General features: G+C 43.1%; 1 protein-coding gene and 1 long non-coding RNA gene across 7 annotated transcripts; one reads left to right on the top strand and one right to left on the bottom strand.

Moving 5' to 3' along the window:
- The first annotated feature begins 4,876 nt into the window (after nt 1–4,876).
- On the top strand, nt 4,877–100,229 carry LOC116327826 (neuropilin-2-like). Of its 5 annotated transcripts, none has more exons than XM_031749493.2 (18): nt 4,878–5,707; nt 18,277–18,457; nt 36,961–37,142; nt 44,064–44,291; nt 46,441–46,596; nt 46,688–46,857; nt 50,301–50,456; nt 59,453–59,597; nt 63,725–63,900; nt 64,647–64,814; nt 65,863–66,007; nt 77,753–77,827; nt 79,672–79,836; nt 84,908–85,176; nt 85,279–85,375; nt 86,996–87,028; nt 99,080–99,142; nt 99,874–100,229. In XM_031749493.2, exons 1-18 carry the CDS (start codon nt 5,632–5,634, stop codon nt 100,197–100,199), a joined length of 2,811 nt encoding a protein of 936 aa, XP_031605353.1. In that variant the 5' UTR covers nt 4,878–5,631; the 3' UTR covers nt 100,200–100,229. The 5 variants fall into 5 exon arrangements, with proteins under 5 accessions (XP_039456020.1, XP_031605353.1, XP_039456021.1 ...); XM_039600085.1 differs by lacking the exon at nt 4,878–5,707 and adding an exon at nt 8,137–8,242; XM_039600086.1 differs by lacking the exons at nt 99,080–99,142; nt 99,874–100,229 and adding an exon at nt 92,021–99,073 and having other exon boundaries at nt 4,877–5,707.
- Nucleotides 100,230–102,918: 2,689 nt separating this feature from the next.
- On the bottom strand, nt 102,919–107,835 carry LOC120433600. 2 transcript variants are annotated; one of them, XR_005608655.1, is made up of 3 exons: nt 107,783–107,835; nt 105,405–105,532; nt 102,919–103,036 (listed from the first exon to the last, which is right to left on the bottom strand). It is a non-coding gene; the product is annotated as an uncharacterized LOC120433600 (long non-coding RNA). The 2 variants fall into 2 exon arrangements; XR_005608654.1 differs by lacking the exon at nt 107,783–107,835 and adding an exon at nt 106,907–107,011.
- Nucleotides 107,836–144,179: the final 36,344 nt, after the last annotated feature.

Consider the following 144,179-nt stretch of genomic DNA (forward strand, 5'->3'; position numbering starts at 1 on the left):
TCATGATTGTGTCATGATTTGTTACACCTGGATTTAGTTGCTGTGTGCGACTCCCAACCAGTCACAGCAGATGGCCCCGCCCCTCCCTGAGCCTGGTTCTGCAGGAGGTTTCTTCCTGTTAAAAGGGAGTTTTTCCTTCCCACTGTCGCCAAAGTACTTGCTCACAGGGGGTCATATGATTGTTGGGTTTTCCTCTGTATGTATTATTGTACAATATAAAGAGCCTTGAGGTGACTGATGTTGTGATTTGTATAAATAAAATTGAATTGACTCTGTGTGTTTATGAGACTCGCTGGCAGATGTGGGTGAGGTATCATCATGTCGTGTGTGCCACATTGTTGTTACAGAGTGCCTTTTTCCTGTTATTCCGTTTTTCTGGCTTTGTGCTTGGACCATATTTATGGCTGTTGTTTTTAGGAGAGAAAATAAAAGAAGAGACGAGAGGTAACCTGATTCACGATGTGGGAGAGATCTTGGACAGGAAATTTCATTTTGGGCTGCGGTGAAAACCTGGACGAAGTGCAGCCCCGCAGAGTCCCCGGAGCCTTCAGACGTCAACAGGTTGACACTACACACACTTACTCAAAGATAAAAAATATCTAGCACTCTGACAGCTTCCAACTATGCACTCAGAAATCTTTAAAGTCGTTGACATACAGACACTTGCCCAAACATTTACTCCCTGGCACATTCACAGGCACAAATGAGGAGAGGTTGATGGACACACTGCTGCTGATCCCTCTGTGGTGGCTTTTAGCTTTAGAGGAGAAAAGCAGTTTCAGAGCGTTAATCAGAGGGCATCAAAAAATCTGGGGAGAACGCTGCTATGCGCCCTTGCAGGCAGGACTAGCTGAGTGTGTGAACAGTTTGTGTGATTTTCATTTGTTCCCAGCTGACCTGGCAGAGCTGAACTTGATTCCTGGGATCTAATTTCTTTGGTGGGGGCTTTGAAAAAACATGGATATTGCTGATATTAGAAAGAGGAAAAAGCCAAGAAGCTGATCTACATCATTCACCTCCCAGGAAAAATGTGCCTCCCACTCCAGGTCTTGGGAAAACAGATTGGAAAGATGTGCTGTTTTGATAAAAAAAAAAAAAAAAACTAGGAGTGGAAATTAGAAATAAATATTGAAAGAATAATATTTATAAAGTACAACGAACAAGAAAGAGAAGGACACGATTAATATGTGAAAGGAAAAAAAGTACAGAGCAGAAGTGAATAGAGAAGAAAAGCCTAAAAATAAAGAGGTGGCAAAATAAGAGACATGACGCAGCAGAGCGATGGTGCTGACGAAAACACAAATTGAGAAAGCAATGGAGTGAAAGACATGAATTCATAAAATCATTCGTCAGAATAAGTGAACGAGAGAGAGAGAATAGCAGAGGTGCAGCGTGTTGGCGAGGTGTGGACAGGCCCGGCATTGCTTGTCGACAAGACCGCCGACAAGTTCTTCCCTCGACGCAGAGCAGGGATCGCCTTACCCTCGGCTGGCTTCACAGCTCTGCAGAAACACTTTTTTATAAGGATGCGGTGATGTTTTATGTTGAACCCAGCAGGTCGGGTAAAAACATCAGGACTGGCAAAAACGACACTGTGGAACCTATAATAAAATGTAACAGTTACTAAATAGCAGTAAATGATTCATCATGGCCACACTGTTAAAATGTAGCATCAGAGACTTCTTATACTTAAGACATAGAAAAATGTGTGTCGTTACCTGCAGGAGTAACTGACTCGGGAAAAGGAGAGAGAGAAATGCAAACACGCTAACGTCACAGCTCAGTGTTGCGCTACAGTGTTTCCTCTGTTGTGATAACAGTTACACATTTAATTTATTATAAATCAAAAGGAGGGAAACGTGTGCTCACTGTTCTGCTGCACTTTAATCATTTCATGTCTTTAAAAGATGTTTTCAAAGACAAACTTTCAGTCCACACAATCTCTTTGCTGAACACACTGAGCACACACTTGGTTTCTTTTCCTCCATTTACAATCAAACACTGAAATCCTGTAAAGACACAGACTGTCTGTCACACTGATTTTCCGTCTCCATGAAGGATCAGGCTGAACAGTAAACTTCAGGTCTGGGAAACAAAGCCGACGTGGGGAAAACTGAGAGCTGGTGAAAATGTGTTAACTTCAGTGCTGTTCTCTTCAAGTCGCAGGCCTTTGTTGTGGCTCTCACACTGAAGTAAACTTCTCATCTGTGTTTGAGGTGTTGGTGGTTTTCGGAGCCGCTGTAATATTTGCAGTTATCTGACAAATATTATGTCTTGCTGTGTTATTTGTAACAGCACATGATCAAATAATCTGGACCATAGTCTTCTGATGACAATTCTAGTTTACCTATCACTCAAACAATGTTCTGAAGATGATTGCTATTCCCTCCAAAAATCCAAGATATTCGATCCAAGATGATATTTCTTTCCATCGAGTCTTTGGTTCAAGTAAGTGTAAACGGTCTGAACTATTCTAGCATCTTTGAACTTTTTCTTATTTCATTTTTATCTTTAAATTATTTAACTTTTTTAAAATTCATTTTTAAAATCTTTTCTTCAAAACATTTTACAGTCTATTTAATTCCTTCATTAAACACACAAACTAATGGCTGCCATGGAAGCTGAACATCTGGATTTAGGAGCTCAGGAGGACCCAGGAGTTCATACAGTCCAGACACTTTAACACGTGTGCTTTGTGGCCAGCTGACCGAAACACCTGCTCCACAGCAGGTAGCTGTAAGGAACAAATATTTATGGAAAATGCATCAATAAGAGAAATGCCAAAGCATCAGTGCATGGTAATGACTCTTTGTAAACTAAATAATAAACAATGGTAAGTGTCTTAGATATATTTGTACCCCCCAAATGTCACTTTATCGTGACTCCAAGTTGTGTTGTGTAATCAAATGTACCTTCATCACAGGCAGGTTTCCACCTTCTCACTGAGGTGGAAACACTGGCACGGTTGGTGCTGTGAGCAAACCAGCAACAAGTCTGTCAGTTTCCCCAAATTTGAGTCTTGATGATGTCATTGGTAAGTTCTGGGAAACCCAGTCGACTGTTTGGCAGGCAGCAAAGGTGTCATGGATCAGCAGAGCCTAGTTTCACAACACTGTGTCAGTCATAAAGAAGAACGAGCGGAGGGGAAGTCCAGAAGGTTTGGACTCGTGCAGGGTTGGACTGGGACAAAAAATCGGCCCGGGCATTTTGACTAGAGACCGGCCCACCAGGTATTATAGGAAAAACCATAAAGCCTTTGAATGAAAACAAACGCTGTTGTCACAGTGATGTACACTGTCTTGTTGGTATATATGTATCAGTCTAATAAACTTAAACCTGCATCCTCCCTATTCTGGTATTCTAAACAGTACCTGAAAGTAGACTGCTTGGTCGAGTTAACCTCCTGAACTTTCTACAACACATGGTGAAAACCTGAAATTAAGACAGAGAAGACTAGAGGTGAGACATGATCATTACTGATTACTGATGACAGATTTAGATATATTTTCATAAACCATTCATTTGCCACATCAATAAACAGCATGGCAGGGCAAAATATTTTTTCTAACATGGCAACCTTTAAAAAGTGAAAGGAGGCAGAAAGACAGGTGAGAAAGAATAAAACTTAATTGACTTTTTGATGGCATTTTACACACAGTACTGGTACAGAATCTAGAAAATGTGGGAAAATACTGGCATCATAAACAGTACTTAGCTACTTCTGAAGAAAATATGATGAGACCCTAAAAAAAAGTACTATGTACAATAATGGATTTCTATACATTTTACATCAGATGAAAACGTTTGTTGTAAGATTCAGATAATTATTTGTTAAAAGCGAGACATTTTAAATGAGAATAAGAAAGAAAAGTATTTCTTTGTGCCCCCCTTTCCCTGTTAATGCCCTACCTGGCCCCCTGGCAAAGCTTTGCTAGACCCGCCCCTGCACAGTTACCAGCTGTCAGCTACGTAGAAAAGGATGCTGGTGTTATTTGTCTCTCAGAAACAGTTCATAACTTCCCTTCAACTCATTCATGTCACCTAAAAGGTAAACCTGTTTCTCCATCACCTGTTCAGCTCTGATGATTCAGTAAGGACATCTCCTGGTTTCATCTTCATGTTTCCCTCTCACCAGATAACCAAACCGACATCATGACCAGCAGCAATCGTTTAGATTCTGTTCGGCACTGACCCATGTGCCCTTGGTAAACAGCTTTTTGCCCTGGCTTGTAGACAAGGGCTTATGTGTTTGCATAAAGGTGTGTATGAATTTTTGCATCCCGGAATTCAGCCCTTAAACCACAATGGCTGCTCTGCATGACAAGTAAATCTCTCTCATAATAATCCCGAGTCAAAGTTTACTTTACCCGGGTTGATCGAGAGATTCCCCTTTGTTTTGATTGGTCTATACATGCAAACCAAACATGGATCAATGTTTCCCTGTAATGCTGTAAACCAGCACCAGGTACCTTAAATCTCCTGGTGCTATCCTACAAAGCTCATAAAGCTGTGCTGTGGGCATCTTCTCTCCCAGTTTTCTGCCTCTCTCCTTTCAAACTCGATTCTCTTTATTACCAGAAGGACTGGAGGAAGAAATATGAGCAGAAAGGCGAAAGTATGAAGCCAAGAAAAGAGAATGAAGTGAAAAATTTTGGGGAGAAGGCAGAAAGAAATTTGGTAAAATGAAAGAAATGGTGAGAGTGGGAAAGATATGTAGGAGGTAAGAGATGGTCAGTGAGAGAGGAGATGAAATTGCTCTTTAATCAGTGAGGGGCTATATGGAGGCGGGCCGAGGTGCCTACTGTAATCCGATACACGCGCCCGCGCACGGCGTGCACGCGCACCAAGGCAGGGGACTGAGTGAGCGGTCCTGCTCGCTGCCACAAACCCGGCGGAGAGCGGAGGGGAAGGGGCGCGTGCTACCGGGAGAGAGAGAGAGGGAACAGGGCAGAGCGTCTGAGTGAAGACAAGCACAGTTGTGGGAAGACAGCGGAGAGGCACCACGTTTCTTTCTGCCTACCAGCTTTACGCACGCAGATCGAGCTGCTCGGAGATCCTGCGTTGTCTTTTGCGCATGAACGGACCATTACCGGGAAACTAGATGGGAACACATTTAATTTCCTTACCAAGAAAATGCGCCTTTGCATAAAACATTTGGAAATATTTTGAATCCAAGGAGGAAAGACGCGAGTTACTTTTCCCCGTTTCCGTCGCAGTTAGCGCTCTCTGATGATCTTTTTGGTTTCTAGTTAATTTGAAATGCACAATTTTCTTTATTTACTCTGCTGATCTGTTTCCCTGCGCTGCCGACTGTGCGCACAGCAATGGATTTTAAACTGTGTTTAGAGTTCAAATTGCGTTTCTAGACAAGTTGCTCTGGTTGAGGAGAAGTGGCGGCACGCACTCACACTGCCCGCATGAACTGTTTATTTTCTCCGGCGTGATATTCTTAGATAGTCGGGTAAACGCTGTCCCGGCTTTTGGATTTTGGACACAACCGTGTTGCACGTTAGAAAAACAGATAACTGTGGAAACGGACAGGAAAGTGCGACCTGGGCTGGAGCCGTGTGTCAGATAAAGCAAATAAAACCACACAGGAAGAGAAGACGTGTTTTATTCTGAGGGGGAAGGATGGATTTATTCGTTTGGCTCTGTGGATGTATTTTGGCTCTTCTGTTACCGTCAGCGGTAAAAGCCGGGGAAGGAGGTAAGTTTGATGCTATTGCTGTCCGCCTAAATTCAAGCGTCACACAAGGTGTTAAAACAGAAAATAAGAGCAGTTACACATCACAAAACGAATAAAAGTTTTCTTTCAGAACAGAGAAAGTAAATTCAGGGAAAGCATCATTGCGCATTTGGTGACTACGGTATCGAGCCAAATCTACGCTCCGTTCCAAGTAATGCGCTGAAACGGCGCACTGCTGAGGGACGTTGATTACTTTCATCACATTTAGGATACAGATCCGTGCTGCTGGATGGCCTGTGAGCCAGCTCTGTCGGTCCGGTGCAGGTACAAACGTTAGGAAGTACGAACGTGCAGCAGAAATGATTTTGTCACGGTGATTTTACAGATGAAGTATCTTTGTCACCAGCCGTGTTTTTTTTTTTTTTAAATTTATTTAACCCAGGGCTGATTTCGGTTTAATCAGCTTTGATTTTATCGTCTTGAAAAACATCAGTAACGATGTTCAATAATAACAAGATGACAAATCGAAATCTTCTGTAAATTCCCGTCGGGAGTAATTTTGTTGTCAGCAGTTCTTCTTCCAGCACGTTTCCATCTCATGCGCTCTCCTAAAATTCCTCGAAACTGTTTTTACTAAAAGGAAAAAAGCTGAATGCATTTCTTTACGGTGACAGCCTGTCATCCCGCGAGCGCGGAGAGGTGGCGGCCGGTGTGACGGGACTGCTGACTCCGTGTACCGGAGGTCAGGTCCGGCCTGGCGCTCCACGGAGGCTCGCGTTCCCTCCAACTTCCTGAGCCCGTGTGAGCGACGGGATTTGCGGCTGTGTAACCCGACCACGAGTTCACCTTCGAGGGCATAAGCGGGAATCTGATGTGAGAAGCGGAACACGCATTTGCTTTTTACGCTCTGTTAAATGTGGAGAGGCAGAATCTATCGCCGTGTGCGTTTTCGTCTCCAGACAATCTTTACGCACGAGGAGGATAGCGACAGAAATCTTTTTCCATATGTGAACTTGATGCACAGACGACGTTTTAAGTCTCTTTGGTTACAACAAACCTACTTGTCACCACATAAAAGACTCGTTACCTAAAGTCTCTGTTGCATTGTCACAGGCAGGGGTGTGTGGGGAGACTCAGGACTCCGAGTGGTCTGACTCAGTTTACATAAATTTAGGAGCTTACGTTAGCTACTGCGGCCTCTACCAGGAGACTGATGACTTTTGTTTTCACTGCACACACTGATTGTTACGACTGGTTTCCCATTGCTATCTATGTAAAGACCTGAATACTTGGAGAGCTACTTCTAGTCTCTCCTCGAGTTTCACTTTGTGCTTTGTGGTGAATGCATATGTGTAAATCTAGAGAGAAAGAGAGGGAGAGAGAACCGAAAGGGGGTAGCTGCAGGGAGCTTGGTGGCATTCGAGGTTTTACTGCCTTATTCTGGAGGGCTTTTGCAGATCTCATGACTTGGATTGAGTGGCCCTGATTGCCAAATGTTGTTTTGGAGAACCACTTTGTACAGAAGGCACAGGGAGGGCATTCTTTACATACGATTCACTTCTGATGTGAGAAACTGTGTGTGGTGGAACATCCTGCTATCTGTGGATATTTCTACATTAGGTTAAATCTGAACTAGTAATTTAAGGCCTGTGTGAGGTGATGTGAATGTTCAGATTTTCACAAATAATTAATAACTGCTGACTTTGTACAAAGCATGCAACGGTTCTGAAGCTTTCCTGTCCAGAAGAAATAACAGCAGGTCATTTGATCAGCAGTTGTTTGTCTTAAAACGAGTCATATTTATATTCAACACCAAAGCAGGAAGTATGCGCTGCAGTCCAGCACAGGAAACATTCAGATGGAAACTCTGTGGCATTCAAGGAAGATGAATGAGGTGTTTAACTTCAATGCCACTGACTGGAGTTTGTTCTTTTTCCAGCTAAATGGGGCTGACAGTGGGGTTAAATACGAAAACATGTGGATATTCTGTTCTTTTTTGACCTCTTACTTTATGTTTGCTGACAGCAGGTGAAGCCTGATTTTCCTGGGGACCCCCTCAAGCTCCCCTCGAGGTTTCCCTGCAGGTACACTGAGCATCTCTGGAACAAACACACACATTCTGAGCAGTAGGCTATGCAGAATGGAGCTTTCTCAGCAGTTAACTTTTATAGATGCCTCTACTTTGTTCTCTCTGGAGAGATGAGCAAGGAAGGCATAGTGAGACTAAGAAGTGTATATATAGAGAGACACGGGAGGGATGGAAGTACAGAGGGAGGAAGTAACAGAGACAGCAGAGACAGAAACAGGCAGAGGGAAGCAGCAAAAAGCAGTGAACGAAACGGAAGAATGATTTTTAGCCTCGCTGTTTGATCCTGTTTCTTCATTCCGTTTGATCACAGCTGTGCCTGGAAGGGAGATAAACGGACATAATTGGCCACTCAAGACCAGCTGTCTGCCTCCATAGTGTCTCTGCTGAAATATGGTGGATGATGAAACAGGATCACCATGATACTAAGTGTAAGAAGTGTGCTAGCGGTGGTGGTGAATTGCTCACAGGTACGCATTAAGGTTTGGTTTATGTGATTGTTTTTGATGGCTCCAACCGGCCTGGTGTGATTTTAAAAGTGTGAGCAGTGGGGAAGAATTTCAGGAGATGAAGTTAACAATTCCATTTACATGCAGGGGAATAAATAAGAGCGTCTGGCAGACTTAAAGGCTTTCCGTCTAGCAGGTGCTTCACCATCCACATGAAGATGTTTTAGTTTGGTCACCGAACATGAAACAGCTTTTCCTGTACGTGCACCGTGTGCTGTGGGTGTGAGTGGGTCTGTGTTTCCCGGTGGGGTCAGCTCGTAGTAATTAAATGTTACATCAGTTTGGGTCATAATGCTTTGTAAGCGTCAGTTGGCCATCAATAAAACAAATCATCCATGTCATTCACATAATGGGGTTATACCCCATTTTAGCTCAGAACCTAATGAACTGACTCGCTGCCACAAACAGTCATTCCACATAATTACTTCACTTTAGAAAAAAATCCAGGTTTTAACCTGAAACACTGCAGATATTAGAGTACGCAAATATGAATTCAACTGTATTTTCTCCTTTTTGTTTATGGATAATTGCGCAGGCCTTTATAGAGCTGTGTAGAAACTCAAACAGCAAACAGCATGCTTATCATTAAGAGCAATGAATGATTCTTAAATCAGCTTCTTTATGAATTTGTGTGCATTCTCCACAATCGTCTGAAATATTCTATTTGTTTTGAGTTATTCCTTTATGTCATATTTGTTTTGATTCTGAGGGAAGGAAAACAGGAGATTATGTGTAACGTGCGAGCTTTTGCCAACATCAATTGGAAACCTTTCTCCCCATAAAGTACACACAAAAAAGGAGCAATAAAAAAAATGAAAGAGATGCATTGAGCAAGAAATCAGGAGAGTTTGGACGTGCACAAGAGAGAAAATGAAAGGGAGAAAGTGTTACGGGCATTAGTGAAATAAGAGGAAAGCAGCAGCGTGTGAAGCAGTAGTTGAGTGGAGCCACCTGCAGTAAACTAACCCAGATTTATTCTTCTCCTCTGAAACGCACAAGAGAGTTTCTGGGCAAGGTACTGCACATTTTATTAATAAATATGTACTCCTATTATGATACACTGAAGGTGAAGGATTTAATTTTCTTCATGTGATCTTGATAAGTATAAAATGACATTATAATAAAGGGATGTTTGACACTGTATATGAAATGTTGCTCACCCGTTTTTGCAGATATCAGGGAACAGATCAGACTAAACGTTGCGTTGGCCTGTGATGGTCAGGTTTATTAAAACATTTGATCAGATAGCTGAGTTTGCCGAGCTGCTGCAGGTGACACCTTAGAGCCTTTCCACTGATTTCATTTCAATCATCTTGCAGGCAGCAGGTGTTTTCCACCAGGCCTCAGGATTAAGCGTTACACATATTCATCAGTGACTCAGATCGCCACGGCGGCTTTTTTCCTTTTGTTTTTTTCCTTTTTTTTAAACAAACAAACAAACAAAAAACAAAAAACGCATTACATGCTACTGAGCCGTGCAACTAGAAGAAAAACAAAAATCACATGCATCAAGCACGATGACATTAGTCTCTCAGTCATTAGAATAATGATAGCCTAAAAACAGAGTAGTTTTTCCATCGACATCAACAACCGAGCCGCAATGAGCGAATAAACATTAACCCAATTAACCTTTGGCACAGTCGCCCCTTCTCTTTCTCTCCTCTCATCTGTAAAAGGGAAAGGACAATTAGTGGGTCCAGCAGGATGTTCTAATTACAGTTATCATGCCATTAGTAAACTGTTAGTATTCTAGTGTCTTCATTGGCCACTGGTAATGACTGGAGTAATTAGAGAGGATGCTGGGAGCGAGTGGGTGTTCTTGTGTTTGCAGCCTTGTGAAGAACATTTGTCCTCAGAGGGAAAGGGAGATCATGGAAATCTTTCAAATGAGGATATTTGCTGTTCCCACTACTTTTAAAATCCTCGCACACAAAGAAAAACCTGTGTGTGTGTGTGTGTGTGTGTGTGTGTGTGTGTGTGTGTGTGTGTGCGTGTGTGTGTGCGTGCGTGTGTGTGTGTGTGTGCGTGTGTGAGTAAGCCAGGCCTTCTGTGTCTGCAGCAGTCCCTCCGGAGCGCTGTGCAACGAGGCCACAGGTTGTTTTCCTTTTTCTCTCCTCGTCACACCGAATCATCCTGTTGTTTTCTACTTTTCATGGCACTCCAGCTCTTCTTTAATAGTGCGCTCTGTCTCTTTCTCCACACCTCCCTCTGTCAGTGTTTTCCCTCACCCCGATTAAGAAACCTCCCTCACCTTCTTTTAGCCCACTTCGCCACGGTGGAAAATCTCTTTACTGTTTCAGCCGCTCACTTTCTGTCTGGTCCCTGGAACTCTGTCAGTCTGTGTTTTCTTGTACTTTGGAAATCCATTCACACGACTCGCTAGAGACGCTCATTCATACGTTGCTTAAAAGGAGCCCTTTTCAATGACTTAAAGGAATGCGTCACATTTACAGCCCACCGATCAGCAAAAACATTCCTTACATAATCAATTTTTTAATATACAAGATATAAGATGATTGATAGCAGCCTTCACTACAATCATAATGTCAAAGTTAGCAATTTTATTCAACTACACAGCAGGGCTTAGATGCAGCTACGGAGATTAAAGAAGATATTGACTAAAAAATGTCTAAATATATAAAAAGTCTGTGTTAAATGTGGAATATGTCAGATTACTGGCTTGGAAACACTAAATTTCTGATAAAAATGTAAAGAATGACCAGTTATGTGACATGCATACGCTGTATTGCAGCGATAGCTCAAATCATTGTAGCTTCCAGACTTCAGTCCAGCACACAAACACGAAACGTGGTGCAGGCCAAAGACCAGTTTTGTATTTTCTAATCAGTCTTTATTTTGACCTTTTGTTTTTAATTCAGTGTCGTTTTTATTAGTGCTGTCAGCATTAATCTCATTAAAATGACGTTAACGCCGCAACCGCATTAACGCGGCAAATCTCCGTTAGCGAGTGAACGCAGATCGCCCCGTGTGTGGGGCTGGACGGCGCTAACGCGTTGACGAGCTAACCGCGCTAACGTGTTGATGCCATGCAGCCCCACGCACGGGGCGATCCACGATAACTCGCTAATGGAGATTTGCCGCGTTAATGGGTTGTGGCGTTAACGTCATTTTAACCAGACTTACGCTGACAGCACTCGTTTTTATTGGTTTCAATGTTAGTTTGGGTGTTTTTTAGTTGTTACTGTATGGAAGGTAGATGTCAGAGGTGAGATTTAGGGAAATGAGTGCACGTATTACAATAAAAACACAACTTTTTGAAAGCAGTGACTCCAGAGTCTCACTAATCACAGCCATCATCGCCTCATCAGGCAAACTAACTATATTTTCTCTGCCTTTGAGTTTAATTTTTGTTTATTATTTCATTTTATTTACTAACAACAACAATGACAGAGACTGTATTTGTCTTTTTGCACAGTCATCGACAGACGGTCAGTAAACACATCGATGGATTTGCATTTGCAGCCATTAGAGAGCCAGGGTTTATTTTTCACCTTGTACCACCTCACCTGCACTTAGAACGTCTCCCACAGCCATCCATCAGCATCAGCTGACACTCCCAGCTCCAAACTCAGATCTTTAGCTTCTTCAGCTATAGTTGGCACGCTCACACGGTGCCCCGACGTTCGTTTGCTTAGAGAACTTAAGGAAAGTCAGGCCAAACCAAAGCAGCACCAATAAAAAACAACAAGTCGTTCCAGGGCGAGGAATTCTACTGACTGCACCTTTAACGGTCTGCTTTCCTCACGCTGCTCTGCCTCTGAGAGTTTTTCCAATTAGCCGCTGCTGCTCTGGTATTGATCTAAAGTCTTTCTCTGTGTCTTATTTTGTCTATTGTTAGATTCTGTGTCTACTGTCTAAAGCCCCGTAGATCAGGGTGTGCCTTTGCTCCTGAGCAGAGAAGCTTGATCTGATGTCGGTGCTTTTTCTGTATCACACGCTCAGCTTTTTTTATGAGTCACTTTCTCCCTTCTCCTCATTCTCTGATCGCTCTTTCCTTTCTTTCAGATCCTTTGTAGTCTTCCACTCATCCCTCCCTCTGTTTTACACAGATATAAACACACGCTCACTCTGTGGTTTTCCACTGAGTCGTAATGCAGGGCACCTGGAGAAAACAGCCCCACCTGTTTGTGTGTCTGTGTGAGTACAGTATGTGTGTGTAGGTTATAATTTTTTTTGTCCGGTGAGCTTTTTCTGAGCTGCTGACTTTCTCCTTTCAGCTGATGAGAGACAGATGTTCTTGCATTACTCTCCCTTCCTCACTTTCATCCAGCTCTGCCTTTTTCTCCTTTGCTCTCGTTTCTCTTTCTCCGTCCATTCCTGAGGTTTCCCAGGTTTCGGGGCCTAAAAGCACCTGGGTTTGATCCAAACAACACATTTCACTTTGTTATTTTCAGTGTCTATCATACTCCCAAAGTCACACGAAAGGTTTTTAATTGTGTTTGTATTTCTAATGTTTAAGGCATCAGTGTCTACAGCCTTTGTAGGTGTTTCACAGTCTTTGTAAATAGTGAATGAAATGCATAGAAATGATTGGAAAACCAGGGAATTTCCCCTCAGGCTTTGATTCAGATGGCCAGAACATACTGATAAATTTAAGGACCCGACTCTTTAAAGGTCACCGTAATGAGATCGCAAGTCTCTCGCTGCTGTTGGTGGATAACAGGTTGATAGTTTCTTAACAAGCTTTTCTGGTTAGCTGACACATTCAATTCAATTTTATTTATATAGCGCCAAATCACAACAAGGCGCTTTATATTGTACAGTAGATCGCACAATAGTAAATACAGAGAAAAACCCAACAATCATATGACCCCCTATGAGCAAGCACTTTGGCGACAGTGGGAAGGAAAAACTCCCTTTTAACAGGAAGAAACCTCCAGCAGAACCAGGCTCAGGGAGGGGCGGGGCCATCTGCTGCGACCAGTTGGGGTGAGAGAAGGAAAACAGGATAAAGACATGCTGTGTAGTGAGTGCTTTCATAAACAAACACTCACTAAACCACTAATGCTTTCATTATGGGGTCGGACCAGCGTGAAGAAATGTGGACTCTGACAGATTGGCAAAGTTCTCACAGACAACAAATCGATTGCTGCGAGCTGAAAAGTGTCTGCTTAGAGTCAAATCAGACTCCCTCAGAGGGAAAACGAATCTGTAAGAGAGCTTAAAAACAAGGTCAGAAAATTTGCATTTGGGGCCAACAAACAAGGATCTGGTTCAACTGTGCGAGCCAGCTTCATGTAGAAGAGTGTGCACGAGTTTGGGTCTGTGGGAAGTGTCATAGATTTCTCTGTGGGTAGATCTGAGTGTATGTGTGTGCTGAGGTGTGAATGTGGGGAAAAGTTGCTGAATAGGTGTTATCAAGGATGCAATACTAAACGTGGCAGAGAGCCATAAATAATGCAATGACTTGTCTTATATCTGTGCTCGACTGCTTAGCACCATTTACTGCTGCTTATCGTGTGTGTGTGTGTGTGTGTGTGTGTGTGTGTGTGTGTGTGTGTGTGTGTGTGTGTGTGTGTGTGTCTGTTTTCAGTGTCTAAGCCAGAAGTGGGGATGTTCAGTGGTTGCATTTGTTGTGAATGTGTGGTGCAAATACAGGCTCTCCCTGAAGATCACACATGCTGATGGGGTTGAGAGAAAAGCTTTACTGTGTGAAAACGAGGGTCAAGAGGAGGAAAGTGTTTGAATAAGGCAAGGACACACTGCGCCACAGAATACGGCGATGTTTTGACATGGCGCCTTGTGAAAGTACCCGCTCAGCGCTGTAGTGTCGGCCAGAGCCTAGTTTGTTGCTACACTGTAGGATTAGACCAAATGATAAAAAACAAAGTCAGACAGGACTTAAAACCGATTCAGGTTTCCGCGGTACTACAGTCACTGTAGCCTCTTTTCCACTAGCTAGCTTTTTCCCTAGTTTTCCATTAGGTGGTAGCACTCCTTCACAGGAATCAAACTCGGCAACGACGCACACGGCCACACCCAAACTTTGAGTCCCACAGAAAGCTGCAGGCCGAGCAGCAGGCGCACCATCGCCTCAGTCTCCTCCAATCTTGTGTTGTGTTTGTGTCGCATACAAATGACATCACTGGACTTTCAATAAGTGCCCCTCAACTGTAATGGAAACCAACAATTACAGTTGAATCAAATCTAGTGGAAAAGAGACTTAAACCTATGAAGAGAACCTGTGCTGTTATAAACTCTATTCTCTACTTTAGTGTAATAAAAGAAAAATGAGCAAAGCAAGCATTGCGGGACAAGCACAGAAAGAACGCTGGTAATATGGACCAAATTAAGCTGCTGCTTTCCAGCGTTTACTTGTAATCGCCAGTTACAAAGTAATTATTCACCAAGCCTTCAAAGAGGCAGCTCCCTAAAACAGCAGAATAAAACCAAAATAATCCCCGTCTCCTGTCGCCGGCAGCTGCTGCATTCATCCAGTTTGCCCAGCCCCACTTCACCGGGATGGACCGTCACCTTTGCAGCTGCTCGCAGCAGGCTGCTCTGTGACAGTTAACGGATGATTCTGTCTTTAACCTGTTTGGTAATTCTTGACGTGAAGTCAGGCATTTCCCCCACTCAGCATCTTCTCTGTTCTGACACACATTGCACTTTTTCACAGTGTGCACATCTGGGTGGGGAATACAAATTAGGATTATAACAGGTTTGCTTTTGGAGGCTGTATTTATGCACCTCCCTGTTTTACAGACATAAACCCGGAGCGGTGTCCCTGCCTCTGCACGCTGGCCTGTCGCTGCAGGGCCTGATGTTTCACCGGCTGTATATTTACATGTTTCGTGTGCAATATGAAATTCATCATGAATGGCACTTCATTCTAGAGGATCTGATGTCATCCGTGCCCTCATCGCCTCAATTTGTGTCACTCTCTGCTCTGTTTGGATGCAGTGTTTGTTGAATGACTTTGTGTATGTGTGCACGTCCGGAGATTAATAGACCCTTAAAGTAAAGCAGACACTATACTTCATGCACACACGGCGCCTGCCTAAATATCACACCAGCCTTATTCATCAGACACTTGGAGGTGCTGTCTTTATCGGCCGTATGCCAGAGGTGAAACAGGGAGAGGAGAGGTAGTGAGACTCAGCCAGAATACATATATATATTCAGCATTTAGCTTTAGCAGCTGACAGCTGATACCAGAGCTAGCCTGATACCAGAGCTATGATACCTTTGTGCACATCCTATTGGAAAACCTCATATAGCGAATATTATGCTACAAGTGCTGCTACCTCTGCAAGCCACTTTGCAACCCACCTCCACTCCAGTTTCTCCTTTTCATGCCATTTTTGACTCAGTCAGTGTCTTATGTCTTAGATGCCAGCTCTCCTCTGCTCTGTACCAAGAGTTTAGGTGCTCCCGCCCCCACCCTAAGCTTTCCACATGTGGAAAACAGAAAACTATGCTGCCAAATACACATTTCAAATAGGAATAACCTTCTTTTAATCAAAATGGTCCTAAAGGATGCCATTAAAATCATGGAGAGCAGCTCCTGAGGTAAATGCTGAAGTGTATAGTTGCACAGGTATTTGTCCAGCCAACTTTAACCACAATGATTCATGTGTAGCTGAGTCAACGTCTATGGAAAGAACAATTTGGTCAGCTATTAAAAATGAAAAACAAAAAAAACACTGGATGTGCCAGAGTCGATTGTCTTATCTTTTCGATAACATCCAAGCAGGAGTTCATTTATCAGTCAGATTTGAATCCACAGTCATTGATTTTACACCCCTTGCATCACCTCTCCAAGAGTTTTCATTAGATACGTTTAGCAAAGCAGCGTGTGCTAAAATCGGTGTTTGGCTGATGTCGTTGTGAGATTCCAGAGTGGTTAAACACTAATCCAGGTGGTGCTGAGATGAAATCCATCTGGCTGGGGTACATCGCCCATGTAACCCTACTCCTGTACCACTGTATGTCAGGAGGACATAAACAGGACTCGCTGGTTCACAGCGTGAGAGACCAAAGAGAGGCAGGCAGAAACGCTGAGATACGGAGCGGTTATCACTAATTGTTTGCAGACAGAGTGAGGTAGACACCAGATACAGATGCCAAAGTGTCACTCACGGTGTGCGCTGAGCGCTGAAATCTGACCGGCTCTTTAATCCTCCCTTACTGACTCTTAAACGTCTGATACGCAGTCAGCCATGTGAGCGTGGCGACGAAGCGATATTTTCGACGTGCGCTTTTGTTTGACCTTTTCTTTTAATTAGTTTTGAAGATGGTGCCCGATAAAGTGTTTATGCGTGCGTGTATTAATGTTTGCATATGTTGACTCCACTCAGAGTAAGTTTACAGTAGCCACACTATTAATAGCTATGGCTTTAAAACATGTTGCATTCTGCCGAGCAGTTTGACTTGGCTGTGTCACCCCTCTCAGCACAGTGGCGATAAATAAAACGTCACAGCACAGCAGGCGAGATAGTAGCACAGACAGCTCACCTAACCTCCTCATGCTGCTCTTCCTCTGTTTTTTTTTCTTCTGAAGCGAGTTTCTTGATGCATATTTAGTCACAGCTGAAAGAGCAATAAGCTACTGACTATCAGGAGCTTGATTGTGAGTTTGTTTTTCCTTCTTTTCGAAAACAGGAAATTATTTTTAGGGTCTGCTCACCGGCCAAATATTTCCCATCAAGCAGCCGGCGCTCACAGATGCTGTTTTCACTAGAATAACCTGGCCTATTGTAGCCATCTTTTCTTCCTCCAAAATATTTGCAGAAAATCCATCTGCTTTGTTGGAGATGCTCTGATTGATCACATTTTTTGGGCTGAAATTCTTCCCTGGATACTGTACGTCTTTTGAAATAATAGTCTCTTTTTTTAAACAAAAATCACTTACTATTAAATTTCTGCCAGTGCCGAAGAATGAATTACTCATGTTATATACTTTAACCCTAACCTGCATCACTTGGGTGGATGTTATTTTGGAGCAGACGTGGTGCTCGACTGTTCTCTGTCTGTCGCTGGCTCAGACTGCGCCATTATATCGGACTCAACAAAGCTCGCATTCAGCACATACTCGCCACGACGGCTTAACTTGTGTTTTGCAGATCTTAAACAATGAAGAAGCTCGGCATATTTAGCCTGCGCAGTCCATCAAACAGGAGAACCAGCGTTGTGCACAATAAGTGCCAAAGATTTCATACAGTGGAGTTGTGTGTGTTGTGCCGCTGGGTGTCACAGATATGTATGAGTTACCCATCTATGTCAGGGTACATCTGCGGCAGTGAACGAGGAGTATTGTTTATGATATGACACAGACGTATGAGTGCTGACAAGTGGATCCGCTCTGTGACAGTAACTGCTGCATCTGGAAGTGTGCATGTGTGTGTGTGTGTGTGCATGTGTGTGTGTGTGTGCGTGCATGGGAGTCCTTCCAGGCCAGAATGAAGCCTTTGTGCTTCACGATGCTGTGTTGACCTTTATCACCGCACACACAGAGACACACTCATATCCTGTCTCTGCACACACTGCTCGTATCTGCATTTTATCTGTTTTGCTTCATTTGTTGTGAGAATTCATGCACGATGAACAAATATGCTCTGAAATAACTGGAAGTTCACACGTCCTCCTGGTCAGTATCGATAAGCAGACAGAACTGTAGCCCCGCCTACTGCTGGGAAGGTTATTACAGTTAAAAATGAAAATGGAAGTTTATCTCCCTTCATTGTTTTATTATTTGTCTTCCAGTTGTAATTTATTTTTTCACCTTTAGTCTTCTGGGTCACGTAGCCTCTGCCCTCTTGTTCCTGAATTTCCCTGAAAATGTGAATCAGTGACCTTAATCTAACCTGTGAACTCGTTTACTGACCTGTGTTAATGTTTCAAGCACGCAGGATGATTTTGATGATGGTTCCTTACTGATGGACCAAAGCCTATAAGTAACCATATTATCCACTTGAGTTTTCCAGACTTGTGTATAACATGATTTCTCCTTATCGCTCTCTGTTCCCATCCAGCATCTGAACCATGCGGCGGCTATTTGGATGCAAGCGATGCGGGCTACATCACCACCCCCGGCTACCCTCTGGAGTATCCACCTCACCAGAACTGCCGCTGGGTCATCACGGCCCCTGAGCCTTCGCAGCGCATCGTCCTGAACTTTAACCCGCACTTTGAAATAGAGAAACTGGACTGCAGGTAAGCGAAAAATGCACGAAGGACTTGATATAGCTTGCCAAAAGAAGGAGTAAAAACTAGCAGATTAAGAGATTTAAAGCTGCTCGCTAAGTCGCAGCTAAGGAAAGACGAGAAGTTTTGCAGACGGCTTTTTCTGTGAGCCAGCCTTTCTCTGTGTGAGAGTTGCAGAGTGTTTTCGGTGAACTTCAGCCCACTCTCCTCCTGTTTCTCTGGCTTTAGCTATCCCATAATAATCACTCTGGGACCTCCCTTGGTCCCCTGTCTCTAATTATCAGGGTCTAATTACAACACATTTACTGTTCCAGCATGGTTTTCACACTTTGGAAGAATTAACACAGATTAGAGGATTTGGTGTCCGTCATTGTTTTTTGGCTGTTTGGCTTCGGTTGCACACCGAGGCTCACAGAACGGGGACATTTTGACAGTCTGAAATAAAAATACAGCAAGCAGTGATAAAGGCAGGCTGAAGAACAGGCTTCCACCGGGGTTTGAGTCTACTGTTACCTCCACTATGACTGCAAACAGTTGAGTACAGAGGGAATGATATGCCAAAGTCATACAGAAAGTTCTCACTTCAAGTTATGAATGTATTAACTGTCCAAAGCTTTGACTCGTCTTAAAAGAAACTACTTACTGTCACATCATGAGTGAATGCATCCTGCAAACAGCAGAGGAGACCCTTTGGGGCATTACCGCCGCTGTGAGCGCGCACACACGAGCACGCACGCGCACGCTTTTCAGCCTACGCCTCCGTTCCTGTGCTTTCCCATCCAGTTATTAACATTTCAGCCGTATCAATTATAGATAGGTGAATTTCCCCACTCAGATGTACCAAAATCATTCAGACATTCCTTTGTTGGAATTGAAGCATCAATATTTCAACCGGCTGCCTGTTTGTTGAGAGGCTGAAAGGTTGAAAAGCCCGCTGTGCTTTGCTCAGTTTTGCTTTTCTTTCGCGCTGTGCTGTGGAAATGAAAAGCATACTTCTCTCTCTTGTCTCCCTGCCCCCAACATTTTTTTCCACTTTTACTGCATTCACTTTGATACATTAGATGCTCTTTCTCTCTCAGTTTTGTCTCTCTGACATATCTATCCTCCCTTCTTTGCTACATCTGCACTTCTTTCCCTTTCCTCTCTGAATTTCTTGCATCCATTTAAACTCCGGTCGTTTCCCAGGAGGAGGAAATCTACAAGAAACGCCAGCAGCTGATTTATTTATTGTGGCGCATGCATACTGTATGTGTACATATGTGTTTGTACACTGCCTTTAAATAACTCCAGTTTATTCCCAGTGATGACAAGCACCTTTTTTGCAAAGTCACCGTGCAGATTATGCCATTAAGAGGGAGATATTCACACTGTTGGTGGCAACATCTCAAGCTTACAAGTGCCCTACAACTCAGAGCTATTTAAGTCTACAGGCACCGAGTGCGTGCATGTGTGTCTGTGTGTGTTTGTGTAACGGTAGGCTGAAATTTAGCTGTTAGGTTCAGAGGGCAAAGAGGCCGAGGAGAAGAGGCTGCCGGTGTGCGTCTGTGTTTGTGGGGGGACACACAAACACCAGCACAGCCCCCTGATGTATCTTTCATGTTTGGTCATAAGGACGTTATAAATGTGTTTCTTTTCTTGGGCATGCAGATTTTCAGCTCTGAGCAAGTGAAAACCGCCATTAATCTTTAGTTTGTGGGGACAAAAACACAGACATTCACATTATTGGGACAAAGGAGTCACAGACAAAGAGTACATTATGAACAAGCATATGCTTCCTCCCGTCTCTTTTTATCATTAAAACAACCCCCTCACCATACAGTAGCATCTGTCTCTCCACCAACACTGAGCTGCGACAACAGCACGGTTATGAATCTGCATGCCCGGCCAGGCAGGACTTGTTTTATTATGTCACTATGATGAAGCAATCTCATCTATTATGGGCCTGATTGCAATTTAAGATGGGAATCTGTAATCTATAATGCATCACATTTTGTCAAGCACTCCGGTGGCTCTGCAGAGAAAATCGATGGAGTGGAAGCCAGAACAAAGAGAGATGTTTTCATTAAGATTCATGTACAGCAGTAATTTAAGTGCAGGGAAACAGCTGAGGGGACTCAGGGAGAGGAGAAGGAACAACAGGAACATCGGGAACTCCGTGAATCAACATGGCTTCCCTTAGTGCATCATGTGACCGTCACCGTGGTGACACGTATGTCCATGCAAGTCTGCTGTATTTGTAATACCTGTGTGTATTTTGAGTCAGTCTGAACTCGATAATCTGACTGAAACTGTAGCTATTTGTGTCTCTTTATGCAGCTTGTTTAGATGATGAAAGATATTTCATATTCAATTATTTAAGAAACTCATTCTCACTCGTTCTCATTCCCAGTTTGTTACCTTTACTCATTTATAACAGTTCGAGACTTTATTGTCAAGTCTATACACAGAGGAGACTAAATACTGTTTCTCTCTTACCTTAACATAAAAAAAGGAACTAAGAAAATTTGAAAAAGATAAACGGATACTCGAGGGAACACATAAGACACTTTTAAATGTTTTTGGTATGTGTAACCAAAATCACAGCTTTTTACCGAACTGTAGTCTCCCAGGTGACAAACCCACGATTTGCTCCGTCACCAGCACTGATGACGGATGCCCTCAGAGGCATTTCAAACGACTGCTGTCTTCATCTGCGTTGCCATCGACCTCTCATACAACAACAGCACTTGCTGCCCTGAGATGAGAATGTTCTGCTTTATTTCACCTGAGAGGCACGCATGCTTGGAGTCGCTGTTATTCACCACACCCAACAGTGCGGTATGAAGCACTCAGGAAATCAAATAGGTTTATAATTGCTCAAAACTGAAATGCCAGCTGTCCCAGAGGGCGAAGGGAAACAATGCTGTTTGGATATGTGTCTCTCCTGGAAGACATTCTGAGCGTTGTGCTTGGTTGGACACAAAAATAGTTTTGTAATGAATGGAAAATATCCAGGAGGAGGGAGTTCAAACCCAGCCTCAGAATATGGCATGAAGATGAGCGTGACCATCAGAAATCACCAGACTAGGTTTCTCCTCCAGCCGAATGTTAGAAAATTTAGAGGGAAGTTTTTTTGAAAGCCTCACAGATTTATGAAAAACTGTCGAGCACCAGGCAAACGATGGTAAAGAAGTCTCAACACAGCAGCAAGTCCAGCTCTCTCACTGGTTTTTGGCTGTAGTTCTTCATCCTGATTGTAACCTAAATATATTCTGTGTGTGTGTGTTCACAGTGTGTAGAGTGTTCTGGGATCATCAGGTAGAGTTTCAAAGAGATGTTTCCTGAAGTTTACCGTATGAGACAACAGCTGGTTCACTGCTTCAGAGCTTCCTGTTAGCTCACTGCACTGCTCTGTCTCTGAAAGCAAGATCTTTATTTTGGAATGAACACACACACACACACACACACACACACTGAAAAGTGCAGCGTCAGGGTCCATTGGGGGCAAACTCAAATCATCCTGACAGCTACCTCCTCTCCTGCTCCCTCCTCTCCTCTTCCCCTGTCTGGCCCTTTTCCCGTTCCCTTCACACTATTCATCTCACCCTTCCTTGCCCCTCCCACCCTCACACTGCTGCCCAGTAGACCCCATCTATCATCTTTTATCTGCTTTTGCAACTTTGTCATTCCCACCTTCATTTACCTGTCCTCTTCTCTCCTTTTGGGTTCATCTCCCAACTCTCCTCTCTCTGTTTCCAGCTAATTTCTCCACTTTTTGTCCCTCCTAAACCAAATCATTATTGAGCATTGCATATCAGAAAACATAGACAGCAAACCACCTGCCAAACATCTCTCTACCCTTCTAATTCCTTTTCAACTTCCTCTCCTTTCCCTCTTTCCAGCTTTAAATGCATCTGCTCTCTCTTATTCATGATTCGTGCCTATACATCACTTAAATTCCTTTTCTGTGTCTGTGTCTAAGTCAGCCTCCTCTTATTCAGCAGGACCACACCCTGTTAAGATGCTATCTGCTAATATTGAAATGACATGCAGCATGAGGCTTCCATAAACCTGCGTAAGGAGCAGAAGCAGATGCTGTGAGTGTATTCTGGCTCTAAAATAAACCCTTATAGCGTGTAAAAGGCAGACAGTCACATCACCGTTTTCACGGCTGCATGGCTTAAACAATAAGCGCGAAGTAAAGCAGTGAGTTAAAAAGTGATTTATATGACAGAGAAGCACCAGCCGACATTAATGCTTTCACTAATGATTTAGACCTTGTCTTTGTACTCTGCCTCAATCAATCATTTCACTTCACGCTAGCTTCTCTTCTCTTCTCTTCTCTTCTCTTCTCTTCTCTTCTCTTCTCTTCTCTTCTCTTCTCTTCTCTTCTCTTCTCTTCTCTCCTCTCCTCTCCTCTCCTTCCTGCACTGCATGCTGGGAGTGTGAGTGAATGGGTGTGTGAAGGTGTGTGGTGAGTGCGTGGAGCTGTTGAGTGAGTTTGGGACGTTTGGACTGTTTTTTTCCAGAAAACTTTGGGCTTATGGGTGGTTAAAAGGTAAGGCACGTTTATTTCATTGTGTTGTGTGAAGTGAAGGACTTTAGTTAATTGGCCGGTTTTACCTTGGGTTATGGCGTCCCTCCCAGTGAGGGTTCGCCTCCCCTGTCTATTAGACATGGGGCCAGGGTGGTGGCACCCAGCAGTACACCGTGGAGCAGGTTCTGCTAGCTGTTGGTGAACAGGTGGGCCATGAGAATATAACTTATGGCTCTCGGATGAACAAGGCTGTGGTTGCTTTTCTCCGTGAGGAGCGCTTGGTTCACCTGTTGGTTGAAAGGGGATCATTCTGGATGATTTGTTTGTGGGTGTTTCGCCGCTGTTTGTGCCGTCTACGCGGGTCACCGTGTCCGGTGTCCCGCCGTTCATCCCGAATGAGCTACTTGAAAAGAACTGACCCGCTTTGGAAAGTTTGCTAGCGGGTTCAGGGTTGTTCGTCTTGGCTGCAAAGACGCCAGACTGCAGCACGTTCAGTCACTAAGAAGGCAGGCCTTCATGTACCTGAACGATCCTTCGCAGACACTGGAAGTGTCGTTTAAAGTACGGTATGAAAACGGCTTATATACTGTTTACGCCAGTGCAGGTAGCATGAAGTGTTTTGAGTGTGGTGATGTTGGCCATAACGCTCGTCCTGCCCTCACAAAGAGCAGGAGGTGCGTGGTGACACAGGTGAGCAAGAGGCTCATGCTAGTGGGGCGAGTGAGCAGGAGCGCGCTGCCGGTGCGGGAGAACGGCCGGCTTGTAGCGATGCGGACGAGCGGCCGTCTCACGAGCAGCGCTGTCATCGGCGAGCCGCTAGCGGCGCAGGGTGACAGAATGGAGGTCGCAGCCAGTGCTCCACAGGCTGCGCTAGAAGAACAGGGGTAGTACAGGCGACTACTGAGGTGGAGGATGGCTGTGATGACATACAGGTCAGGGAAAGTGTGGAGGAAAATCAGGATAGTGGACAGACCAAAGCAGCGGCAAGTGAGGTGGGTGTTGCAAATGTAGTTTCGGGTTCTTTGAGCGCAGAAAATGAGGAAGACGACTTGTTGGAAGATGATTCCCTGTCACAATGCTCTGATATTGTTTCACAAGACGACCATCAGCAGTCGTATTCCTTGGAAGATATAAATCGCTTTTTGGATGAGACATTTGGTATGCAGTCTGTGGATGTCACTGAGTTTTTTCCAGATGTTGATCTTTTTATAAAATCTGTTCTGAAAATCAGAAGAGTTGTTGGTTATGAACAATTGAGCAAACAGAAAAGATTCCGTCTTAAGAAGATCCTGACTAAGTTGAGGAGGGAAAAACGTGGAAAAACTCCTTTAAAAGCATAGTGAGATGTTTAGAGCACTAAGGGTGTCTTTCTGGAAGTGTCTCACTGTCTTTTCTCTTTTCTCCTCCTCTTCTCTCTTTATATGGCGAGCTTGAGAGTAGGTACACTTAACATTAATGGGGGTAGGGATAGGGAAAGGCGTGCAGTCTTAGTGGAGCTTAGCAAGAACAAAAACATTGATGTGTTCTTTTTACAGGAAACACATAGCACTGTAGATAATGAGACAGAATGGGGAATGAGTTGGAGTGGGCAGGCTTTTTTAAGTCATGGTACCAACCTCAGTGCGGGTGTAGCAATTTTATTTTCTAGGCACCTTCACCTGTCACATGTTTCTGTCTGTGAGATAGAGCAGGGAAGGGCTCAGGTAGTAAAAGCAACTATCAAGGGGATATCTTTTGCTTTTCTGAATGTCTACGCCCATAACTCAGTTGCGGGTCGTGTGCGATTATTTCGAAAAATTACTGATGGGTTAGCAAAATTAAATAGTGGTTCAATAATAGTGCTGGGAGGGACTGGAATTGCACAACCCACCCTTCAGTTGACAGAAACACAGGAGAGCCTCACCCACCTTCGGGCTCACTTTTGTCTACAATCATTCTTCAGCATGATTTGACTGATGTGTGAGAAAGCTCCATCCCGCAACCAGACAGTATACATATGTGAAAGTCTCTGAGAGCAATGTGAAGGCAGCTAGGCTTGATAGATTATATATCAACCAGACGTATAATAATAGACTAGTTAAAGCAGAGATTTCACCTGTTGGTTTTTCTGATCATCATTTAGTGACTGCTGATATTTCTTTATTGGTGCATTCTACCATCTGTTCGCACTGGCGCTTTAACGTGCAGCTGATTCATGACAAAGAGTTCTGTCGAGCTTTTTCTGACTTCTGGTGCCACTGGAAACTGAGGAAAACGGACTTTTGCAATTTGGCTCAATGGTGGGAGGTGGGGAAGACACAGATTAAGCTTTTTTGTCAACAATACACATCACATGCAACGGCTACTGTTAAAGATTACTTGGAGGACTTAGAACGAGAGCTCAAGAGGCTAGAGACTGAGATTTTAAGTGGGACAGACGATAGAAATGATGCCTGGGGCAGTAGGAGGAAGGCTTTGGGCAAGTTTCTTCACGAGAGAGCAAAGGGTGCTCTTCTCAGGACTCGGATTTCTACTATTAAGGAAATAGATGCCCCGACAAAGTTCTTTTTTAAGCTGGAGAAAAGGGTTCGAGAGTCACACCAAATGTTGCACCTAAGGCTCCCGATGGGAAGGTGACTTCTGACTCAGTGGCAATGAGGAAGCTTGCCATTGACTTTTATGCCGGCCTTTTTAGTGCTGGCGCGCAGACCCTGAATGTGTGACGAAGATGCTGGTGGGGCTGCCACGGCTGGATGAGGCTGAATCGGCTGTGTTGGAGTCTGCTATTTCCTTTGCGGAGATGTCTTCAGCGGTTCAACAACTTAACGGTGGTCGGTCATCAGGAGTTGATGGTCTTCCTGCGGAATTTTACCAAAAATTCTGGTCGCTGATGGGAGAGGACATTTATGAGGTTTTCACGTACTGTATGACCACTGGGATCTTGCCAACAAGTTGCACAAGGGCAGTTTTGACTTTACTGCCGAAGAAAGGGGACCTGGGCTTGCTCAAAAATTGGAGGCCTGTCTCTTTGCTTTGTACGGACTACAAGATTCTTGCGAAATGTCTTTCTAACAGGTTGAAGACCTGTATTGACATGATTGTTGATGTGGATCAAGCATACTGTGTCCCTGAAAGAACTATTATGGACAACTTGTTTTAATTCGAGACATTATTGATCTGGCCAAGCTCAAGGGCTTGGATGTGGGGTTTTATCTCTGGATCAGGAAAAGGCCTTTGATAGAGTTGATCACCACTATTTGTTTAAAACTTTAGAAGCTTTTGGGTTCGGGAACATTTTCATTTCTTGGATCAAATTGTTGTATTCAAATGCTGCTGTTATGTTAAAGGTGGGGGAGGTTTGAGTCGGCCTGTTCCGGCTCTGAGGGGCATCAGGCAGGGATGCCCTCTTTCTGGTATGTTGTATGCACTGGCCATTGAACCCCTTTTACACCATCTTAGACAGGGACTCTTAGGTTTTACCTTTACCGGAGCAGGAAGTCCAGTAAAATTGTCTGCTTATGCTGATGATGTTACGGTTTTTTAACCAGTCAATGTGATGTTACAACACTCAGAAAGACACTGGACTTGTATGAGCGAGCATCCTCCGCAAAGGTTAACTGGTCAAAGTGTGAAGGTTTCATTTTGGGAGGGTGGGTTGATAAAGGGGAGCCAGTGTTACCGGCAGAATTACAGTGGAACAGGGAGGGACTGAAGTGTCTGGGGTGTTTTGGGAACTGATGCTTTTCAGGGAAGAACTGGGAGGGTGTTGTTGAAAAGATTGCTGCCCGGTTGTCTCGATGGACTTGGGTCCTGCCACAGTTGTCTTACAGGGGAAGGACTTTGGTTGTTAACAACCTGGCCGCTTCTGTACTCTGGCACCGTGCCACTGTTGTTGAACCTCCAGCCTCTCTTCTCAAGGAGATACAAAAACGACTGGTTAATTTCTTTTGGGAGGGTTTCACTGGATCAGGTCTGCTGTGCTGTCTCTACCTGTGTCAGAGGGGGTCAGAGTCTGATCGACCTTCGCAGCCGTGTCACAGCGTTCCGTCTTCAGACAGCACAGCGTTATCTTTATCAAAGACAACAGCCACCCTGGTTCAAGACTGCATCTACGCTGCTTCACAGGATAAAGGAACTTACATATGACAAGCACCTGTTTCTCATAGACCTGACTGGCATGGACCTTTCGCAGACCTCTGTTTTTACCAGTCTGTTTTGACTGCTTGGAAGACTGTTTTTAAAGTACAGAGAGACTGTTCTCAATTTTATGGTGATGTTGGTGAGGAGCCTCTGTTTTACAATTCCTTGGTGCCAAGTAGGATGCTCAGCACTGCTAGTGTGCAGAGGTTCCTCGTCAATGCTGGTCTTACCAAGCTGGCGGACCTGAGGACGGCAGGGCAGTGGTGGAAAACGGCTGCCAAGTTGGCTCAGGAGACTGGGATCAGGTCTCTGCGCTTTCTGGAGAAGCTGGTGGAAGAAGTCGTGGGTGGTCTTCCTGGACTCGTAAGGGCTGCGCTGGGGACTCGCTCTGCAGGTGGTCAACCAAGTTCAGCTGACTTCCCTTTGCTGTCTGTTTGTGCTGCAGTTGGGGAGCAGGATGAGGAGGAGGCTCTCTTCTTTCCTTTCGAACACCTGTTCTGGGTGACCTGTCAAGGATTTCAAAGAAGGCTATATATGAGGTGGCTGTAAAGGTGCTGAACAGGGATTGTTGGCTGGTGTTCTGGAGTCGAGGTGGTCAGGTGTGTTGGCTCGGGGTCATCTCCGAGGGGCAGCTGGAGGTCCCTGTACAAACCTCCCATAGAGAAACGCAGTGCGGATCTCCAGTGGAGAATCGTGCATGGGGCCGTGGCTACTGACAGACACGTGGCACATATGGATCCACGAACGGGAACCACTGTCTTTTCTGTCTGACCGAGGAAACACTGCAGCACCTGTGGCTTGGCTGTTCCAGGCTAGCTGGCCTTTTTTCATTGCTGCGGCAGTGGCTTGCTGGCCTTGGGAGTGTTTTGGAGGAGGGTCTCTTTATCCTGGGTCGAGGTACTCTGCAGCGCAGCGTAGGAAGGTTTGTTTGATTAATTTTTGATAGGTCAGGCGAAGATGAGTATATGGCTCACAAGGAGGAACAAAATGAAGGAACGGGATCTGTAAATTTGGAACTTATGTTTAAAGGGTTAGTGGGTGCACGTTTGAAAGTGGAGTTTGTTTATTATAAGATGGTGTCCAACATTGAAGAGTTTGTCTCTATTTGGGGCATTAATGGGGTTTTGTGTAAAATAACTGATGATAATTTAGGTTTGACTTTTTGAAAAGTGCCGAATGGAGTGTTTTCTGGTTTTGTTTTGGTTTCTGTGTTTATTGTATTTGGGTGGGGTTGATGGTGGGAGGGGAGGGTTGTTAATATGTTGATTTGGCATTCATTTTCAGTTCTGGTTGTGAGTTGAAGTATTGATGTAATAAAGGTGTGTTAAAGGTCTAAGGTCTTCTCTTCTCTTCTCTTCTCTTCTCTTCTCTTCTCTTCTCTTCTCTTCTCTTCTCTTCTCTTCTTCTCTTCTCTTCTCTTTCCTTCTCTTCTCTTTAATCTGAGGTGTATCAAACACAAACATTGCTTAATCAGTAGTATTGTGATACTGTTATTTTGTCGCACACATACCTGTCTGGTGAGCGAAAGTCCCAGTGATGCGACCAAGAGAAGAAGTAAAGGGAGAGTGATGTGATGTGACACTAGCCTGAGGGCAGGATGGCAGAAAGAGAAAGGTGGGAAGAAAGATGAAAAGCCTATATGACAGAGGGAGGAAGAACATATGGAGTGACAGTGGCTGTTCAATTACCAGCTGTGGGCATTTAGCAGCTGCCTGCATGTTTGAATTAACATCACAGTGACTACAAGCAGGAGAGTCAAGCGTCCAGACAAGTATCCCAACACAGATGAGCTGAGGGTTCTTCTCCGAGCCTGAATCTGTGCCACGACACATAGTTTGAGTTTATTTACCTGCTTCTGAGACGGGAAAACTCCTGGCCAGGCAAACCTTCAGGCGGATGCCTTCCCCCGCTGCAGGTTGGATCACGGCCGTGCTGCCAATTTATTTGTAGAGAGAGGGGTCTTGTCTTTGTTGCTGCATAGTCATTTGTTCATCACTTGTCTGCCACTGAGCTACATAAGCGACCAAATAACAGCAGCTTCTGTATGCTGAAGCAATAAACAACATCTGCAGTTACTTACAGCTCCTGTATAGGGCCCTATTTGTGCTAAAATTATGTTCACATGCTGACTTTATGCAGGGCAGCACATCTGGATGGTGAGCAACGCAGCCAGTTGACGAGACCTACACAAATGTTTTGTCACGAGCTCAGTCCACGTGTGCAGCGTGGAGCCTCACAGTCACAGACTAATGAGACTTCCTCCGTTTGGTTTTGTCTCTTCAAATGTTTCCATGTGTAAAAAAGTAAGAAACCAAAAACAACAATGATTTAAAGTGTCAAAGTGTTGCTTTCTCAGGTTATTCTTCTCCAAACTAGAGAAAATGCCTCGAGTACATAACCAGTGCAGAACTAATAAGCAGACACTTCAACCCCAGTGGAAGGTGAGATTAAGTTATCCTCCACTGCTTGAGTGACCTGATGTTACAGAAAAAGAAATTAGAAGATTTGTTGAGCTCCGAGGTAGTGATTTCAGGAAACACATATGAACACACACACGCACACACACACACACACACACACACACACACACACACACACACACACACACACACACACACACACGCCTCAGGTAGCGTAGGTAATAATGATAATATCAGTGCTCTGATTTACAGACACTCCCCGGTGCCCTGAAGGTGTCCCTGCTATCTAGTCTGTTAGTGTAATAATATTGTGTGTGTGTGTGTGTGCAGTAGTGAAGGACTGATCCTGATCAATGTGTGTTAAAGCCATAATGAGGAATCGATTGGTTGTCGTGGAGACTACTGGTGGACACATACACATCCGCTCTTATATATACACACAAACACACGCTGTCCAGCTGTCTGCAGTAACAGTCCTATTACTTGGTATCAGTGAAGTCAGTCATCCTCCTTACTCTCTATTAACGGGTTTGGTGACAAACTCACTGCTGCTTTATGTTTACACAGGTATACACACAGGTATACACACAGGTATACACACAGGTATACACACAGGTATACACACAGGTATACACACAGGTATACACACAACACGGAGCCACAACAATCACCTGTGAATATTTTGAATAAGAAATAAGTGGGAGCGCTACATGATCTTTTCCTCCGTTCTCTGAATGCTTTACAAATAATTCGTTTTGACATTTAGCCTCAGACTGTATAAAAAAGATGGGCGGAGCAGCTGCAGCACCACCTTTTGGTTTTTGCATTCACATTTTGAAGCCTTGCCTTTGGGTGTGTAGGTGTTAGAATACGTTACAGTGGTGAAAACTACAAGCACACACACAGCTACTGAGTGCAGACCTGTGTGAACAAACAGGGTTTGAGTTTGTTTTTGAATGTCGGCACAGATGTAACTGATCTCAGGTCAGCGGGCAGCTGGTTCCAACGAACCGGACCGTCCTCGGCACGCTGGGATCTGATTCTGGGCCAGTTCACTGCCACTCAATCTCATCTTTTTATTCAGGAGTAAACATATTTACTGGTGGAGCATTAACTTATTAGCACACTTGGTTAAAAAGGTACATCCATAGTCTGAATGAGTGCATTACACAGACTCTAACAGCTGCTAATTCGTGCTGAGTATCATGAAAATGAAAGTGTGGCACAGGTTATATTGAAAGTCAGTTGGTACAATGAAACACACAACAAACTGCATTATTTAAGATTTGTGTTGAAAATGCTTTAAAAAGGTAACAAACCACAAATGTGGCTGGAAGGTGCAGGTCAGTGAGGGTAAAGCACAGCAGACAGCTACTGTGTCAGCATCCAGCAGCCAGCCAGAGCAGCCATGCTCTTAACTTTACACAATAAAGTTTATGATAAAAGTACAGCCCATGGAGAGCTATTATGAAGGGGTAAAGTGGCTATAGAGAGCAAAACACTTTGAGTGTACCAGGCTGTGGACATGCGCTGTTGCAAGAAGCACTTGTGATTCCCAGAGGCTTGCTAAAACCACCAAACCTATAATTATTTTTTGTCTTGACAGTGAGTCGATAGTTTTATTCACTTCCTTTTGAACCACTATATATGTTTAGCTAAGCTTAGAGTCCGTTGCATTATTCACATGGCTAAAGCTGCAAAGTGTGTCTGCATGCATGTGTGAATTGCTTGAATATGAGGTTAATGTCATTTCCTTTAAAAATTTTCTCAGAAGTCTATCAAGCTAAAATATCATCCCCTCAAAAATATTTACTAGATTGAAATTGCACCAACGCTTTAACAGGCGTTCGTCCTCTCTGTTTCCTCTCTCCGTGAAAATCCTGTCACACTTGACGCCCACCTGGCCCGGCTTCAGCTCTCTTTGTTGTGACCGGCTGTGTGTGCTGTGCAGACGCTCCGTCTGCTGCTAAGGGCACCCCTGATGTTTGAAAGAAACGTGCAGGTGTAAGAAGACTACTCCCAACCCAAAAAGAGAGAATGTGTGAAAGGCAATTAAAAAGAAGCAGGGTGGAAGTTCATCTGTATCCAAATCTTTTGCTTGCTTCCCGGCAGGCAGGCTTTGGAAAAGCCTTGGCTTCTCTCGCTTCTGAAACATTCCCAAAACACAAACAAGCGCAGGCACACAAATCTCTGAGTGTCAAATGTTAGAGGTGGTTTAAGGCCTTCTTTCACAGCTCAATTTGTGCTCACAATCCTTACTTGTCCTGGTTTCCAGTGTACCCTCCCATGTTATGCAAACAGCTCGTTAACAAACACATTTTAGGGAGAAGTGTGGGAGAAGCACATTTGGGGTTCTTGTTATTCCCCGTGGCAAGTTTCAGTACATCACTGATTGGCCTGCAGTGAAATGTATTGGGGTGATGGGGTAAGATTAAACAGTTTGTTAGAAGCTGTGAACCTCCTACACACAGACAGATTGGGAACCCTTCTATAGATCAGTGTGCATGGCCACAGGCTCTGTGTGTGTGTACATGTGCTTACATGTGCGTGGAAACAGGTCTCATGCGAGCGTGTAGTAGTCGTGTATGTCTTTGCTTTCTACTAAAAGCACAGAGCTGGAGGGAGGACGGGCGGCACGAAGCACACCTGTCTCTGTCTGTCTTAGGTGTGGAGCTGGCAGAGTGAATGCAGTGTCATGTTCCCTCCCAGACTACATCCACGCTGCACCGGCTAAATCTCAAATCTTCTCCTCTTCGTTTTGACCCTGCTTCTACACCTGAAAATGGAGCTTTTTCCAAAATGCTTTCCAAAAGTGAATAATGCCGGGCTCGGGGACAGCTGGGCCTCGGAAAAATTATCATGTCGTTTTTTTTGTTTTGTTTTTTTGCCACCTGTCTATGTATCTCGCTCGTAATCTCATGTTTCCCCCCCAATAAGTACTATTAATGAAGCAGAGTTAAACATTAAAACATGTAAAAGCTCTACTAATCCTTCTTCACCATCTTTGCTTCTTCTCTCTTACCCACACACTGGCTCTTAGCCACTGGTTATGTGCCTGACAACACATTAAAACAAGCCACGCAGAGGAAGAGAAGGAAGAATGACAGTAGAGAGAAAAGAATAGAAATCATTAGAAAAAGCACAGGCCAGAACAAAGAGAGAAAAGGAGATCTCGTGCGGGTATGAGTAACTGTTAGACAAAGTTGTCAATGCCAGAGAGGGGAGGAGGAAACTGTCACCACAATGAGGCGTTCTCTTGGGGAAATATGACAGGAACTCTGACACGTACACATGCGTGCGCATCCACACACACAGATGCGCGCACACATGCTCGCCGTGCGCTGACAGCTTGCGTCATAACTGTGTTAGTTCCTCACAAAACACGATGGGAGAGTGGGAGGTGTGTGACCCTCATTATGTTGGGAGGTGGCTCACCTGTCAGACTGCACGCTCACACACTTTACAAAGCTGTCTGCTTCCTCCTCTTCATCGCTATTGTTCGTGGGGTTTATTGTACAAGGCAAATGTTATAAGGCATGAACATGTCTGAAAATGTTACTCTGTAAAAAATGTACCACCTATTTATTATGGCAGGATGTGTCAAGTAACGAGGAGCACAAACTAGAAGGCGCTGACTAGAGTTAAAGGCATAAACTGTACTTAAAAGATGGACACAGCCACCTCAACTTCACCTGTAGGCTAGCAAACCCCCGTTTTGAAACTTTTAGTATTAGTTTTAGTTTTTTTTTTATTTGGAACCAGAAATAATCATATTTGGATGAGGGAAGTGCTTATTTATCAGGATCATTTATCACATTTATACATTGTATGAGTGCTAGCCCTAATTAACATTGTAGTTGTTAATTAGGGCTAAGTAACATAGTATTAAATTACTGGAATTACAGTGGAAAGGCTCCAGCACAGCTGTGACCCCGTATTAGATGAGTGGAAGAAAATAGATGGATGGATGTGCAGGGACTGTTTGGACATGCTGTGAGTACACTTAACCTCAGACCTAGTCATGTTTTTGGATCAGTCTGTAGGCCTTTCTCCTCTAAAGTGGAGTATTTTAACATGGGAGTGCATGGAGCCGGCCCCGAGTGGCCATTTGGCGAACTGCAGTTTTTGTCACGTTGTCACACATTTTTCAACCACAGAGGTCGCGTCTCTCTTAAATCCTGGCACCTCATTACGAGGTTTAGAGTCTGGGCTGAATAGTCTTTGTAGAATTATCACTATCCTTCTAAATGACAAAAACAATGGATCTGTGAATGTGTTTTGGCCTCTTTGTCCACAAACAGTAGCATTCATAGCCAGCATTGGAGGGTTTTTTTTTAAAAGGTAATGGATTTAGTCCCTGGAAAAAGTACTCTGTTATATTACTTGGCATTCCTCTATACCATGGCCTGTAATGCACTGTAGCACATGAAGTTAACAATATAAACCTTAGGCTACAGTCCGACACACCAACACTAATCCCTATCCTGCTGAGGACATGATTTTTCTTGTAGTGTTTTCTTTTAGGGTCGCTGCATTTCTATTGTAGAAGCATTTACAGGCTGTAATGGAGGCTTCAGCGCTGAGTGTGACGGCTCAGCACTGCCTTTGTTAAATTACAGGCTCTGGCTGCTATGCTGGGGTCTGCATACACTCTGCTTCTTTGGATGCAATTTGCACTTTACCATCACACTCTTGTCCTTTCATGCAATAAAAATAAAAATCATTCTCACATCATGGCTCCTTAAAAGCTGTAGACCACTGTGGAGATTCAGAAGTTCTTTTATTGCTGCCATATAACCTGCATTATTATAATTGCATTAATAACATGTTTTACAGCATTATTTGATTAGTAATATTCCTTACAGGGTTCATATTGCATTGAATATGTTTGTCATCACATTCATTCTATTCACAGGTAGAGTTCATTTTATACACATTGCATATGTGCTTGTTTAGAGTTGATGTTCCATCCAAGAGGGTTTTAAGCTTCACTGGTGAGAGTGTCCAGGTGATACATGTTGAGGGAGGATGAGAACATAGCAGGTTGATTGCATGCATGCTTACAATACATAAATCTAGCAACAGGCCTGAGCGAAGGCCCAAGTGTCTTTGACCTTTTTGGAACCGGCTGCCCTTTTACCTACTTGGTAACAGATGACTGGAGGTGATAACCAGCCCTCAGACACCCTGAAGGCTTAAGACTATGACTTTGCATGGAAAGTGTTATAGAAAAGAGAAGTTACATGTCTGTTTATAGTTATTAGAGATGTACAAGATGTACCCTTGTCTGTAAACAATGACTGTACATAATGTATTTTTGACCTGTATTTGACGCCATGGGGGGGCGGATACCCCATTGCTTTAAAAGTGTTCTCCACATGTATTTTTAGCAGAGAGAGAGAGAAGACTCATGCTGTAATTTTTTGTTCTGTATTAATAAACTCACCGTTTGATTGCACTTTTCTGGGGCCTCCGTGGTTTGTTTCACTGCTCTACATTGATCGATTTCGCGACACCACGCTGTAGTTTTCCTCCTCCCTGCACGTGAACTGAAATCAGCTGATCGTAGCGCGAGTGCAGATGTGTGCGCATCCTGCAGAGAGCTGAAGAAACTTTGTAACAAAGTAACAACATGAGTGTAACTTTAATGCGATTACTGAATTTAGTACAGTAATGGGTTAGACTAACACATTACACGCAACACTCTGCGTTACTAATGCATGCTGACAAGTACTGAAGAGACCAACCACCCTTATATATGTTTTTAACTTTAATATGTCTGTACTACATGTTTAATATGCAGTGGTACATGATCCATTAATCCACTGGCTCACTGGGAGGTTTTCTGTTTCCACTTTAAAGTATTTTTGAAATATATAAACCTTTTAAACTCCAGGGTAAATAGAAGCGTGTCCATTTGATTACTTTAGAAAAATGTTGAAAGCTCAGTGTTGAAGCAATTCATGTGACTCATGTGGTCAGAAGTAGGCGATGTGATGGACAAACATCTACAGGAAGAGGTCGGCCAGAGTTTTGTTTTGCAGTAAGAAAATACTGAATTAAAGGTATTTAGCTGCTGGAGGAAATTCTATTCAGGAAGCTATTTTAGAGCCGGGCAGGTGTGTCTCTGGTATTCAGACACAGAGGCAACACTCCTGCTGCCGCTCTGGAGATAGGCCGTAACATTTGTGCTCAGAAAACATGAAAGAAAGAAGAATAAAAATAGATGTGCAGTCAGTACCAACGTTTTACAGAGGAAAAAAACAATTGCTTGCACCCGTCTGCTGATCTGTGGTAAATAAATGTGTAATTTTGAAAATAACCGTGAAATTCAGAGACTCAGCTATTAAAAAGTACTCGATATGAAAAAACAAGGAAACTTTCATTTAGTTGTTGATATTCTTGATCATTTGTAGTTAATTGTCGATCGCAGTGTTTTCTCTCTTATTTAAACATAATGATTTAACACAGCCGGAGGGAACAGCACAGACATGACCTAAATCCTTTTGAAAATGTGGATTTGTATTTGAAAACAAGCCGAGCAACAAACACGATCCACTCACATTTCTGCGAGACGTAAACCAGAGTCATTCGGTCCACATTAGTTCATTTGTACCATCAAAGGGCGTAGTGTCCGTTCACGGTTCAAACAGTTTGGCTTTTGTGTACGTTTGTGACTTTGACCCTTTAACCAGAAATCTTGTGATTTATGGGAAACAGATCGATCATTGTATAAGTGCTGCGTTGTTTTGTGCTTTGAAAGCCATCAAACTTGTAAATATATTGTATGAAAGTGGGAATCTGTTTGTGGGGATTTCTAAACTGCATTGTGTGTGACATCATGCAGACTAAAAGAGTGCTCGCCATATTACTCACACGTTCCTTTTGTTTGTAGTTATATTCTGCAAACCACGAAGCTCAGCTGTTGGAGCATGTGATCAGTCGGTTAAGAATTTTAAAAAGGTTTCTTTTTCCGTTTTCCTTCACACAGGTGGTTCTTTTCATCTCGCACCATATGTGAACTGCCAGCTTCTTCTGCTGTATTTATTTGAATCGCGATGACACCCATGCCGCCGCTGATAGTAACTGTGCTTTCAGAAGTCCCTCTAGCCCCTTATAGATGCAAACAATCTGCTCTTTGCTTCCTTTTTACAGCCAAATCCAATGTGATGCCTGCCAAACAAAAAAGAAAGGAGAAGAAACTAATAAGATCAGAGTAAAAGCAGCTTGTGGGGAATTTAACAGTTTTCTCTTCCTGTAACTGAACCATCATTTCCTCTTCTCCTCTAAACACCTCGTCAGTCTACTAATGTAATGGCTTCAGATGTTCACGAATATACTCGGATATTTTAGGCTGAACGTGATTGGTGCATGTGTGTTTCTGCCAGCTACGGATCTCTGAATCGCCACTGGAAATTCTGTCCAGGTGTTTAGTGAGGTGTGTTTGTGTGTTGCAGGTATGACTATGTAGAGATCCATGACGGGAACTCAGAGTCAGCTGACCTACTGGGGAAGCACTGCAGCAACATTGCCCCCCCACCGATCATTTCGTCGGGGCCTGCGCTCCACATCAAGTTTGTGTCAGACTACGCCCACCAGGGGGCGGGGTTCTCGCTCCGCTATGAAATCTTCAAAACTGGTAAGTTTTCATTTGACATTGAAAAGTTTATATTTAGTGGTTGAATCATGGGCTGATGTGGTGCAGAGGTTAGCACTTTTGGGCTTCTGTGTGGAGTTTGCATGCTCTACCTAAGCCAGGCTGCTCCAGTTTTGCCCAACAGTCCAAAGACATGATGAAATGGACTGGTACTCATGGAGTCCCTGCAAGTACACGCCATCATCACACACTCCATCAGGGCAACGTGGGGTTCAGTATTTTGCCTGAGGATACTTTAACATGCAGAGTGGAGGAATCAGGGGGCCACTGACCTTCTGATTGGTGGATGACCGGCTCTATCACCTGAGCCACAGTCGCTCAACCTACTTTTTTCTGACTTGTGTTCCTAAATTGACAATAAGTGTGGATGCCTGCCTTTGTCATCCTCCAGCCTCTCCCCCTGTGTTGGCTGGGATAGGCTCCAGCCCAGGTGACACGGGTTGCAGACTCAAACTTAATAACCTGTAATGACATTTATTAAATTAGAATTTAAACTGCCAGCAAAACCCCAGTACGACACTGTTGTACGGCTGACAAAGCCCTCTTCATCTGCACCCATAAAGTCTATCCAGCACTCCCAAAAAGGACATTATCACTGTAAATGACCCGCACACGCGGGCAGCCTTAACAGTGAGTGAACAGGATTTTTTAAGAACTGCACCCATGAATAGGCTATTAGTAACTGTATTACAAGCTAGCAGAGGATTGAACATGCTTCATTAGGCGACCAAGACTCGTTTATCTCCCTGGTGTCAATGGAGACAGAGAGAAAACGACGAGAGACGCAGCCGAGGACCCTCGAGAGCTCTTTAGTCTGTCCAGGCAAGACATCTCTTCCCTTTATGGCACTTTGTGTGTGTGTGTAGAAGTGTGTGTATCCGACATGGCTCCCCTTCACGCTGCTACGGGTCAGCCAAAGCGAGACCAATTGAGATCAAGGGCATGCGAGACAGAGAGGCGCGTAGCGTCGGCCCCATGGCCATCTTGTCCCGTTCCCCCTGAAAGCATTCCACACATGCCTGCTTAATTGAGTCCTGAGCCCTGCTCCCCTGAGACACACAAACACACACACGCACACACACAGAGGGCTGAGGTTACTAACACAACACGTGTGCTTGTTGGTGTTTCTCACTTGCTGGCACCACCGTTTTGGGATTTCTTGTCTTTCCCTCTGCGGGTGTGTGTGTGTGTGTGTGTGTGTGTGTGTGTGTGTGTAACTGTTACACATGACAGAGTCCACCTGATGAACATGAGTGTCAGCGTTCACACTCAAGCACCCGAGGGAGAAATAGAGAGCGACAAAAAAAAGAGAGAAAGGCAGATTTGTGAATCAGTTACTTTGTTTTGAATTTATCATGAAGTCATTTCTCTTTTTCTTTGTGTGTAAACACTCGTTTGTCTCTGTTTTGATCTTAACGCCATAATTTCAACACATTACTGTAGTTTATTCAGTAAAATGTATGTAATGTGCAGCTTAATGAGCAGGAAAAGCATTCTTTGTTCATCGCATTTCTGAGTTTCTGGCATTTGTGGTTTGGAAATGCTGATGATATGTGCAGTTTGGCTGACATTAAAACATTAAAAATACCTTGTTTTGCCATAACTACAATCACACATTTATTGTGTTTAAATGGTCAAATGTTACATTTTATTTGAGATATGAGAAATACTTTTAACTCATTCTACTTATCAACTTTTAATATGTAACCATTTAAATCCAACTCCTATGAATATCCTCTGCAGGACTTTTCTAAGTTTGTGTGTGTGTGTGTGTGTGTGTGTGTGTGTGTGTGTGTGTGTGTGTGTGTGTGTGTGTGTGTGTGTGTGTGTGTGTGTGTGTGTGTGTGTGTGTGTCCAGCCTTTTCTGGCAGTAATGATGGAGCCATTTGGAAAATTCAAGCTGTTGTCATACGGCTAACAAGATCTTGTTATCCTGGAAGGTGCAACTGAGCGTCTGGTTGTGTGGATGACTAGATTTTGTGTGTGAGTGTGTGCTAGACAATCTGTATACCCTCATGGAGAACCATCTAAATTTATATCTGTTTTTGGCACCTGCACATTCAGTTCTGTTCAATGAAAAAGCTTCTCTTCTCCTCTTTTCCTGCTTTTTCACGGCCTCCACTTACTGGTAAATATAGTGTCACTGCTAGGCACAGAAATATGTGGAACAAAACAAGACAGAAACTTCTTGAGAAGAGCTTTAAGTTTATGCATTGTCTTTAAAAAAACCCCCAAAAAAACATTAATCACAGCTCTTCTTCTTTTAAATTGTTCCAAATTTGAATTTATGACTATTTTTTGCTTTGATGTAATTCATCCGTTCACTTCGTTGACCTTTCTCTCTCACTTATTTGACGTTTTATTTGATTTCTTCTGTCCTCTTTTGCCTCCAGTAGCGGTAAACATCGTTGCACTGAGACACTGTTTACTGGAGTGAGAGCCTTGCTGTTTCTTGGAAGAGGAAGGCTTGATTTCTCAGGAGCATAAAGTTCAAAATTAAATTAAACTGAATCTTTCCAATTCAAAAAAAATTCTTTGTGAATCTGAAGCTGACACTGAAGTCTTTGTTATAAGAAAGTTCAGTGATTTGCTTGGTTTCAGTGCCCTGTGTTGTTGGATTATTAGCATTAATAATGGTTTTGCTTTTCCCCTTTCAATGCCTCAACTCGCTTGGCTGAACATTTAGAGGACGCCTTGGCCACAAACCCTTCCTGTTACTGGGGTGTGTTATGGAGTGAGGGGTGGGTTTGCATGAACACAGGCACATGTAATGCATGCACACGTACATGTACACAAACATGGAAGGCTCAAGCGTGCACGCCAGTAGCCGCCATTAAAGTCGAAGCACATAAACAAACATAAAATATAAACAACTGAAATGTCAAAACAAAACGACGTGATACTGTTGTTATTGTTTACAGCCCTGTTACTATGGAAATTGTAGTAAAATTCCAGCCAATGAAAACACAGCCGCTGTTATGTGACGACCAATCAAATTTCACTGTCTAGGCAGTGTGCCCCCAGCTGTTATTGTGACCCAGAACTCACCAGACACACACACACATGAATTCAGTGATGCAGGCTGAATGGTTACTCACAAATGCAGGGCAGCTTGCGTGTCTGCATGGAGATGTTCACACACACACACACACACACACACACACACACACACACACACACACACACACACACACACACACACACACACACACACACACACAGCTTATCTTTGCTCTAGTGGACATTTCACTAATTAATAGTGTAGACCAACCCTGGCCTGAACTTCAGCCGAGCCTAACCTTAAACCTTTCACACTAACCTCCACCAAACGCACACACTAACACTGAATTAAAAACGTGACCTCGTGGGCAACAGTTTCTGACCTAAATGTGAAGTGAGTGAAAGTGAGCAAAACAACTTCTGTGAGTAATACAAGCACACCCACACACACCTTCCCACACATGCACACACTCAGACACTTCTCTCTATACATGCACTAGGCGTGTAATGTGGAAGCTGTCGTGACGATCCTTCCGATTACCGCTGTTGTTTACTTTCTGCCTAATGGCTTCAGGCACTTCCTCTCTGCCTCTGTCCGGCTACCCATCGAGTCAGTTCATTAGACTGTTAAACCAATCACATCGCTCCCTCCTGCCGTCGCTGAATTTTATTGAAGAAAGTGGATCCAGATCTGACCTAGCAACAAGCAAATGTGCCCCAAGCTTAAAGGAGCGCAACAAAGAGCAGAATTTTCTTTAAAATATTCAATAAATTTACAGTTAATTAGGAATCTTTCACTTATCTGCAGGGCTTCAGCTCCAAAACAGATGCAAATATCAAATATTTCGCTGTGTTACACATCACTGAAGAATCACAGTGTTTTGAACTTTTAGCAAACTGGAGTGGGATGACTACATGACAGTTAGTTTTCATGTCAGAGTGAGTTTATAAAGAGAAATCCCCGGTGATGCAGTGACAGAGGCTCAAATGTAATGTCAGAGTTTCAGCACCACGAGCCTCCAGCTTAAACAACGCTGCGGTGGAATCCAAACACATATGGAAAGCAAGGCTGTGGTTACGCTGGAGCTGTTAAACTGTGTGTGGTCGCCTTTCGGTGTGTATGTTACAGTAAATCTGCTCTGCATGTGGACGTGTGTGTGTTTGTTAGAGATTGATGAAAGGAGAGTCCGAGAGCCTGGTGAAGGCTTGGAAAAGGGCTTGAAAAGTAGAGCTTCACATAAAAAAACGTGCAGATTTTTATGGGAATTATATTTTATGTTCACATTTTAGATAAATAAAAGTGTTTACATGCACTCAGAAGCATATAATTTTAAAACACAAACTGAGAAAGCTGGTCCTATCTCTCAGTGCCCTGCGAGCCTTAAGCACCATCACCAAATCTACCCAGCAACACACACACACCCTCATGCAGACACACACACAGGCACGCTAACCGCAGTTCCCCAACCCTTACAAGTTAAACACGTGTTTCTTTCACACCTACCCGCTTCAAACAGATGGGAAGGAAGGTGAACACAAAAGGAAATTGGAGAAGGTGGAGGTAGAGAGCGAGACGGGACAGACTGGAGGAAGATGGGAGAAAGGAGGGCATAAGTGTTTTTGCAGAGTCCACTAACGTGAAGTAATGAGAAGGGAAAAAATCACTGCGGGCAGAAAACTGGTCAGGCGTTTACTCTACACATGCGCGGGCACTCGCACTAATAGTCACACGGGCTCACGCTATTCAGTGATGGACTCTGCAGGGGGGCCAGACGCAAAGAGAGACAGTGTTTGTCTCTGGGTGAGCGTGTGTTTGCTCACATCTAAGGTCACCGCATGAGGGAAAAGGTCACAATAACAAGAAAAATAGACCAGGGAGGAAGAGGAAAAACTGGGATATATGCATACAGGCGATCTTTATCAAACTAAAAATAGATGATGTTGTGGAAAATAAATGATCCCAGAAATAAAGGAGACATTCATGCAGATGGGTAAACAAAGCAGAATGTGAGAAAAGTCCACAGACGATGCTTTGGTTTATCAGAGCTGGCATGAATCAGTCACATGTCCCGGCAGATTTATGCATTTGCTGAGTGAAATTCCACAGACTGAAAAAAAGCAGGGAGGAGACAGAGACATGTGTTGTATTTTGTTCATTCTCAAATACAGAAAGCTACGATGAGCGATCGTTGTGACCATGTGGACGATGCTGTAAGAACAACTAAGCATCTGTGGTGTCTGAAGTGTTTGTGTGCGTGTCATCAGGGCCGAGTGTCGACTATGAACAGCAGAAACATTTGGTTAAAATGTTTACTCGTCTTTAGTCATTCAAATTTCCTTTACACGCTGACTTACACTCACTATTAGCTGCAGTGATACATTACAGCAGGTCTGTTTATCCACAGTACTTTGATACATTAAGAAACATTGTTGCAGCTTAAATTCCATGTAATTTTGTAACACAAGTACAAAGTAAAATGTTACCTTTAATGTAATTTGATCAGATAAAATATAGATTCAGTTTATACCAAACACATTTTCCTTAAAGATTAAGCATTTGAACAAATAAACCTTTGATTTTATATTTTTATATATTTTGGATTTTACTCAAAAATGTTGCTTCATGTTTATTTAGGGTGATTTTTTTTTTTGAGTGTACGCCATCTGTTTAGTTATGCATGTAAGTCAGAATGAAACAGACTTAAAGCTCCAAAAACCCTTTGGGTTGCTGTTAAAAGCATAAAACACAAGCTGTTAGCACTAAAGAATTCAGCTGAAATGTGTCTATTGTACAGGTTGTTGCAAACACACGTAGTTTAGGTTCATTTTTACAATGACACAGAGCACACTGTGTTTTAGTGTCTGCTAACTTCTCTTCATTAACTCATGAGAGACATGGGTTACCCTAAGAGGCTTAGACAGTGTTTGGTCTTATGGCTGGGTGGCCTGGAATAATGGTCCAGTTGGTGCAAGCACACTCACTTCAGTGTGTGTGTGTGTGTGTGTGTGTGCGTGCATTAATAGAGAGGGCAACACAGCCCTGTCACAGCATGTTTATGTGTGCGTGACTGTGTGCATGTATTATGATGTCTAAAGCTCCTCTTAACTGTTGGACCACCCATCCATGACACTGTCAGCAGACCGTCTGTCTCTCTCACTCCTCTTATTCTGTTTCTCTCGTACCATCTCCAGCTCAGTGTTGCTCATTTTTCTTAAAGATTACAGCGGCTGTGCTTTTTCCCAGAAATTGTCAGCAATAAAAAGTCTGGCTTAAGTGCACTTAAACATGGGCCGATCCCTTTCTTTCTGCATACTGAAACTTGGCATTCGGTGCAGAATATTAGTGCTTTTTTTGTGGTCTTAGAGAATATGGAAAAGCTGGGGATTTACCACCTTAGAAAGGCACTATTTAATTTGCGTTGACTTTTTTTATTTTGTTTTTTTGAGCTGGAAAAACAAAAAAAGAAATTAGCCGTCTGTTATCTTACAGCTTTGTCCTCTGTGAAACCCTCAGGCTGCGTTTGTCCATAAGATTGGCCTTTATGTGAACTCGAGCTACTTAAGCACACACATTGACACTCTGTAGCCCCAATCATAGACATGTATTATGAGAAGTTGATGTTTTAGTATCTAAATAAAACTGAGATAGCAGAGCTGGGAGTTATGAAACAGAGGAACATACATTGAGTTGAGTTTAAAGTGCTCGCCTCTAAAAACAGCACCTCTGGGTGTCTGCCCAGAGTAATATCATTAGTTTGAAGTACAATGAGCATCGACATTCTTCTCTAAACAAATCTTGTTCCAAGCTTTTTCCAGTTAATGATTTAAATCAACGTTTAACTGCTATTAACATGAATTTTTGATTAATGTACACAATGTTTTGTTTCTCTGTCTTCATCCCAGGTTCAGACTGTTCCCGTAACTTTAGCAGTCCCTCGGGTCTCATCGAGTCCCCGGGATTTCCCGACAAATACCCCCACAACCTCGAGTGCGCCTTCATCATCATTGTCCCGCCCAGAATGGATGTCACCCTCACCTTCCTCACCTTTGACCTGGAGAACGATCCTCTGCCAGGTGGAGATGGAGACTGCAAGTACGACTGGCTGGAAGTTTGGGACGGGCTCCCGGGAGGTACGACATTTATGCTTCGGATCTCCTGTCGGATCGCGTGATCACTGCGTTATTGTCACGGTTACTGTGATGATGCTGATGGAGATGTCAAACAATATCTCAGCCCTGTCATGAGTCAGTACAGAGAGCAAAGTGAGTAATATATGTGCTCTGCCCTGCCTACATCAGTATTGACTGAGGTGGAGTAGCAGCTATTTTAGAAGCTATGCGTTGGTAGATGAAAGCTAAGCTTACAGGCAGGATGCTGGCACCCACTGTGGAGAAACAATGCAACTTTTCAAGGGAAAAAAAATAGCAACTGTTGAGCAAAGGGAGAAAAGAAAGGGAGTGAGAGGAGGAACAGTGGAGGGTGGGATATTTCTGGTCTAACTGCTACAAGAACTGGAAGTTTAGAAGGACTCCAACTCCGAGGCGCACAACCCTTGGACTGAGTTTCAAGCAATGGAAGAGGTAGAAAGAAACAGAAGGAGAAAGAAAAGTCATCGACTGCTGGGAACGCTGGAGCAAAGGAATGAGATGCTGGTGTGAATAAAGGAATGACCTCTGGTCTACCTTCGACAGGAGGAGTGGGAGAACAAAGCTGGGCTGGAAAGACGTCCAGAAAGAAGCATTTAAATATTTGGAAAACTTTGCCAATTTTACTTGAACTTTTAAAACTTTGCTTTAAAAACTGTCAGAGTATAGACACAGAGTATATTAAACAAGTATTATAAAGCCATTAAAAACATTAAGCAAAGACTGACTGGAATAACACAGCGCTTTCCTTTCTGTGAACTTTACTGTAAACATGAATTTCGCCTTAGGCACAATGGAAAAACAGAGACACGATGCACATTACGGAGGAAGCAGCTTGAAAGGATACTAAAAAAATCCCCAACTTTCTTCAGGGGTCAGAGAGAGGAGAATGAAAGACTTCTGCTTTGAGTGATGGAGGGAGGCAACGGGAAATACAGCGAGATGAAGAGAGAGAGGGTTGGAAAGGGAAGGAAATTACTGGGTGAGAGTCAGAGGTGAAGGACTTTTAGTTTCAGGAATAAAAAAATCTTCGACAGGAAGAGTGAAAAGGCAAGCGGAAAGAGTCTGTTTTTTTTAAACAGCAAAAGGTGAAAGGAGTGGGAAGGAGGGAGGAGATGCTGAGAGACAGCCAGCTGACCTAAAAATCAATTTATTCAAATGTAAAGGGAACGAGAGCCAGACGATAAAACAGTGCTCACTCGATTAGAGACACCAAAGGGTTGTTTTTACTTTTTCCTCTGTGTACATGTATGTATGAGTCATTTCTGTTGAGTTAGTTTTTATCTCCTAAAATCTAAACCCATAAACCCAAAATGGAAGCTTATATGGCAAATATATATATAATCTTTAAAAACATTCACGTGTTTGCCTCCTCTCTTTTCTCTCGTCTTCTTTTCCTGTTTTCCTTTTTCCTCACCACAATCAAGAAAAGAGTTATTACCATTATTTGCTCAAGAGCCCTATTTCAAATATCCACCCATTCCAAAAGGGAAGGGGAAAAAATCAATAGCACTGATCGATCGCCGGCTATTTTCTCTCCTCCTCCACAAACCTTCTCATGTGTATATGTGTGTGTGTAAAAGAAGAGGGAGTAGCAGGATGAGTCAACTATTTGTGTAACACTCACACACACACACACACACACACACACACACACACACACACACACACACACACACACAGACCCTTGGGCTTTAAATCACACTCATCTGTTTGTGTTGACATATACAAGTTGTGGTATTAGAGAAGGAGACAGTAGAGGAATCACTTAGATCCTTAGATCTGCACACACACACACACACACACACACACACACACACACACACACACACCCACACACACACACACACACACAGATGTACAGTATGTGTGTATTTGTATATATTAGTGCACTTTCTCAAACCGTGTCCAGATGGATGAAAGGAGGGAGGTGAGGACATGAGGGGGTGGAGTGATGAGCAGATGCAGGACAATCAGTGCAAGTCATGAAGATACAAATAAACAAGTGTGAGGTTAAAAGATGACGGCGTTCATGAAGAAACATAAGATTAAAATCTCGACCCTTGGACGAGTGCGATGTTCAGTAACACACAAACAAATAAATGATGACTAATAACTGCCGTTTGATTGACAGTGGGCCCTCTGATCGGTCGATACTGTGGGACCAGGGTGCCTCCCGAGATCCAGTCATCCACTGGGATCCTCTCTCTGTCCTTCCACACGGACATGGCCGTGGCTAAAGATGGCTTCTCGGCTCGCTATAACATGACGCACAAGGAAGTCAGCGAGAGTAAGTTGGAGTTTGTAGCGTGTTTTCTCTCAAAATAACGCAAAAGAAACACGAATGTTGGTCAAAATCTGCTCCTCCTCTCCTCTTACAGCCTTCCACTGCAGTAATGCGTTTGGCATGGAGTCAGGAAAGATCACCGACGACCAGATCACGGCATCGTCGACCTTCGCCGACGAACGCTGGCTGCCGCGACAGGCCCGACTCAATTACAACGATAACGCGTGGACGCCCTCGGACGACAGCAACAAGGAGTACATACAGGTATGAGTGTGTCCATCCAGAAACCTCACACGCTTCAAAAAGCCACTCCTCAAACACCTCGAGCTCTACAAAGATTATTTCACGGACGTTTCACTGTTTTATTTCCAGACCAGGGCACAAATTCAGGACCCTAATCCTTAGATGCAGAAGTTTACTCTGCCTAAACTAAAAACAGACTGTGCTCCCATCTTAACACCATATTTTTCCTCGTGTTGACATATCACACATAATAACTCTACCGCAGATATATTTGTCAGCGTATGTGGGAGAGCAAGTGAGAGAGAGAGCGAGTGGGAGGTGTGGCGCTATCAAGGTTTAGCAGCTCGATGCCTGGGTAAGGCATTGTTTCCTGTGTTGTAGCTCTGTGCCAACCTTGTGCCATCCCTGAGCTTGAGTTATGAGGCTGTCTGGGTGAGATGGGAAGGGAAGGCGAGGCCGACTCACCCCCTAAGACAGGGAAGACTCAGGCGGGTCAGAGGGGTGCTTTTCAGCCAGACACCTTTTGTAAACAACAGATTACTTTTTGGGTTGTCACGTAGGGATAGCCTCACAAAGCCAGCACGCAGCTTTAGTGTTGCGCTTTGCAAAGGGACAAATACCTTTAGGGGGGATTGGTTTTGCTACAGGTGTGTTTTGTAGAAGAGTCTTTAACCTTTAATGTAACTAAGTAGTAAACACGGGATCTTTATTGGGGTTTCTTCCTGTTCTTTAAAAGGAGAAAGCATTTATATCTTACCAGTATGTTTAAACGACTCTGTTTCTAAAGCCATTAAGTCTGGTTTAGTATCACTGGACTCATTTACACATGTATCCACATATATATCCTTATATATTCATATTCATACACACATTTTAAGGCGGCGGGGATAAGGAAGCTTTCGGGATTTCTATTGATCAATCTGACTTTAGATGCATTTAGTCTGTGTGAAGAGCAGGCAGAACAGCGAGACTCGACCCTGATATGGCTGTTTCAGCAGACGAGTGACTTTCAAGATTGATTATCACTTAAACCTGTTTGACCTACGACCCCTAAAGCATTGCCTATCGAACGTTCTTTACAGGTTGCATTTGTCAACTAGTTAGGATCAGCACAAGCATGGATTGACTAACCGCTGCATACTTTCTGTGTTTATTTTAGTCCTTTAAGGGAAACAACTTCCTGTGGCAGACGTATGGCATTTACACTTTCCTTTCCTTACTTATTTTAACTTTATCTTGGAACCTTTTTTGCAAGATGCTGCACGCCAGATTGCAAACCGCTGACCTTCTCCTACAGTTTTCTGACTCGCCTGGCTGCCAGCTGCAGTCAGAGTGCCATAAGATTGTAGCGTGCTATGAGAGTCTAGCATCCATTTGATTGTTAGCAGTGACAGTAACTCAGATATTTATGCATTAAATGTTTTTAGAGGGAAAAATGCACGTGTCTTTAGTGGCGGGCTGCAGAGATTAAACATTATTAAGCACACATTGTCTATCACAGAGAAACGTCTCCTTTATGTTAGCTGGACCAGAGTCACAAACACAGTAGTCACAGACATGTGGATTAGGAGCAGCGCTTCAGACCTCATAAAAACACAGGAAGAGATTGTGGCCAAGAGGCAGTGCACAATGCCTCTCACAGCTGAAACCTCACACCCTCAGGGCCACTCTCAAAAGTAGCTGACAGAAAACAATTTGTATAAAACACATCATTTCAGGCCAGGAGGAATTCATTTCCATGTTTTTCATGTTTTTCCTCGGACGCTCAGACAGACGATGTGATCTCACAGGGAGAAACTCCCGGTGTGTGCTGGGTTTGTGTCTCTCTGGTCGGCGGTGCTGTGGTCGGGGCATCAAGTTCCACAGAGGCTCTCAGCTGTTCCTCTGCATTAACACCTAGCACAGAGCAATGCCTCTGCATGCATGCATGCATGTGTGTGTGTGTGTGTGTGTGCCTTGATGAGCAGCTGTCATAAATGCCAACGTGCCTCTCCTTCTTGTATCTTGCACCCTGTGGAGTCTTACAGCTTAGTGCTTGTGAGTGCAGGGGTGAGTTTTCAGATCAGGCGTGCTTTAATAAATTTAGGATAGCTCCTCTATTCTATTCTATTCTATTCTATTCTATTCTATTCTATTCTATTCTGGCTCACTGAGATGTGGTGCAGATTGATGATGCGAGTGCTGGTGGCTCTGTTATTCTAACAGCTCTGTGATTGATGAGGGACCTTCCTTCCTTCTTTGGGAAGTCTCACTTAGCCCCCCCACCCCCCGGGTTTCATTCTTTCTTTTCTCCCTCTTCCTCCCATACTCACTCCTCACCCCGCCTTCTCCTCTCCTCGGTTTCGTATTATCGATTAGTTGTCTTGGTGGATCTCTGTCTGGCCCTACCGGTGTGCAGGCATGTGTGTGTTTGGTGGAAGTAATCTGAAACACCTGTCTCTCTGACAGATAACAAACGCAGCATTTTACCTCCCCTGGTGTTTTGTACTATACCTCAGTGGGACATACAGCGCGCACTTGCACAGCAAACACACACAACAAGTTCTGATTAATCTGCAGGTTTCAGCAGCTCCAGTCGAGGAGAGCAAATGTTGTAATCTACACTCGAACCTTTCTCATCTCCTCTGTGTGTGTGTGTCTTTAAAAATGTGAAATACTCGGGTTAAAGAATCACAGGTGTGCTCTGATCCTGGCAGGTAGCTCCACTAAAGCTTCACTGATTTATATTAATACATTTTACTTCAGGTATTTTCAGACCGGCAGTGTTTATGATAAATATGCAGCCGTTCATTAGCAGTGTTCGGTGTCTTCCTAAACACCATCACTTATTGTTTCGTTAGACTCCTTCCATATTGAGAGATTTTATAACAACGTCTTGTTACTTTCCGTTGTTATTTAAATACTTTCATCGCTCTGCTGTGTTTACTCGTTTTGGGCACCATGGAGCAAATAAATGCGCGTCTACTTCAGGGACCTTGAAATCCCGGAGTTTGAAGCTTCACATCCTACACAGTGCTTCCCATGTATAATGCAACGCAGCGAGCAGCATGCCAGCCACGTAGTGTAGCATCCACAATCAGGACGGGGAGGTGATTATAGCTATTGTATGGGAGGAAATTAAAATGAGCCCCGGGTCATTACTATCGATCTGCCAGGAGAGAGCCGCAGAGTGGAAAGAAACAGAGAGGAGTAGATGAGGAGGGGAGGAAAAGAGAGTGCCGAACGGGGGAGATGGATGCAGATAACTCCAGGTGTATATGTGTGGGATTATTTTTGTGTGTCTTCAACTGCTGTTACACTTACAAGGTTTTCCGACACTTCTTTTGATCAACGATAGCTTTAGAATGAAATCTTACATCTTCAGTATGTTTGAATTTGAGGATTTCTGGCAAATTTAGTTATCTGTCCTGATTTTGTCATTTTCTTATTAAGTCAAAGTTTAAAACCTTTCTCTCCCTAAACAGGTGGACCTCCATACTCTGAAGGTGCTTACCGGCATTGCCACACAGGGCGCCATTTCAAAGGAAACGCAGAAGAATTACTTTGTTACCTCCTTCAAGCTAGAGGTCAGCACAAACGGAGAAGACTGGATGATCTACAGACACGGCAAAAACCATAAGGTAGGTTCAAACACACGAGGCAGGAGCTGCTAACCGGCGTCGGGCTCCACTGGCATCCTGATGGGAGAGGTGGACGGAAATATGAGATGGATTATATGCAGCAAGAGTTGACCGCAAGCCCAAAATTTAACTGGTGTCTGCAATTACAGCCTTTCCACTGCCATTCAGTTGGCCTCATTTAAGGCTTTATGACTGAGCCAGAACCAGCACGAGTCTCCAGGCTCTCTGCGATATCTGACATCATTGTATGCAACTGCATTTACACTGCACATTCTGCTTTTCCCATCCCATCTGGTTTCTTTTAGTTTCTGGTCTGAGCTCTGCCTAACGTTGACCTGATCGGGGCCGAGTTCCAAGCTGTTTTTCTCAGAGGTGTTAAGGCATGATGTGTCATCGGTGTGCACGCTGCAGTCTGGCCAGCCAGGTAGAAATAAAGCAGACGGCATTAAGAGTCTTAATGGTTGAGACTGCAATTAAAGTAAAAGAACATTCCAGTGGTTTTGGCTGGTTTTTCCATCAGAGGCGTTCTCCCCCTGCCCGTGGTCACACATGTTTGTCCTGCGGTCTAACGCCACGTCTGACTTTGTGCTGTAAACCTTTATTTCTTCATGAACGCTAATGCATGCACGCAGTCACATATGCATGCGCTTTGCTATGAGAGGGAAACAGGAGCTCCAGTCTAACCATGTGGAATTCCTTAGTGGAGATCCCACAAGACTTACAGCAAATGTTAACTCCCACAGAAGTGATGGTGGGATAAAACAGCACAGAAAATAAAAGATGGGGATGATGGATGATTGAGGAAATGAGGGAGTTTCTTCAGTTATATTTACAACATATTGGGCTTAGTTAACTTTTATTTTTAAGGAAAAAAGCTAATATCTTTGGTCATTTGTGTTATGTGGTAATAAACTGCATCTGTTTAACAGTAAATGGAAGGAATAATCTTTTAAATTTCCTGTGGAAATTTGGACTACAATAATAGGAGCTCAAATATGATGTCAAAGTTGATGGTCTCATTAACCGTCCACAAAAATCTAAGCAAAAATAAAAGTTTAAAGCTTTTAGAAAACTTCTTTATTTATATATTTTATATTTCCCAGGCATGTGTAAGTGCAACCGATCATATTTTAGATTAATATCTCCATCATAAGTTACAGACACTGGCCTAAATGCTCACAGCACGCAGCAGTTTATCTACAGTAGGGAACTTGGATAAATATCCAGGTTCAAGAGATGAGAGGCTTGTGATTTTCCTGGGAAGTGTGAGGCTGAGCTGTGGGAGCGAGAGCGTTAATCCCGTAGCGTTCTGCAATCGTTGGTTAACATATGCATGGGTTTTTGCGGACCGTGCAACCCTGCACCACGGCTTACCAAAAATGCAGTTCACTCTTTCTCCAAGCCTACCAAAGCTGGACAATAGTGTAATTTTCAGCAGTGAATGTCTCCCTGGGACTGCAGAAGCAAGCATGCTAGTGCAAAGAGCTGGGAGACACAGGCACACCGCACAACTGTGCACTTTTTAGCTATTCTAATTTTTAATATAACACTTCATTATTTCAAGTTTGGATTGAAGCTCATTTCTAATGCTTTTGCATGTTTTATGCATGCATCATTCTCTACTGCAAAGGTATAACTCAACTGCAGATCTTCATTTTTAGTGGCGCTAAAGTAAATCCACTGAATAATGAGCCATCATACTGTCCATGCAGACATGCAGCAGCATCAGCCCAGTTTCACAGTCACATCGGGCAACGAGACAATAAAAAAATCCAATATGCAAAACAGATTAATGTGTCGAGGCTAGTTGCTGGTGTCACTGCGCATAATCCTGCTTGTTTCAGCCATGACCCTGGAAAGCTGTTTGGAGCTGAATACCAAGGGAGACATTGAGTTGCACGTGTGTGTGTGTGTTAGAGGAGGGGATTGCCATAAATCAGCAGCACACAGAGAAACTCACACATACACACACACACACATGCAAACCAATTGGTAGGGTCTTTCTATCTGTTTGGCTCCCTGGTGTGCCAGTCTGTGCTGTAATCTGATGGTTCGGCTCAGTGTTGTCCAGCACCCCTTTTAATCCACTACTACACACCACTGTCTCAGTGCCATAATATGGATATTACCCAGATACGTACAAATATTGTAAATGTGTTATGGCAGCGTTATGTTAGATCAGAAAAAAATGGCGGTGTGGATGATGGTTATTTATCTGATGATGAAACGATGATGTCAGCATCTTGTCCTTTCTCGGTTGACACACCTCAGACGGCCAGTCAGCACTGGCCTTGCCCTGCTGACTTTCTCTATCGTCTTTCAGGGTGTTGTTGTGAGTTTGTGTGTGTGTGTTTTATGCTAGAAAGATATAAATCACTCCACAGCGGTGGCCAAGACCTTTTTGGCAGTGTGTTTTATTCTGCAGTTTGTAAAACGCTGCGTCTGCATTAACAGGATAATTCAAGGAAATTGTATTTCATAATTGAAAGCAGATCCTGGATCAGTTTATGCGATGGATCACGGTTTTCCTTTTGTCTCACAGAAGCCTTAAATCAACATGGCTAAGTTATTAATTTTGAGAAGTCGTAGCTGTTTTAGCCATCCAGGAAATAAACAGAAGTGCCCCGACTGTACACCTATCCATCCATCTCCCCTTCTTGACATTTTCATTCACTTGCCTCTTCACTAGTTCTCTCAGAATCTCTTCATCCATCAATTGCTCCCTCCATGTCTCCTCATTCACTCACTTCACATCTTCCTTCGGCCTCTCCTTACACTCTTTCCCCTCTCACAGCGCTCCATCATTTGCTCCCTCCTCCTCCTGTCTCTGAGAAAGTCATCAGGAAATACGCCGGCACGTTTGTGCTGCTTAAACAAATGACTTTTGTGCTTGGCAGCAGCGATGCTTTGGTTTGTGTGCGTTAATCTGGAAGAATTATTGAGTTAGTGTTTTATGGGCAACAGGCATTAAAGCAGGACAAAAAAATAATGGAAGCCACATGGATAGTTTGTTCTTGCAAAACCACCATGCATGAAATAATTAAACATATATAGTGGAGCAAAAACACACCAAACAGCACACGCAGACATGTGAATAGATGCATTTACATCCTCTATCTTTTTGTATATTAATGTTTGTTGCTCTTAACTAATCAGACACTTCTTGTGCACACACACACACACACACACACACACACACACACACACACACACACACACACACACACACACACACACACACACACACACACACACAAAGTATGCGCACACACTCTGGCTTTAAACATCTGGGAGCCTGCCTGCAAGGGCGGTGCTGCTGTCACACAGCATCGTGATGATTTGTGTGATCTGTAATGTATTTGATAATGTCATTAAAGGCCTGTCGTGAACCAGATGGGGCATATGGAATACATGTTAACTTGGAGAAACTTTTCAGGCACAAGGATGGAGTAATATTCAGACTTAATTTGTTCCTATTTGTACTTACAGATACTACCAGAGGAAAAGGGGAATGACAGACAGATGGGAAAATGTATTTTTTATTCTTATTGTGAAGCAGCGACTTGCCAAGGTTTAATCGAGAGGTCGTTGACAGATCATTTGAATTTGCATTAGCCACAATACAGATTTGTGCCTGTAACTTTCTGTGTGGTGCGTTGTGCACACGACAAGTAAAGCAGCAGTTTTCTGCAGCCCGAGGCCTCGGCGTGAGAAATGATGTCGTCTCAGTTGCAGTTTTTATCTTTAGGAGCTTGAGAACTTCTCTGTATAGCTACATTTGAGCTTGACGTGGGACAAGTGTCATTACGTAGCCCCCCAGAATTGCTGTAGGCAGACCTGTCTGTGGCCATTACAGCACTGGACCTCGGCCAAGACCAAAACCTCCTATTCCCACTTTAATCTGTGGGAGGGAGGATGGATGGAGAGAGAGGGATGGAGGATGGAGACGTGGGTGGAATGAGCGGGAGAGAGAGAGGGATCGTGATGGGAGGAAAGTGTAGAAAAGTTGAAAAAAATCAGGAAAAAAGTAATGGAAAAAAGCAAAAGGTTAGGCTGATAGAGAGAGGAGAGACCGAGCAGGAGGAGGAAGAGAGGTGGGAGAAATGCAAGGTTCATAGGGGAACAAGTGAGTGAAGGAAAGAGGCAGGCAGGGGGAAAGAAGTGTTCATAGGGGAATCGCGGAGCAAAAGAAATAGGGATAGATGGATGAAGCAGGAGAGGGGAATAATGAGAATAGCAGACAAGGGTGTTGACCACAAATCCCTCTGGATAGTTCAGAGGTCTCAGCAACACAGCCTGGAAGGATGTCAGGAGAGGGAAGGAAAATAAAGCGACAGAGTAGAGGGAGGTGAGGGAAAAGCAGAAGGGAGGGCCGGGTCAACGCAGAGCAGGAGAAAAGAGTTTGTGACAAATGAAGAAAGAAAAGCTCAGAGAAAAAGCGAGAAAAGGGACAACAGGGGATATTACGAAGGTGCCGTGTGTCGTTTGGTCTGTGAGATTTGTGCATTGTTCTGTCTCACACACACACACACACACACACACACACACACACACACACACACAGTCCCACACACACACGCTCGGATTCAGCTGTCAAAGACAGGTTACCTCCCCGAAGTCTCCGTGTACGCAAGCGTGTGTTTGGCCTTCTTTGATGGAACGAGAGGAGATGGGGGGTGTTTTATTATTTTATAACTCAACGCATGCACACGACGCACACTCGGCACGGACATTTGAATAATTCAGCGTCTGTGCCGGCCCTCTCTGGCTGACTGACTGTGGCTTTGCATGTTCTTTACTTTCCCGTGAGGTGAGCGCACTCGTTTGTCAGTCGCCTTTCCTGTAGTTACTCACTAGATCTGATTCGCTGCCTTTTGCCTGCAAACCAGAATCTGCTACCCAGAACTCTATTCTTATTCAGCGGAGCAGGTGTGTAAATGAAGGAACAAATGGTATTCACTTCATGTCGGCCACCTTTGAGCTTCACTGAGAAATAAAAGTACTATTTGAAGTTTCTCTTTATATTATTTTGTTAAGAGCATTTCTGTTTGCTTTTGTAGGTGTGTGTGTGTGTGTGTGTGTGTGTGTGTGTGTGTGTGTGTGTGTGTGTGTGTGTGTGGAGACAGACAAAGGGGGGAGGAGCATCTGCCCACCCTACTCTTTGCCAGTATCAGCTTCCCTTGTCTTCTTACCTTGGTGGAAACATCAGCCCATTAACAAATGCAGACAGACCCTCTCACACACACAAACACACGCTTAATAACCTGAGCTGGGTTGCAGGTGTAGTCCATTAGCTGATTGTTATTGAAGCCTCTTAGACTGAGACTGTTAACAGTGAATTTAGTTTGGTTTAAGACCTCAGGGACGCTGCATATCCCCTTACACCTCCTCTCTGTGGAGTCTCGCTGCGGAGCCACGACCTGGGAGCAGTTACGGGAATACGAATATTCTTGTTTGTATGCGTGCGCAAACTCACATGTGTGTGTCTCATCTTTGAGATGTTTCATTCTGAAGTGTCCCTGCTCTTAAATTCACTTTATTATGAGACTGACGTGTGCTATCGATCTCTGCAGAGGACAGGTACCCGTCCACACAATGAAAAGTTCACATAGTTTGACTTTTAACAAACATGGCAGCATAAAATATGGCCGACGTGTAGAAAAACATATTAAAATTTTAACAAGCCGGTCAGGTTATAAATATTTATGGGACAATTTCTTAACAGGGGAGGTGCCTGACAGCTAGAATGGATGGCCTCTCAGGTCTCCCTGTGTCCGAGCAGGTTAAATCCGGGTGTTCTGGCTTCCTCCTGCATCACAAAGACATGCATGTTTCTGAACTGATTCTGGAGTGTGCATGGTTTGTGGTCTATGAGTCTTAGCCCTGTGAAGGACGGGCAGCTGTATCCCACATTTTTCCCAATATCAGCCAGGATAGCCTCCAGCTGCCCCGTGACCCTGCAAGTGGTAAAGATATAAGTTCACAGTCCTGATGAAGACAATCAGTGACAGTAGCTCAGCGGTACAACAAGCTGCAGCGCTGCATCCCTGATGACCCTGAACAAAGCTGGTAACTGAAACAGTAACAGAACCAAGTTCGTGTCAAAGTTCGTGTGCACAGCTCAGCGGAGCCAAACACTGTTTCTGCAAACATTAAGCTGCAAAAAAAGCTGCAGGTTAGACTTGCACACAAACATACACGTGTGCAGAAGAATCCACACACACACGTAAAAGTGTGTGTGTGTGATTGTATATGTGTACACTGAAAATGTTTCAGTGGGCACCCAGGGAAATCAGAAAGCACCCGCCAGCCCCCAACTCCTAAGAGTGAGACTTCATAATTACACTTTTACACAGCGACAGACACACACACACCCTGACACACACACACACACACACACACACACTTGTAATTACAGTCTGCTACCACAATCCCATTAAGTCTTTGGGGCCTGTAGGCATTTTTCCATCATTTAACAGGTCACAGTTTCTAGTATGAATGCTTTTGTAAGGGCATGAGTTCACAGGGGCCGACTTTGTGCTGTACACCCACTGGGTCACGGGTTCAATTCCCAGCTGGCCTAGTGGCTTGCTCCTGTTCTGTTCCAAGTCACAAACTCCTTTCATCCACATTTTGTCACCCCTGACGAGTCCTGCTGTTTAATGGATTGAAGACAGGAAGAAAAAAGTGATTTTAATCTTTTACACACACACACACACACACACACACACACACACACACACACACACACACACACACACACACACACACACACACCCTGCCCCACGCACACACACCTAAAACAAGGCAAACATCTATAAATGCGTAGCCAAGCAAGTAATTGCAAGGCCTTTGGCTCTGTCGAACAAGGCTTACCGCTCTGTATAATAAACACGCTATGATGTTTTCAGCATTAATGTAACATAATAGAAAGAGTGTTAAGGAAAAAGAGGCTTATTTGCTCCTGCAATGAAACAACAGCATGGATTATTTTCCTTAAATTTACAGCCGTTTATCATCAGCGAGAGACGAGATAGAGACATCGGAGAGAAAGACAGAAACGAAATGATGGGAGGAGAGCAGAAACCCAGCTGTGCTGTCCTGCTGAGAGACCAGCGGAGATGGCTGTTGGCGAGAGAGACCCGATGCTGTCAGATAGACAGAGATATAAAGTCTTGATGTCAAAGAGAAAAAGGGTCCTTCTAGCAATGTGCACTTGCATTCAGTTTCCTTTTATCTGAACTTGTGTGTGTTTTCAGAGGAAGTGTGGGGAGTGCAGGAGCTCAGAGGGCACCGTGTGAGAGCAGAGACACATTACATGCATGTGGGGGGACAGTGGTGTCTGCACACAGTGTGTTAGTGAATGTCATGTGTGTGTTTGTGCATCAGGCGGTGACGGTGTGTTTTTCTTTGTGCTCTGTGCACAAAGGGATTAGAGCTGTTTTCCTGCATGTGTGTGTGTGGTTGAGTCAAGAGGACGTGAGAAGAGGACGCTCTCCCACATACTTACGCCCGTGATTTATTGCACACTGCATGCCCTCAGACCGTGTGTGTGAGTGAACCTTTGCACCCCTTCTCTCCTCCGTGAACAGTCACTTTATTAATTTTGTGGCTTTATGTAATCACGTAGAGGAGAAACATTAATCTGCTGCCTTTTTACCTCACATTAAGTTTCATTAAGTGTTGTCTTGAATCACAGCTGTGGACAGAGCCACAAACTTAACTCCAAACCATAAGATTATTATTTTTTATCATGCCACAGCTCAAAGAAACTAGATGGCTGTATTATATGTGTCATATTTCTACCACTTACAGTCAGGGGAAAAAGAAAGTGCTCACACTTTCACTTGTAAGAGTTTACATATCAGGACACAAATGATCATGTGGTCCTCAGCAGGTCAAGTACATACAACATCAGATTAATATCAACAATATTAGACTGTGTCGTTGTTTATTTAACAAAAAGTAACCAAAAAAGAGAAAAAAACTCAACTCAAATATCTGTAAGCTGATAAAAGGACAATAATTTCAGTTTATTTGGCCAATGTGTTAAAATTAAATTAACATTTTAAAACATTTGAAGGTTAATCCTGCTGTACAGAATAGCTGGGATTTATTATGTGTATACAATACTGTGCACAAATATTGAGCCGCCCTCATTTTCTGTATATTTTGCAAACATAAATGGAAATACAGCAACAACTGAGTTTGTGCAAATCTAAATCGTCTTCAGGAGTCGTTCTCCAGGCTGCTTGAAGGACATTCAGAGCTCTTCTTTGGTTGTTTCTGCCTTTTGTACCTTTCTCTGTCGCGATGATTCAACACTGCTTCAATGATGTTGAGGTTCGAGCTGTCAGTCCATGACTGATAATGTTCCACTGTGTTTGTTTTCACAGCACCGTCAGAGTGTTGGGATCACTGTTGTGCTAAAAAATGAAGCTGTTGGCATTCAGACACTTTCTGGATAGTTTTGCATGTTTGATCAAAATCCGTTTTATCAAAATCTCCAACATCGGTGGATAAAAAGCAGCAGCAGATCATAACAGAGCCTCCACCGTGCTTGACAGATGGCTGTCGTAGTGTGCCAAAGTTACAGCTTAAAGCTGGTTCTTTGCTACGTTGCCTGTTCTGTTCATTCCTTGAAATAGATGACTTTTTCATGTGTCAGTGATTCATAGGTCAGGATTAAGCAGCTTAAAAAACAAACAAAAAAAGCATTTCTCTGAAACTGGATCAGGCAAAAGGATGAGACTGAAAATTAGTGAAAAAACAGCCAATGTCCAAAAAACTAGTTTGGAAGACAAGAAAGTCTGGCTCCTTGGAAACAAAATATAAGTAAAAAAGAGAGATGGCTGAGGACTTTTACACATCGCTGTATGCAGCACATAGAACTGTGACTCAGCAATATCGGGCTGTCTCCCATTATCCTTACTGAGCTCCTGCTCTGCAGACAGACTCCAAACGTCACACGGCTAAATGTTCCTTTCTGTCTGCAGGTTTTCCATGCCAACGCTGACGCCACAGAGGTGGTCCTCAATCGAATCCCACAGCCGGTCCTGGCCCGCTTCGTGCGGATTAAACCTCAGACATGGAAGAACGGCATTGCGCTGCGGTTCGAGCTCTACGGCTGTCAGATCACGGGTAAGACAGATGATGCTTGTTTTCCTGCGGAGTTTCTCAGACTTTCTCGGGACAGGGGTCAATCTCCTCGTGGGATTCCAGCGAAAACACAGAAGTCAGTTTGTCAGTGATATACGTGCGTTACACAGGGTCAGTGCAGAAAAGCTCCCTTGGAGACATTTTCTGGACAGGAGCAGGAATACGTGAAAGGCTTTTCTTTATTTGTATAATCTAATAATAAACAGGTTTGTAATTTGTCCATCCATTAACTCCTATTCATAATTCTATTCACGCCGTCCTCTCGTCTTTTTCTCCTTTTCACATGCACGGAACACACCCACCCTTGTGTGCGGCCGCACTCTTGCCCTTGCTCTTTCATATACATACACCCCTTCTCTGTCTCCCACTCACAGATCTCACACACACACACACTCAGTCCTAATAGAATAATGCTAGAGTGTGATGTGTGGGTGATAACATCAGAGAGTAACAGGCTCTCAGCTTTCATCTGCAGCCCTGGCAAACAAACACGATTTCAACCAGCATAATCAGCTCAATACTATAAATAGATAAAACTTAATTAGACTGTCTGTGTGTGTGTGTGTGTGTGTGTCTGTGCGTATATGGTAAAAGACAGAGAGTTGCAATCCATTTGAGCATATCTGTGTGCATGTGTGTCCCGCTCCACTGTATCATTATTAGGTTAGGGCCTCTCTCTGCTGCCATCGTAGCGGCCATTGAGAGGGACAGATATGCTCTTATCCAGGAGGGCTATTTCAGCACCCACACAAATCACAATCACACTGAAACAATATGATACCGAGTGTGTGTGTGTGATAGAGAGATAGACAGGGATGTGGAATATATCAGGTATCTTGCCTGTGTTCTTGATTGCCCAATTTTTTTACTTTTTTACTCTATTTTAACACCTGAAATTGCATTATATATCACTCTGCCTTTTTCACTGCTTTCAGGAGTGAGAGCATATATAACCCCCGTTTTTTGGGGCATCGCCCTGCCTTCTGCTCATCCCTGCCACCTCGCGATTCCTGCCATCCATCATGAGAAAAACATTGAGTTTATATGCAAAGTCTTGACACTTTCAAGGCTGGTTTTTGTAACGAGGGATGTCAGAGTTTGATATTTTCGAGGCTCATGGCGAGGAGCACAAACTGTTCTGCTGCAGTTTCAGGGAAAATGTCCATAACCTGCTGAAAAAACCCCAAACATACCTGCTAATGGCCATGCAGTATCTTTTCTGAGCACACAGACATGCAGGCAAACACACAGTCAAACACACTGCCAGGGGGAATGTGATAATGCCCTACACAAGCCTATAAAGGCAGACATAAAGCAGTCAGTCACTGACATGTCATTAACTTAAATCACACTTTTATGTCTTCTGCTCTACTTTTTTCTCCGTCTCTCTCTCGTCAGTATGTTTTTCTTCCTCTGTCCTTCTTTTACCTTTGCTGACAGCCACCATTCCTTCCTCCAACATCCCTTCTTTAAATCTTCCCATCCCTGCTTCATTCAGCTCTTCCTCCCTCCATCGCTTCTTCCTTAATCTCATTTTATTTTAGCACCGCAGCACTTATCAATCATTTATTTTTAGCACCTTTTACTACTTTTCCCAGCAGGGCTTGTGTAGCGTGTGTATTTGTGGAAACTACACACGTGTGCGTCCAGCCGTGTGGGTATGCATCAGCCAGGTAGCGCCTCGGCGCCGTACTTGTGAGACCCCGTTATCAGAAACGGCACAGTGGGAGTTTGTGTTCACCTGTGTGTGGGCGAAACATCAGAGCATACGTGAGAGGAAGCGGGCTTCTGAGACAGCTTTACTGTCCGACTGCTGTGTGCATGCGCGTGCATCTCTCTGTGCGCGTGCATTTGAGAGCTGAAACTATTTCTGCTATGCTATCTGTAGAGGTGATATGCTGCACTCCTACATTAAAGGAGCTGCTAAAATACACTGATGCAAGAAATAAGAAACACAAAATAAATGACACGGGAACAACGTTTTCTTCTAGCTAATCGGTTTTCATGTCTGCTGTAGAGCTTGAAGGAGCCATCCAGCCTGGCTGGAGCTGTTGTTGTTTATTGTTGATTCATTATTTACCATACTGAGGCACAAACGTCACGGCATTAAACATTCATCTCCGTGAAGACCTGAAGAATGTCACCATCAATCACCGTCAACCTTCACTGTCAGCCGGCTCTCTCTCTTTCCCACTTGCATCTCCCTCGCTCCCTCTTTCTCACCCTTTCCTATTCACTTGCTGTCTTTTCAGTCCATCTCCCCGTTTGACCTTTTGTCTGTCTCTTTATCTTCCCTTTGTCCTCTAACTCCTCCTCCTCACCTTTGTCTTCCTTTCTTCCGTCGCTCTTTCCCGCTTGTCTTCGTCCCAGATCAGAACTGGTCACTTTGGTTTTTTTGGTTCCATTTGTGTTTTGTCATTATTCATGGCAGTGCCATATTCTGATGCTTGTCGGACTAAAAACCATTTGTCAGTGTAATAAACAGTATCCCTTTGATCTCCAACATGCTTTCATTTAGTGCTTCCATTTGAGACTTCTCGGGCTCAATTCCCCATGAAGAATCCTCTTTGGTAGGCAGGTTAAAATTATGCATCAACTTTGCAGCAGCAGGAAGGCAAAATAATGAAATGGGCTGATGGAAAGCAGCTCAAAGGGGCCGCGCCGCGTAACACACAAGTTGTTGTTTGTGTCACAAACACAAAATTTTGCTCCCAGATTAGATCAAACAGTGTCGCCGAATTATTCCAGACCTGAAAGCGACGTTCATTTATGAAGGATCGTTAAAAGACAGATGCTTTGGTGTAGCAGGAGCCTGCAGACGGAGAACAGTTTGGACAGTCCAGCATCGTTTAAAGAATCGTGAAAATATCAGATTATGGCCCGTTATGTCCAAATTACTGACCAGATACAGTCATGTGCAAATGTGTTAAACTACTCCTTGTGTCTTTGTATTTTGTGTCTTTGTCACTTTGTTACTAGCAGCTTGTCCCAAAATTCAACTAAAGAATAAAGAAATCTCTTTAGTAGGCTCAATCAAAAATAACAAAGTTTGACAGACATAAAATGGATTTTTGCACCAACAAGGTGATTCCCAAACTGCTATTAGCTGAAAACTTGGCATATCTCAGCCTGGTGTGCAGTGTGTCCGTACAAATTTAAGAGAACTGGACCAAAGTGGAGGACAAAAGAAGACGCGGTGTGTCCGTGGCAACAGGTCTGATGGAGCGATGAATTCAAATTGGACATTTCTGGTTCAAGTCGTTGTCAGTATGTATGCAGGAGGTCAGGAGAGCGGTCCAACATTGAGTGCCAGTGCAGTGAAGGCATATCTTAACTGAGAAAACACACAGTGGAGCTTGAGTCATGGATGGGTCTCCCCAGAGCCCGGACTGAGATCCTGACAGAGAACATCCAAAGAAGGAAGCCTGGAGAACTGTTCCTAAACATCCTCAGAGAAATTAGAAGAAAGCCTGTTTAACGAGGAAGGTGTTCGTACCAAATATTGAATTTCAAGCATTGTACAGACTCCATTGTTGCCCTATAGACTATATTTCCATGTATGTTTGCATAACTTTCAATAAATTGCTGCAGTTGTTTCTTACAAGTGACATATAAAGAACCGAGTGCTGTATATTACTCCAGATGATTTCAGATTTTTAGCTTCCGGGCAGCCTCTAATATTGCATAACTAGTTTCATATGCAGCATGAAATTCCCAGCAGTAAACATACAGTGAGCTGTAACAGCAGAGGACAGGAGAGAGCATATCACTGCATCAAACTTTAAATTCATAGAATCAACCATTTAGCACCAGTGTTGTTGTTCTCTGCCGATAATAATGCTGCTTTAATGTTTTTAGCTGCTGACTGATGTTTGAGGCACTGAGTCAGAGGACGGGAATGTTTTCCAAAAAGTTCCCAAACTACTTTGTAATTGCTTTTCTTTTATTAACAAAAAGAAAAGAAATAAGGGGTATCAATGTTTGTTTTGTGCACTGATTGTAATAAGCTGGGAGAATAAATAGAAATCATCTTTCCTGCCTTAAGCTTAAGAAAAAATCCTCAGCGGTAGCATTAAGCGCTCCTTTCTCTCTGTGTTCTGATTTATCAGATGCCCCCTGCTCAGAGCTGCAGGGCATGTTGTCTGGTTTGCTTCCTGACTCGCAAATCACTGCGTCCTCCATGAGGGACATCCACGGCTCCATGGGGGCCGCCAGGCTGGTGGCCAGTCGATCAGGCTGGTTTCCCAACCCAACACAACCCATAGTTGGAGAAGAGTGGCTGCAGGTATGTCGCTGTAGCCTAACGTCATTCATCTGCTCTGTCTGTTGATTTTTTTAAACTGCATGTGAGGGGCGAGGGGTGAGCTGCCAATCACAAGGAAGCCACGACGTTGACCTGCTTTGTCATAAATATTTTACTCTTAATTGTAACATAGTATAGGAACGCACTTCAGTTTATAACGGAGAACACTTGAAACCAGAGACTGAGACCATAAACGTCAGAACATCAGAAAAGGTCGTCTGAAGTGATAAATCAAGCGGGAGGTGGGGTCAGTTTCCCAGGGACTTGTTTTTGCAACTAAAGGAGCCATAAAAAAAAGACACAGCATCCACATCTGTCTTTTATAATGTAATCTACGGTTTGGTCAATCAAATACTGCAGGCCGGGCTTTTTCACACCTGCACTGGCGATCACAACATCCACCGAACCCACAAAATTACTGTAAAATGACACACGTGACAACAGTGTGCAGGGTCTCTAAACACTGATGGAGTTTTCAGCCGTCGTTTAGATTGCATTTGTGAACTGACCTTGGTTGTGAACTGCTATTGAATAGAAAGAAGAACCCATTTCCAAAGCCTGAATCTTATTAAAAGTTCCCCAATGGAAAACCAACGTTTGATTGATTATATGCTCGGGAAAGTCACAGTTGCCACAATGGGCAGGGAATCTGGAAATTGATCGGTTCCATGGCGCAGAGGGTGAGCGAGCAATATTAACTTTGTTTAACTTTGTTTTGTGTGCTGCAGGTGGACCTCGGTGTGCCCAAGATGGTGCGTGGCATTATTACCCAAGGTGCACGAGGCCTGGAGGGCAGTGCGGAGAACAGAGCATTTGTCAGGAAGTACAAACTGGCTCACAGCTCGAATGGCAAAGACTGGACCTACATCACTGACAGCAAGACTGGGTTTGCTAAGGTAGAGGAGAACACACACACACAAACACTCTCCTTGTTTTTGACACAGACGGGGCCCCCTCTGTCCTCTGGTCCGCCGTCACTTCTCACTCATTTGTAGTTTATTTATAGCCGTCTCTCAGCCGAGCCTGTCCCGCCGTCTCCCTCTCTTTCTCCTCGTCTTTGTCTTTCTCATTCTTGTCATTTTGTGCAAAAAAGCGCTTTATTACAGCCTCGGCTCCGATAATAATTCAATTTAATCACCTCGCTCCTCATTCTTCGTGCTTCTGTGTCTTCCTCTCCCCGAGTCCTGCGCTCTCCCTCTCTTCGTCTCTCATCCTCTATTTGTCTCTCATGGGTGTTAATTAAAAATGTCTTTCCTGCATCACCACTCAGCACTGCTGGCGTCTGACGCACTGAGAGACGGGCACTTTAAACTTTGTTCTGCTTTCTGAGACTATGTCTTAAAACGCTTTAATAGTACTACTGAGTGCCTGGATTTTCTCCTGATGCTAAAATCCTGTTCTCTCTCATCTGCCTGTCTTTTTAAATGAGCATCCTGGGAAATTCATCTTACGGTTTTTAAAATTTCAGAAATGGGGAACACAGAGGATACAGTTCAATTAATGAAACCAATAGTACAACTTCCACGGCCCACGTTTTTTGAAAGGATCGCTGTAGTCCTGTCTGTATGAAGTTTGTAATAAATCTTGGGCTTCTTCTGCCTCAAAGACGATTTGGAAATCAAAGTAAACATCTTCTTTCTGTTGTTATTTTTGACACATGTCGCTCTGAGCAGGGAAACAATGCTAGTTAGTGTCTTATTTATCAAGACTTCCAGTTTTTTATTGGTTTCTCATCAGGCGGGATAGTGAAATACCAAAATTTGTTTTAGGAATTTTTTAAAATGGTCCAACAGATTTGGGCACCAGGCAAAAGTTTATCACTGACTGCCTTCAAAACGATGTCAAAGAATTTATCATCAAATGCTTGAATGAGCTAAACTCTCAGGTCTTTCTACACCAGTGAAACTGTTTCGTGCTCACCTTTCACATTCTTCCTCTCCTCAGATTTTTGAGGGCAACAGCCACTACGATACTCCAGAGGTGCGGAGGTTTGACGAGATAGTGACTCAGCACATCCGAGTTTTTCCAGAGAGATGGTCGCCCGCCGGGATCGGCATGAGGATGGAGGTTCTCGGCTGTGACCTGCCTGGTAGAAACTACACACAGATGAAATAAAGTTGCATGCGTAGATAAATGAACAATCCCACACAGTAGCAGGAATGAAAGTTGAATACATCTGCACATATACGATAAATTAAACGATCTATGAACATATTTCAAAAGCATACACATGCCCTTTAAATCAGAGGTTTTTGTCTTTGTCCTCGTTGTCTTTTTATGGCTTTGTGCTGTGATATGTAGGTTTTGCATGTGTAGACAGCATGTTCCACTCTACACGACACAGTTTTCCTGGTGCAGGATTTTTTTCACTACAATGCCAGATTCTCAGCTTTAATTCAAGGATTCAAACGTGTCATATGAAACCAAATGTTAAATTTTAAGTACTTTTTGGCACCTTTGTCCAGAACCTGTGGACTTTATGGTAAAGTGGCTTTGCTCCTTTCTCAGGCTCCTTGTTTGCCTGCTTTCAGCAGTTGTAATGAATGATCAGGTGATCAGCTTGACAATCACATAACATTTGACTTGTTTACCTGCAAAATTGTGTCAGTTGCTTTCACTGTATTTGGGGGTTATTATCCATCTGTACTGCCTTCCAGGCAACTTTGCTGTATTTGGTGGAATATGAGCAGGAAGTTTGTCCCTACACTTGAGTGGTTCTTTCTTCTTATGCATCATCAGTAAAGACTGGTGGCCCATCATTATGAAGGGTGCTTCCAGATGCGGTTTGTCTTGCTTTTGATACTGAACACTGGTTTGCACCTTGCGCTGAACCTTCTGCATTTCTTCTTCGAGCCCTCTGTGGATGATGCACTTGGATAATAACGCGCTGACCTCCAGGAGAGTACTGTTTACCCGGCAGTGTTTCTTTATCTATCCTGCGATCATTTGCTGAGCTTTACATGTAGCTGCAATGACTATCGAACTCTTTATGTTTCCCAGTTCAGCTCTTAAGCTCTTAAACTTAATAAAAACTGCACTGTGATCTTTGGTCCTTCCCCCTGTTTGGATGTGAAGAGCCTAAAATTCAAGCTGTGATTTTTAGAGCAACTAAGATAACAAACCTGTGTCTGTGTCCAAACAAACGTACATATATATGAATAACTGTAGTATTTGTGCTTGTGTCATGGATTCTCCAACATATCATTGGGGTTAAAGTTAATCATCTTGCTCTGCAGGAGGGTTTTCCACATGTCTGGACAGGGATTAACATGTCTAGGTCATGGGACTTTTACTAATAGTGGCCAGCTGTGTACTTTATTGTGTTCCCAGCCCATTATGTTAGTAGCATGTTGCTAGTGTGTCGTGAAGGATTAGGTGAACTTTGGTGTTTTCCTTTTCCTGTTGTGTTTTTTAATATTTTAGCAGAAGCCGTTGTTCATCAGGAGTGCTTTTTAGTGTGCAGTGTGTGTAAAGTGATGAATGTGGACCATTACTCTATATGCCACTTTACTGAGCTGTGTAACCACAATTTATTATAATATGCTAGTGTTGCATGGACCTTGTTAGCTGTGGCAAGCATTTTTTTCAGCTCGACAATAATTTAAGCATTAAAGCAATCCATTGTACAAACCTGACACTTTTTTCTTTTGCTTAAGTTGAGCAGTAATAATGAGCTGTATAAATTCTCCACTAAAAGAAGCAGAGACAATGGATCCAATGTTATTAAAGCTGGGATATTTGAATGCATGATAATATGATCATGTCCTATAGATAGCCAGTTATTACACAGTAACAGCAGTTAAATCGTGTTTTCATAACCAGACCTCTGTACCTGCTGCTGTTATGACCAAAGTCCTCTCCTTCCCCGTGCTCTCTGCTTCCAGCGTTTTCAGATTTTACTGCTTCAGTCAGGTTGTGACAGGTGAAGACGAGAACAGGAAATGACACGTACCTGTTCCCAGTGGACATGAAGGGGGTTGTTGGCTGCGACCGATGGCTCCAACTCTGTGTTTCTGAGCACGTGTGTGTCCATTTGGGTTTCCGACAGAGAGAGGGGGAACCCGAGGGGAACGTTATATCCCAGATGTGTCAGGCCTAACCAGGAGGCCGGCGATGATGGGAACAGAAGGGCAGCCTCTTCTGTTGTTAATACAGTTTCTAACAAGTACCGTGGACGAAGAATAATGCAGATTATACAGAAAAATCACAGCGTTTCACGAGGTGTTGAGTCCTGACATGACACCATCGATGTGCTGCGGCATGTGGTGATTTACATCTTTGCACTCGATATTTTCATACACGTCAAACTCTTCATGAAGCCTCTTGAAACTTTTAGTCTTTCCTTCCATGAAACAAGAACAGAGATGTCAGACTCATCGGACATCGTGGGCCGCATAAGTGTAAAGAAGTTTAACGACACAGTTAATCTCTGACATAATACAACAAAGTGCAAGTTCAACAGTACGTCTCAGTTTTTCTACATGATAAAGAAATGCGGCTGTAGGAAATGAAAGAAATCAGTCAGCACGACTGTTTCAGCTAAAGTTCTGGGAGCTCGTTACCCAGACAGTCCTGTGATTATAAAGCAGAAAGTGTGTAAAAAACAACAAAAAACAAGTGCATTTCTATAGTAGATGGTGAAAACTAGGATTTTTTCTGGCGTTTGATTGGTTATCTGTTAGTTAATTACCTTTGTGTAGTATGAAAGGCCGTGGGGGACTTTACTGACTCTTTATCAGCAGGAAAAGCTGTGACAATACAATTAAAAGTCCAAAATTTATGCCCTTGGTGAGCCGATTCTGGCTCCCGGGCCTTATGTTTGACACACCTATACTACATTAAATATGCAGTCAAAGCCATTAAACTCCATCTGCTTATATTTAACAGCTTTTCCAGTTAAACCTTTTGGTTCAAGCGTAACACAAATCTAACTACTCTCCCAGTTAACTAACTCATTAATGCCAGGACCTGCCGAGAGCTTTTTTTTTGGCCATAAGAAAAAAGTAAAATATGCATAAACTGAAGTAACGTCTGACACGAGCGCACTGGTTATCCTGCTCATAAACTACATGTGTGATAATCGTGCACTCGATATCTGCACCACCATCTCCATGACTGTGGTGCAGATGAACATCACTGCGGTTGTGCTTGCACTGATTGTCTGCTGGTCTGGCTTTCGATGTCTGCGCGCCAGATGTTTGCCTTCTGGTTGTAATCTGCGCATTAAACACGATAACAGTTCACTTCCACTTCACGTGTACAGCACAGCAACCATCCCAACTACAACACACAACCACACACTAAGATAATTGTACGTTAGTGGCTTAGAGCAAGTGAATATTGTTAAATTTCACTTTGTCCGCATCTTAAACGGTCTCCATCCTAACTGATGTGAGGATAACGATCCAAAAACGATCCAGTCATTCTGACCTGTTTCCTTCTTGCTCCTGTGTGTTTTTGTTCTACCCGTTGTGTTGAGTTGTAAAAGAAGATTAAATATTCAACGGCGCATCAGTTTCAGTCCACTGAACACAGCTGTTTACACATAAGTCAGAGACTCGCAGACATTCAGGCCCACGTTTGTCCTTCTCACCGAGCTGACGTGCACACAGTTACCCGTTTTAAAAAAGGATCCTTAATCTTCTTTTGTTTAGCGAAACAACACATCGACATCCTCAGACTCCCAAGCTTTGCATTGTTGTGACCTTTTCAGGAACATTTCCACGTCAGCAAACATAAACAGAGACAGCTCCACCTACAATTAGGATTCCGCCTTTTTTCCTCACACTTTAGCACAAATAGTCGAGTCGCATCCCGCCTGTCTCAGCGCCGCTCAGGAAATAGTGGGCATGCATTAATGAATTCATTAACAAATAAGCAGCATATCACCGTCATACGTTCTCCAACACAATCACAAACATTCACACTTATTCCAGGGAATCAATCCAAACAGCCAGTTTAATGTTCAGTTAACACTATTCTCTTTTTCTGGGGACTGAACTTGCATCTACACTGAGCCTGTTCATGCTCAGATCACAGTTTTTTTTATTGAGTGTATGAATGTTAGAACTGCAGAAATCAAGTTTGCTTCCTGGTAGAAACTTTTCAGCCTTCGTCCTTACTGAGATGCTCCACAAAAGTGCATACAGTGTACTGTGGTACTCACAATTACTATAAGACAAAGACAGTGTAACACGCTGTCAGTCATACACCTCGCATCCTCTAAACAGCAGCTTTAACAAATTTAAAAGGAAACTGCTTTTCCATTACTGCCCCTGCGTTGTTTTCATATTTTACAGTGAAGCACGCTGACCTGGCCACGGGGCTGTAAAACAATTTCCTCACATGAGAGAGACAATCTCAGCGCACAACTGCAATGAAGAAATCCAAAATTGCAGATCCGAGGCTCTTAGGGGGCACGCAATCATGTCGTTTACCATCTCATTATTGTGCCAAACCTTCGGTGCAAAAACAGAAACAAAAGCCAGAATATTATTGTGGGACTCGTTCTAATCATTCACGCTAGCTACGGAGGCAACGTGTAATTTAGGTCTCATAACCCCGACTATTGGATCTGAACTCTGAGCTCGCACGCTGCCAGTTTTGTTCATGTTTTAAATGAGTGAGCTATCAGAACATCTGCTACACTCTCATCTCTTTCACTCCACACCTAGCTGTTGGCAGGCAGGCACGTATGTACACACACACACACACACGCGCACACACACACACACACACCACCTGTTTGGCACAAAGATGTGAGTTTGGTTTTAGTTGTGTAAATACATGCTTAGTTTCTCATCACATTTGATAACTACATTGTTATGGGCGGGGTGCTTGAGGAAAATAATGGAGACAATGACAAACACAGACACAGAGTGAAAGCGGCTTTTGTCCGGAGCCTCAGAGTGCTTAATAACAGCTTTATTTTTATTCAGCTGCTGCTGCTGCTGCTGCTGCTCTCGGGATCACGGAAGTCTTAAAATACCGCCAACCAGATTGTGACACAAATTACGCTTCCTTATTATTATGTTCCAACAAAACGGCAATGATTAGCGCGATAGGAGCCTCACTCGTGGCTGATGAATGCTGCTTTTCACCACAGACTGTAAATGAAAGATAAGCATGGCTTGTAGCTCTGCAAGAAGTGCCACAAACATGCACTCTTTCTCATGGTCAGCAGGGGGCGACTCATAAGAAGTCAATGGGCTCAGATCTTGATGAGTGTCTGCACAGTGTTCATTTTGCAAATTATGATCCCCATTAGATTAAAAAAGGATGAAAGAGCAGCGTATGGCTGATTTGCTGTGACCATGAACTTCTGCAGTTTCTTGGCCTGATCGCCACCGCCTGCCTATCATGTCACCAAGACGACAACGGCATAAATTGCTCTGCTCGCGGCTTCACAGAATAATGTTACATTGGCCTCATGTATCTTTTATGTACGGTTTATGTCTTTTTATTAAAAATATGGACTCTAAAAGAGTGCTGTGTGAAATTCTGCAGGATGTGGGGAAGTACATCAAGCAGGGAGGGTTTGACAGACTGTCCAAAAAACAAAGAGGACATCGTCCTGAGTGAGAAATCCCGGTGCAAATGTGGATTGAATGTGATTCAGAATATTGTTGGCAAAGCGTACGGCATTAAATTTCCATGTAGGAAGCCTTAACTGTGGCTGTGACTTTATGACGAGTGTTGCAATATGCACAGGCGACTAATGGCCAAGAACTTTTCCTTTGTCAGTCACTGACACGCGGATGGAGTTGGACCGGGAAAACACACATGTCAGTCGTTACAGTGGCACCCTGGAGGGGAACGCTGCTGATCGTCCTTGTTAAAGACATTCTGGAGGTGTTTTCCAGCAAGTCATTCAGATTTAGCCAAGTCTGTGTGTGTGTGTGTGTGTGTGTGTGTGTGTGTGTGTGTGTGTGTGTGTGTGTGTGTGTGTGTGTGTGTGTGTCACGTCCAGCTTTCCTGATCGCATTCACATGTGGGCCATGGCCTGAGTCCAGACACTTTCATGTGATCTGCAGGATGTGTCCTCAGTTACACCCACTGTTCTCTCTCCCTGCTCCTCTTGCCTTTTCTCATTTCACTGAAGAAATGAAAGTGGTTATGAATGCAATGCCGCTTCCAGTAACAATAACTAGTATGCAGATTGGGTAATTTTATGTTTTAATAGTATTCAGATACTGGGAAAGAGCTGCACATGTCACTGTGATTTTTGTTTTTCTAACTGGGTTGTCCAAAGTCTTTTTTAATGGAAAAGCAGAAATGGAAAAAAGGTTTGTGAGAGGTTTTGTGCATGTTTGTGGCTTCTGCAGGTTTCACTGTGTCCTGCCAAGGCTCCTGCAACAAGCCCCTCACCACACCCACACAGACACACTCCATCCCCACCAGAGTCCCCACCAGTTCCCTTCTCTGTTTTTATACTTGTGACTTTCCTCTCTCATCTTTAAAAACTCAAACTTGTGTCGATCTAATCAGTGCACAACAGACGCAGGTAGTGCACAACTTCTACATAAGAACAGGGATGTAAAAATAAACAGCAATCAATTTTAAGATCCTGAAGGGATAGCTGTTCTAAATGTTTGCACCACACTATGTTCCAAAGTGTCTGATAACACAATGCACCAGGGTGAGCGACAAAAAATCAATTGTCCACCACGGCGGAGAAGCCGAATGCCCTGCAGCTGTGCTCCCGGTTCGGGGTTATGCTTTAGCAAAGACAGAAGGCCAAGTTTGCAGCTCACAGAGATGTTCTACTGTTAAGTGTTGAGCAATCTAAGCTATTTTAACCACACAACAGGGATTTGTTTACTTCAGGACAGCTCAGTTTATCTGTTCCTTCCCTTCCCCTCTCTGAGATATCACACATGGAAACACTTAGGACGCGCTCCAGGTTGGTTGCGGATGCCTGTGTGTATATGCAGGTAGGGCTCCGTGTGCAATGAAAGCTCGTGTTTTTCCAATATAAATATTTAAGTTTGGCTCAGCATGCCTTTCAGTGTTTCTCAAATATGACTTTCTCTTTTCCCCCTCTGTTTCCTCATCCTTCCATCCATCAAACCATGCAAAAACCCAACTGGAGGGCTACACAATACTGCCCTCGCTCTTACTCGCTATATTTAATGTTTAAAAATGATTTAATTTCTCTTTAGCTAAAAATCTCTGTGCTCAGTGACGAAAGACAACATGTTTCCCTTGTCCCAAACCGTACGTCCAGCCTATCATGTGCTGCACCTGCAGTTTAATCCGACCACGCCCGAGCCTTGGAAGGAGACAACAGCTTATTAATGCTTGGTGAGCAAGAAAGCTGTCCTTCTCTTCTCCATAGATCCTAATGGCCTACTTAGCTTAATGGTTTTTTCCACACTTAAATTCATTTTCTCTGTAGCTCACCATGTTTCACTGATGTAGTTACACATTCACTGCCAGCAGCTTCTTTTTATCATCTCAGTTGTTGTCGTACTTGTCTTGACACTTAAGGCTACAATTACAGTCGTATACCTTGTGGTGCTTTGTTGCACAATGGGCTAATGAGCAATTTACTGTCTGTAGTTTCCTGACATGAAGAGTGCTTTTGCTTCTCAGCTGCGCAGCTCATGGCTCTGCCTTTTAACCAGAAGTTTGATTGTTGGCAGCTTTTTAACCACAGTCATGTGCTCAGTTTTTGCAGAAACTCCCCTTTCCTGTCTACTAATGTAAAACCTTGTGGTCCACTGTAGCACTTATCATTAAAGAAATAATTTTAAAAAACTATATAATTGGTAGCTTTCTGTACAATGCGCTAATTAGCAATTTAGTCTGGAAATAATACGCTGCTGTAAAGACCTCATTCTCCAAACCACTCATTTACAGAAGAAGGAGTCATAATGAGTTTAAGCCACATACAGTACAAACCGAAGCCACAGCTCTGGGTTTAAGAACAGTTGTCTGATTTGACCTTCAGATGTTTTCCAACATCACCTGTGATGTGATGTCATGTTCCTTTAGACTCATTGCACAGCACTAGGATCAGATTTTCTACTTTTTTCTGCATCCAAGTATAACGCTCACTTATAGCAGCACACATTAATGTGACGTCTTTAATATTCAGTTTGAATGGAAACTGTAGCAAGTTTGTATAACTGTATATCTCATATTTCTGTAAAGTTATTTATTTCATATTCTGTATAGTTTTTCATATTTATATCCTGTTCATAGCCTGTACATAGCTTGTACTCACTACAGCCTGTACATACCTATAGTTATAGAATATTCACAACATACTTCATACCGTGCACATTATAACATACCACAATAGACCCATTTCTGTAATATACTTGCATATCTATATTATTGCTAATATATATTGTAATATATCTATATCACTAAAGCACTTCTGGATGGATGCAAACTGCTTTTCGTTGCCCTGTACCTGTGCATGTGCAATGACAATAAAGTTGAATTCTATTCTATTCTATTCTATTCTATAGCAGTAAATATGAGTTTATGCAGATGATACCTGACACACACACACTCGTTTTCGTATCTTAGTGAGGACATGTCATTGACATAATACCTTCCCTTACCCTAACCCTAGCCATCAAAAATGAATGCCTAATCCCAACCCTAACCTAATGGTAACCCTGACACTAAAACCACATTTTGAGCCTCAAAAATGTCTTCAAACTCGTTGGGACGGGCGTTTTGTCCCCATAAGTGACTGTTGGTCCCCACGAGGATAGTAGCACGGCAATTTTCTGTCCTCACAAATATGTCTAAACATGTACACACACACACACACACACACACACACACACACACACACACACACACACACACACACACACACACAGGTTAGCCAGTTTCGTCTGTAAGGAAGGCATGCCTTTCAGTCTTTCAGTCATTAAGTGGAGGAAATCCCCTCCATACTTACACACATGCACCATGTCACCAATAATTGAGTAGCAACTGCCTTCTCTGTCTCTTAGACGTACACACACACACACACACACACACACACTATGTCAGTAGTCATTATTTAGGCTGACAGAGGTAGATTTATACCCAGAGCACTTTCCATAATTGAACAGTTTTCGTCTCTGTGTTTCCGCTTTGCCTTGCTCAGTCAGCAGCTTTACAATGAGCCCTTGGGCCTGTGACACCTTCTGTTCTTCAGTTTAGAAAGTGTGCATCTGTGTGTGGAAGAGATCGAGTCGGAGGGTCTCTGCAGGTTTCTGTAAGTCAGCTCTGGATGACCCATCTGCAGAATATATACGTCAGGATTGGTTTTTCTCATGCACGTCTGTTTAAATCTTCCCACGAGTGACTGAACTCTGCCACCTTGTATTTGTCCTGTCATTTATTTCCATTCAGCGAGTTCCTGCAACAACATTTTTAAAAATATTATTAAAGTATCTTGTTTAAATTATTTCTGATCTTTACAGTTGATACAGAGAGGACCCTGGTGGATTGAAGAAGAGGATGAGGAGTAGAAGGAGTTAAGAAAAGGCGAGGAAAGGAGAGCCAAATTGAATTAGGCAGGTGGAGAGGAGATGGAGATAGAAATAGGAGGCTGTGGAGCTGTGTGTGGTCACTAATTAGGAAATTGGTGGTGCGAGGTGGAAAGGGTTACGTTCCCTTTTCTGTGTCTCCCTCTCATCTCCTATTCCTCCCTCTCTCCCCTCAACATGGGGGGCTAATTACAGTGGTAAAGGGCACCAAATTAAAACAGCTTAATGTCAGCAGCTGGGAGCTGCTTATCAAATGTTAATATCTAATTTTGAGCGCGTGTGTGTGTGTGTGTGTGTGTGTGTGTGTGTGTGTGTGTGTGTGTGTGTGAAAGAGCAATATGAGTGTTTGGGCTTACATAATAATCGTGCATACTTTGACTGTGAGCGGACTGTGTAAACAACTCAAAGTTACGCGCACACACACATTAGAGTGGATGAACCCCGACACTGCAGTGCACTCAAAGCTATTAGCAGAGGCTTGCAAAGGTTACCAGTTAACACTAAACAAGACACACACAGAGAGAAAGATCACCGTCTGAGTCATGGAAATATCTACAACAATTACACTCGAAGCAAATCTGCAGCAGTCTGAGATTCACTGAACTGGTGATTAGAATCTACATCAAATAACAGTGGACAGAGTTACAGCACAGAGAAAAGTGCTGAAAGGTGGAGGAGAGTAAGAAAGAGCAACAGGAAGAGACCCAATCTCAACAAAGAGACGAAGAAAGAGCTGCAAAGGGGCGAGGAGAAATCGAAATATACCTCAGGGAGAGACGACAGAAAGAGAGAGCGAGGGAAAGAGTTATGAAGACGAAAATTGCGGTTGTGGTAAAACAGAAACAAGACTGGGTACGATTTCACTTCTATGCAGGAGAGGCGAGGGAGAGAGAGAGAGGGAGCATGTGTGTTTATGTGTGTGTGTTTAGAGCTTTTTGTGGTGTCAATAGTGGTTTTGCAAAGCAGAGCCGAATCTGGTTCGATTTATTGTGACAAACGAGAGACAGCAGATGGAAAGAAGGAAAGAAATATGAAGGGAGGAAAGAAAGAAAAGCCATGAAACGAACAGAAGACGGAGAAAAAAGTAGCTTCTGAGAATAATTTGGTGAGAGGTTTGTGGTGTCTGGCTTGTGCCACGCAAGCCAATCTTCTGTTCCCTTACGTCAACACGCACACACACACTACTTTCACCAGTGTGTGTGTGTGTGTGTGTGTGTGTGTGAGGGAGAGAGATGGGAAAGCATTCATTGCCATTTAAGGAATCTTAACCAGCAGTAGAAAAACTGCTTATTAAGACCAGAAGGTTTCGGGGTTACACTGTCATACCCGAATGCTGACGTCTTTGCTCTGCAGGTCTGTGAGTGTGTGTGTGTGTGTTTGATCTATCATACACTCAATGCACGCTGCTGTGCTCCAAGGTCAGTGTGAGTGCAGCATCTATCATCATAGCATTGTGTGAGCGTGCATGCCAGCCTGCAGTGGATAAACAGAGCGGTGTGGCACAGTCCTGAGCTGAGTGCCAGCTCACTGCATCAGCTCGCTCTGTCCCTGCCTGGATCCCGACAAACGACAGGCCCCGAAAACGGCGAAGAGCATAAAAGCATCGTCAGTTAGCACTGTGTCCAAAGCCTGGCTTTGCTCAAACATCACAGCTGCACTGTTAAAATATTACTATTTTCCACTGTGCAGCGAAGCCGTCGCAGAACAAACTGTGAATATTTAACAAGCGAGCTCAGATTTAGTTTTTCCCAGCATCGTCTCTGCTTATTACACAGTTTGATTGTCTTAGAGAGAAAACAATAAAACAGATTATCTATTGTCTATTCTATTCTATTCTAACCTTTTTGTGTTTATTTATTTATTTATTTATTTATTTATTTTTTTTTTTTTTTTGCCACTATATATATTTATTTACATTGCCATTCTGTACATTTCAGACATATCAGGCAGGGATTTACATTAAAGGCATAGTTTCATCCAACAGTATTCATTTTATCACAAAAATATGGAATGGAAATTACTGTTTGCATTGTTTAACAAAGCTTTATATCCTAGAAACAAATACCCTGCGAAAATAAAAAATAAAAAACACAACCTGGCTGTTCAGTTCAGGAAACAAGTGCTGTACAACCCATATGTTTTAGAAAAACACATGCACTAAATACATGCTTTTTTTTTTTTTTCCCTTCCCTCCCTCCCTCTCCCTCCCCTTCCCCCTCCTTCCTCTCCCCCTCCTTTTGTATGTGTATATGTATATATATGTGTGTATGTGTATGTATATATATATATATGATTGTTTATATAATGGTAATTGTGTTTATTTTTTGTGTTGATAGAAACCACCACTGTACCTGACATTGTGACCCCCACCACACCCAGAGTGGAACAGACGACCTCTGTGATGAGATCTGGTAAACACACACACACACACACACACACACACACACACACACACACACACACACACACACACACACACACACACAGTTTGTGAAACAGTCACAACCTCTGATCTATTGGTTTGTGTTTCTGGACACAAATTTTCACCTTTTTCGCCTCCTCGACTTGAATTTCTCACCTCTTATTTTCTTAAAAGTGTGTTTTCATCTGTCTGGTGTCACATCCACTCATTTGTGCCATGCACACAAAGTTGATGTTTTTCACATATAAAGCATGACAAATCCACGTTGGAGGCGTTGGTGGTGTGACCGAGTTCACATCACATCAGGGTCGCAGGGTGGGTGGAGTCATAGGGTGAGATGTAGAGGCTCTGTTGCTGGGCTAATACAGAAACAGAGAGACGTTTATATTCACACGTATGGGCAGTTTAAAGTCGTCAGTTAATTTGTCACGCATCTCTTTGGACTGTGGGAGGAAGCTGAAGGACCTTCAGATAACCCAGGCAGGTACACGGAGAACACACAGAGCTCCACACAGACTCCAGTCGGCGTGAGGGGACCATGCTCACCGCAGTAGCGTACTGTTCCACTTATTATATTTTGTTTTTGTTGTTATTTTAAAAGACATTCATAATGTATCATTAAAAGCAAATTGAGAAGATGTATCCACACGAAACAGCTCGGTTTATAAAAAGACCACGCTGTGACTTAAAATGCAGCGGTCGCCACTTCTTTTCAGCTCTGTTTTCTTGGTTGCCGGGGTGACGTGTCCCCACTTTGTCTGGACAGACTATGTGCCGCGCACGCTAACTATAGTTCCTGCTGAAATACGTCAGTTTCAAAGTTCTGCTGACTGTCAGGAAAAAAGCCCGTCCCATTTCAAATCAACATATGCAAACCAACCGGTTATTTTTCATGACTATTTCACATTTTGTTGTAACACACACACACACTCAAGCTCTCTTCATTCAAGTGCATGCTATCTGCGCTCTCACATATGCAGATTTCTTGCATCCATGCATGCATTTATTTCTGCTCGTCTCTCATCCGCAAACACACACACTTGTGCACACTCGAGCTCTTAAGGTCAAACTCATGATGTCAGTGTGCACCGTGGGGCCTCTGGGCTTTGAAGTCTGTTAGATTCAATAGTCCCACAGGAAGCTCCGTTTGAGTGAAAATAAGCTCGCACAGCCAGAGGATCTTCATACAAACACAGGCTCACATATTGGGAATATGATTTCACAGCTATAGGTCACCGACTGCCTCACTGGAGTTTATGCAGAGCGTATTGTGATGTAGTTTAAGGAAGTGCCTTTGCTTTTTTGTTTCAGCACAACTGAAGGTAGCAGCTTATTGGGGTCTAATTACAGCATCATTTTAACATTTTCCTTCTCATTTGTGCTCATCTTCTTACTTTCATGTCACCCCTTGAGTTTTGTATCATTCACCCTTTGCTTCGCTGCTTTCTTTCTGTCCATTTTCTGTCTGTGTTTGGTTTCTGTTATCTCCGCAGTCTGCTGCAATTACTCTTTCTTTCAGTCTGGCTTTTATTCTCCTTTACTCTAATATTTGTATTCAGTATGATTTTCAAGATGTCATATTGCATTGAGCGCTATTGCAAAACATCTCAACACAATGCGAATGTCTCTCACGGCACTATCAAAATAAAGACCCTGCCATTATAGGACCGAGTCTCACACAAGAAAACTGAGAAAAAAAGAATTTGTTTAAATCCAACACAATACTAAAAGCACTCAGAAGAAGCTCTCGGGTGGTAATCAGCAGTATTTTAGCCCAAACAGACACTTTTAAACACCTTTATTTGTAATCTGTTTTTCTTTCTTGATTCACAGCCACCACTCCGTCCCTGTCGGCCGTGTGTGGCTTTGAGCAGAGCCTGTGCGGGTGGTCGGCTGATCCCCAGTCAGGTGTGAGCTGGACCCTGCACACAGCCAGCAGCAGCTCCACTGGGCATGGCGCTCATGGAACAAGGCAGGACCTGGCACTGGGATCAGAAAGTGAGTACACACGTACTTTGGAGACTGAAGGGGATAAAATGTGTGATTTTTAGAATAATTCAATTTGATGAACTGTGTTGCTTTAATTCTAACATGAGCCCGTCTCTTCAAGTTTCTCACCGCGATGTCCTCTCACAGTATTTCTTGACTGCTTGACAAATGATTTTGTCTTTTGCCACAAAAAAAAAATTCTGACATTTCCTCAGTGAGACAAAGCAGATTGCACATTATGTGAGAATAACCTTGCTAGCCCATTGAGCTACAAACAACCCATAATGCTTTCCTCTAAACTAAGAGGCTCAATCTGTAGAGGACATTTGGTTCTGCAGACACACAAATGTCTAAATCACAGAACAAATGCTCATTTTTAGACAGAATTTTGAATAAATCTTGAATCTGGTCGGGTTAACCTGAGCATTATGTTAGCTTAAATAGGCTACAAAGCACATCAATATTAAAGCTGCTTTAAGCCCCAGTCACACAGGTGTGGAGACTGGCTGGAGCCACCGGTTGATAAGGGAAAAACCGAGATTCCTCATCCAGTTGGAAAGTGATTGCAGGAAGTTGTTTTGGTTGGTACGAGATCGGCCGATCAGAGTGTGCATAGAAGATGCCAATTGGTCTGCAAATATTCGCCAACTACTCACTAGGCGCTACCAAAATCCAAATTCAAACCTAAAAAAATAAGATATACCCCATGTACACACATGCCCACACAGATCAATAAGTATATCAAGAGGTTCAAAGAAATAAAACAGTTTAAAAACCTAAAAGTGCTCCCTGTGAGTTTCCCTTTAAAAACATGCGAGGTTAGCATTGAGCTTACACGTCTTCCATGAAAGCTACAGGCAACCACAGCAGTCTCCCAGCAACCAAACAAGTTGCAGTCAGTTTTTTGGTGGAGCGCCCTCTTTACGACTAATTTCACCCAGAAACCACTCGCCAACTGATCGAGTCACACACCTTTAGGCCTGTGTGACTGAGGCCTCAGCCTACATACCCATGCTCCTCTGCAAGCCACTTTGCAACCCACCTGTGTGTTGTCACTGATGCCTTCTGTGTTCTGTACAGTTATTGTAATAATGTCATATATCTGTGATTACTTAACAATCTTCACGCAAAGAAATCTGATCTTGAGATTTTCAAAATAAAACTGCTTACAAGTAATTAATAGTTACAGCTCTGCTAGCTTTCTCAAACACACTGTAGAAATTCACCAAGCAGACCTTCCATCTTCTGAAATCTCCACAGAACCCATTAAAAGGATTTATGGGTGGGCCTCCTCCTCTAATTAAACACTCAAACTTTCTGAAAACTCCATGGGTCCAGCAGAAAAACATTACTTATTATCTGGGCATTTCTCATTTCACAATATTTCTGTTTTTTTAAAGACATAAAAGAAAGCATCGTCACGCTGAAATGTCTGACCTTCCTCAGCACAAAGACTTCTTGAGCTAATTAAGAGCAAAGCGGTCGTCCTGTGGTGGAATATGATGCATCCCAGTGCTGGGAGGAACCACTGACAGCAACCGTGATGCAAGGATTTCACTCTTATCTGTAAAAAGAGTGCACGACGTCTTAATTGGAGTTTTTAAAAAAAACGTTAGGTTTAACAGTTTCACTTTCCTTACCCTAGTTTCTTACTTTCTCATCCTGTTTGTCGGGTCTTTTCTGTTTTTTCTCGTTTTCAGATCTAATCCACGACAATTCTTCTTCGCTTATCTTTTTTATTTTGTGCTTGAAGCGTCTTTGAATGCTGTAATTATCTGACTTCAGGCTTCATGTTTCTTCTTTTTCTGACTTCTTTTCCTTTAATCTTTCCTTACAAATGTCTTTTTGTTCTCAATCCTTGTTATCTCGTGTTTTCTTCTTCAACATACAGCTGAATTATTCTTTTAATACAAGTCATTCATTTCCTTTTGCGGTTGATTCATACTGATATATCATATATTCTCACTGGCTTCACCTCTGTTTCCCTCAGTGGTACTTGCATTTTTCTGTCCATCTCTAACAGAGAGCAGGAGGACTGTTTTATCAATCACACACACACTTACTGTACCTGCACACCCAGAGCGGTCAGATAAGTCAGATGATGGCTTTGACAGAAGTGCTGCCTTAGCTCTTCAGCTCTCCCCGGGGCTCCACACACACTTACACCCACAACTCAAGGTGGAACTGTCTGTATATTAAACACCCAAGGCATAAGGGTGTGTTCCCCCCCCCACACACACATATATATATGACCTTGCCATCCACCAACGTTTTCTTTGTATCTGCTGAAACCATCCAGTTTATGGTTGAACGAGCAGCAGCTTTATAAACAGACAGGGCCGTGACATAAGGCAAAACTCTACAGCTCACTAGCATCTCGTGAATGTGCGCACGTAAATGTATGCACCCTTATGGGTGTGCGCCTGTGAGTGTATGTAATTGACTTAGCAGCGTCCCTGTCTCCATGTTTGACAGCAACATGACATTAAGTCTTGTTCTACAGCAACATTAGCGTGGCACCCTGTCTGGAAGCTGTCTCGATATGCAAATCAAATCCCCAGCCCTTGTCATTAAGAGCCCTTTTAGGTTTTTTAAGAGAGGAAAATCCAACCCGAACAGAGCTCATAAGTTATTCTTTTGATCTCAGATATGACACGACTGAAATTCTTCACCCTGGAGATTTTCGTCGAAAGAGAAGTTGTTGTTGGAGATGGAACAGTTATTGATAAGGAGGGCTGAAAGGAGACAAAAAGAGATAACTGACAGCGCTGTCTCGCTTTCGTTCTCTTCATAGCACTGCATCCAATCCTCTTGATGTTTAAATGTGATGGGAAAAATATTGATCACCTGTCTGTGTCACGTGAAACCTAATCACACACGTACAGGCCTATTGTACAAGTGTGAGGATGGCACATGAAGAAACACCACCACAAGAACTCGTGCACACAGGAGCACAAAGACTCACACACAGATATAAACAAAGATACCTAAAAGTGAACCAGCACTCTTGTAAACACACACACACACACACACACACACACACACACACACACACACACACACACACACACACACACACACACACACACACACACACTTCCCTCCCTCCCTCAGAGCCAATTCTACATCCCTGTCTATCCCTCCCATGGAGAGTTGTTAATTAATTCCCTCCCTTTGTACATTCGCCAAGATCAAACGCAGAACGACAGAAAAACACTGCAACTTTTCTCTAACTGTACTTAATGAGCAACGGTAATTTAGGTCCTTTTTTCCATTGCCTCCAAGTGAGGAGCTGAGTTACCTCAACCCAAATCCATTATTCATTATGATGAACGGCGAATGTTTTTCTTTCTGTCCTAGCTGAAGATGGATGGATGGATGAATGGGTGGATGGATGGATAGACGGATGGATGGATGGATGGATAGATGGATGGATGAAGGGATGGATGGATGAATGAATAGATAGACAGATGGACAGATGGATGGAGGGAGGGATGGATGGATGAATAGATGGATGGATGGATGGACGAATACACGGATGGATGGATGGATGGATGGATAAATAGATGGATGGATAGATATATTGATGATAGATAGATGCATAGATGGATAGACGGATGGATGGATGGATAGATGGATGGATGGATGGATGGATGGATGGATGAAGGGATGGATGGATGAATAGATAGACAGATGGATGGATGGATGGATGGATGAATGGATAGACAGATGGACAGATGGATGGATGGAGGGATGGATGGATGGATGGATGGATGGATGGATGGATGGATGGATGGAGGGATGGATGGATGAATAGATAGACGATGGATGGATGGATGGATGGATGGATGGATGGATGGATGAATGGATAGACAGATGGACAGATGGATGGATGGAGGGATGGATGGATGGATGGATGGATGGATGAATAGATAGACAGATGGACAGATGGATGGATGGAGGGATGGATGGATGGATGGATAGATAGACAGATGGACAGATGAATAGACAGATGGATGGATGGATGAATACATGGATGGATGGATAGATGAATGGATGGATGGATAGATATATTGATGATAGATAGATGGATGGATGAATAGATAGACGGATGGATGGATGAATAGATAGACGGATGGATGGATGGATAAATAGACGGATGGATGGATGAATAGATGGATGGATAGATATTATTTTAGTGTTTTTTACCCTTTTTTCTTCTCCATCTCTCCTCGAGAAGTGTCACACACAGTGTCGGGCTGTCGATAAAAAGGCTATTTGCAGCTCCACCGAAGCTTTTACTCTCCAGCCATAGTAGACAAACAGCCAAACACAGCAGCAAGCTAATGATTATGCTTGTGTTCAGAATGGGAGGAAAACACTATAGCGCAGCCTTTTTTCTCTCACTCTTTGTTATTTTCTTATTCTCTCTTCCCTTCAGCCTCTTTGCTTTCTCCTCATCTTTCTATCCCGTCTTTGGGTCGAGTGCAGAGAAAGAAGGTGAATTTGAAAAAGAAACCCTGAGTGAGTGAATGTGTGTAGAGGAAGCAGTCACACGCAGATACACACCGCACGTGCACAGGCATTGTGACGGCGTCGGTATGATGGCTGTGCTGACTAAGTGTAGCAAAAACATGGAGAGCAGCAGAATGAGGTGTCAGCATTCAGAATGATTAGGGCTGTTTAGTCTAGAGCTGTGTGCATGTGTGTGTGTTCATTTGTATCCATAGCCATTAGCAGCCATGATGAAATGGCAGTCTCATTTGCAGTTAAGCCCCATACCACAGAATGATGGCAGTAATGCCTTAAACTGTAAACAACCACATCCTGCTGCATTACTACACAGCACCGTCACAAATCATAAAATACATTAAACTGGGATCCAGTTAATGAATAAAATGCAAATAGCACGCAGAAAGCCATACGTGTGGTGTCATGTTTACTTCCTCGTGCAAAGAAGAGTAATGATGTGTCAGTTTAAAGGCTGCTAATTTATCTTTTATTACAACCCATTAGTGTGAAATGAATTACTGAGTTTACATCGGTATCATAACCAGCACAACTTTTTGGCCTCTTTCAGATTTTTCAGGGAACTACCTTCACCTCGATGCCGGAAGCCACACCCTGCGCAAGAAAGCCCGGCTGCTGAGCCCCGAAGTGGGGCCAGAGCAAGGCCCGCTCTGCCTCCAGTTCTACTACCAGCTCCAGGGAGAGGCACAGGGCAGCCTGAGGGTCCTGCTGAGGGACAGCGACCAGGGAGAGACCCTGTTATGGGCATTAAAAGGTGACCAGGGCAGTCACTGGAAAGAGGGGCGCACCATCCTGCCTCGAAGCCCCAGAGAATATCAGGTTGGTGACTGCTGAGTGTTAGCATGTTTGTGAATCCCTGAATTAAGGAGCTAACACATAAGCTGAGCTGTAATCACCCGTATGTCACCTTCTCTGGTGTAGGTGGTGTTTGAGGGGTTTTTTGAACACCCGACAAGAGGACACATCAGAATAGACAACATCCACATGAGCAGCAGCGCTGACCTGGAGCAGTGTGCACGTAAGTCCCATTCACCTGTTGGCACCTTCATTAAAATGCTGGTCAGTGTTTCCATCTGTCAGCTATCACTCTCTCCCTGCTTCACACCGGAACATTTATTCTGTGTTTTCGCCAGAGAGCGAGAGTGATGGGGGAGAAAAAATCATAATATTTCTCGTTTACACACACACACACACACACACACACACACACACACACACACACACACACATCAAAAAAGTGAAGCGCAAAAAAAGAAAGTAGGTCACAACTGCCCTTTGGGCATGGATCCTTCACTATCTTTTATTATATCTCCCACTATCTCCTTCAGTCTTTCCCTGTACCACCCCATCCTGCCGTTTCTTCATTTGCTCTCACTTTATCCATCTCCAGCATTATCTTCCATTCAGTCTCTGCAGTCGAGCACTGAAAATAACGTGCGTGCTTGTGCTTGATTACTGGAGAGACTCTCTACTGTGGAGCAGAGAGACAGTAGTTAACCAATGAGGCTGCTATCAGCGACTGCTGTCGGCTCACTTGTAACAATTTGCTTTGCAGAGAAAAAAGGGCAAATTTCCATGCACTCGACACGCTGGGTTAAGTTTGAAGTCCTTCATATTTCCTGATTTCACAAAAATGTATGTGAGCCTTGGTTCAGAAACAACTTTGTTTTTATTATAAAAAGCACAGATTTAAAGGCAGAAATGAGTTGTATTATGGGGATTTTTCAAGCTTGAGTTTAGGACCAGTCAGAATATATTTGCCTTTAGTACTGTAGTACATTAGTACACCTTTAAGTCAAAAGTTTCTGTGAGTCAAAGACGCTAGAGTCAAGTCACTTGGGCTTTCCATCATTTTATTTTCACACTACTGCTTCTTTATCTGTGCTGTAACTAGTTTTCCCTTCTTTTTCCGTTCTGTCACTCTTTCTCACTTCCATAAAAGATGTCACGTCCTCCAGCAAATAATAAACAGCAGTAAAATTCAGTCCGTCTTCCCACGACCCCTTAACTTACCTCCACCCTTCCTCTTCATTCCTCAATTTCCCTTCTCGTCACTCTGCCCCTCACCCTTTTCACCCTGTTTTCCGTCTGTCTTTTTCTTCTGCCGTTAAAATCCCAAAGGAAAGAAAGAGGATGAAAACGCTGTAGAAAAAAAACTTTTAAAAAAAGAGCAATCGGAGAAAGAGGGAGAATGATAAAGCAAAGAGAAGGTGAAAAATGACAGACATAACAAGAGCCACTTTCCCTCTTCCCTCCCTCTTGTCTGGCTCTCTTTATTTTCTTTCCATTTTGTAAAAATAACTGTCATCCTGAAGGATATATGGGCCTTTGGAGTCCTAAACTACCTCTGAACTCGACAAAGCTTTATTGAGTTACAAACGCCTTAACCAGGACTGCGGTGCAATTTTGCAACTCTATTAAAAAACATTTGTGTTGACAGTCATTAAAACTATCAGCACCGTATAAATGTAATCATATATAATATAAGCTGAGGACATCTATTGTTATTTTATTGTATTTCATATTGTGAAGGAAGCTTCCAACGCCAGGTTTAATGGGCGGCACATATCCTTTCACATTTACTCTTGCTCATCATCTAACTTACCTTCACTAACATTTGTTTTCCTTTCTTTTCCAGAGCCTTTGCATGCTTTACTTCCTGGCCTGAAAAGTAAGTTCTACTTCACGTGCATTTGTACTTCCTGTGCCAAAAGATGTCTGTGCTTCCTGCTTGTTGCTTAGCTCAGCTCGCAGCACTGCAAACCCTGTTAGTGCCTTATTACCATACAGGCTTCCACAGCACACACTGTTAACTAGGTAGGGGCTAAAGTTTGAGGTATTACTGTGCATCACTGCACACATGCAGTACTTCTTTTAGTAGCACATGTACAAAACCAGAGTGGAGTGGGCTTGTGAGGGGACAAGTTTGCACATGGAGGACGGATCCACTGCATTTTTCCAGCATGACTCCTTGCATGCTGGGCTGAAACACTCGATTTTCTAGTTTTTTTGTGTAAAAATAGATTTTTTGCCTTCACATAAACAAACATGCACATGAATACGTACTGCAACAGTAACACTTGACAATGTGCAGCTGTAACAGAGGGTGTTTGTAATGTGAGCAGTGCACTGAACCAAATGTGTTACAGTTTTTAATTCTTACTCAGGTTGTTTTCATGTTGTGTTTCATCACCATAAACGATTTATCAGATGATGTAGGGTTAAAGGTTAAATCACAGGGTCGGGGTTGAATCGCTTCTTCTGGTCTGTTTCTTTGGTGTCAGTGAAATTACAGAGCTATTTATCAGTCCATCCATATTTGTCTTTATAATCAGTCTTTCCCATCATATTTTCCTTTATCCTGATTCACTGTCAACAGCTAAGCGTCCTCTTTCCCTGCACATCCAGCTGCTCCTGGTCCACACTCATCTACGCCTCATTTTGTCTTTCCTTTTTCATTATGTCCTTCACTTTCTTCTCTCTGCCGTCCCCTCTCCTCTGGTCCCCGATCCCACTTACATGAAATGCAGAGCAGATCATACCCAACTTTGCTTTTTTCCCCTCTCATTCATCCAGAAATAGGCCAGTCTGAAAAAAGATAAAAAGTCTTAGAGTGATTGTGCTACTGGATCTCTTGTTTTCAAAGTCTGGGTTGGGACCTAAACCACGGGCTGTTTGTGCTTTTGTTTAGACGCCCACAAAATACACATACTGGTCTCTTTGAAGACTTGCATATAGAAACTGGACTTCAAATTCTACCAAGTGCTAAAAAAATTTGACCACTTGGAGTATATAAAGACTTTCTGGTGATTTGGTTCATGGAAGGCTGAGGCTTAACCCGGAGAACTCTGCTTTCATTTGGCTAGTTTCCTCAAATATTTCTGTTTGTTTGTTTGTGTGTGTGTGTGTGTGTGTGTGTGTGTGTGTGTGTGTGTGTGTGTGTGTGTGTGTGTGTGTGTTCATAGTGTGAACTCTGAGAAGCACTTCTTGTTGTCCGGCACATTCAGCTGAATGAAAACCCAAAGCCATACACGCACCAGTGAAACCCAGGAGACAAATTCAGAAAACTCACATCACCTGACTCATACCGAGTATTTGACCTAATCCTCGCTTTATCTTAAACTGTCATGTGACTCCCAGCATGACAACGCTGCTGGTTCTGACAAACACCATGTTTCTTGATCCTGACCCCCAGAAAGACGGATTAAATTTCTCCTTCTAAGAAGTGATCTCAGCCCCTTTAGGGTTTCTCTCTGGGTGAGCAGATAAAGTTACACCTCAGGTGTCGTTTATTCTTCCTAGTGTCTCGATGTGACACAAACAAAGCGTAGTTGTTTTTGACAGTTTTAAAGTCGACCGTGAGAAATATTCATGCTCTCATGGAAAGCTTGTGTTAAAAGGAGGCAGAAACCAGATTTTGAGTGACGAAGGCTTAATCGGAATTTCTAAATTGATTTTAACTCCACACTAAAGAAAACAGGAAACCAGGAAACTGTTACTATATGAACTTACAGTCTTGTTACCTTTGAAATTGTTACCAGCTGTGAGACCACCGGCAGTCAGATGCCATCTTCAAAGAAACTTTAGTGCATGAAGATGGTGAAAAAAACGATAATAAGACTGAGTCGGCATTCACATTAAATCTGTTTGTGATAATACAGATGATCACAGTGATCACCTGTGACGACATAAGCTGTTGTTGTTTACATATACAGCATCCAGAAAGAAACTGAGAAAAACAGAAATTCCTCCATGCACAGTGACGTAGTTGCTGCAGGACGGCATCAGCAACCTTTTAAAAAGATACACAAGTCAAATATAACCAGATGGCAGCCAGCTGAGTCGAGTCCCTAATGCAAAGACACATATTGCAGACAAGTTGTGCTCATCAGTGGAGGCTGACTCAGATTGCAATGTGTTGGCAATCTGTCTGCATTCATAAATAAGACAGCAAATATCAGCAAACTTGTGACTGCAGTCGCTACAAGTCATCGTAGTGACAGTCAGTGATTGTTTGATTGGTTGCCCCCTGCCAGGTGACCTGTGCAATCAAGTGGGTGCTGCATAAGCAACCAGCAATTTTCCTAGACACAAACTGAGCCACAGTGAAACGCCTCAGTTGGCTCCGTGCAGGCGACGCCGCGGTGCAAGGCGCTGTCAGGTTGTCCATCTGTGCCAGTCCGGTGATTTGATACCTCAAATTTGTGTCTTGAACTCAAAGGTTAACTGATTATATGTTGGTGGTCAAAGGTCAAGATCACCTTACAAACCAAGCTTTTGGCCATGACTTCAGAGGTCACATGCTAATTATTACAAAATTTCACACAAAGGTCTAATGGGATAAAATGACAAAGCGGCGATACTTTATATCCAAAAGGACAAAGGTCAGCTTCACTGTGACATCATACTGTTGTGCAAAAACACTTTTGTGGTCATTACACGGCAACCATAACTCAGGAACAGAAGGGGCGATGGTGACAAATTGCATTTGGTCAGATGCTGATTTGGCAGCACTCATATTTAATTTCGTAGGGCTTCATTACACATTATAGTCCAGACAGACTGCAAGATTTTTACTATAAAATCTTCCCAGTGGATTAAAACGCAACATAAAAATATATATTTAGAAAAAGTTTGATGTTAAGATGACACTCGGAGAAACATTTGAAAGTGTCTCTTGAAAGCTATAGGCTGGTTATTGCACACACACTCATACACAGAGAAAAGGGTCTTACTCTGGTTTTTGTGTGAAGTGAGAGGCCGGCTTTGATGCTAATTAAGTGATTCAGAAGTTCTAGTTACCAAACATCCCTTGAAAGCTACACGTTTTAGCTTTAGCAGCGGTTCCCCTTTGCTACCTCAAAAAGCAAAGTAACGGTCAACTTTTTCAGCCCTGGAAATTATTTGTCAGTTAATCCACCGGTGGGAAGACTCTCCGTGCAGCGCAGCTTTACAATCACAGCCAATTTTAAACCCTTAAAGAGTGCGTCTGAACTTCAAAAAAAGACCAAATTAAGCTTACTGGTTCTGTGAGGTTTTGTATCCTGCTTTGCAACTCTCCTCCATCTCTTATTTCAGCTCTTTTTTCTCCTTCTCTCTCATCCCATCTAGTCCTCGCTCGCCTCAGTTCTATTTCCTCTTTTTTCCTTTCTGTCTTTCTTGCTCATGCACCATCTTTCCTTTATTCTCCCCCTTTCCTTTCTCTCTCTCTCTCTTCTATAACCTCTCTCTCAGCGGGTTTCTTTCACTGTGAGTTGACAGAGTATTGAACTTTCAGACAAACCCTTTAATGCAGGATTAAAGATATCATGGCAGGATTAGCGCTCTGCCTTCTCTTCCCCACCCTTGCACCCTCTCTCCTCTCACTTTCTACCACCCCTCTCTATTTCACTCCATTCTTTCCTCCAATAATGCCTTCTTTCTTATCCCCTCTCTGCCCCTGTAATTTCCCCCTCTCCCTCTCCATCTCTTTCTCTCTGCACTCAACTTCGGTCTGATCTTGCCCCGATAAAAATGCCGCATCCTAGCAAATACACCCACTTAACACTCCCCGCCCTTTGTTCAAGTCACCCAGGCACTGCATAATCAAGGCTTTGCATTCTCTGATCCAATCTGAACGCATGGCATGGGCCTTTGCGTGTCAATGTGCAGCTAATGCTTGTGATGTTTGCATAAATCAAAAAAAGAGAGAGAAGAGTTACAGTAAGTTAAGTAATTTATAAGAAATGAAGCCTTTAATTGGTTGTTTAAATATTAACACACAGCAAAATGTTAAAGCTAAAGTGGTTTTTGCCTGATTTATTTTCTTACCTTTAAATAGCAGCGAGGCACGAGAGTTTGAGCACACTGCCCTGTAGAGTAAATAACCCCTGCTTCTGTTGTTAGGTCTGTCAAGCTCTTTGTTCTCTCCAAGTTTACAATGATTTTAGGCAAGCGCTATAATAAATTAGCTCTAATTAAAGCTGAATAAGCAAAAATGTTCTGCTTCAGTCCTCAGAAGACTTTGAATGCTTCCAGTTTTTGTAATTAATTCTTCTAAAGTGCTGCAAAACACATTTTAAATATGTATATAATAAGCTAAATTTCCCCTTACAAACAGTCTGGATTTTCACACCTTAATTATAGATGTGAAAGACGTGCAAATAAAGAAGATATCAAATGCTGCCATCTTTTTTAAAGCAGGTATTTCAGCCACATTTGGAAACCTTTTCAGGATCCTGGTGGAAAATTCTGTCCAAGTAGAATTAGGAATGAAACCACAAATTAGAGTCCAACTAAACAGTCATTTTAGTGTTAATATTATCAATTAAGATGAGGAGAATTTAAGCCTTTTCTAACATAAACGACTATTAGCATACGTTTATTACTGGTTTATTACCAGAACAAAGTGTGTTTGCCTTAAATAAAACTCGTTATTATTAATAGGAAAGTTAGCCAAGCATGTTAGTGTTGCAGTTCGAAGTTATAATGTTTAAAAGAAAAGTGTCCGTTTTACTGCTTCACTGTGCGGAGACGCTCAGAGCTTGACAGACCTGCCATGCTTACTCACTCTGACAGGGGTGAAGTGAACGTAGATCTCTAAATCTGAACTCTTTAATGCAGTCTGCATGCCTGCCTTGCTCATCTACTGAGCAAACCAGTAATGTGTCCTCCTGCCCTCCAGGGGGTGCCATATCTGGAATGGAGCCCACAGTAGACACAGTGGTGGTGCAGCCAGTCCCTGCCTTCTGGTACTATGTGTTGGCGGGAGGCGGTGCTCTCTTGGTGCTGGTCAGTATAACCGTGCTGGTGATACTGTGCTGCCACCGGTACCACTGGGCGACCAAGAAGACCAGCAGTAGTCATCATCATTCGGTGACGTACCGCAACAACCAACTGCCATATCAGCAAGGTCGCCAAAACTGGTACCAGAGCCAAAACCCAGGCTGTAATCTGATCCATAGCCCTAACCAAAACAACCTGAACCCGAACACCGGGCCGAGTCTGGAACCCATGCTCACCATATCACTGGAGAAAGATGACAGCTACGACTCCCAGTGTTGAAAAGGCCCATCTGAATTAATAGTATGTTTTTCAAATGAAGCGATCAAGGGGTGCGAAAAGAAGCCGTATTCAGCATAATCACCACTCTTCACTGATGAGGATCTGCACAGAGGCACTCCAGTGCACGTTGCTGATGACTGATCTAATTAACTGATCGGCGTACACTAAACTGGTAGAAAGAAGTCCTGACATTAAACTGTACCCCTGAAGAGCAGATGACAGAGCTTCGGTTGTATTTCTGATGGCTGAAGAGGGCCTGATAACGACACTGTAGGGCGGTTTTTTTTTATGTCGAGCGTATACTGGCTTCTACACCTGAACCCTGAAAGCGAGCTGGATTATGACCACAGTAAATCACAGTAAAGGTAGTATGAATAACAGCCCTTGGACAACACACTGCATTTACATGCAGCGTACAATGTCAGGGTTGTAACAGCATATCCCCCACCTTCAATAAATGTCAGAGCAGGATCTGTCTGTCTGCCCCACTCTGATCTGCAGCTTGGACATTGCCTGTCTCCAGATACCCGTCAGACAGAGGAAGGATTTACACACAGGTAGAAAAGACACGCTGTGTTTGTGTGCAGCATTAAGAGTGATGGCTGCTTCTCCGGGACTGAATGAAGCCCAATTTTATTTGCCCACGTGTGTTTGCAAGACTGAGATAGTGACAGAGACAGATTAATAACAAAAAAACAGGAAGAAAGGAAGAATTAGTGTTGCCCGTCCAGCTGTGACAGATAGACAGCTGCACATCCACCCTGCAGCTCTGAGACGGCTTACGTCGCATCACATCAGCTGAAACACGCGCACCAATATATGCACGGACACTTCTGAGATTTTCAAGTCTCACATGTTACTTTGAGTGTGTTTTTCATTACATTCTGGATATGCCTTTTTAAAAAATGTGCTTTAAACCTATAACCTCCGATATGAGGTAGTGCCTCGGTGTCCAGTAAGAGTCTGAATGGATGCAGTTTTACTCTACAGTTTGTTGCCTGGATCTCATGGATACTCTGATGCCTGTCTGTAAATGTTCAAACTAAACACCCGTGTATGTCTTGCACACATTAGGTTGGGTGAATGAAACAAAAAGAAAAGAAGTACTATCGTGCATCATTTGAATGTGGAATATTGTTTTTCTTAAATCTCTGCAAATACAACAATCTTAAAGTCTTTATTTTCTGCACATAATTACCAATGCTTTTTTTGTTTCTAACACATCGAACACTGGTATCCAGTCCAATAAATGAGACCAAACGTGCTTTGATAAAGAGCATTTTACAAACTGAAGCCTTTTGGAAAATCATTTATCTGCTTAAAGACTGCAGACTGATTCTAGTGCAGCAACACTGTAACTTTTTATTTGTGTGTTTTCTGTTAGGGGTGTAACGATTCTCCAGATCCACGGTACAGTTCATGTTTCTTTTGAATTAACGAGAAAAAGCAGGAAACATGTTTTTGACACGATTACCTACCTTCACAGGACATCACTGGACGGGAGGATTAGGGCCACTGAAGAAAATATTTTTGGGTCGTCACTTTTTCATCTTCAGTGGGCCTAATCCTCTCCTGTAGGTAACAGCTGTCCCCACACTAACCTGCTTTTAACCAGGTATTATCAGCTCCACATGACTAGCTATCATAAGCACTACAAAATCATGTCTATTTAGCACATCGTTACAGGATGCAAGTTACCAAAACTATCTGTCAGCTGCTAATATTCATCCCATATTTGCAAACGCATGCTGTTTATACTAACACAAAAATGCTCCAGTAAACAGACGCTCATGTAAACTGTGGATTTTATAGCAAAGCTTGGCTAATGTGCCAGACGTGACCCTGCAGTTAGCAGGAGATCCCTGTGTCTGTCTGCCATGGCTGTCACGTAATCCTCCGGGTCCATCTGTATTTACAGTCTTGCACTGAGTTGATGCACTTAACTTTTACATGATCTCAATATCGTATCAATAACAAGATGAGAGCGCGGCATCGCTGAGGTCTAACGAACGAGGCCGTGGATCTATCGCAATTCTGAACTGTTACACCCCTAATCGGCATCTGTCACTGCAGTGATGGTCTGTGTAGTGGATATAAAAAGTCGACACACCTGTTAAAATTTCAGGTTTTATTGAGACCGAGATAATTAATTTCCAACATTTTCCATCTTTAATGTGACCAACAGTTTATCCTGTACAGTTCACATGAAAAACAAACTAAAATCCTTAAAAGGAGGGAAATCTCACATTTAAAGTAAGCTGGTTGCATCCCACAGCATTTAGTCTTTTGGGGGTAGCATTCTGTCAGCATGGCACATCGTAAATTAACATTATTGACCCTCTCCAAATCTGTCAGGTTGTGAGGGTATCGCCTGTGCACAGCCCTCCTCAGGTCACCCCACAGGTTTCCTTTGGGTTCAACTCTTCTGGTGACGATATTTTTGATGACTTGGTGAAATTCATATCGATCTAGAACGTTCTAGCAGATGCCTGAAGGTTTCGCACCAATGTTGATTGGTATTTTAGACTGTTCTTTATTTCCTGCACCTTGACTACCATTTATTTAAGTTCCCCAGTGCCAGCTGAAGAAAAACAGCTCCAAACCATGATGCTGCCACCACCGTGCTTCACACTGGGTCTGTTTTGGTGATGGGCAGTTTTTGGACTGTGGCCACAGAGTTCAGACCGTAGAACATTTTCCCACATGCTTATGGAAGAAGTGAAGGATGCAGAGGTTGTATGCAACCATAACCCCTGTTACAAAAGGACGTGCAACCACATTATTTCATTATTTATTTATTTATTTATTCCCTCCGAAACATTTTCAGTTTGTTTTTAAATTGAAAGCTCTCACCCCCAAACGGTCACGACAGATGGCCCCGCCCATCCCCGAGCCTGGTGCTGCTGGTGGTTTCTTCCTGTGTAAAGGGAGTTTTTCCTTCCCACTGTCACCAGGTGCTTGGTTATAGGGGATGTCTGATTGTTGGGGTTTTCTCTGTATTATTGTAGGTCTTTATTTTTGACTATAAAGACCTTGATGTGACTATTGTTTGAATATAAACAACATTGAAATGAATTGAATGTTTTATCTTGGTCTTACTTGGCATTTTAACAGGACTGCTTTTATAAGTTTGATTGAATATTTAATCAGCAAGTGTAACATGATGCATTTCTGATTAGCGGTTTCATGTTTTTGCAGTGTAGAGAACATTAGCACTTTTCTTCTTAATTTACTTACATTTACTGTGAATCTTTTCATAAGTTGAGTAATGTTTTTTCTATCCTTTCTGTGTTGCTGGTGTACACTAGTCACACAATGGTTGTTTTTATACTTGCTGACTAAAAATTATATTGATTCTGCACACTGAGATGAAAAAAACTATTCGGTGTCATTTAGTGTTTTGAAAGCTTTGAAAGCTGTTTTAAAGCTTCTAGTTTGAATAAGATAGGAGCGCATAATAAAGCAAATCTAAAGTATTAACATGTTTTATGAAGAATGTTCACATGATGTCAGAAAAAATCTATCTAGATTGTGAAGTTGACGATGTATCAGAGTGGACTTCACAGCATCTCTACCCCCCTACATCATTTTGTTCATGCCCAAATCCCTGAGCCTTTTTATCAAAACCCACTTGTTCCTGTTCTACTCCTTCCCTTCATTGCAAATCCTCCCAGTGAAAAACACAGGAGAGAAAATGAGAAGCAGAAATGGAGGGGAGCAAAATCTCTCAGAGGAGAAGGGCCCATTAAGCGAGCCCCCTTTTCTCCAAAGAATGTGCCCAGAGATGGAGGGAGATGAAAGAAGTAAAAGAAAAAATGCTCTCTATACTTTCTAAAGATAGATCTTTCTTTTACTCTAAGAGGGAGGCTAACAGGGAGGCAGGTTGGGGTTTGGATTGAAGGAGAGAGAGAATAGACGGAGGAGGGCAGGTTGTTTCAAACACAAAAGCAGATGAAAGAAGTCTTTTGGCAGAATAGACAGCGTGATGAAGCCTCACATATGCACTGCACACACACACACACACACACACACACGCACAGACGAGCAAACGCCATCTAACCACCGCAGACCTCTATTAGCCAAGAACCCAGATTTGCAGCAAGCTCTCAAAACACCGTTATCTAAATCATTGTTTCATGCATTTTTTTCCACATCGCAGATATTCCCCATATTGACTTATTTCATCATGCTGCATCTTATAAAATGCTGTTTTGTGCCTTAGTCAACAAGTATTTTACTTATTTTGTGCTTGCATATCCATTTTCAGTGTGCCGAGCCCCTCTCCCTTCCATATCAATCGACTCGCGTATGATTTACACATTATATGACTCATTCTAGCAGCCTTGTGCCATAACCCAATCAATGTGGGGCTGGATTCAAATAGAGGAATGATATACGGGTGTATTTATGTTGTGCTACCCGTGCACTTTTCCCTTGCGCTCTCTCTCTCACTCTCTATCAAACTTTTTGCAAGTTTCTGGCGTCTTTTCATGCGGCCCTTTTAAATCAGCCTCCCTCCCTCCCTCTCCCTTCTCCATCACAGACTACTTTGAAGCCTTTTAATATTTCTAATTAGATAATGGAGCTGATTGCATTCATAAAGCCCTGCGGTAAGCATTTCTAGCCCTGAGGCCATCTCTATTTTTTCTCTCTTTCCTCCTCCTCCTGTGGAAATATTATCGTACAAGCACTCTAAGAGGTCCTCGGGCCCCTCTGGAACAGCGAATGGTGCCAAAGAGCCATCCCTGTCTCTTCCTGAATAAAAAAGATCCTTTTTTATTTTTCTCTTTACTAATTGGAGAAGGGAGATAAAATGGGGCTACGGGGAGTTTTAATCTCCTTTCAGATCCATGTGATGATTCTTCTCAGGATCCTCGCCCGAGGGCTTTCAGCCAGGATCATTAGAAAGCGTTCAGCAGTCATCCAAAGAGCGTCCAAACCTCTGGTTTTTATCCTGATTTTTTCTTCTTATCTTTCTTTAAGTGATTTAATGTTTTGTCAATGCTTGCAGTGAAAAAGGAGAATTTAGAGCGTGGAGGGTCTGCAGTCAGGCAGCAGATTTACAGACGTGTCGTCTTTTGCATTTCAGTAGGAACCTTTAAAACATAATTACAGCACGGCTACCGGGTTCATTAACTTCCGAATAACTGCACTGTTTCTACATCTAATTACACGAGAGTATTAATTCATTAAAGTCTGCTGCCGACGCTCTCTTTAATCACTTTTTAGTTTTGCAACCTTTCATGCTTTCAGCTTGATTGTAAATTTAGATACAACCACACGTTGAGATTTTATCTTACTTTAGTGTATAGCTTTGTTTTTTATTTCTTAATCAATTAAATGTTTCTTCTGTAAATCTGTTGGAAGCAGAGAGGCTTGATCATTTTGAAACACGGCCTCAGATGAAGCTGAATTTAGTTCACTCGCTCCGCCTGAATAAAATCAGCCTTGAGGCTGTAAACTTCTTCATCCCTGGTCTAAGCCACATTGTTGTTATATTGCTTTTGTGCACTTTCTCTGCCTCTGTCAAGATTTGATGGTTGTCTTTCAATGTCATGCACTTTGAGGACATTAAATATTGATGTCAGTCAAATAACTACATTTAGAAACGCTCCACTGTTCACTTAATTGAATACACTCAATTAGCATAGGATTTGTTTGTCATTTTAATATTTGAAACGAAATTAAAATTTGGTTAATTCCTTTAGTTTGTTCTCTAATTGGGTTTGAAAATCAATTTTTAGAAAACCGTTTTCGTCCACGTCTTTCATTTAAACTCAGTCCTACAATATTCATGAGCGAATAGTGCAGCAGGTGTCATTTAAAGGAATTCATCTCTCTGTAAGCTTTGAAGAAAATATGCAAAGTTTGTAAATGCAGTTTATTGAAGGTGTAATCGCAAGATGCCAAAACTGTCTCACCGACGAACGACTTTATCTAATTGAGGAAATGAAGCTCTGTGTCTTTTTTTCATATGTTCTAAATTAGTTTTTCACCTTTTATCTTCTGAATATCTATTACAGTTTCACTTCATAATGTGTTTTTGATTCCTCTGCCCCGGCAGTAAATGATTATCAGCTGCTCACATATTGCTCCATTTATTTCTGGGGACTGTAATGTCAATTTCCTTGAATAAAACTGAAGAAGAATTGAGCCCTCTAAACCTCCAAAGCCTTGCACTCTGGCCTGCCTCAAACATTTAAAGTGGTATTTTAGCTTGTTGAATTTCACGGTCTTGGAATAAAAAGAAAATAGATTGTGGTGAATGTGAAGGTAATAAAGGTAATATTTTTCTATGAAACTGTTTTGTGTGTCTTCGTTTTTTTAAAGTTCAGCCTCCACTCGCGTCTTTCCTCTTGACTTTCTTTTCATTTCTAAGCAAATAAAAAAAGAGCACTGATGCTTATCACATAATGGAAGTTGCTGGCTTTACGCAGGTAGTCTGGGAGAAGAGTTCAGTAAGACTGGATGTTGTTTTTCGCTGATAGACCGAGCGCGGAACAAAACAGTTTGGAGGAGCTTTCTTCCCTGATCTCTTCAGAAAGTTTAAACTCTTTGAGCTGTTTGATACCCATCTACAAATGCAGCGCAGACACGGAGCGACGTTATCGCGGCGGGACTCTCGAGTAGCTCCAGACGGTTTAGATTAATACTGTTATTCTTTCTGTCTCTTTAACAGATCCCAGGCCAATAGATTTCGAAAAAGATCCTGTTTTCAACCACAAGCCCCCCATCAACGAAGGTGAGGTTATCCTCCTCTCTCCTCGCAGCCTCGGGCTATACTGGCTGTTTTACAAGTCTCACCCAAAGACAAGTGAAATTGCTCTTTAAGGACAGGCATGCCTATGGCTCCTCGCTCACTTGTGATTCCTCCAGAAAAGAGCCCGTGGCAACGGTGACAGACAATCTCTGCTGTGTGTGCAAAGAAAGGAGACGAGTGTGAGCGAGCTGGCAAAAGTGCATGTCTGCGTGTGCATATGGTGTGCGTTCTTCCTCGTCCTCCTCCTCTTTCATGTTCCACGGCAGACAAAGTGAGACAGACAGCTTCCTTCTGGGCACCGAGAAAAACATCTGTCTGTAACAATCACAGATTACATGTGTGTGTGTGCCCACTGCTCCTTGTTTCTTTCAGCCCCTTGACAGAAACAAGACGAGAGTACTCGGCTTTTAGCTCGCTAAACAAGTCTGTTTACTGTCTGTTTACAGCTTTCCTGCTTGTCTGCAGTGTGTTCTTCCATAAAACACTCCAAATGCAGCACGTAATTGCGGATTGGCTCGTTCGTGTGTACACATTCATTATTCGGATTAGCCCGATTGCCTTACTAAGTAGGAGTGCACACTTCAGCGCTCACCACATGCACCAGATCGTACCTTTAGAGTAATTAATTGCATTACGTTTTCCAAAGTTGCTAATCAATAACAACTGTGATCTTGAATACATCAGCTTGCTAAGATTTCCTATTTTCTCTCCAGACTATGTGTTCCCAGGGTGGCCATCCTCCTTCTCCACCCCCTCCTCCAACATGGACCCCCCCTCCGTCACCTTGGTGTCAGAGAAGGACAAGGATAACGCCTGGCTGTACACGCTCGACCCGATCCTCCTCACCATCATCGTGATGAGCTCGTTAGGCGTCCTGCTGGGAGCGGTGTGTGCGGGATTCCTCCTCTACTGCACGTGCTCCTACAGCGGGCTCTCCTCGCGCTCCTCCACGACACTGGAGAACTACAACTTTGAGCTGTACGATGGGATCAAGCATAAAGTTAAGATGAACCAGCAGAGGTGCTGCTCAGAGGCATGAGGACACAGAGGAGAACTCTGGAGAGTGATGGTGGGGGAAGACGCGAGCCCCCGCAAAAGTCATCTTGTTCTCAGACAATACGAAAACGAAGCACTATCTGTAATCTCGACCCCCGTGTCCCCTACCTAATGCCCCGCTACCCCTTGCTCTGATGTCTAACGGGGTCAACCCGGAGTTTCCCCGACTGTCTATGTGCCAGTGGGAACTTGTGATCTTTATCTCCCCTACAAGCTACGAGGCCTAAACTAGGGGAACATGTGACCCCCGTCTCCCCCCGCCTATAGTTCATTTTCTCCTCTGCCTGCAGGAGAGAGCCTGCTCGATTCTAAAAGCCTGTGATTGAATGAAGGAATGAAAGAAAAAAAGAGTATTAATGATCGATCTACCATTGAATATTACCCACGAGCCACTGGGATGACATCGAGAAGAATGGACTACAGCAACTGTGACAATCTAGACATTTGGACTACAAATGGCAGCACAGTCTGGGCTGTTTGGCTAAAGTGTTGGTATTCTTGGGATTCTTGATGAAGAAAAGAATTTGATGATCCGCCCTCGTGACTGACGCAGACGTGAAACTTCAGCTCGAACAGCAGAAGCATGTTCCACAGGGCACCAGTGGGTCGGTTCAGTGGGTCGGTTCAGTGGGTCATTTTTGACTGAAATCAACACATATCAAGTGAATGCCTAACCCCCCCCCCCCAAAAAAAAAGTTTAAAAAGATATGAACCACCCAACTCAAATGATCTAGATTTCTAATGGCAAAGAAGGAAAGGAGTATGAAAAAGGACATTTTCTTTTCTTTTTTTTGGTTTGTTTCTGAAAGTTTTAGATATGAGTTCTGTGAGTTTTTAACGTCCATTAGCCTGCCATGTGGCGCTCGCTCGCTCCTTTGTCTGCCCTCGGTCTGCGCTTCGTGAAACCAGTGGCATAGAAGAGTAATGGTGACTGTTTTTGTTCTGTTTTAGACTTGTGTCTCTTTGGGGAAAAAAAAAAGGTAAAGAAAAGCCAGCTTCAGTTCGTAGCCGCCCTGTAGAGCTCTTATGCCATTTTTTAGCCTTTTATTTTAGCATTGTGTTGGACTCCACGGTCTTAAGTGTTCTTTCAGTCCTTTACTAGCTATTTTGGCACATTTTCCATTACAGATTATGAGTCTTTACAAAGAGTAGAGGAAAGATAAAGTAAGGCAGAAAATCAGAGGTTTATCAAAATCTAACATGCTGTTATGGAGTCGTGCTTTAGATTCAGTATTCTAGAGTTTGTTTTTGGTATATATCTATATTTTTTTGCTTTCCAAACTGTATGATGCCCAAATGATGGACAGACACTGTGTGAACAAAATGTCAGTGATTGTTTTATTGCAACCTATGGATTGCCAAAGAGCTGTGTATGTGCACGGTAGGGCTGCGGGGATTAAGAGTGATGAATCGTCACGCCGCTTATCCACCACTCTTAACTTTACCCTTCTAAACAAAGGCCGCTCAAAGATGAAAGACGAAGAAAGACTACAGGAGGAGAACGGAAATCGCACCGTCGACTTTTTTGGACACACAATCGAGCCTTAAGCTAACTACAGTATACGCTGTATCGGAGGACAGCCATCGAGGAGGGCCAGTGCTGCTGGAGAGACTGATAAACAGGAGGAGGCACACACACACACACACACACACACACACAGGTAGAGAGGAAGACCGAGGCAAAGACAAATAAATGGTTGTGCTTACATGCAAGTGCCAAACATGTTATTCAAAAAAAAAAACCTAAGCAATCGATCATTTAGCCCAAACTGAGCCTTTCTTACCTTTCTTAAAGGTATCTTCGACTGCTGATAGCATCCCAGGTGTGTTTCTGCTGTTGTGTTTCTATTTTGTTTGTATTTCATGCACGCAATTGAGTCACAAAATAAAGAAATGTTATTGGTGGCAGTAATAAGGCAAAACATGTGGTGAGACTGCAAAAGAAAAAGCAGGTAAACATGCAAATTTTACAAAAAACACAGGTTTTAATTTGTGATGCAGCACGTGAAAAGCAGGATAAAGATGCAGCTTTTATCACAAGTTTAATCATTTATGAATGTGCTGCAAGTGAATATATCTAACTGAATCACTTACAATAATACAAAGAATGGACAGTTTGACATTTCTAAAAAAGAAACCATGTTTGGTTGGAGTCCTGCCGACTCGAGCACGGCTTTAATATTCCCCAAAGTGCTCTACTTTATTATTAACATAACAAAAACATGCTGATGTTAAATATATCTGCAAACTTTGTGTTCAGACAGAGAGAAGTTTGGGGAAGTATAGATTTTTCTAATGCAAACTTCACCTGTGTTATTCTGTGTATGGATTAAGAAATTACTGAGCATAATTAATATTTTTTAATAGAAGAAAATCCATCCAAAAAGTTTTAACTGGGAACATTAAATCAAGTTTGATCAAATTAATATCCAATCCAGTTATTCTGTGCATGTGAGCGTATCCAAAGACGTGAAAGTAAAGAGCAAACAAAGTAAAACAGAAGATGAGCGGAAGGAGGACAGAGACACACATGACTTCAGACTGGAGGACTAAACACTGAACTCCGCCTCTTTCTTTCACCGTGCTCGTTCTACTACAGATGAAACTTTAATCCTAGGAAGTAGGTTTTGATTTTCTTTTGAATCTGTGAAATATCACATTGTTGTCTTCTACAGTGTAAACTCAAAGCGCAGAGGAAACGGGGGGGGGGGATGAAACGGGTCGCGCTCGGTGAATCTTTGCCTGCAGCCCCCATTCTTTCTCTCTGTCTTCCTCTCTCCTCTCCACTTTAAAGGGCACGCATCGATATAGCCAGGAGGACTATTAAGGAAAAATAAACAAAGAAGATGAAGGGAATAGTAAAAGGTGTTGAAAGAGAGATGAAGAAAGGGAACAATGGAGGGAGACGGAGAGTTTTCTGTCCATCTAACTGTGTTTTCATTGGACTGTTTTCCAAGTGCCTTGGAGCTCTCTCATTATGTCTCTCTTGCTTGCTCTCTCTCACTCTCTCTCTCCCAACTGATATCTTACTCTCTCTGTCACACACACACACACACACACACACACACACACACACACACACACACACACACACACAAACATGAATTGTAAGCAGTGACTAGAGAATATATTACAACACTTCTATAGAAACAATGAGACACACACACTCATGAAGTTCTCTCTCCTCCTGCGTGACTTTACTCACTCATTCCTTCTGGAAGTCCAGATAGTATTACCTCTTCTGTCTCGATGGACACACACACACACACACTAATGACAGACACACACATATGTACACTACATCAACACAAACCTACGGCACTGGCCAGATTATTCAAACTGTTGTTTGTAGACTTTGTACAGAAAAATTTCTTTTTTTAATGTTATTATTATTATTATGATTATTATTATTATTATTATTATTATTTAATAAAGGCTAAATAACAAGTTGTCTGGTGTTTTGACTTTATTTATATACATATGTATACATACATAACATCAGTAGACTCAGGAAAAAGACATTTCCATCACATGTGCAAAAGTCTTGAGCCAGCGTCTCTATATTCTCTGTATTTTGCTTTTTCCAAGGATGCAGACTCATTTAAATTGGTCTTCAGCTGAAGGGCTGTTAAAAGTTTTTCTTTGGGCACTGGCTTTTCCCCCCACTCATGTTTAGTCTAGTCCTCCTGCCTGAGCATTTTCAAAAGTATGTCTACTTGCTTGTTAAGACAATTAACTCTGAACTATAAATCATTCAGGGAATTAAAAAAAAAAAACTAAGATGGGGTGAACTGGTGTTTTGTCTACACATAAAACCCAGAAATCTTAGCAAGGAAGAAATTTGAAATGATATTTTCAGGCACCTAAAAGTCACGTCCTTAAGAAACAGGAAAACACCAGCAAGGACCTGAGATCTGCATTTGGACCTTCAGCTGATCCATCTGCTGTTCACTGAAGCCTCATCAGAAATCATCTCAGCAGAAAGGCAGCTGTCGAGAAGCCAAGTTACACAAATACTGGACTCAACTAGTTTGTCATGATTTGCTGGGCAGCTAGTTTATATTAAGAGATCATTCAGATAGCCTGAGAGAGATTATTAGCATTCCAGCTGGGAGCCTGGCTCTCCATCCTTCTCTCCAACTGTGGTTACTCCTGGTGTAAAAACAACAATAATAATGTCTCTATTTTGACATTATTAAAGTTTAATTTTGCATATTATGCTAACATTTGTTAAATTTTATTAGGCACAGCTGCAGCTGATGGATCGTTCACTAGCTCACATGCATTTTATTATTGGGTATTACATCACTGAGTGGTCACCATAGACAGATCAGAGCTATGCTGGCTGTTATGTATGAACACCTCCACTTGTTGGACGTGCTGCAGCAGGATGAGTGGAGCAAAAGCAGGGCTGAGCTTCACCAAAAGTAACTGAGCTGCTGAGAAGTGAAGAGGACGCAGAGGTCAGAAGGTGTTATGAACCACAGACGTCTGTGAGCACGTGAACGAGCCAACAGACGGTCGAGAGAAACCAGCGCTGCCTCTCCTGGTTCCTACGCTCCCCCTCGCCCTCACCTCCACTCGCTCCTCCACCCTCACACTCTTTGTGTCTTAGGGGTGTTTTGGAGTTTGTACCCGTGAGAGGGCAAAGAAGGAACGATCAAAGATTCTCTTCATTTAATCGAGTCGTGAAAGCTTGCTCCTAATTAACACGCACCCATGAAAACACACACACACCAAAGCACACACGCCTGATGGAGACTAGCTGGAAGATCACAGCAGGAAATTTGTCTCCCACTCAAATAATTTATCTTAAGAGCGAGAGTACTGATGGGCCCAAAGTGACAACAGTTTTGGATAACTGCCTTACAGTTGGGCACGGCATGGATTGTGTGCAATTACAAGAGTGTGTGTGTGTGTGTGTGTGTGTGTGTGTGTGTGTGTGTGTGTGTGTGTGTGCGCGCATCATAAAGCACCAGATTCAAGACGGAGGCAGCACACCAGCAGTTTATGTGAAACCACAGTGAGAGAAGGTCCAATATAGGAAAACCATTTTTCCTGCACTGCCCAACATCCCTGACCATCTGCTCCACTTTATACTGTTTTTAATTGGCTGTAACTCTGTGCAGTACGACTGAAGTTTGCTCTTAGCCTCATCTAATTAGCTCAGAGAGCCGTTACCACTGACCTGTCAGCATCAGCATTTTCTTTTTCTTCTTCTTTCTTCTCATTGCTCCTGCCCTCATTTATTCATCACTCCATCATTTCACTGTTTTTCTTCTTCTCAGGAGACCGACCTGGTTCTCACGCTTTCTGCTGACATAAAAACACACAACAGCACACGCATGAACACAAGAGTCAAAGTTTCTGCACGAGCACTGAGTGAACACTCTTGAACAGAGGCTCAAGTGCACCAGTGTGAACGTCTGCAAGCCTGTAGATTCACACACACACACACACACACACACACACACACACACACACACACACACACACACACACACACACTTTGTACTCACACTTCAGGCGTGTCTCTTGTGGTTGGCATTTGCTGAGAGTGTAACCTACTAACACAGATTTTAACTCTCAGAAGCACGAATCACTGATCACACACACACGACATATTCCATGTTTCATCGTTTTGTTTCTCTTGATCAAAACCAAAAGTTTCAGCATGAGTGGAACTGGAGCTGTTCTGGTGATTGATAGCAAGGCAATAAATCAGACAAAGAAAGCGGGAACAAAGAACATTTTAAATAGTAATAATATGTTCATATGATATTGTTTGATAGTGCTCAAATTATTTTTAAAAAATAAAGAAAAAGCCAATTTCAAGCCAATTTGTCTTAGACTAATTAGAGCTTTAGAATAGATGTTTTTTAAAGTTTGGTGCTATTACAGAGCAAAGCTCAGTCTGGATATCCGTCTCTGGCTTTTATAAGTTTGCATTTAGATGTCATGGAGGCAGATGCCCCACAAGTGGTACCTAACTTCTTCTTTTTTCTCTTCTGTGCTGAATAGCATGCATCAGCCAACTGGCAGCCCTGTGAATACAGTAAGTCTGTGTTTTTACTAGAAGACAGTAAAACTGAGCTGCTAGGTGAACCGACTCTGCATTGCATAAAACTGTTCCAGCTGTTGGCTCGGGTTGCTTACGTGCATAAATCCATACTCAAGGATCAAATGGACGAGCAGAAATCCAGCGGCTTTGGGAACATTTTCCCTTAACCCACCACGGCAGCAACAACCCCAGTAAACAAAATCATATCAGTAAAAAGAAGGTGCATTAAATAGTTCAATATTTGGCTGTATTACGACCTCACACAAAGCCCCGTGAGCTTGCATTCTTATGTGTGTGCAGAGCAGCGATGTGCACTGTGCAGAAGGACATTTATCCTTTTCAGCTTTGTTGGAAGTGCAGATAAAAACATGTATTATAACTGTTCCCTTAATAGCCCTCAGAATAACTTCTCATTTATAGACATAATCATTTCCATTGCACTTTATATGATTATCATATCGACTGAATGAAGCTGCAATGATTTTTTAGAGGAGTGGACAGAACAGAAAAGGATATTTAAAACAATGCAGTAGAAATCTGATTTGCATGCTTTAGTCTCTCTTGCTAAATCAGATTTTGTCATTTTGTAGTGGACAGAAAGGAAGTTAAGTGCAAAATATTTTCTTTACCATATAAAATCAATTCCTCCCCACCTGGGTGGGCGCCTGGGTGAGACGGTCTTGGCAGCTTCCAGCACCCTGCTCTGCTAATGTCCCAAACTCACTGGCTGCACGCTGCTAAATCAAATTATGTTTCATCAGACAAAAGCTTTTCTTTTTTTCCTCGCTACACATGTCCAAATAAGATTGCTGTAAATCTAATCACAGCATAAGGTTTATTGCTTTCTGATTTCTGGCTTTTTATTTGTTTGGCCTCCTGCCGGGTGCTGGCAAGTGTGCCTGAAAAAGTAGCCAAATTAAAAAGTTGCAGTAAACCGACTCACCTGAGTGAATTGGTTGTGTGGAATTAAATGTTTTTTGTCTTTATGTCTCTTTTATAACAAAAACTAAGCTAAAATGCAGAAGTAGTGAGTCAAAAACAAAGTACACCTGGACTGCAACCAGGTGATGCTAATCACATGTACTAATTAATCGATCATCAGTAAGTGTGGGCACCTGGATGAAAGCAGATGTTTTGGCAGTTTGGAAAGACATCTGAGAGAAGCAACTGTTGCTGCTCATTGATCTTATCAGGGTTATAAGGTCATTTATAAACCGTTAAAATCCATCATTGTGCAGTAAGAAAGATTATTCCCAAGTGGAAACCATTCAAAACAGCTGCCGATCCGGTCTTTAAGTGATGACGTGTGAACTCTGGTTCCTGGTCCAAACTACAAGGCTCTTGTGTTTTTAACATGTTTTAATGTTTTGTATCTTGTTCTATTTAATCTGATCACTGTCGGCCTCTCTCGGTTTTTATTACCACTGTTCATTTTAAAGCTCAGTTTTTAAAACCTTACAATGTAACTACACCCCAGCCCATGCAGCGGTATGTTAAAGACTAACCTCATGTTGTGGATGGATTATCCCAGTTGTTCTCCTGACTGAAGTTTGGTCCGTTTACAGCAGCAGTCCCCAACCGTTTTTGCGCCGTGAACCGGTTTATGTCCGACAATATTTTCACAGACCGGCCTTTAAGGTGTTGCGGATAAATATAACAAAATAAAACCAGTACTGGTACCAAAAACAAGAGAAGATTTATTAATAACACACAGGAAAAGATCCAGGGAAACAGAGTAACCATAAAAACGCTAAAAACTGATAAAAAACCCTGAAAACCATGAATTTCACACCTGAGCCGCAACTCTCACGGCCCGGCACCAAACGACTCACGGACCGGCCCGGGGGTTGGGGACTGCTGGTTTACAGCATCCTGCCATGCGATTGCATTTGTCCCTAACCATCGGGAACCCTCACGTTAACTTTTATCGAGTGGAAAAAAGTTAGCGTTCATCCTCCAGCTTCACTGTGTTTATGCTATGCTAACATAGCTGTGTCGCTAGCGATCACGTAGCACATCATTATATACCAGCTAGCCCAACTTCAGTAACCCTACAAACGTCACTGCTGTTTAGTTTTCTGTCTTCATTTATGTTGGAAGTGATAGCAGAGCTGTACGTTTGAATGTTTCAGAAATCTCTCAGTCAGAACATGCTATATCATGTTTAGGTGGAAGCTAGCGAGCTAACTTCCTGCTAACTTCTAACTCAGTTAGACTTCATAAATTCCGTTTTCATGGATGCCTGGATGTTAAACTTAATAGTTAAACCTAGTAAAGCAGCAACGCTTCTCATTTTATTAAAGATGAAAGAATTTAGACAGTTTGTAACTCTCAGTGATGCCGCAGTGTTCGTTTGACTTTGGGACCTGAAGCGAAGTTTGGACCCAGAAACGGCTAATGACGTCAGACTTAAAGATCCCAGGAGTGGACGTCCCAGCCAATTCAGCCGGAGGTCAGACCGTGCACTGCTCAGAGAAACTGAGAAAAACCCCCAGAGCTCCATCTCAGACTCTACAGACCTCAGTTAGCATGCTAAAGGTCAAAGACAGCACAAGTAGAAAAAGACTGAACTTGTTTAGAAGGGTTTCCAGTTGACCAATAAGCTGTTTCATCAAAACAAGATAACTAAACAAAAACTAACGCACGAGGACAGAAAACTATGCCGAAATGTGCTGACACTTTCATTAACAAATGAAAATGAGATGAAAATACTCTGGAGAGATAAGAGCCAATCAGAAGTAGCCTCCTTGTGCAGAAAAGTCAGATGCGCACATTCGATGAATTAGATCCCCGTTTCTCACGAAAGCATGACAAAACGTCAGTGCTTGGGAGGAAGAAAGAGCAGACACATGGACACATTTCATAAATGATCTCAAGAAAACTTTGCAGACTGTGTGGAGCAACTCACTGATAAAACACGACAGTCTGAGACTCGATTTAGTCTATATGATCTCGTGATATTTAGTCAACTAAAACTAAAATATTTAGATGCCCAAATCATGACTAAAACTATGATTTGCTGTTAAAATTAAGCCTCTGCTCTTTGTGTAATTTCTTTTCTCCATGACTGCAGATCGCATCATTCATTGCATCATTCTTCTTCTTCCTTTACCACCTGTGCTTTTTCCCAACATGTCTTCCACCATTTGCTTCTCTCTTACTGTAAATCATCTCAAACATGCCTCCCTCGTTCCTGCATCGCTTCTCTTATGAAACATTTTATCACAAGTGTCTTCTTCACCTGCTGCTTCCATATTTCATTTTTTATCCCTCTTGATTAATTCGTGAACGTGCCATCAGTCACCATTACAGCAAGCACATTCTGCTGCGATGATATCAGTCTTTCCGTTCAGTAGCCTTTGGCTTATCTTAAACTGCTGCTCAGCCACAAACACTTGTGCTTTTAGAGGCAGTTGTTGACATTAAGACTCTTCAGCAATCCGAGGCTGTGGTTTCTCCCCTCGGAGGACTGTGTGTGTGTCTGTGTGTGTGTTTACTTAATAATGAAGCTCAAGCCTCAGTGTGATTGCAGCAGGAGTCACTCGCACACATTCTCCTCAGATATGGAACATACTCAAATGCCTGCAAAATAACATGCTGTACAATACACACAGGCCTGCCTGCTGACTCCTTATCCCAGAAATAGCAGCAGTAACCCTCAAGAGGGCCGCGCAGTGGTCTGCCACAGAGCCAACTCTTTCATCTGGGTAGGTGGCACAAGTGTGAGCGCATACGTGTGTGTTTGTGTGTTTCTGCGTGTGCGTTTCAGGGGGTGTTGTTGGCACCAGCAGCCTGTGTTTGTACTTCCTCTCCTAACCCACACAACCAACTTTACCTCACTGCAAAGGCTCGTACCCACACATACCTGTCAATATGTGTTGGATCAAACTCGATCTTCCTACTGAGCAGCCTCTCACTGCGTGTTCGCTTCAATGTTGCACAAAATTGGACTCTGGTTTAGCTCTGGTTCTCAGTATGGTGGGGAAGGGTGCCCCCACTGGACACTCACCTGTTTGTCTCTGATTATGTTTGTTAAAATAAACACTTGGAGGAAGTCTGCACGGCTCTACGTATGAAAAACTGTGTGTGTGGCCGGTGCATAGAAACAGTATATAATTTCACTGATGTGAGGCAAAAAGCTCTCGAGGTTATGCTTAAGTAATGAGCAGAGACGGCTGTTTAAGTATGTCACCAATTAAATCTGTTATTGAGCTTTCTTTTCTTGCTCAGATTTAAAATGATGTACAGAAAAAAACACAAACCATTCTCTGCCTTTAGACATAACTTATCCTACAGACTTTAAGCTTTAATTCTAGAGTATTGACATTATTAAACCCCGATCCTTTTGTCCCCATGATAGAACAGAGAAAACCGACTCATAGTGTGTTAAAACATTTATATTTCTTTTAATTCAATCATCTTCCGGAAGAGAGAGACCCCTGCACAGCTCAAATGCCAGTTGCAAGAGCTCTAACATTAGAATCATAAGCTGTGTCTCATATAGGTGTTATTTTGGTACTTTACACGTCACACAGTCTCAAACATTGCTTATATGGAAAGTTCCTCTTTTCTGTGTCTTATCTATTGACCCTGTGCACGAGAAAATGCTAACTTCCTGGTTTGAGACTGGATGTGGGGTTGTACATTTCCGGTAGCTTTACTTTGCGGTCAATCGCTACTGCGAAGATATACTCCAAAATCATGTCCAAAACTCGAAAACGGAAAGATCGCGTTAAGTTACAAAGAGGAGAAGGTGGGAACACTCACCACTGTTGTGTCATAAAAAATCTAATGATCAATTTTGACGTTTAAAGAGTTTAGATCGATCAGTTGTTTACATCACTCAACACAAGCAGAACTGCATTACTGCATGCAGAAGACATTTAAACAGGCAAATGTTCAGCATTCAAACTACAGGTGAACAATAGTCAAACCAGATGTTTCCCCATTATGTTGATATCAGCTAGTCAAGTACACACCTACACAGCATGTTAACAAACCGTGAAAAAAAGCCACACAAAAAAATGAACGATTGCTGGTGAGGGTTTCTATACATTAGTATTTACGAAGGGTGTGTTGTGACTTACCTTCAAAATTACAGTGGTCCCTCGCTATAACGCAGTTCACCTTTCACCTCGCTGTTTCGCAGATTTTTAGTGCAAGTTTGCATGCTTTTTTTTTTTACATCACATTGTGTCCTGCGTCCTGATCGCTGCAGACGATCTCCTCCGTGACGTCTCTCCTGTACAGTACAGAATCGCTGCATCGATCGCTAGCAGTGTGACTCTGAAATGCAGTACTGGATGTCCACGATGTCCACGCGTCAAAAAATAAAACTGGCTACTTGATTTCACCCATCGCTGGTTATTTTTAGAACATAACACCCGCGATAAACGAGGGACAGCTGAGAAATATAACATTTGAATCCCTTTTCTCTTTTGCCCTGAGGTGCGGGCGAAAAATATCGACAAGTCGATGAACATCATTTACAGATATATTGGGTAAATGCCCAAAACATCTATAGAAATGTAAATCGCCGCTTGATTCATTCATTTGCTTAACTTGTTTTGGACCGTAAACAAGGCACGAATAGGACACCGGAAACAAAGCTCCCCACAGGAGTTTCCGCACCGGAAGTAGCATATGCTAACGTGCACATAGTCAATTAATATGCCTGTGCACTAAAACTTCCTGTTTTTCAGTCTGGCTGAGCACTTAGTTTGTGAGTCAAAGGTGGCCTTGCTCTACAAGCCTTCATTATTAAAGTACATAAAACAATATAACAGGAAAATAAGGATACTAAGGATATTGATTTCCTGACAAAATATAAACTGGAGACAGAGTTTGCAGGAAATGTTGCGACCTGTTTTCAAGGCATCAAATGTAATTGGACAGTGATCAAAAGCTGCTTCATGGACAGGTGTGGGCTATTTATTCATCAATAAAGCAGCTAAACTGTCTCTAAACCATTCCAAGTTTGGCGTCTGCATTTGGAAGCTGTTGCTGTCAACCCACAACATGTGGTCAAATGAGATCTCAGCACAAAAAAACCCACCAAAAAACAGGAAAAGCAGGCCATCCTTAGGCTGCAGAAACAAAATGATTTAGTGAGATAACAGGGAACATTAGGGGTGGCCAAAAGTATTCAAACAATTACTGCACTGGGGAGTTGTGCAGCACAAGCACAAACGCGTCTGAAACATGATGATATATGATCACAGCATCATAAAGAAGACCACTTCACAACATCCAGCCACATGAAGAGCACTCTCCATAAGGCAGACATATAATTCATTACAACAAGGTCCAGCCAATCATCAGTGTCAATAACAGACTGAATGCATGAACAAAAACCTCAGTCCAGCATTTTTTATCAGGTTCCTACTATTCAGGTTCAGTAAGTTCACTTTAACTGCAATAAAAACTTTTTACACTGAATGACGTGTTTCAATTTTAAAATGTAACTTATTGTTTATTCAAAATTAAACACTCAAACTGATCTGCAGTTATCGCTAAATAATAATTCAATTCAATTTTATTTATACGGTGCCAAATCACAGCAACAGTCGCCTCAAGGTGCTTTATATTGTAAGGTAGACCCTGTCACGGTCTGTGGAGACAGGCCGTGCGGTGGTGTGTGTGATGGACCCAGGTGCGTACACAAGTTAGTAGACGGGAGTGAATTTAACAGAAAGTGAGCCTTTATTATGGCTGAGACAAAGTGTACAAACAAAGCAGGGATAGAGTGACCAAACTAGACTATAACTAAACTGGGAAAACTAATACTGTGACAAACTAAGAAGACTCAGAGACTATGATGATAACTGCAAAGACTGACTGTGAAAACATGGAGGTGGGAACACAGACGACGCGACACAGACTGCATGAAACACTGAGACTAAATACACATGAGGGATGATTAGGGGAAGTGGCCACACATGGGAGCACAGCTGACACACATGAACCTAACGACAGGACAGGTGAAACTAAAAAACACTGACATAGAATACAGATTTTCAAAGTAAAACAGGAAACATTGAGACTAGACATGACATGAACTAAACATAGACATGACGCATGAACCAGGGAGACTTAGTACAGGGGGAGATGACATAAACAACTGAGGAACAAGACTAAACTGCAATCTAGAAATAAACAAGGTGAACTAAGCTAAGGCACAAAAGAATACAAAAGATACATAAACTCAAACACTGGGTCGCTCGACCCAGGACCATGACACCACCCCCCCTCTAAGGGCTGGCTCCAGACAGCCCCAAACCAAAAAACGGACCACCGAGCCCGGGCGGGCGGCGGGGGACCAGGACGGAGGGCCCAGAACATGAACCAAAAACAGCTGACAGGAAAACACTGGAGCACATGACAAAAGTCCAAACATAAGTCAGGGGGCCGGCCTGGAGGGCCGCAACACAACAGCCCACAGTTCATGAGTTCAGGGGGCCGACCCGGAGGTTGGCAACCCAACAGGCCATGCCATCTTATATCAGGAGGCCGGCCGTGCAGAAGGCAGCGGCGGTGCAGTTCAGGAGGCCGCCCACAACGGCAATGTTGTCCAGTTGACGGCCTGGAAAGTGGCCGGTGACGGGGCAGTCGTGGACGTGGCCTGGAAGGTGGCCGGTGACGGGACAGTCGTGGACGTGGCCTGGAAGGTGGCCGGTGACGGGACAGTCGTGGACGTGGCCTGGAAGGTGGCCGGTGACGGGACAGTCGTGGACGTGGCCTGGAAGGTGGCCGGTGACGGGACAGTCGTGGACGTGGCTTGGCGAGACCAGACGAAGCCGAGGCAGAGGTGGCTGCTGCAGGCGGAGCAGAAGCCGACGTTGAAGCTGGACCAGGTGAAGGCGATGAAGCAGAAGCCAAAGCTGAAGCTGGACCAGGCGAAGGCGATGAAGCAGAAGCCAAAGCTGAAGCTGGACCAGGCGAAGGCGATGAAGCAGAAGCCAAAGCTGAAGCTGGACCAGGCGAAGGCGATGAAGCAGAAGCCAGAGCTGGACTAGGCGACGGCATAGGAGCCGCAGATGACAGAGCAGGTGGTGGCTGGACGGGCTCCTCGGGCCCTCCAGCTGACGTGGCAGGTTGCTGGATGGGCTCCCCGGGCCCTCGAGCTGACGAGGCGTGGGGCTGGTGCGGTTCTCCTGAACCGCCAGCTGACGTGGCGGGTTGCTGGACGGGCTCCTCGGCCCCTCCAGCTGACGTGGCGGGTTGCTGGACGGGCTCCTCGGGCCCTCCAGCTGACGAGGCGGGACCAGGCGAAGGCGAAGCCGAAGCTGGACCAGGCAACGACGTAGACGCTGCAGGCAATGGAGCCGCAGGTGGTGGCCGGACCGGCTCCTCGGGCCCTCCAGCGGACGAGGCATGAGGCTGGTGCGGTTCTCCTGAACCCCCAGCGGACGTGGCATGAGGCTGGTGCGGTTCTCCTGAACCCCCAGCGGACGAGGCATGAGGCTGGTGCGGTTCTCCTGAACCCCCAGCGGACGAGGCATGAGGCTGGTGCGGTTCTCCTGAACCCCCAGCGGACGTGGCATGAGGCTGGACGGGCTCCTCGGGCCCTCCAGCGGACGTGGCATGAGGCTGGACGGGCTCCTCGGGCCCTCCAGCGGACGTGGCATGAAGCAGCGGGGATGCTGCGGGGTGCCGGGCTGGCACACCCGGGCATCCAGTAGCAGATGCAGGATGAGCTGCTAACTGGGCAGGGAGCTGAACTGCTAACTGGGCAGGGAGCTGAGCTGCTAACTGGGGTAAAGGCTGAGGAAAAACAGGCTGTTGAGGCATAATCCCACACGGAGAGAGAGCAGGTGAAAAACAGTCCATAGGGCTTACTATCTTAGCACAGGAGTCCATGAAGTGAGCAGTGTTAATGACCACCAGTTCTGTGCTAGCAAGCTTTAGGTTCTCAGGGTCTGCATCAGTTTTAACTGGCTTAAAGGCAAATGGCCCAGTCTCTGTAGTCACAGGAGGAGTCGACCTAAGCTTGTTGGACCTGATCGATGGCAGTGTAAGGCTCAGAGGGGCTGGATTAGCTATACGAAAAACAAGAATTGCCACCTCACCCACAAAAACAAGGCTTAGACCATTAGGGTGAGGTTCCTGGACAAACATTAAATACTCGGGTATGGACCTAACTAATGGCATGTTAGTAGCATGACTGTGATATGTTGGACAGACACATTTGCTGGAACCCGCACCCGTAGTGATCTGTGGCTTCAGAGTGATAGCTCTATTGAGTTGAGAGACAGACACAGGTAAAACAGCACTTGAACCCTTAACTGCAGCAGGTGACACATCAGGCTGTGAATGAGTGGAAACACCGTTGTTCAAGGTCAAAACCTTATCTAGTGATGAGTTCACGGAAACAGGAGAAAACGGTGTCACATTAACCCTGATGTCAGCCTCCATCTCCTGATTGGAGGTAATAGTGCTGGAGCAAAACAGTTCAAAATCGCCCTGTTTGTTACCTTCAGGAAGACAGAATTCATGTTGTGGCATTACACAGTCCAGGTTACCATGATCTGCATTTATGTTTTCGTCTTGGCGGATTAACGTGAGTTCATGATCAGCATCTTCAGTCTTCAGTTCATTGAATATAGGAACAGCAGGCAAAACATGGTCACACATCATCTCACACACAGTCCTTTCATACTTTATCTCATGACCTGCCTCCTCTGACATAGCCTTACTTGCTATGAAAGCACAGGGGCCTTCTTCGAGTAGCTTATTGGTGGGCAGAGCAGGCTCAGGAAGGGAGGCATTAGCCACAGATAACCCAGTCTGTGATGGAACACCAGGCACGTTACATGACACAGAAGAAAACACTTCCACCCCACTCCCCACACAATTAACATTAAGGTCTGTGGAAGTCTCTTTCAAACTAAGTGTAGTGTCAGAGGTCCCTACAGGATTACTAGGTTTGTCCATGATTGTCTTTGAAACAAAATCTCTTGGCTGTGGCTCGGTTAGCGGTGCATTACTCAGCCTAAAGTTAGCACTGGCTGATTCTGAAACAGTCTCTTTATTTTCGTTAACAGACACACACGAAACCGGGGATTCCCAAATCGGCTTAGGGGCTGGACAGTCAAACTCCTGTTTGGGTGGAGGTGACAAGAGCACAGGCGGAAACTCTCCAGTGCTGGGATTCACAGCCTGTGTGGGTCTTACTCCTTGTTCATAGAAGCCAGACGAACTGACCATACCATTCTCAGTACTAGAGTCAGCCATCTTCACGCTATGAGTCTCTTTTAACCTTGACTCTTGAATCTAGTTCTTCTACAGTTTCAACGGGGGCTGATGATAAGAGACTGCATTCACTCACCTCCGGTCGTTGTGCAGTGCGACGGCGACGCGCACGTCATCTCTTCTTGATTGTCGTTTCCGACGAACCAGACAGCGGCGCCTCATGCGCACCAGCCGGTGTCGCAGAGGCTGGGGAACTGGGTGATGACGGAGCGGTAGGTGAGAGTTCCTGGAAGCTCACGGGACCCCCGAGAGCCAGGCGAGTTCCGCGGAAAATCTCTTTGTAGTTAGGAGCGAGCCACGGCTCCCACCGGAGCTCTTCTTCTAGTTGCGCGCATGCGGCGCGCTGCCGCTCCTCGAGGTCGAAATCCGTGCCCTCCACAATATCCTCGTGTTGCTCAGTGGAGGGCAAAACAGGCCGTAGCGATGCGCGACGGCGGCGTGAACGCCGCTTCCTCCTTGAAGCGGCCGTGGATAAAACTTGACTTTCCACGGCGACCAGCTCCTCGTCCTCCGACCACATCCGTGCTAGGTAGGAAGCCGGAGACGAGTAGTCCGATCGAGGCGGCGAGGGTGGGCGGCAGGTCCGAGATGGGGCGGCTGGCGAGAGCTCCTCCTCGGAGATGAGCCAGGGCTTCCAACGGAGCTCGTCCTCGCGATACGCCTGTAACACCTGCTGCTTCTCTTCCTCACCGAAGTCAATAGCCTCTGGCATCTCCGTACGCCGCGTAGTGCAGTCAGGCGATGGCGAAGATGCGGAAGCCGACGAAGCGCGAACCGACGGTGTGTCGGCAGCGAGCCTCACTGTTCCGACTCTGACTGTTTCTGGCTCGCGAGGCAGCGGGGTAACAATGCAACTGCATGGCTCTGGCGACGATTCACGCACACCGGGCAGCTGCTGCTGCGGGCGGAGTCGGAGAGTGGAGACGAGAAAGTCACTGATGAGGGGGTGCAGCGTCTCCCATAACCAGGGGAACACGGACACGCACACTCCTACTTGGCGGGCTAACTCTTCCCGTTCCTCCTCTCTGGAACAGTGCAGCCACTTGTCGCATAGTGACTCCACTGTCCGGATGATCTCCCTCTGTTGTGTTGCTGGGTCCGGCATGGTCGCGTCGTACTGTCACGGTCTGTGGAGACAGGCCGTGCGGTGGTGTGTGTGATGGACCCAGGTGCGTACACAAGTTAGTAGACGGGAGTGAATTTAACAGAAAGCGAGCCTTTATTATGGCTGAGACAAAGTGTACAAACAAAGCAGGGATAGAGTGACCAAACTAGACTATAACTAAACTGGGAAAACTAATACTGTGACAAACTAAGAAGACTCAGAGACTATGATGATAACTGCAAAGACTGACTGTGAAAACATGGAGGTGGGAACACAGACGACGCGACACAGACTGCATGAAACACTGAGACTAAATACACATGAGGGATGATTAGGGGAAGTGGCCACACATGGGAGCACAGCTGACACACATGAACCTAATGACAGGACAGGTGAAACTAAAAACACTGACATAGAATACAGATTTTCAAAGTAAAACAGGAAACATTGAGACTAGACATGACATGAACTAAACATAGACATGACGCATGAACCAGGGAGACTTAGTACAGGGGGAGATGACATAAACAACTGAGGAACAAGACTAAACTGCAATCTAGAAATAAACAAGGTGAACTAAGCTAAGGCACAAAAGAATACAAAAGATACATAAACTCAAACACTGGGTCGCTCGACCCAGGACCATGACAGACCCTACAATAATACATACAGAGAAAAACCCAACAATCACATGACCCCCTATGAGCAAGCACTTTGGTGACAGTGGGAAGGAAAAAGTCCTTTTAACAGGAAGAAACCTCCGACAGAACCATTCTCAGGAAGGGGCGGGGCCATCTGCTGCGACCGGTTGGGGTGAGAGAAGGAAGACAGGATAAAGACATACATAGTGACATCATGGGAATCCCCCAGCAGCCTACACCTATTGCAGCATAACTAAGGGAGGATTCAGGGTCACCTGGTCCAGCCCTAACTATATGCTTTAGCAAAAAGGAAAGTTTGAAGCCTAATCTTGAAAGTAGAGATAGTGTCTGTCTCCTGAATCCAAACTGGAAGCTGGTTCCACAGAAGAGGGGCCTGAAAACTGAAGGCTCTGCCTCCCATTCTCTACTTTAAATACTCTAGGAACAACAAGTAGGCCTGCAGAGCGAGAGCGAAGTGCTCTAATAGGGTGATATGGTACTACAAGGTCATTAAGATAAGATGGGGCCTGATTATTTAAGACCTTGTATGTGAGGAGCAGGATTTTAAATTCAATAACACCATTAAGTAAATACACAGAGATTATAGTGTGAGCTCTCACTCAATATCATTCATTCATTTTCTGACAGAGGCGCCATTTAAAGCTCTTCATTCAGTTTCCAGTACAGATGGAGAATAACCCAAAGAGACACAGTGAGAGGGAAATCTGGGCATTTGTCAAATATTTTGCAAATGTTCAGAGAAATTTCACTTCCTAAAGAGAAAGCTAAAGGGGAAAAGAGTCACAAACAAACAGCTGAACACAGCTGCAGTGAAGGCTTGCCAAAGGAGGAAACCCATTCTTTGCTCACATCCATCAGTTTCAGGCTTTAGATGGTTGTTGCTTGCAAAGGACTTTCTAACAAAGGGTTAAAAATAGACATTTGATGTATCCAGTTACTACACGCTCATCCCTGTGGTACGCAGTTTGAATGGTATGATTATTAGTAAATGATAGTAGGGATTAAGGAAGCCTGAATATTGTCCAAGAGGAAATAAAACCAATATAAGTCGGGTCAGGGACAATTTGTTCAGCTGGAATGATCACAGACATATTATAGGAAGATCTACAAATGTGTTCCTGATGGACTCTGCAAGTTATTGTGATCAATTTGCATACAGGCCTGAAACTACTGTTACCACCTGCCAGCATCAATTTGATTTAATAGCTGCCTTTGTTCTCTTTGCAGGATTTCGTGTCATTCTTTAGAGGGAAAAGAGGCTTCCGGTGCTCTGTGATGTTTTTTAATGAAAAATGTCACATAATGATTCCAAAGGAAAGAAAAAATAATGATGTATGATGTCGGCCAGTTCTGTCATCACCAGGTTTCCTTTGTGTGTGCGTGTGCGTGTTTCCTTTTACCTCTCAAGGGGATGAAAGTCCACTATCAATAATTTCATAATAATGCCCCCATGGCTTCACATGTATACAGAGCCCCGAAGCATCAATCATGACTCACAGTGTGTGTGTGTTTGTACAGTATGTGGGGTTTTGTCTGTGTGTGTGCTGCAGGGTTATTTGTACTTACTTGTGTGGTTTTCTTTGTGTGTTTGAGAAAGTTTTTGTGTTTCACTGTGTTGTGCATTTATCAGCAGCTCAGGGCAGCGTGTGCTTATTGGACTGCTGACAGATGGGTGTATTATTCACTGCTTGATGGAGAGTGACAGATGACTGCCTTTAAGAGTGCATGCATGTGTATCGACATGTTTGGATGTGTCGTTTTACTTTATTTTGTGGTACCTTTGTGTGCCTGTGTCCATTTGTACAAGGTACAAAAACACAGAGCCTGTTGCCTGCAGTAGAGTGAAAGGAGCTCTAATGCAAAAGAGACTAAAAATGTGCCTTAATATATGTGACTGTTAATAAATAAAAATGCAACAACATCATCTGTGTTGCTATAAATAAGTTATCCAGTGAGCTACATAAGGAAACTGTTCATCGGCAGTCTATTTTATCTGGATTCCTGCTAACAGCTGGTCTTAGAAACTGAAGCAAGATGAACTTTTTCTGTTTAAGGTTAGGAGAAGATCATAACCTTGGTTAAATATTTTTTTTTTTTAAAAAGTCAAAGACTTTATTAAAGTTTTAATCAAAGCTTGATCTTTTCTCAGACTTTACTCAAAGCACTTTTATTTTCACACCCCTCCACAGATCAGAACCTGGATGCAAACACCGGTGTTTGGGGTCACGGTGCTACCCGTGCCTTTTCATCGCGGGGAGTCAAATACTGCCATTTTCTCCAAAGCCAGAGGCAGCCACCGGAGTTTAATGATGTCTTTTAAATGTTAAACAGACGACTGATCATGAGGTCTTTTTTAAATCCAGGAGGCTGTAGTTACTTTATCTTTTTCACTCGCTTTTTCTTTTGATTTGAGAAAAATCTGGTGATTTTTACAGGATGGCATGTTGGAGGATCAGGTTATAAAAGAAGGCAACTGTCTGCTTTTTATTTCCAGAAAATAAAACAGTGTAAGTTTATTTTAGTCATGACCATAATTGTTTTGTAAACCTTAACCATGTGTTAATTATCGTAACCATGACAACAAACCTCCCTCACCCTATCAAAGTACTTATTTTACCTGAAAACATTTTCCGTGCCTAAAGCTGACCCAGCAATGAGCACTGATTGTTGATGATTGGTTCCTTTCAGGTGCCTTATCACACACGCTGAGGAGCACTTTCTCTGATGTGAACACAACAACCAACTAAAGTCTGCACTGCGACACAGATGGAGCGCCTGATGGCACATTAATGTGACTGCCAACTAGATGAGTCTGAGTAATGAGATTATTTTTACACCAAAACTGCACGGTTAGCCTTAGACAACAAAACTACTTGTTTAGGTTTAATCACTAAAATTTCAGGAAAAACATGGTTTTGGTTAAAATTCACCGTTTTACCACAGAGCACTGTGACATTCAGTCCCACAGTGTCTATATTAGACGTTAGGAGACTCATGCTGAACTTTATTAGACTACTTTCTTGAAAATTGCACTCACAGGGCTCCAGATCTTGACCAATCATCGGTATCCGATAGAGCGAGGAGGAGCGAGACCGTGCCGGTGCATGAGATCGTCAAACTTCAGATGTCCACTTTTGGCTTAAAATTAAATTCATGCCTGATTAATAATACATAGAGGTTTAAGATTTCCATAATTTTAACATTTGAGTTAAGGTGAACCACCTCGGGTGATGATGCTGCACTGTGTGAGATCAGGCTTCCCACTTTAAGCACGACTGCAGGATGAGAACCTCTGCGGTTCAGGGAGTTGGGGGACGAGTCCATTCTTCACAATGTCTTATTTTGAAATGATATTGTTTACTGTATTTTTTGGACTATAAGGCGCATTAAGTGAAACAAAACAGTCAGATAAGTCAAACTTTATTCAACTCATTTTTCTTGCTTCCTCCACTTCCGTACCATTGATTCATTAATGTTGAATTCTCTGGCAGCTGCTCTATTCCCATGTTGTTGCAGTATATTAATGACTAACCTGGTATTGTGGATGGATTATCTCAGTTGTTCTCCTGACTGAAGTTTGGTCCGTTTATAGCATCCTGCCATGCGATTGCATTTGTCCCTAACCATCGGGAACCCTCACGTTAACTTTATTATGAGTAGAAAAAAGTTAGCGTTCATCCTCCAGCTTCACTGTGTTTATGCTATGCTAACATAGCTGTGTCGCTAGTGATCATGTAGCACATCATTATAGCTAGCCCAACTTCAGTAACCCTACAAACGTCACTGCTGTTTAGTTTTCTGTCTTCATTTATGTTGGAAGTGATAGCAGAGCTGTACGTTTGAATGTTTCAGAAATCTCTCAGTCAGAACATGCTATATCATGTTTAGGTGGAAGCTAGCGAGCTAACTTCCTGCTAACTTTCTGCTAACTTCTAAATCCGTTAAATGTAATAAATTCTGTTTTCATGGATGCTGGATGTTAAACTTAATTGTTACACCTGGTAAAGCAGCAACGCTGATCAGTTTATTAAAGATGAAAGAATTTAGACAGTTTGTAACTCTCAGTGATGCTGCAGTGTTCGTTTGACTTTAGGACCTGAAGCGGACGGAGTTTAGGACCCAGATTACTCCGCAAGGCCCCTTGACTACAGTTGCCGTAACTCTCCAACAATCCATCAAGCAGTGCGGCTCCGTAGCTTACCAAAGTCGTAATGAAACATTTTATGACAGATTTTTGAGCGCCGTGCAGCACATAAAATCGGTCCAAGGTCAGTAAGCACAACCAGAATTCATACATACAGGCGCACCGGATTATAAGGCGCATTGTCGATTTTTGAGAAAATTAAAGGATTTTAAGTGCGCCTTATAGTGCGGAAAATACAGTATATCTACATGGTTTCATTGTTACTGCTTTAGTTTGTATAAGAGAAATAAATCTTTTATCATAATGCAAGTGGAAGACATTTCTTCCTCCTCTATTTTGGACATGGTTTATTGGAAATTACCCTACCCTATTTGTTGTTTATTTGAAACAACCGAGGGCACCTTATGTGGCTGGAAATTAGAAGTACTGAAGGCCATAAAGGCACGAGCATGTTGCACAGATGGTAATGGTACAGCTCTTTTCTAACACTCAGCCACAGCCCTCATTCACTCAATCATACAGCACTGTATTCTATGCCTTAAAGCACTTTTCTAATCAGCACACACTCACACTCTGACGGATGCACTCGGGGCAGTTTGGGATTCAGTACCTTCCCCGAGGACTCTTCAACATGTGGACATTGGAGTATCCAGAACCTTGGTGCACAATTCACTCTACCTCCTGAGTCAAAGTCACCCTGCATGAGTACATAAAAAATTGTGAAATGCCATTAGAAAGAAATCAAACACAGCAGAGTAGAGGCAGTAATCTGGGTAGCTCCTAATACATTTACAGTATTGATCCTTGCACAGGTTGTTCTCCACATAAGACCGGTTTGAGCCATTTATCAACTTGCTAAAGTGAAGAAAGAGAGCAAGAATGGAGGAGGTTCTTCTGCTTCCTGCTGAGTTAAAAGAAGGTTACCAGACCCAGAACAACCCCTGCACAGCATGGTGCATGAGTGCACGTGTGACAAATAATGCATTTTGTGTGCTTTCACATGTGTGCCTTTGTGTGTCCTTCCCTGGTCTCCTCTCAGCGTGTCGTGAGTGACAGCTGGTGATTTTGAGCAACAACCGCTCAGACCTGAGGAACCCTGGCGTGAAGCTGTAAATAAGTGCTCGTTCTGATTTAAGCAGCGGCTTCCCAATACCTTATGTCATGCTCTGCAGGCATATGTTTTTAGTGAGGAAGCTTTGATAAGCTCACTGTGTGCTGCCTGCCCAGCACCAAACAACAGACAAAGTTAGCAACTACCCGAGCTGCTGAACATGCAGCATTTCACTCAGGTGGTCTGATCTGTGGATTTAAAAGAAATTTGGGCTTTTATGTTGCATCTTAGTCCAGCAAACCTGCACACATTCATGCAAACTGCTGAATGTTACCAGAGCTGCTAACAGCTAAATGTAACTAGACAGACCAGGATAAACCTTCCAAACACTCGTGTTTTAGAAATGTTCCATCTTCCACTTTATATTCTGTTCACTGGTGTTATGCTCCACTTCTACACTTCCAGTCTCACAAACATCTAACACAGAGCAGTCTCAGATTTTCCTCTTTGTTTCATTTTTGTGTTAGGCATCTAATGCAAACTGACAAACTACATGAAAGCTCTGATTTTTCACTAAAGTCAGCAAACTCTTTCCAACTCCACAAAAAGACTAAAATCTGAGGATGTGTAAAAGATAATACAGTCAGTGTGCAGGAGACAGAAGCTTACTGCAAAAACGCCATCATTACACTCAGGTATGCATAACGACGTGGACCGGGTTCTGTCAGGAAATGGACATCCTTCCTCATCCAAATGCTTTCGGATGACCGTGAACCCCTGTGGAGATCTGTGTGTGCGTGTGATTAGTGGTGAAAGGGAAACACAGGTGGCTCTGCTAACTAGTCTGGACACTGCAGCTAACACTGTGTGTGTGTGTGTGTGTGTGTGTGTGTGTGTGTGTGTGTGTGTGTGTGTGTGAAATGAAGAGGCAAAGAATCGGACACACACAGAGCACACAGGTAATGTACATCTGTTTCTTTAACTTGGTGTTTGCTGATGGTTCAAAGAAGACGAACGTTTTTTGTTTCTCTCACATCTTATCGCTAAAGCCACTTCCTCCTTGATGTAATAAAACCTCCTCCAAAATTCTCTTATCCTCCCAGATCAAAGGGAAGACACCGATCCCACTAATTTCTTTCTAATTTGATTTGTTCTGTCTCAGATCAAACCTTTATTGTCCTTTGTTGTTGTTCTCTTTTCATGTTTTATTCTCTCTATATGTTGAATACTTTCACCCACCTGAAGAACAAAAGGCCTTTAAAAAGAGGAATCACAGGTTTGGTTTGTTTTGGTGATCCTGACTCTTTATGTTGTTTTTGTGCATAATTTCTGGTAAGAATTTCATTATATCTCAAAATTAGGACTTAATGTTGTGTTGTAGTATAAGCAGTGTTTTTACAACTACATGAATGTACTATTGCTGTGTGATTTCTTATTATTACTGAAGGTTACTCGCCACCGAGCTAACATTGTTAGCTGGCGTTAGCTGAGGTTAGGTCTGTTAGACTTGATGGATAGCATTAACAACCTGCTAGCTGCAAATAATCATGTGCAGTTCTGAAGGCAATACCAACTAGATTATTAAATCTTTATATAAAATGAGTAACAGTAGGGTGGACATTAGGTCAGGCTGCACTTTTTGCAGTGATCTCGTATAGAAAACTATTTCTGTAACAGTAATATGTTTTCTTTATCTCTGCTCTCAGAACTGCACATGATTATTTGTAATGCTGCCTTCAGTAATCGTGATAAATCACACAGCAATAGTACATCAAAGATACTGAAGTGGCACCTAACCCAGGTAGCTACCACAACTAAAACAAGGTAGCTGCAGCAGGCTAACGTTAGTTTTTTAAAAAGAACTTACTTCCAGATGTTTCTTTAGGGTGGAGGTGGAGTCTTTTGACGCTGAGAGCAGCTTGGTTGCTGGTAAACAGGTGTTTGCATTGCACGATCAGATTTTGCCCCGTTCTTCTTCTTCTTCTTCTTCCAGGTAAGAAATGCATTGCTGCCCGTGCACTGCTGGCTCTGGGTCCATTGTGTAACTGACGCCACCAACATTAACAGGATGCTTACTTTAGCGCCTCTTATTGTGTGTTTTGCTTGGGTTTCCGGCAATGTGTGGAATTACCAAATATAGAGAGGGCATGGCCTAACATATGAAACAGGAAAAGGCCGCCATGTAATCCATTTATTTCAACAATGTAACTGTATTCTAATTATCACCTATTTAAGCAGTAACTGTAACAGTTACTTACATTTTGTATCTTAAATACGTAACACTGGCACATGTATTCCGTTACTCCCCAACACTGAGTATAAGAATACTTTAACTCTTCCTTTACTCTCTCGCAAGCTGGTGCATGAACACATGTAAGTCTTTAAATTCTCTGACAAAGACTTCTGCAGTTTTCTCACTGTGGATTTTCAACAATCAATATGCCACACAAGAGATGCCTTTATGAGTGCAAATACAACAAGCATAAACCACTGGTTACACTTAGATTGGCAGAAGACTTCTAAATATGTGTGCATTAGTCTAAAAAGGTTTTTGTGCAGATGAAACCAACATGAAGTTGCAGCAGAATGATCGGACGAGAGAAACAGCTCGTGATCCGAAGAACACCACACCATCTATCAAGCATGGTGGAGGTAATGTTGATGAGGCCAGTACTCGTGCCTGATTTGTCCTCTACAAAGATGGATGCTTGGGCACCTTCTCCTGTCCTGTTCTGATTAATTGTCCTAGCATCTGCAGTGTGCTTGATCTCCACCAGCATAGCAATATGGCCACCCTTCAACATGAGTTTCATTCTAGAGAAGACAAAGGTCTCCCTCTGATGTCTCAGGAAGCTACAGTAGAGCAGTGCATTTACTATCTGGCCCTGAGTGACCATTTCAGAGTGAAAGCTGAAAAGAAGCATCCTCCCGACCTTGTCCTTTCCTCACGTGCCACCTTTGGGCTTGGAGCCTGCAGATTCTTTGACTTTGAACTGCTTTTTGGTCTTTCAGACACGGCCCGGGACCCTGTTCCCGTCACAAGTGATGAGTACAACAGGACTTCCAAGGACCAATGGAAAAATAGCAGCTGTACTCAATAAGATGCATTGGGAGACATGCATGAAAGGTGGAAAAACTCAATTGAAACCACTTTTTATGAGCAGAGTTGTGAAACTTTATCCAGGTACATTGTGTAGTGCATGTATATTTATTGAGACACTTCATGTTGCAAAGTGAAATCCTGTCTTTAATCGTCAGCTTGATAAAATTAAAAGTGTTTATCATAGAGGAGTCCTGCTCTGGAAAAAGGAGCATGTAAAATGTCCACTTCAGGTGTTTCATGCTCCTCGATTTTTCTGCCCTAAGCGTTTCTGTATATATGTAAGTAATAACTGATTTTGCATTGTAGAATAGACTATACCTCTTTCATTTGCTAGGGCACCTAAATCATTCACGACCACAGTTACCCGTGCGCTGTATTTGAGCCAGTCACCCTTGCTTTTTTACTCTCTCTTGCTCTGTATATATTCTTTCTAACTCGTCTCTTCCTCATTTCTGCTCCTCTTTCTCTTTTGCTCTCACGTACATCTGTCTGCTCTCCCTCCTCCCTGTATTTCTCTCCCTACAGGCTACGCGAGCCTTTCTCTTATGAGAACCCTAGATCTCAGTCGCAGCTTTACAGTGGCTCAATATTGTATCATCTATCACTCTGCATAGGGCTGCAGGCGGCATCAGCCTCAGAGAACGGGGAACAAGATTTACTACAGAGGACGACGCCCTGCGTAGGTGGTGGGAGGATAGACGGAGGGAGATGGAGATGCTTTTGGACGGAAATAAAGACTGAAATGTGACACAGAGATACAGAATGGGAGAGACGACGGGGAATATTTAACGGAAAGAGTAAAAAAAAAAAGAGGGAGAGGTGTGTTTGGCAGAAAAAAGTGCAGGGAAGAGATGGAAGCGAAGAGAAATGAATGTAAGAGGGAAGGAAATAAGCAGAAAGACAGATGAAGTGAAAGAGAGGGCTAATGAGCTTCAGTGATTGAGAGCATAGTGTGTGTGTGTGTGTGTGTGTGCATGATAGACGCAGTGCTTAAAGGCCAATGCCTAGCTGCGTGTCCATTAGGTGTTTAGTAATGACTGAGGTTGTGTGCGCGTGTGCACGTGTGTGTTTGGTAATCATCTGTGTCAGCGTGATTGATGACTGACCGCAGTCGCTGTTTAAACATTTAAAATCTTCGAGGACGGAGAAGCACAGAGGAGAGCGATGCTTGGAAAGATATTTGTTGAAAAAAGAAGGGTAGAAGCAGAGGGTCTTAATCATCAAATTTAACGTTACATAAACAGGACAAAATTGCACATCAACGCCATTGCTGTCAAACCTTTCTTTCATCCCACATGTATCCATCCTTAAAGTGCTATGTTAGTTATATTCTGGGTTATATTATGAGTCACCACGATGAAAAGTAGGGAAGGCTCTGATGAAAGGCACTTTAAACTAGCTGGTGCATGTTCTAACTCCCGGTGTTTTTAAATCGCCGTCCCCTTTTTGCTGAAAGAAAGATGTGATATTATAATGTGGGCGTATGAAAAGCCGTCGCCACACGGTTTGGAATCTTAATAAAACGGTTCCATATTTTACGGCGTGAAACTTCAGCTCATGAAACCGGACACATGGTGCTCACAGTGATGTCATGTTGGAGGTTAGCTTTCTCTTTGTCTCTCCTTACACGATTACCTTCTCTTCTTTTCCCTCCTTTGTGATCGTCTTGCTCCGCCCTCACCTGTCACTGATTGCTTTCACCTGGACTTTGGCTCCTCCCGGGTCCTTCAATCAAACCTCTGTATGTATATGCACATGTAAACACACAAGGGGCGGCTGGTATAATGAATCTAAATGATGTCCAAGTTCGATATATAACTCATACAGTTATATATCTCACGCTCAGGTAGGCTTGGATAGCATGAGGGGCTGGGAACGCTTACTGGATGCCCCGAGTCGAGGTCCTGGGTTTGGTGACCCAGTGTTTATGTTTTGATTATATTCTGTGAGTTAGTGGTTTTCTCATGGTTTAGTCTTTTGTATTTTTTAGCTTCAGTGTTTTGCGATTTGTAATTCTTAAATTTTGTTCCTGTGCCTCCCATGTTTAGTGTGTCACGTCTCTAGTATAGGTTTAGTTTTGTCTCCATGTTTAGTCATCTGTCTTCCCTGTCAGCTGTGTCTTCTTAAGTCCGCGTCCCGCGCCTGTCTTGTGTTTCCTGTTTTACTTTGCCGGTATCCTGTGTTCAGTGTTTTCAGTTTTGCTTCCTCCCCACCTTGTTATGTCAGATTAGTCTCAGCTGTGTTTCCCTCCTGTTTCCCATTCCCTCGTTACTCCCGTGTGTATTTAATCCCTGTGTTTACCCGTCTGTTGCTGCGTCGTACACCCTCTTGCTGTGTGTTTCCTGTGAGCTCCCGATAATGTCTTAGTTCTCCCTTTTCCAATTTAGTTTTCTAGCTTCCCAAGTTTCCTAGTTTGAGTTCCATGTTCTGAGGTTTTTCTATGGATGCTTTGATTTAGCAATAAAGCTGACTCCCTTGGTTCATTCCTTTGTTTTTTAGTCCTGCAACTTCCTGCCTGCCACCGCACCACACATGACACCCTGGCAAGGAGTCGACCTGCCAGGGTGTCATAGCATAAAGAGCATAAAGCATAAAGAGCTGTAACCTCAAGATTGGAAGAGAGACTCCAGCAGGTTTCAGGGGCAACATCAGAGGTCTCCATTCAGAAGAATGCAGCAGCTTAGATACAGCACTGAACCTTCTGTCATAGAAGCCAAGCTTGAGGATCGTACACATATTAAACAATGACGGCTGGTGGTAAACATCTGGGGGCGGGGTAACAGCAGACAACATCCAGCTCACCCCACATCCAGTTAGCCAACTCTGCTTGTCGTATACTGTGCTAGAGAAGGTCTGCGCATATGCTGTCCCTACTGTTGGATCCAAGCTCTGTAATTCTTTTTTCTTCGACCAATTACCTTAAAAATGGATGTTGTTGTAAATAAACAACTGAGTTTAACTTTACTGTTTCAGCATCACTTGAAGTCAGCATCCTCAGGCAAGAGCTAGCTAACGAGTGAGCGCCTGTGCCGGGACGATGTGTGAATGGTGTCAAACAGTCCAATCAAAATCTTAAATGAGGCAGGTAATCTACGCCAGTTGGTCAGAGACGCACAAAATTGCATCCCGAGGGCTGAATTCTGAGCTCCAGTTGAAACTCAGCGTCAGACCCTCGTGACTGAAAAACCTTCGGTCTGTCCGTAGACCCAAGTTGGCCGGCGTCCACACAAGGAAGTTGATACATAATTATATCATTAATAACTTAAGGATTTTTTTCCTTGAGTATTTTCACTGCGGCAGCGCCCTCTATTGATGAGCCAGCACGTATGCCACACTTTAGTGGATAAAAGGGAGATTAAAAAAATAAAATAAAATCAGGTCTTTCCATTTGTCAGATTATCTGCTTGTTTACCGCAGCTTGTCTAGCTCTTCGTTTCATTCCCTGCTCGTTTGTTTCCTTACACCTCATTTTCATTTAGCTCTTCATGTTGGATTACCCAATTCTCTTGTGCAGTGCTTTCTGTTTACATGTTGTTAGTTATAAAGTTCTTTTTTTGCATCCACAACATCCTGTATTTGGTTGCTGCCAGATGGTTAAACAGTTTTTGGCTCATCCAAATGAACAAATGTCACTCGTAGATGCAATACTCAGTTTTTACAGCTAAAAAAAACCCTGCAGTGATTCAATCAGGCCTGTCACAGACTGTAGGTACACCACTGAGGCACAGAGCAGAGGCCAATACAGCTAGTGTTAACTCAGAGTACAGAGAAAAGTGGAGGAGCAGCAGATAATAAGTCTTCAACAGGTGACACATTTCTAGTTCTTCACATTAAAAAACATTTGGTAGGAAATCTCTCCAGTTACTGAATAAAGTGAAAATATTGTTCCTTCTGGAACAAACATAACAATTTTATGTTTTACATATTTTACATACTTTTTTGACGAGCACAAGAAAAATAATCAGAATGAGGCCTAACCCTCCCATGACAGGTCAGAGGTTACAAACATTAATCATGTACAGAATGACTGCCGTCCCACAGCCTGAATTACCCTGATGACCGCTATGCTCCAGCTTTGATTAAGATGTATTTGCTCAATGTGTAAACGTCTCTGTGTGTAGCTAATACATATATATATGTCATATGAAGCCCACCCTCAAAGTGAGTTTGATCTTTTTAGGTTTAGGTTTCTTTTTTCTTATCAATTCCCATCCCTAGTGGCGATATAATAACACTGTGTATGGTCTGACATCAAAAAGTGATAAAGGCACAAAACTTTTTGCTGCAAGCCAGAATTTCGTCTTCCTTCCTTAAACACAGAAGCGGAGCTTCTGAAAATCAGTTTTCGGGGACTTAAAGAGCGTTTACGTGTGGGCGAAAGCACAAACGGAGAAAACAAAGTCTTCAGTTTCTACCACCGGCTTTGTGTAGACAAACTGTTGGATAGTTGCTCGCTGTGATGCACCAGTTTGTTCACAGTTGCTTGTAAAGTGCAGAGTATGGCTCTGCAGGTGAAGTATTAGTAAAGTGCAAAACATTTCAGACAAGCGCAGAGAAAAATCGCTCCAATCCCTTCTTGTTGCAGATTCATATAAACTGATACTGGGAACACATTTAGATCACATTTACTTTTGAATTAGCACTCAGCTTTTCTTACACTGAAGAATTTCTCGTTCGGCATTATTTACCTATCCAGATCCAAACCGCACATAACTGTCTGTAACTGTATTGTGTATGCTTTGCAAGTGCTGAAGCATCATATTTATTCAGATATTTATTTTTTCCTTTGAGAGTTTTTCCAGTCATCTAATAGATGAAATCACCACTGGCCAACATGTTGGGATGTTGTGTTGATCGCGTTTCTTTGGCATTTATTTGACTAAAAAGTATGAAGAGATAGGGGCTCTTTGTTTCACTGCATATGGGAGTGCCCACATGTGAAAGTCTTTTGGGAAAAGGTTAAGCCAAATCATTGGTGACGTGATTCCACTTGATCCCAAAATATGTATTTTAAATATATACCCGAACAATTTTGTATCTGCTGCAAACATCAGAGCTCTGTTAATGATCGGACTTTTGGAAGCCAAGCGATGTATTGCTAATTGTTGGAAAGATCAAAAAATATGTGGACTATCTCAGTGGCTTAATGGGCTGACATCTATGCTAACTCTGGAGAAAATAACTTATGTATTAAGAGACAAACTGGACAAGTTTTGGGCCATATGGTCAAAATTCTACAACTTTTTGGAGAACTGCAACGTACATACTGTGGACTTGACGGCTTGAAGTGCTAATTTGATATATCTGTCTGTCCTCCCCTCCCCTTTCTGTTATGGTTTGCACTATTTTTGTTTCTATTATTATGTCTTTTGTCATTATTTTATCTTATGCTCACTGTGTATTATGTAAAACTTGTTAAAACCAATAAATAATAATAAAAAAAGTATAGATATAAGATATAAGAAGATATAAGATAATAAGATATAAGATATAAGAATATACCAAAATATGGATGCACCAAATGTTCCTTAAAAGCCTCACAATCTGTAAACCATCAAACTTCAGTTTTAAGACTGAAAATAAGAACCTGATGAAGAGCAAAAAGAAGGAGAGATCTTTTCTGAGACTGATAGTCGTGTGTCATGTGTGGACTAAAATAACAAGAAGAAAACCTTCACATGTTTCTATCAGTCTACAAGGACACTAAGCAATGCCTAAGTGTCACTAAAACATGCTCTTTCATGAGGACTTGGACATGGGACTGCAAACACAGGAGACCACATGTGTTACAGCTGCAAAGGTAAAAAGAACAAGAGACTATTGAAACTAATTCCTTAAACTCTCGTGGCACAGAAAACAGGAATAGGTACATGCTGGCATTTTACAAAATCACTGGCATTTTCACTGGGACCAGCTGCTGGTAGGAAGTAAGAAAATATGGTGTGGGTAAAATGCTCTTCGACGACGGATTTGCAACAGCAAACTGATTTTTTATTCATTTATAGGAGGATTTTTGGATTTCTTAGCTGATGTTAGCCAGCACTAGGTGATTTCACGCAACATGTGGAAAGCCAAGCGTGTGCTGCAGGATCAGGGGGTGTTTTTAGCCGACGTTGGTGGAAAACACTGGACGTTACACAGAAAACTAACAGGTGTGAAACACCAAGGTTTAAGCAGTGGGAGGACAGGAGGAAGAGAAGTCACAAATAAAAGAATAAAGGAAGCTAAAGTTGGCGTGGATGACAGATGGGATTAAAAAAATCAGTGTTTTAAAAAGAACAACCATGAAGGACAGAGGCATGAAGACGGGGAAACGGAAAGAGGACAGACAAGCATATTGTGTGTGTGTGTGTGTGTGTGCGTGTGTGTGTGTGTGAGTATGCCAGCCTCAGACAGACAGTCATCCCACTCCAGCAGTCTGGATGCTGAACTGTTCTCAGGGTTTCCAATATAATTCACCCGTTCCGCCATGTCAAGTTCCCCATCGTGGCCCTGTAGGGCTCGCCACGCCTCCCTTTCTCCTCGCTTCCCAATATGGGCATCTCGTCCCCCCATGGCGCTCAAAGGGATTATTATGTTTATGTCTGCGCTGCTCCAGTGACCCTGTGACAGAAAAGAAGAGAGATTGTTCATGCTATTTTCACAATGCTTTCTGCGCTGGAAAAGCATCTCCAGGACTTCACCGTCAGACAGATGTGTGTGTGTGTGTGTGTGTGTGTTCCTATTATTATGTCACAGTGGGGATTTGAATGCACTTGTATCCATGGGGACTTTTACTGTGAAGCCAAAGATGGAGGTCCTCACAGTTAGACTGCTTTTTCAGGACTTAACATTTGGTTTTAGTGTTAGAATCAGGTTTAGTGTTCAGATTAAGCTGCTCGTTTGTGTGGCTCTTTGGCTGAGTGGAAAGAAGGACTGTGGGATTTAACCAATGACCATGCAGGTCAAAAAGCCACGGGACTTATATTTATTATCCATTATTACTCACACAATGTGGACCTAAAACTGTTAACATATCCATAATATGTGAACTTTACAAAATCAACTCGTAGATTTAATTTCAATCTTTGGATTTTAATGTGCAGACCTGGTTTAAGACCTCTGTGGCACCACAGTGGATTTTAAATGAGACAAACAACATGTGGCTGAAGTGCAGACTTGCAGGTTTCATTTAAAGGGTTTAACAAAAATAGACCAAAGAAGACAACTGAAGCAGATGATCATCACATGGTGGAGTTAGTGTTTGAACCAGGCTGCAGGTGTTTACTGATGTGACTGCTGGTAAAAGGAGCGGGAAGGTGGCTGCAATGAAAGCTGAGCCCATTCACCACAAAGGATCTTCATCCAAGCACTGAAAACAATCCTTATATTTAAAATTATATTTGTTTGTCCAATTACTTTTGAGATCCTGAAAATGTGTCATTATTCAAAAACCTTATGTACCCATGTGTCACTGAACGAAGTATCCTCTGAACATAAAGTAAATATGCGATGAGCGAAAGCTAGTTTAACTCTTCACACGTTGAGGAAAACGGATTCGCTGCAGTTTTACGAGCAGACGGATAAACTCACGAGTCTTCCAACTAAACAATCGTATGTTCTGTGAAATCTCCTGAGAGGACACCAGACTGTCACTGAACTAAAAGAGCTAAAAATGAGTCTGCATTAGGAGGCAGGTGGTGTGGTTGTGCACGTGGACATTTGACAGAACAAAGTGGAAGACATGTTAGAAAATATTCCTCCATTTGCCCAAGTTTCCAGGTGAGTCCATATTAACATGTTGACCATAAGACATAATAACAGCTTACATAAAAAAAACACACAGGGAGAGGAGTCAGGAAGTTAGGCAGTTATTGTCTACACCAAGTAATAAAGTCAATATACATCATGATAATCAGAGAGCCTGAGGCGTGCTGGTAGGCAGGTTTCGTCTCTAGCCTCACGTTCACCACACTGATAGGTTCAGGTCTCAGTTCTTTAATTAAAAACGAAACACACATTAGCCAAAACATTAAACTTGAAAATCTTTCCTTTTTGGTAACTTGTTTTTAAATCAAGTTAAATTTAAAGTTGAATTGTGGTAAACAGTTCAGAGTGCTGTGGTGACGTACAGTCGCACCAGTCAAGTTACTGAACTGAATCAGCAACGGAGCAAAACACTGAGACCGACCGAAGAAAGGGAGGCTGAGCAGGAGGGGAAGAAACAGAGAGAGAAGACCGGGCGGGGGGAGGCGGGGGGGGCAGGAAAACCCAAAACAGGGTCTTTAAATGAGTTTATAGAAAAGCGTCCTGGCATTGGAACAGACACGCCCCATCACACAACGGTCGAGACATTAACTTCTCGGCTCTCTGTTTCCTTCTCTGCCATCACTCTTTCTCTCCCTCCCTCTCCTGCTTCTCTCCATCTGCTCTGACGCTGCACCTGGCCTCTTCACTTTCTCTCACTCCATTTCCTCCCTTTTACTCCTTTTCTCTCTCCTCTCTCATCATTTCTCTTTCTTCTCACTTTGCCAGATCTCACCCTCGTCCTCTTCCTCTCTCTCCTTTTTTGCAGATGAATAGTTCTTTTTCTTTTGTGCGTCTTCCTCAATCTGTCTCTTCTCCCCTGACAGCGTTTGCGTCTCTGCTATTGGAGCCTTTTACATCTCCGTTTCCTCCCTCTCCTTCCGTTTGATTTTTCTTTTAATGGCTTCAAAGATAATGCAGGGATCTGTTTTGTTCAGTCTATAATATCCATTTCTCATCCCTCCAAGTACTATTTCTTTCTTTCCTTTATAAAGCAGTTTTTCTGTTTCCACCCTCCCCCCTTTCCTCCCATCCAGGGGGCTCGCTGTCACTCTGTCTTGGCCTAGCATGAGTGGACCACGTCTGGGCACAGAGAGTCGGGGCTTTCCTAAATATTCCTGGAGTGGTCTGACAGAGTGGCCATATGGCAGAGCATGGAGCTAAAAGCTCCAAAGACAGAGAGAGACAGCACAGACTCCAACAGGCGCCCACAGTGTGAAGGAATGGATTGTGTCCCCCTGTGACCGGTGGGCATGTCCACCACTCATTAGTTTCCCATGGAGAATTGATATTATTCTCAAATGTGCTCGGCTTGCCACAGAGCGCAGCCCTGACCTCATGAATATGTGAATGACATGTGTATGGGTAGAGAGGTAAGAGGAGGTTTTGGTGAAGTACTTGCAAATCTGATGTCAGTCTCTTAAAGGCACAATTGTACAGACTTGTGCATCACAAAAACGACTGAAATGGACCCTTAAATTCAATTTTACTGCCATGAATAAAGAATAAAGTACATGAGGTAAGAGATTTGTGTAACGGTGCAGTTGTGAAACAAAAAAAGAGACAAGAAAGCAAGACAGTCATGCTAGCTGCTCTGTGAGGCTCACTTGGCTTTCACGTGGCCCTCAGATGGTCCCGTTTCCTGAGTTGGGTAACAGCTTTTCAGACTTTGATGTGTTCAAACTGTGGAAACAACACGAAGCATAAACACCTCTCTGATGAATGTGACTGCTAATAAAAGCTTTTCTGCATCACTTCATAGTCATGTGAAGAACTATATGTTCCCTTACTGCTTCCATAGGAATAAAAGTGAAAGTATCAGCCAGGTATTGCTATTCACTTGATTAGCTGATTATCAGCAAGTGTGACGGCGTCTATGAAAGCAGAATTCCTGGCGGTTTGCTAGTCTGGATGGGAAACAGAGAGCTGTGCATAAATGAATCCACGCAGTGATGTGAAGTGACATTGAAAAGGAGATGTGAGATGTGGACTGCAAAGATCCTATAAAAACTATGTTTTTCACGATTGTACAATCTGATGCCATGCTATGATTTACCTGTTAACAAAAAAGTTTGTCATGTCAATTGAAAAAAATAAATAAACAAATGTGAGCTAAAAATGTAGTCTTTACAACCACGTTTCTTCCTGCATGACATTGACAGCTTGGCAAACTGTGTGCTAAAATTTTTGTTTACTTTCCGAAGACTTTCAGGAGAATTTTCCTGTATTAGACACTACGTGCTGTTTTGAGCTGCATGAACGAATTCTCTTTGTAAAATGCCAAGATACAATAACTCAATAACTATTGTCATTGCACAGTCATACCTAGTACAATAGTACAACGATATTGGAAACTGTCCCGCATCGGCACTATGCACAACACAACACAACACAACACAGTAACTTAACTTATTAAATAAAAAAATAAAACAAAAAGAAGGAGTGTATGTTTTTATTGCACATTGTTATAATTATTATTGTTATTGCCCCCAAAAAAGTCCAGGGAGGTAGCCAATCAGGTCAGCTATTAGCATTGATTATCAAGCTAATGCCGTTTTTTTAAGGGAATATATAATCAATATTATGGTAAACACAGTACAATGTTAGGAAGATGTTTTTAACAGACATTACAGGGTAATGCAAACAAAAACAGGGTAAAACGTTTAAGAACTACAACCTCTTGGTTTAGCATATTAGCATGTTAGCTATAACGAAAACAGCTAAAACTTAAGAGCCATTATATTTGCAGGTATTTGGTTAGAAAATAGTACTTGGACTAATGGATAGGTGTTTCTAACAGTAAAGCCACTGGTCTTATACTTAGATCCTGATTGTATTTCGGGCAGATATAAGAATCAGAGTTTTTAATCTATATCTGAAGCTAACTGACTAGCTTATTTTAATGCAAAACCTGACTAAGATGTCCACTTGGTCCTCCTGCACAGCCTCCCATGCTCAGGCTTTGCTTTTAGGTTTTGCTGCTGCTCTCTGTCACTTTTGCTTGTCTAACAGTGGGACCCATATTCTTAGAGTTTTCACAGCATTTCCAGCTGTTTCACTTCCCAAAACGTCAGCTCCTGGGAAAAACAAAAAAGTGTTATTATTGGCGAAGGCAAACCGACTTAAACACTGATAACATCATTATTCCACCGCCTCTGCACTGCCTAGTTGACATCTATTTCATAATAATAAGTTAAAAGAGAAAACTTGCCGATTGTCTGTTTTACTCTGAACTTCAGTGAACATCTGTCTTGACTATTTATGATTCGATTTTGTGGAAAGATGAAACAAACGCGAGCGAGGCTAGATTCATTTTATTGACATAGATGCTGCGCTCCCTTCTCATTGTAATAGTTTTTCTTTGATGCAATGTGTGCCATGCAGATTTTTCAAACATAGTCGGCGCCGTTACTTATTTCCACAGCGACAAATGATGCTCTATTATGCATGTATACATGTACGTGCATGCAATCGTAACAGCTTTGAATGTCACTGAAAATATACATCATTATGTCGGAGTACTGGAAACGTAGTGATTTCCCTTACATTGCCTTTTTTCTCTAATAAGATAATCATTTTTATTCATTCCACTGATTCTGCCCTATTCAGTGTGTTCCTCGCCATTACACACACACTGACTAAATTAAAAAGATTACTCACTTTTGACAATTTCAGTGTTCCTTTTTTACGGCTGGCCCATCACAGTCACAGTTCATGTAAATGAAAATGTCTGCATCCAACGGAAACCTTGTTTATCTTTGTGTTTTTGTTTTATTTTTCTTTATTGTGCTGTAATTGACAGCCGGTGCAGGCGACTGATGAAAGAAGCATCGTGACACGGGAGACGGAAACAGTGACGCAGCACAGTGCGAACATTTAAACTGCACTTTATCCCGATTATCACGGGATCATGAGGCTCTGGTCACCCTGCAACACGTTATCTTGTACTTTACTGTGCATGATGTTCTCTACTAAAAGCTGTCAATCAGAGCATTGGTATTTTAATTAATGCAAAACAATCCATCGCTCTCATTTTAAGACAAGGTTGCCCGTTCTTTAGAAAACAGAATAATTATTTAAAATGCACAGACTCCCAACATCAGCTCAGTTTGAAATGTTATCCAAGGGAGTGCATTTCTTCACCATGTCTATTGCCTTTGGTGAATCAAGTAACCCTGAAATTCCTGACTAGTGCTGTGCATGCACATTTGCATTTGTCAAATTTGTGTGTTTGCAGGTGCTGTTATGAGACTTGAAGGCTCGCATTAGTTTGAGGAACAAAGCGCTGAGTTTTAACTGGGGCACCTGAACACAAAGACAAACGCATGACAAGGACAACACCGTGTTCAAAAAACAAGCAAACTCCACATTTCAACTTCCTGTTCTGTGCTGAACCATCAAAGCACAGCGCTTCTATTTTGTGAGTAGAGACAGAGCGAAATGGCAATAAACCAAAGTTCAGACTGAATCATCCCACATCTGTCTGTAGCTCTCTCCAGCGATCTAATGAGTAATAGCCTCTGCTCTACTCTCTGCTGTTCTATGAAAGCCTCTGAGCTTTTTCAAATAACAGAAATGTTTTGCAAATATGTTGCCAGCGTGTATGTCTGCAGAGTACGGATGATTGGTTCTTTGCTTTTCTGAACGATCTTCCATTTCCTGCCTCAACTTTGTGTTCCTCTCTTTCTCTCAAGGTCAGTGTTTCACAGAGCTACAGGACCCTGAATACACTGTGCTTTCTCAGTGAAGATATACATTATGATCACCTGCCTAAAACTGTGTTGATCCCACTTTTGCTGCCAAAACAGCCCTGACCCATCGAGGCATGGACTCCACTAGACCCCTGAAGCTGTGCTGTATCTGCACCAAGATGTTAACAACAGTCCATGGAGGTGAGGCCTCCATGGATCAGACCCACAGATGCCTGATTGGATTGAGATCTGGAGAATTTGAAGGTCAAGTCAACTTCTCAAATCGTCCCTGAACCATTTCTGATTTGTTGCAGGCTGCATTCTGCTGAAAGAGGCCACAGCCATCAGGGAGTTGTGTTTCCATGAAAGGATATACCTGGTCTGCAACAATGCTAAGGTAGGTACGTGTCAAAGTAACATCCCCACGTGGATGCGGGACCAGGTTTCCCACCAGAACATCACCCAAAACATCACACTGTCTTTACCGGCTGACCTTCTTTACATGGTGCATCCTGGTATCAGGTGTTCCCCCAGGTAAGCAACGCACACGGACTCAGCCATCCACATGACGTAAAAGGAAGCAGGATTCATCAGACTAAGACTTCTTCAGAGGTCCAGTTCTGATGCTCACGTGTCCATAGATGGTGCTTTTGGCGATGGATGATGTCAGCATGGACACCCTGACTGGTCTGGAGCTCCAAACACAACAGACTGTGATCCTCTTTGTATTCTCATACCTTTCTATCAGGACCAGCATGAACTTTTTCAGCAGTTTAAGCTACAGCATCTCGTCTGTTGGATTGGACCACATGAGCCTCAGTGAGTCTTGGCGGCCCATGACCCTGTACACCAGGGGTCCCCAATCCCAGTCCACGAGGGCCAGTGTCCCTGCAGGTTTTAGATGTGTCCTTGATCCATCACAGCTGATTTAAATGGATAAATTACCTTCTCAACATGTCTTGAAGTTCTCCAGAGGCCTGGTAATGAACTAACCATGTGATTCAGGTGTGTTGACCCAGGATGAGATCTAAAAACTGCAGGACACCAGCCCTCATGGACTGGGATTGGGGACCCCTGCTGTACACCATAGTTCATTCCTTGGACCACTTTTGATGGATACTGACCCCTGCAGGGCAGGAACACCCCAGAAGAGCTGCAAATCTGGAGATGCTCTGACCGAACCGTTGTCACAGTTTGGCCCTTTGTCAGACTCGTTCAAATTCTTACACTTTCCCATTTTTCTTGCTTCTAACATCAACTTTAAGGAGAAAATGTTCACCCACTAATGTTCACGGTGCCACGATAAAAACGTTACCAGTGTTTAGTGGTCAGAATTTTATGTCTGATCTGTGTTTGTCTGGTGTATATTTTGTAAAGTTCTGCTTGTAGACGACAGCAGTGCTGTGATTTCTGCTGGTTTATCACAGATTGCATGTAATTACTAACTTGACTCCATAAACTGATGGCAGACTGACTGTGTTAAGCAACACTGAAGAGTCCAGACACTGATGAAGATTCTCATCATTTATGATGACAGACTGTAAAAAATCACGTTGAATCTTCTGTCTTAAAATTAAAGTCAGTCTGCACTGTTTTGAATGGCCTGCAGGGGGCACCTTCTTTGGTGGCAAAAAGACAACAGCCCTCGACTCTCTCGTTTCATCTGGGGGCTTATTGTTCATCATGTCCATTTTGTAAATGATGATCATTATAAAGTCGGAACAGGATGAGTATCCAGGATATACACACATACAGTAAGGTAACTGTTCAAGTACAGGAGAGTTTTCCTCTGAGGTCTTGTCTTCATTATTTATGCTGCATCTCTAATCTCTCTAAGCATGTTCCAGAAAACAGATGTTTGAGAACCATCGCCTCCTGACCAGTCATTTTTCCGGGGATAGTGAGAGGCTCTGCTGTTTTTATAGACCGTCTAAATCCTTTGGTTTTCCCTGACGATCATCAATAAGAGATACAGATTCTGAGCAGAGGGAAATTTATTCCCCAGTTTATGTTTTTCCTGCTGGCGGTAAGCAGTTTCAAAGCCATTTCAGCGTTCTGTAGGCATTTGTGTAGCAACATAATCCTGAGAACAGTGAGCTGTTAGACCTTGTTGTCTGCTTGTTGACCTCATATCAGCAAAGCCTACTTACTGGCTCTCCACTTGCTCCCGAGAGTCCCTCCACCCAAGACGAATACATTAAAGCAACACACAAATCTAACCAAATGTGTAATGGATTGTCAGAGCTACCTCTGTCTTAATGATGGTGCATAAGAAGGACTGGTCTGTTGTGCTCTTTCACCAGCTCTCCTTCTAACTTTGACTGCACTTTATTAGGTACACCTTGCTCTTACACAGAGCTTCATTCTTTGTGACATAGATTTAACAAAGTTCTGGAAACATTCCTCAGAGACTTTGGTCCATGTTGACAGCATCACACAGCTGCTGATGAGTCGTCGGCTGCACATCAACGATGCTAATCCCCGTTCCACTGCATCCCAACGGCGCTCTGTTGGACTGAGACCTGGTGACTGTGGAGGCCTTTTGAGTATAGTGAACTCATCATCATGTGTGAGAAACCAGTTTGAGATGATTGGAGCTCTGTGATCAGATGAAACTAAAGAACATATCCCACCCACCAGCCTGAACCACTGATCCAAGGTAAGCCTGTCTAAAACCACAGGGTTCCTGCCACGTGATTGACTGATTAGACATTTATATTAAGAAGCAGCTGAACAGATTTGAACCAATTTAAAACCAACTCAAGACAGAATTGAGCTTCTTTGGGTTTTGGTTAGGGTTAACCCTGTGCTGTATTTGAGCTGCTGACGTTCTCTGAGCTCTGTCACTGAGCTGTTGCTGCACGTTGAACCCTTAAGCCTTGTTTCTTCATTGGCATTATTTTTCTTTCAATATAAAACCGAGACAAACAAAACTAATATAGCATCATGCAGTCGTCTCAGCAGATGTTATCTCTATGGCACAGCCACACAGATGGAGAGAGACCCTGAGTGACAGAATTACAGTTCGCTAATTACCTTGAATAGAGGCCTGATACTCTATCCAGACAGCATGTGTGAGAGAGTGAGGAGGAAGAAGAAGAAGAGTGATGGAAATAGACATGGTAATGAGTGAGTGATCATTATTTTCTGTTTGAATTGGTGGAATAATAACATCTTAAGTTAAGCAAATGTGACCGATGCTGTCACTGAAATATTTATGAGTGTGTGTTTGTGGCGTTTGCGTGGACAGTATGTGTGTCCGTGTGCATCGTTCCCTTCTGAGTTAGCTGACACTCTACAAAGGCTGCGGTTGCCTATCTCAATAATGGTTGTTATGGAAACGTTGTTTGGTGTGACAGATGCGTTTGTGGCAATTAGGATACGGCAAACCACAAGGGATGCTCACGGATTTGGAGGAAGTGCTGGCGAATAAATAGCCGAACAATATAAAGAATCAAAACACAATACAAACCCATCACAATGGACTCGGTGGATGAACGCTTTCATCAAATGAAAAGGGGTTTGCTAAATGCCAACAAACTGGAATGAATGCATCAATCTGCAATAGTATTCCACCTGATTAAAGACTTAAAGACTTAATTAAGGGTAAATATTATGAATCATATCATTACCAAGTACAATGAGCGACAAATTCAACCATAAAAAAAGATTTATCTCCCATCATTGTAATAACTTGGTGGCATTTAGCTGAGATGTGCGAATAAACATAAATAAAAAGGACTTTTTATTCAGTACTTTTGGACAACGCCTCGATCAAATAGCGTGTGAATAAAGACAACAACTGCCAGTTAACTTCAAAGTTTTTCTTACTGATGCTTTTATCACTGAGTTAAACAAAACAAGTCAGTAATTAATCTAATACAGTAAGGAATAATACACTAAGGCAGTGGTTCCCAAACTTTTTTTGCCAGGCCCCCCTTTTTTACAAGAAAAATGTTCGCGCCCCCCCACCACCTAACCCCCCGCACAAACACATCCTCCAAACACACACACCCATATTTTGTTTACAAACTCCATTGCGGTTTATTTCACACCTCAAACATTTAGTAAACAATTAAGCAAATACAAGTAAACGGCAATAAATTACAGGTAGTAATAAAATATACTACCAACTCTTTTACGCTGCGTCCACACCTACACGGGTATTTTTGAAAACGCAGCTGTTTCTATGCGTTTGGGCTTTTCGTCAACACGTAAACGGCGTTGCGATTCACCGAAAACGGAGATTATTTAAAACTCCTTTTTTGCGTTTACGTGTGCACGAGGATTACAGAGTTCGTCACGCAACGTCAAAGGTATGTGCAGTGTTGGGAAGGTTACTTTTAAAATGTATTCCACTACAGAATACTGAATACATGCCCCAAAATGTATTCTGTAACGTATTCCGTTACGTTACTCAATGAGAGTAACTTATTCTGAATACTTTGGATTACTTAATATATTATCATGCTGTTTACAACTACGTGAATTTACTATTGCTGTGATTTATTACTGTTACTGAAGGTCCGCGGCTCCGAACAGTAGTAAAGGGACCTCTGGCTGATACGGTGGGTTCCGTGTGGGCTGGTAGCCGAAAAATAGCTTTACTTTGTTGTCTGGGTCAACTTTGCTTGCCAGAGACAGAGAGAGGCGTTGAAAGGCTGCTCAACAGAACTTATTTTTCCGGAGGAAAACACGAACACAGTGTACAGTTGAGTCTTAATAGCTTACTTACAGCTGGGCTCGTCAGGCACTCTTCTTGGCTGCGGTGGTTATTATTATATTTACATGCTTCCAGCTCCCGTTTTTGCTCCGTGACAGCTCGGACTTTTCCTTTCTCTCCCTCCCTCGCTCACAGACACATAACGGGTATGGTAGTCCATTCTCGCTGCAGCACGGACTACACTGACCATGAGGCTACATTCTTTAGAGCTATGGATGTAGCATTCTGTCTATTAGCTTAGCACAACAACAACAACAAAAAAGCGCTCTCTCACCCAGGAAACACGCAGAGAGAGAGCGCGTCACCCTGTAACCATAGCAACCGTAACGCTGCCGCCTGGAACAACAGAACGTAGCTGTCAAACAAACCCAAATAATCCTGACCCGC

This window comes from Oreochromis aureus, linkage group 16 (genome assembly GCF_013358895.1).
Source record: "Oreochromis aureus strain Israel breed Guangdong linkage group 16, ZZ_aureus, whole genome shotgun sequence".
Taxonomy (NCBI): domain Eukaryota; kingdom Metazoa; phylum Chordata; class Actinopteri; order Cichliformes; family Cichlidae; genus Oreochromis; species Oreochromis aureus.

Excerpts from the sequence above, each read along its gene's own strand:
- LOC116327826 (XM_031749493.2), top strand. The coding sequence starts at position 5,632 with ATGGATTTATTCGTTTGGCTCTGTGGATGTATTTTGGCTCTTCTGTTA. Across the intron at positions 46,858-50,300 it reads GCAACAAGGAGTACATACAG|GTGGACCTCCATACTCTGAA; the intron begins GTATGAGTGTGT and ends CTCCCTAAACAG. Across the intron at positions 63,901-64,646 it reads TTGGAGAAGAGTGGCTGCAG|GTGGACCTCGGTGTGCCCAA; the intron begins GTATGTCGCTGT and ends TGTGTGCTGCAG.